Source organism: Aotus nancymaae, unplaced genomic scaffold (genome assembly GCF_030222135.1).
Source record: "Aotus nancymaae isolate 86718 unplaced genomic scaffold, 86718_ANA_hifiasm-v0.15.2.pri h1tg000089l, whole genome shotgun sequence".
Classification (NCBI taxonomy): Eukaryota; Metazoa; Chordata; class Mammalia; order Primates; family Aotidae; genus Aotus; species Aotus nancymaae.
Window position 1 is genome coordinate 1,371,473 of NW_026988504.1, and position 105,018 is coordinate 1,476,490.

Below are 105,018 nucleotides of genomic sequence, written 5' to 3' on the forward strand. Positions count from 1 at the left end.
CCGCGCTCGCCCGTCCTCGGTTCGTCCCGTCCCCACGTCGGTGCCCTGCTCTCCCCCACCCTCCCGGCTTCCTCCGCTCCAGCACCTGAGCCTCTTCCCTGCCCACCTGTCCCTGTCCTCACCGTCCCCCTCCTGACCTTATGGGATGGGGCAGTCCCCCCATCCCTGTACGGATCCTTCCTGGCTGTTGGGGCTCGTGGCCCTCGAGTCTAGGCCTTATTTCCTTCATCCTAGGACGGGAGTGAAATACCTGGCAGCCCTGGGGCTGCTGCGATGGTCCCTAAACCTGAGGGTAGGTAAGGCGGGAGACCGGGTCCAGAAGCATGGGGTGGGCGAACTTGAGTCTCACAGGAGCTCTTGCGGACCCACAGGCACTCGAGGACTTTCCGGGCTAATGCCATGTTGAACAGGGGCTTGGTGGAAGCCTCGGAAACCCCACCCCATCCCCAGCCGCCACAGAAGGGATGGCACCTGGCCTCACTGCCACCAGGGCCACGTGCTGCCAGCTCCCGTCTTCCAGCAGGAGCTGCCTTCCTGACTCGCAGCCCTGTGCTTAGCTCCCAGCACCTGGGCCACTCATGGACAGCACATGCACGTGTTCTCCTGTCCCCAGCCTGGGACTTGGCTAAATTCTCTCCACGGCTCAGCCCTGCCTGGCGCTCCCCTCTCCATGGGCCTGCCTGTCTCTGTGGGCTCCTGGCCAGGACTTAGATGCACAGAAGCCTGTGGAAGGGGGAACTGGGCACTTGTCAGTCAGTCCTTATGCTTCATGTGAGTGAGACAGGGTCTCCCTCTGTGGCCCAGACTTGAGTGCAGTGCTGTGATCACAGCTCACTGCAGCCTCCAACTCCTGGGCTCAAGCAATCCTCCTGCCTTGGCCTCCTGGGTAGCTGGAAACCAGCTGCAAACCATCATGCCTCGCTAATTTTTATTGTTGTTGTTGTTGAGATGGACTTTCACTCTTGTCACCCAGGCTGGAGTGCAGTGGCTCAATCTCAGCTCACTGCAACCTCCGCCTCCCAGGTTCAAGTGAGTCTCCTGCCTCAGCCTCCCGAGTAGCTGGGATTACAGGCACCCACACCACGCCCGACTACTTTTTGTATTTTTAGTAGAGATAGGGTTTCACCATGTTGGCCAGGCTGGTCTAGAACTCCTGACCTCCTGTGATCCGCCCACCTCAGCCTCCCACAGTGCTGGGATGACGTGTGAGCCACCACGCCCGGCAGTCATTGCTGAGTCTAAGGACACTTCGTCTGCCTGGGTGCTGTCTTACCTTCCTGCTGATGACACACCCACATCACACACTCACCTGTATGCAGACAAACATGGACACTTGTGTACGCTGGAGAAACCTGGGGAGAGCCCCACGTTAGCCACAGTCCTCTCAGCTAGTCCGCCAGCCAGACGCCCATGCCCTGTGCAACCCCAGAGCCTCACTGAGCCACACAGCTCCTGGTGGGTGTGTTTCAATTCTTCAGAGGCATTTTTGAAGTATCTGGTCCTGTTTTCCTTAGACCGTCACACGGTCTGGATCCTTGCTTAGACATTTGGGGCAATGATGAGAGGAGGTACAGGACATCAGTGTGGCCATGAGTAAAGTTTAACCAGTTGGTCAAATTCAATTCTGCTAAATTCCTCCATGGTCAAGTTCCCTTGCTCCTCATGGAGTAATTAAGGCATGTGTGAGGCAATTCTCTGAGACCGCGAATATCAAGATTTTCCAATAACCATTTGCCCAACAGTTTTAGCATCGGTTGATGAGTAGATTCACTTACATTTACAGCTGCAAAATCATGACTTCCCGAGTTTATTGTTCCTTCCACATTTATAGGCATTTTTGGTCAAGCTTCCCCTCATTAAAAAAAATATATGACTATTGGCTGGGCATGGTGGCTCACGCCTGTAATCCCAACACGTTGGGAGGCCGAGGCGGGTGGATCACGAGGTCAGGAGATTGAGACCATCCTGGCTAACACGGTGAAAACCCGTCTCTACTTAAAAAAATACAAAAAATTAGCCGGGCTTGGTGGCACACTCCTGTAGTCCCAGCTATTCAGGTTTCAGGAGCTGAGGCAGGAGAACTTGAACCCAGGAGGTGGAGGTTACAGTGAACCAAGATCGTGCCACTACACTCCAGCCTGGGAGACAGAGCGAGACTCTTAAAAAAAAAAAATTACATGAATTCATGTATTTTTTTTATTAAGTTGGTATTCTTTTTGATGTTCAAATTGGTCCTCCTGACTGCTATGCTTTTTTCTTTGGTGGAAGGGATGACCTTTTATGTTGATATTATTTCAAACTTAGCTGAGCAAGGCGGCTCACACCTGTAGTCTCAGCGACTCAGGTGGCTGAGGCAGGAGGATTGCTGAGTCCAAGTTCAAGTCTGTAGTGAACCATTAGCATGCCTATGGATAGCTACTGCACCCCAACCCCAGCGATACAGTATAATACTGTCTCTCAAAAGGAGAAGAAAGAGAAGAAAGGAGGAGGAGGAGGAGGAAGGAAGGAGGAGAAGAAAAGTTTGCAAAAGCAGTACGAAGAATTCCTGTCCATCTTTAACAAGCTCAGTCAGTGTTGACATGTCACGCCATTTGCTTTATCATGTCCTCTCCCTCTCTCTCTCTCTCTCTCTCTTTCTCTCTCTCTCTCCCTCCCCACCTCTCCCTCTTCCCCCACCCCCCAACCCCATGTATATGTAAAAACTTTTTCTGGCCAGGCACAGTGACTCACCACTATAATCCCAGCATTTTGGGAGGCCAAGGTAGGAGGATCACTTCAGCCTAGGAGTTTGAGACCAGCCTGGGCAACATAGTGAGACCCTGTCTCTACAAAAAATACAAAAGTGAGCTGGGCATGGTGACATGTTCCTGTAGTCCCAGCTCCTTGGGAGACTGAGGCAGGAGGGTCACTTGATCCTGGGAGGTGGAGGTTGCAGTGAGCCAAGATTGTGCCATTGCACTCCAGCCTGAATGACTGAGACTCCATCTCAAAAAAAAAAGAATAAGGCCAGCCTCTTATATAACCACAATAATTTCATACAAAACTGGGAATCTAACATTGATATCATACTCTGAGCTAACCCTCAGTTAATTGTACAAGTGTTGACATCTTTCCTGCATCCGTTTGACCTTTCCATTATTCTTTGAGCACCTCCTCTCTGCCCAAGCCCTGAAGTCAGCCATTTCTCAGAGAAGCCCTTTAACAAGGAAATGGGATATAGAGACCAAGTTCTGGGTGCTGAGCGTGCTCATTGCTACTGGGCCGTCACTGTTTCCTGGGTCCTCTTAGGGAACAGAGTTAGTGTCATGAATTCATCTGAATATTTCTAAGCCACGTCTCAGCTTCCTCTCTCTTATTTCCTCATTCCACATTTGTATTCGGTTTAATTCTACAAAATTGCCCTTGTTGATTTTTTTTTTTTTTTTTTTTTTAGACAGAGGCCCAGGCTGGAGTGCAGTGGCGTAATCTCGGCTATATGCAACCTCCACCTCCTGGGTTCAAGGGATTCTCCTACCTCACCCTCCTGAGTAGCTGGGATTACAGGTGCCCAACACCATGCCTGGCTAATTTTTGTATTTTTAGTAGACATGGGGTTTCACTATGTTGGCCAGGTTGGTCTCAAACTGCAGACCTCAAGTGATCCTCCCACCTCAGCCTCTCGAAGTACTGGGATTACAGGTGTTGAGCCACCCCACCCAGACGTCATTTTTGATCGACAAAAAAATGACAAAATCTGTATGGTTCAACCTAATATCTTCTTTGTCCACAGTGAAAACCCTAATTTTCAGTAAATCAATATATTTATTCATTTTCTCTGTTCTAAAATGCCCTCCAAATACTTTGAGGTACTGCAGCAATCCTGCTATTAACAACAGACCTACTATGGAAATTTCAAGGTCTCTTTGTAGCTATTTTTATCCCTTAGAGTATGTCCCATTAGAGAAATATATTGTGTTCAGAAGTTATTTGAATTAATTTCTTTTTCTGTGTTAGGTTAGGTTAGTGTATTATAGGGTTCTCCAGAAAAACAGAACCAATATGACATGCATAGACATATACGAGAGGACAGCCGGCCAACACGGTAAAACCCCATCTCTACTAAAAATACAAAAATTAGGCTGGGCACAGTGGCTCACGCCTGTAATCCCAGCACTTTGGGAGGCTGAGGCAGGCGGATTATCTGAGTTTGGGAATTTGAGGCCAACCTGACCAACATGGAGGAACCCCACCTCTACTAAAAATACAAAATTAGCCAGGCATATTGGTGCATGACTGTAGACCCAGCTACTCGGGAGGCTGAGGCAGGAGAAACACTTGAACCTGGGAGGTGAAGGTTGCAGTGAACCAAGATCACATCATTGTACTCCAGCCTGAGTGACAGAGTAAGACTCCATCTCACAAAAAAAAAAACGGCAGGGCGCAGTGGCTCACTCCTGTAATTCCAGCACTTTGGGAGGCTGAGGCAGGCGGATCACAAAGTCAAGAGATGGAGACCATCCTGGCCAACATGGTGAAACCCCATCTCTACTGAAAAACAATACAAAACCTAGCCGGGCATGGTGGCGGGCTCCTGTAATCCCAGCCATTCGGGAAGGTGGGGCAGGAGAATCTCTTGAACCCAGGAGGTGGAGATTACAGTGAGCTGAGATTGCACCACTGCCGTCTAGCCTGGTGACAAAGCAAGACTCCATGGCGGGGGAGGGGGGAGGGAGAGAAAGAAAAAGAAAGGAAAGAGAGAAGGGAGGAAAGGACAGAAGGAAGGAAAAGAAAGTTCCATGATCTGTTGTCTGTAAGCTTGAGACAGGAAAACCAGTGTATTGTAAACCAGTGTATAACTTAATACACTGGTTTATAATATAATTATAGGATAATATAATTCGATCCAAGTCTGCAGGTCTGAGAACCAGGGGAGCGAGAGGTGTAACTCCCGTCCTGAAGCCCAGGTGGTGTAGGAGGGGCGGCTGGTGTAAGTCCTGGGGTTGCACCTCAATGTCCAGCGGCAGGAGGATGGATGTCCCAGCTCAAGAAGGGAAAATTTGTCCTTCCACCTTTTATTCTATTTGGGCCCTCAACGGATCAGATGATTCCCGCCCACAGTGGTGAGGGCCACTGATCCAAATGCTAATTTCTTCCAGAAACACCCTTGCAGATACCCTCAGGACTGAGGTTTTACCAGCTCTCTGGGTATCCCTTAGCCTGGTCAAGTTGACACATAAAATTAACCATTATAGTCAGGTTGGATTTGTTTAACAGTTTGATACGTGATTAGGTTAGGTTTATTTATTTTGGTTTTTACTAAAATTGGGGGTTTCTTTCTTTTTCTTCATCATTTTTTGTAGTGCTACGTTTTTCATTGTTCAAAATATTTGTTTGAATTCAGGTGGAGTGCTGTGACTCACGCCTGTAATCCCAGCACTTTGGGAGGCCAAGGTGGGCAGATCACCTGAGGTCAGAAGTTCAAGATCAGCCTGGCCAATATGATGAAATACTATCTCTACTAAAAATAAAGAAATTAACTGGGTGTGGTGGCACATGCCTGTAATCCCAGCTACTCTGAAGGCTGAGACGGGAGAATCACTTGAACCTGGGAGGTGGAGGTTGAGGTTGTGGTGAGCCAAGATAGTGCCACTGCACTCCCGCCTGGGCAACAGAGTGAGGCTGCATCTCAAAAAAAAAAAAATTATTTGATTCAAAAGTAGAAAGACATGGCCTGACCTATTTCTGCTCCCACTCATCACCATAGAAAACTATTTTCTTTTCTTTTTTTAGAGATGGAATTTCTCTCTATTGCCCAGGCTGGAGTGCAGTGGTATGAGCAGAGCTCACTGCAGCCTCACACGCCTGCCTCAGCCTCCCAAGTAGCTGGGACTACAGGCATATGCCACCATGCCTAACATATATATATACACAATTTTAAAGAAAATTGTAGTGATGAGGTCTCACCGTGTCTTCCAGGCTGGTCTCAACCCTCTAGCCTCAAGTAACCCTCCTGCCCTGGCCTCAGAAGGTGCTGGGATTATAGGTGTAAGCCACCAAGCCCAGCCAAGAAAAGCATTTTCATTCACGTCTAGAGTGACCTGCTAGTTTTCTGTTTGCAAAGATGAGCAAATGCCTGTGTCAGGTGCCAGGTGGACATATATGTAGATTCTTTTTTTTTTTTTTTTTTTTTGAGATGGAGTCTTGCTCTGTCACCCAGGCTGGAGTGCGGTGATGCGATCTTGGCTCACCGCCACCTCTGCCTCCCAGGTTCAAGCAATTCACCTGCCTCAGCCTTCAGAGTAGCTGAGATTACAGGCGCGTGCCACCACATCAGCTAATTTTTTGTATTTTGAGTGTAGATGGGGTTTCACCGTGTTGGCCAGGCTGGCCTTGAACTCCTGGGCTCGAGTGATCCACCCGCCTCGACCTCCCAAAGCGCTGGGACTACAGGTATGAACCACCGCACCTGGCCAGATGTAGATTCTTAACCTCCCTTCCTCCTTACACAGGAGGGGACCACAGGGGACCACAGTCTCTCGTTATCACTGCAGCCCACGTTTTCAAAGATATATGCGTGACCCCCTCTGGGGCCGCCTGTGACTCCACGCTGCCCCACAAGCACTAAGTCAGTAGCACAAAGTGCTCACTGCTGGACGTTGCATGGGAGGCCACAGTGTCCAAGTGTGGAATGGTCCAGGCACAAAGTCCAGCCCCCTACCTGCACAGCACTGAACTTGACCTGGTCTGTGCCGGCCTCCAGCGTAGAGCCTAGCCTGCCCAGGCCTCGGATCCTCACCTGTAGCACCCGCCTCACAGGTGAGTGGACCCGGACTTGGCACAGGAGGGCCAAGAGATCACTGCAGGCAGCGAGTCCCCGGGGGGCTGTAGGAAGCCTGAGCCGGAAGGTGAGGCTGGGTTCCTTCCCCAAGGCTGCACAGAGTCCACCCCAGAGCTGGCCTGGGGCCCCTGCCAGGCCCACTGGATGTCCAGCACGGGCTGTTTTCTGCCTGGCTTTCCCATTTCCCCTTCCCCGACACCCTGTCAGGAGCTCCCTGAGCAGCAATTTTTCATCATCTGCCTCCTCCAGAAGACAAGCCCTGCAATGGCACACCTGCCGTCTGGGTCCTATATCCCTGTGCCTGGGACGGGGCTCAGGCAAATGAATGGGAGGTGGTCAGGGAACATTCCTGTGGCCTCCAGGCAGGATAGACACCTGGGCCCGTCACAGTCCCACCTCAGGGCCAGGCAGGGTGGCACGCAGCTGTAATCCCTGCATCTGGGGAGGCTAAGGGGGAGGATCACATGAGCCCAAGAGTTCAAGACCAGCCTGGGCCACATAGTGAGACCCCATCTCTACAAAAAAATTAAGAGTTAACCGACTGTGGTGGTGCACTTCTTTCTTGCTTTTTTGAGACAGTCTCACTCTGTCACCCAGGCTGGAGTACAGTGGTGTGATCTCAGCTCGCTGTAACCTCCATCTCCTGGGTTCAAGGGATTCTTGTGCCTCAGCCTCCCAGGTAGCTGGGATTACAGGCATGCACCACCGCCATGCCTGGCTGATTTTGTATTTTCTTTTCATGCCCTGGCTTTTCCTTCTGTAATGATTTTTGTGTTTTTAGCAGAGACAGGGTTTCACCATGTTGGCCAGGCTGGTCTCGAACTTCTGACCTCAGGTGTTCTGCCCACTTTGGCCTCCCAAAGTGTTGGGACGACAGGCGTGAGCCACCGCACCCGGCCTAGTTTAGTTCTGAGGAGCAACTGCAGCCAGGTCTGGAGAGGACTTGGCTGCCACCTTCCCTCCCAGACAGCAGCTAGACAGCTGCTCCCAGGATCTGCTTTGAATTAAAAGTGGTGTGGCCCTTTAAGAGAAGCATCCGCCGGCCACCCCCGCCACCGCCACCCCCTTTGATGTCGCTGGCGCTGAAAGGTTCCCAGTGGCAAGATCTGAGGGTTTGTTTCTGCCTCCCCAGAGGCCACGTGGGGATCACAGGGAGGGAGGGAGGGAGGGAGGGAGGGCGAGGCTCACATGGCCTCCCTGGCCTGCCGCTGCGGTTGCCGCAGGAGCAGGAGCGTGGGGATCAGCAGGCTGGATGGGTGGGGGCCGCGGCCTGCAGCCTGGGGGGGCAAAGGAGCAGCCTCTCTGCCCCTCCCCTTGACACCCCAGAGCCTGACCTCCAGCCTCCCTCACCTGTCCAGGAAGGAGGCACGCACTCTCTGCTTGATGTCCCAAGAGGCCCCATCTCCAGCGGTGAGCAGGGGCTCCTGCATCCCCATGCCCTTCCTTCCCCAGCTTCGGAATGTGACCTTTCCCTGGTGGCCCTGCCACTCCACGGTTAGCCCAATAGGCTGCAGGCTGGCACCAGCCAGGTGAGGCCATAGGGAGGAGGTGGGAGGGGGTGGGGCTCAGCTGCAGGGGTGCCAAGAGCAGCAGATCCCGCCAAATACCTGGGTCCAGAAACGACAGGGCCTCGGCCTCCCCGCCGAGCTCTAGAGGCCGTCAGCTGAGTGACGGACTTCTGAGCCCATGTGCTTCAGTCCTAGGGCAAGACCAGTCCTTCCCACCAGGGGACCCAGAGGCCACCCACTCCCAGGCACTGGGGCCCAGGAGACGGCAGCTCCAGCACCAGGCCCAGGAGCTGCCGTCCAGCCCGGTGGTTTCCCTTGCCCCTCCAAAGACCTGGGCAAGAGCCACAGCAGCTCCTGGCAAGGGACCTGGCTCATCGAGGTCCCAGTATATGAGGCCAAGGAGAGTCCTTCTGATGCATGGGGTGACCAGAAAGGGGGGCTGGGGGAAACCAAAAGGGGGTCAGGCTCTGCCACTGCAGCGCCTGGCCTCAGGGCCCCTCCCCCCACAGCCAGCACTTGGGGAAGAGGGTGGCCCGCCTCACTTCCCTGCTCACTTGGGCCTCAGAGGCCAGCAGCTGGGGCGCAGGGCAGCCCAGGTGGCCATGCGGGGCGGGGCGGCTGAGGCCAGTACACAACAGCTGGGCCCCAGACGGCAGCAGCTGGAGCCCAGAGCGGTCCTGGGGGGAGGGGCCGGCTGTGCTGCCTGGGGCCGCCTCAAGTCTGGACTGGGAAGCCGGGTCAGGGCTGCCGGACATGCTGTGTGCTGGAGGCTCAGGTCACCAAGTTGCTGGGCCCCACACAGGGTCTGGGGGGACCCCTGTGCTGCCGACCGCCCTCCATCACACCCTCCTCCCTCTCCGCCTGGGCCCTTGCTTTCTGAAATGTTCCGTCTTGACCCCTTTCTCCCAGGGAGTGGGCTCTGGCCCCCAGCACAGCCATGATCCCCGTGGGTTAACTCGGAACCCCCAGTGCATCCCCAGCTCCCTCCCTGGGGGGAGACAGTGAACTGAGCCCTCACCCCACCCTGTCTCGGGTGCCTCGCCTGAAGAACAGAGCCCCTCTGGGCCTTCGTTTCCCCAGCTTTCCTGCAGCGGGCACATAGAGTCTGGGCTTAGTCAGAAGCCTCTGTGCCCCCTGAATGGGACACTAGGGAGCCTGGAGGCCGGAACCCTGAATGGTCCTCCCTGAACGGGACGGAAATAGAGCAGGGCACACCCTGGGAAGGACAGCACTCCGCAGCCATGCAGCCTGGGACAGGGCACCGTCCTGCTCTCTGTCCCGGGGCTGGTGTCTGCCCTCACAGTCGACCTTGGTCCCTGGGGCTCGCCAGCACCCCCACGGAGCCTGGGCAGAATAACTGACATTTATCACATGGTCATTCCAGAGACGCCGAGTGGAGCCCCCACACGTCCTGCTCCTTTGATGTTGATGAGGCCCCTGGGAAGCAGGTGCGGTTCTCACCTGTCTCACAGATGAGGAACCCAGGACACACCTGCAGGCCCCGCAGAGGCTGGTACTTGGCTGTCCTACTCCATCCGCGCCGGGGCCGACGAAGTAGACATCTGTCTGCCATGTAAAAGGAGGGTTCTGAAACGCCCTACCTGCCACAAGCCTTCTAGAGTGGAGTCAGCCCACCCCCTCGAGCTGGCCACTCCGATCACTGGGCCTCAGGCCGCAGCCCCACTGGGTGGTACCCTGTGCCCAGCCCGATCATCATTGCTCTTACCCCCTGACTCTTTTAAATACAAGCGGGGTCTTGCTCTGCTGCCCAGGCTGGTGTCAAAACCCTGGGCTCAAGCAATCCTTCTGCCAGAGCCTCCCAAAGTGCTGGGATGACAGGCGTAAGCCACCATGCCCAGTCAAAACTAATTACTTTAAAATATCGGGCCAGGCTTGGTGGCTCACGGCTGTCATCCCAGCACTTTGGGTGGCTGAGGTGGGTGGATCACCTGAGGTCAGGAGTTCGAGGCCAACCTGGCCAACATGGTGAAACCCCATCTCTGGCCGGGCGCGGTAGCTCACGCCTGTAATCCCAGCACTTTGGGAGGCCGAGGCGGGTGGATCACGAGGTCAAGAGATCGAGACCATCCTGGTCAACATGATGAAACCCCGTCTCTACCAAAAAAAAAATACAAAAAATTAGCTGGGCATGGTGGCGCGTGCCTGTAATCCCAGCTACTCAGGAGGCTGAGACAGGAGAATTGCCTGAACCCAGGAGGCGGAGGTTGCGGTGAGCCGAGATCGCGCCATTGCACTCCAGCCTGGGTAACAAGAGTGAAACCCCGTCTCAAAAAAAAAAAAAAAAAAAAAAAAGAAACCCCATCTCTACTAAAAATACAAAATTAGCCAGGCGTGGTGACGCATGCCTGTAATCCCAGCTACTCAGGAGACTGAGGCAGAGAGCTGCTTGAACCCGGGAGGCAGAGGTTGCAATGAGCCATTGTACTCCAGCCTGGGTAACAAGAGTGAAACTCCGTCTCAAAAAAAAAAAAACAAAAATGAATGACATGACAAAGTACATTCAGAAAATTGTGCAACTATTACCACAATCCGTTTTAGAACATTTTCATCATCCCAAAAAGAAACCCCACACCAGCCGGGTGCGATGGCTCACGCCTGTAATCCCAGCACTTTGGGAGGCCAATGCGGGCAGATCACTCGAGGTCAGGAGTTCGAGACCAGCCTGAGCAACATGGTGAAACCCCGTCTCTACTAAAAATACAAAAAATTAGCCAGGTGTGGGGCACGTGCCTGTAATCCCAGCTACTCGGGAGGCTGAGGCAGGAGAATCGCTTGAACCCAGGAGGTGGAGGTTGCAGTGAGCCGAGATCGTGCCACTGCACTCCAGCCTGGGTGACAGAGCGAGACTCTGTCTAAAAAAAAAAAAAAAAAAACGCCAGGCATGGTGATGCATGCCTATAATCCCAGCTACACGGAAGGCTGAGGCAGGAGAATTGTTTGAACCTGGGAGTCGGAAGTTGCAGTGAGACGAGATTGCATGACTCACTGCACTCCAGCATGGGCAACAGAGCAAGACTCCGTCTCAAAAAGAAAAAAAGAAACCCCATTAGTAGTCGCTCCCCATTCCCCTCATCTTCTGGAAACCCAGTAAACCCAGTGGACTTTCCACCTCCATGAAGTGGCCTCTGCTGGACACTCAAACTGAATGGAATCAGACAGCGTGTGCCCGTGAGCGTCCAGCTTCTGTCACTTGGCTGATCGTCCCAAGATTCGTCCACAGCGCAGCACGTGTCAGAACTTCATTTGTTTCCTGGCTAAACGTATCCCGTTGTGCGCATTGTGCTTATGCACTCATCTGCTGATGGACTTCGGGCTGTTTCCGCCTTTCGGCGACGGTGGCCGGTGCCGCTGTGAACATTCATGAGCAACGTTCTGTTTGGACACTTGTTTTCAGCTCTCTGGGGTGTATCCCTGGAGTGGGCTTGCTGGGACATGTGTTCTGTGTAACATACTGAGGGGCCACCAAACTGTTTTCCACGGTTAGGGACATGGTCACCGCGCCGTCCAGCCCCACAGCCACGCTCTAGGCTCCCGTGTGGCCGCAGCCTCGCCCACACTTGTTATTTTGTCATGGTCATCTTAGTGGGCATGAGGTGGCATGTGACCCATTGCTGGTGGACCCTTCCTTATACCTGTGAGGACTGGGGTGGCCCCATCTCGATGCAGCTGGCCCGGAAGCAGAGGCCCAGCACCTGCTAACCCACAGGACCCGCCATTCCGGGAGCTGCTGTCACACTCTGGGTGCTCAAAATTATGGGTGAGGAGTCTCAGGTGTAGACGCTAAAGCTGCCCCAGGGGGTGGGGAGTGTGAGGACAGAGCCAGTCGGTGCGAGTCAAGAGAAGGATCTGGGTGTGAGCAGCTGCGGAGACTCCGGAGCCCTGTCCCTGGCACGGGGTTGCGGCCGTGTCAGTCATGTGGTCGTGGCAGGGGCCTCAGAGGAGAGGGGACGGGGAAGGTGGACAGAAGGGCAGAGAGGTTTGGGGAGGTCTTGACTTTGAGTCCCGTCTCGCACCTGCTACCAGTGTTGAATAAACCAAAACATGAACTCATTTCGGTTCAACACGCAGGCTAAATCGCACGACAGCACATGTCAGAGAACAGAACACGCATGTTCTTCTGTCCTGGAATTTCATCGGCGATCGTAACTGCCACCCCTGCCGTGCACTTTCATGCCTGGGCTCTTGTCATCCTGCAGCAGCCGTCTGACGGAGGCACGGTCACTGCCCCGCTTTAAAGAAGAGGCAGTGGGCCGGGCGCGGTGGCTCACGCCTGTAATCCCAGCACTTTGGGAGGCCTTGGAGGGCAGACCACGAGGTCAGGAGATTGAGATCATCCTGGCTAACATAGTGAAACCTCGTCTACTAAAAATACAAAAAGTTAGCCGGGTGTGGTGGCTCGCGCCTATAACCCCAGCTAATCAGGAGGCCGAGGCAGGAGAATCCCTTGAACTGAGAGGCGGAGGTTGCAGTGAGCCAAGATCATGCCACTCCACTCCAGCCTGGGCGATGGAGCGGGACTCCATCTCAAAAAATAAATAAATAAATAAATAATAAAGGCGAGGAAGCGGAGGCACAGGGAAAGGTCACGGCTCTTGCCCGGGATCTCCGCACCACACAGGAAACGCCTCAGAGCCGGGCAGTGTGAAGAACAACCCCGTGCAGCCAGCCGGAAGGCAGCATCACACTCCGGACTTGGAATAACAGGTGCCCGGGGGAGAGGCCTCCTCCAGCCAGGTTCCTGCTGGACGCTGAAGTCCGGCGTGGGCTAGGCTTCCCTGCTGGGGTGTGGGCCGGAGAACACTTCGGGACGGGACCTGAGTCTGAAGCTACTGCCCCTGGCCAGCCCCACACGTGGCCTTTATTTTTTATTGATTTATTTTTGAGAGGGAGTTTTGCTCGGCTCACCACAACCTCTGTGTTTCTGTTCAAGCGATTCTCCTGCCTCAGCTTCCCGAATAGCTGGGATTATAGGCATGTCCAGCTAATTTTGTATTTTTAATAGAGACGGGGTTTCTCTATGTTGATCAGGCTGGTCTCAAACTCCCAACCTCAGGTGATCCGCCCACCTGGGCCTCCCAAAGTGCTGGGATTATAGGTGTGAGCCACCACGCCGGCCCACACGTGGTCTTTAAACTGACCCGACGACAGAGGAACAGGTGTGGATTTCTGAGTGAGCAGAGAGCTAAGGGCAGTCAGCTCTTCCATCAGTATTCCTGAACCTCAGTTCCCCTTGTCAGGGAAATACTGCAATCTGCCGTGTGTGTGTGTGTGTGTGTGTGTGTGTGTGTGTGTGTGTTGAGGGGGGGTGGGGGGGCTGTGGAGTGGACCTGTGTTAGGAACACTGCCTGCCTCCCTCTTTGAGAATGTCTCCAGCCCAGGCTGACCTCCAGGGCACCGCAGCCTGATCTTAGGCCTTGTGGTTTACACAGGGGTGCCCTTACACCCGTCAAATGCACCGGGCAACAGCTCTCAGGGCTGTTTGGTCTCTCAGTGTTTTGCAAGAGCCCAGACCCAGAAAGCATGGGTGGGACTTTCTCCCTAAGCTCCTCACTCAGCCTGGGGCTGGCAAGGAAGATGTGCACAGGGTCAGGGGTCCGAGGCCCAGGCGGCATCCTGGCTGCAGCCATGACCCTGCAGCCTCTGCTCTCCTGCCCCACTGGGTGCTGTGGGCTCCCCGCTGCCCTGAATTGGGAGGAGCTCTGGAAGTTCTGCTTGGATCTAGACCCTTGTCCTGAAACGCGAGACTAGTTTCCCATCTTTAAAATGGGCGTCATGCCACCCAGCAGGCTGCGGAACTGACGGTGAGAGGGAAAGGCTGCCCTGCCGGCCGGTCCTGTGTGTGTCTGTTTCCTTTCTTTCGTGCACACACCCCCGCCTGCCCCCGCCCCGCAGCGGGAAGCCTCCTGAGCGCCTCCTGTCCGCCAACCTCCAGCGTTGATTTCCCACAGGAATCCTGAGCCTCGGAAGTGGACAGGGGTGCTCTCCAAGGTGAAGCCAGGCGCCCTTCCTGGCATGAAGCGCCCCGAGCAGAGGCCTAGCAGGCAGCCACTCGACCCTTGGCCTCCTCCCCAAGTGGCGGCTGGGGAAGGTTCTTGGGGGTCCTGGGCAGGGGCCAGCAGCCAGGCTGGGGCAGGCGGAGATCCAAGACCTCGCCTCTGGCCCCTGTGATCTTCTTAAGTCGCAGCTCCCTCTGACTCCAGTGCCAGCAGAAGCGGCCCGGAATCTGCCCACCCCGGCCCGGGACTGGGCGACTCCGCCGCGGCGCCTTGCAGGGGCGCGCGGTCCCTCCCACCGGTCTCCGAGGAAGCCAGGACCTCGCGCCCCACCTGTCCGCTTCTCCAGGAGGCCCTGGCGCCGCTGCTGCCTGGCCCTCGGCTCGAAGCCCTGTGTCCGCCGCCGCTTTGATCCCGGGGGGCCCCGCTGGATAAAAGTCCCTGGCGGCTCCGCGCCAGCGCCAGAGGGGGAGCGCAGCCGAGCCGGGCGCACCAGCGGGACGGCGCAGGGCCAGGGCGCTGAGAGGCTGGGGCCGCTGGGCCGCCCGCGCTGGCCGCGGTGAGAGCGGGGCCCCAGGGCTGCTCCGGGTGGGGAGATGCGGGCCGGGGTCTGAGTCCCCCACGGCCCGCTCTGGGCCTGGGCGGTGGGGGATGGGAGGGACGCTGGCGGCTCCAGGTGAGCGCGCCCTCCCCGCGCCCCCAGCCCGTCGGGCGCGGCCAGCTGCGCCGCGGGCGGAGTTCCCCCATCCCCCCCGGCGCGGAAAAGCCTCGCCCCTCCCCGTCGCCACCCCCCACCCGCCGCCCCTTCCAGCTGCCCCGGGGCGGGGGCGGAGGCGCCGGGCTGGCCGCGGTGAATGGAGCCGCCGGGGCCGCCCGGCCGCGCTGCCCCCCACGGAGCCGGGCCGGGAGCGCCTCCGGCGGCCGCGGCGGGGTAGTCCAGGCCCCTCCGTCAGGCTTGCGGTTTGGGAAGAAAAGGCGATGCCTCCGCCAAGAAAAGAGCGAGCGCGGCCCCCTCCCCCCTCCGCCGAGCCCGGGCGGCGGCGGCGGCACATCTAACGCGCGGGCACCCGGGCCGCCGCGGCCCCCGCAAATACGCCCAGGCTCGGCCCCCGCCGCTCATTGGCGCGGGCCGGAGCCAGCGCACCCAGACCCTGCGCTGCCCTCGGACGGCCGGGCGCGAAGCCGCAGCAGCGGAGGCCGACGGCACCCGGCCCCGAGCGCCTCGACGCCCAGCCACCCGCGACTTCTCCGCCAGGCCCGGCGGCCGGGAGCGGGGGCGAGCGAGCAGGAGCCGCCGGCACCCCGCGGCCCGGGCACCCCCGGCCCGGCACCCCCCGCCGCCACCGCCTCAAGGCCGCCCGCTGTCCGCAGGTGGCCGCGGACCCGAGCGGCGCGGCCATGGGCCGAGGGGTGCGCGTGCTGCTGCTGCTGGGCCTGCTGCACTGCGCGGGGGGCGGCGAGGCCAGGAAGACCTGGCGGCGCCAGGGTCAGCAGCCGCCCCCGCCGCCGCCCCTGCCGCCTCCTCCCCCGCGGACCGAGGCGGCGCCGGCGGCTGGACAGCCAGTGGAGAGCTTCCCGCTGGACTTCACGGCCGTGGAGGGCAACATGGACAGCTTCATGGCACAGGTCAAGAGCCTGGCGCAGTCCCTGTACCCCTGCTCCGCGCCGCAGCTCAACGAGGACCTGCGCCTGCACCTCCTGCTCAACACCTCGGTGACCTGCAACGACGGAAGCCCCGCCGGGTAAGGCCCGCACCCTGCGCCTCCCTACCCCACCCCATAAGGCCCGCACCCTGCGCCTCCCCACCCCGCCAGGTAAGGCCCGCACCCTGCGCCTCCCCGCCCCGCCCGGCGCTTTGCTACCCCGCCAGGTAAGGCCCGCACCCTGCGCCTCCCTGCTTCACCCAGACGCGCCGGGTCTCCGGCTGGACCCTCCCTGCGGGCCGCGGCCGTTCTCTCCCCGGGATGGCGGGGGGAAAAGGGCTTCCGTCGGGCGCCCCGCGGTGCCGGCCCTGGGGAGGGCTCGCCTCCTTGACTTTCCGCGTGAAGAGCAGAGCCGCGCTGGAAGGTCTGGTCCCCGGCCAGCTCGGGCACTGCCCCCTCAGCCACCAGACCCAGCTGCTTTGCTTGTGCCCTTCGGTCCCTGGGCGGGGAGATGCAGCCCGAGAGTGCGCCTGGCTCCAGCGGGAACAGGCGACACCGGGGGGCGGGGAGAGTCCTACTGCCCCCCACCCCACAGCCCCGAAGTAGATAAGAGACGTGAGGCCAGGTGTCGGGGCGCGGCGGAGGCGCCCACGCGCTCAGCAGGCGGAGGACAGCCGGGAGACCCGGGCGTGGGGTCGGGCCTCTGCCTGAAGGCTTGCACGCCAGGTCCCCGCGCCCCCGGCACCCCCTGGAACGTCCCGCGCCCCCGCCATGCGCGCTCCTTCCCTGCGGGCGCATTGCACGCTTTGAGCGCCGCTGCGCGCCCCGGGAAGACTCTCGCCCAGCCGCCGGCGCCGAGGTTACAGCAGGACCCGCGCCGGGCGGGCCGTGGGGATTTTCCACGGACCGCAGCCCGCGCGGTCCCTTCCCTGCCCCGCGAGCGCCACCTCCCGGGACCGCCGCCGTCCGCTGCGCTCCGCGTGGGCCTGGCCGAGGGCGCCCTCGTGCGACCGTCGCGCGCGCCGGGGAACAGGTGGCGTGGCCCCTCCGCCGGGGCCGGGCGCGGGGGAAGCGCGGCGGCTCTGCTGCCCGGGCCGACCGCTCGGTGTCCTCCCTACAGCTACTACCTGAAGGAGTCCAAGGGCAGCAGGCGGTGGCTGCTCTTCCTGGAAGGTGCGTCCGGGGGCCGAGGCGGGGCCAGGGCGGGGGTCCCTGCGCGCGCGGGCCTGAGCGCGGTGGCCGTGTCCGCAGGCGGCTGGTATTGCTTCAACCGCGAGAACTGCGACTCCAGATACGACACCATGCGGCGCCTCATGAGCTCCCGGGACTGGCCGCGCACTCGCAGAGGTCAGCGGCGGGCCTCGGGGAAGGCGGCCTCCACGTGGGGTCCAGGAGAAAGCCGTGCCCGCTCCCTGAGCCCCAGCGAGGCCCCCACCCCGCTCATCGTACCCAGCCCGGCGCCCGAGTTCCTAAGAGCAAGGGGCGCCCTTCACTCTCGCCCTTTGGGGTCCATTCCACACTAGCATTTAATAGGCGCTTACCGTCCCGGGGGTCAAAGCGGGGGTGGGGGTTGAAGTTAAGGTCAGACCTAGTGTCGCATCCTGGCCGGGCACCGTGGCTATGGTGGCTTCCCTGGGTAGCTAAACCCGACGGTCTTCCACTCCCGGCAACCTTGGTTCAGGCCGGCAGCACTGGCACACCTCCCTTGCTGGGGCCAAGTAGGAGCCCAGTCCCCGCCTGGGATTCCCGTCCCCGAGCAGCCTCCTCCCACTAGAAAGCCCCACCGCCTCTGTCCCCAGGCACAGGGATCCTGTCCTCACAGCCGGAGGAGAACCCCCACTGGTGGAACGCTAACATGGTGTAAGGGGAGCAGGGTTCTGCCTGGAGAGGTTTCTTCCTGGGGGTCCTCCATGGGGGCTCCTATCTTGGGTTGGTCCTTCCTAGGGGGGTTCTATCCTGGGATGGTCCTTCCTGGGGAAGTCTTATCCTGGGGGTCTTTACTGGGGAGGCCTGTCCTGGGATGGTCCTTTCTGGGGGGTCCTTCCTGTGGGTCCTTCATCATTCCTGGAGGCTGCCAGGCGGCCGGCGCTGTGGCAGGCTCACGGTCCTGTGTTGCAGCTTCATCCCCTACTGCTCCAGTGATGTTTGGAGCGGGGCTTCATCTAAGTCCGAGAAGAGTGAGTCCCCGGCCTTCCCAGGGCACGGCAAGGCCCGGCAGGGCAGGGATGAGGGGGGACAAGGGGGTTTCTGGGGAAAAGCCGACACTCAGCCTTGCCACACTCTGAAAGCCTTTGATAGTATGTCCCAGGGTCCCCGCCCCACGCACCCACTCCCGCTTGGCCAAGACTGTAGGGGGTCCTTATTTCTGAATATTCCCTAGGGAGGGGGCCCCAGCATGGCCTGGTGTACCCACCTTCCTCCAGTCCTGGACCCCTCCCCAGAAGATTCCCCCCAGTCCCCCAGCAGAGCCAGAACTCTTCTACCAGACATTCTGGTGTAGGAGATGGTTCTCCGCCCAGCCCCCACCTGAGGCCATCCCCTCTCTCTATTGCAGATGAGTATGCATTCATGGGTACCCTCATCATCCAGGAGGTGGTGCGAGAGCTCCTGGGCAGAGGGCTGAGCGGGGCCAAGGTGCTGCTGCTGGCCGGGAGCAGGTGGGCAGGGTGGGGTGGGCGCTGGAGGTGAGAGGCAGGGACCGGTGTGGAGGGCGCATGGAATGGGTGTGGGGTGGGGGTGTATGGGAGGTGAGGAGGGGGCGGAGCCTGTGCAGATCTTGGCAGGTGGCTGGGAGGGTGAGAGGCTGGAGCTGGGAGAACTGGCATCACTGGGGACTCTGAGGTGCGGCTCCAGAGTGCTGGGCAACCGGACGCTGTCCAGAGAATGCTTCTGGACTCGATGGTTGCTGGATGTAGGGGAAAGTTTGGGCTGCAGGGACCTAGGTCTTTGGTTAGGGGTTGGCCATGGACTAACGTCCCTCCTCCAGGGCCCGGTAGGTGAGGATCACCCCTGTGGGTCCCAGTATCCCAGCAGGCATGCAGGAGACCCAGGGGACATACGGGGAGCAGATGAAGGGGCCTGAGGCCACGTAGTTTATCTTCATTTTCAGATAAACTGAGGTAAAGAGACAGAGAGGAAGGGGAGGAGGGAGGGGAGAGCATGGCCGTGTCAGGAAAGTGTGGTGACCTGCCAGCCTCCACGCCGGCCTGCGCGGGGGCCCTGCCAGCCCCTCTGCCCCAGGACCCTGAAGGCCATGGGTCTTGCACGTGAACAGAGAACACGGGTCGCATGCACAGTTTAGACCGTGGGAGGCACGCGCAGTTCAGAACGAAGCAGGCTTCCTGTCACCCTCGGGGCCCGGGCTGAGGCTGAGCAGGCTGGGGGAGGTGCATGCCTCTCCCCAGCCACCTGGCCTCACGCCTGGCCCACCTCACAGCGCGGGGGGCACCGGGGTGCTGCTGAATGTGGACCGCGTGGCTGAGCAGCTGGAGGAGCTGGGCTACCCGGCCATCCAGGTGCGAGGCCTGGCCGACTCCGGCTGGTTCCTGGACAGCGAGCAGTATCGCCACACAGACTGCATCGACACCATCACGTGTGCGCCCACGGAGGCCATCCGCCGCGGCATCAGGTGCCCCAGCCCGGACGGCCGGTCTCCGCCCTGCAGCTCTGCCCTAAAAGGGCCTGGGTGGAGCGGCATCTGCGGGTGGGGAGCTCCGGGGGGCGAGGCCCGTGGCAGCCTAACCTGCAGCTCTGGCTCCAGGTACTGGAATGGGGTGGTCCCAGAGCGCTGCCGCCGCCAGTTCCAGGAGGGCGAGGAGTGGAACTGCTTCTTCGGCTACAAGATCTACCCGACTCTGCGCTGTGAGTGGGCAGCGGGGCAGCTGCTAAAATCCAGCGTGGACTCTAGCCCTTTGGGCTGGGCTTGGAGACCGCTGCCCTGGTCCAGGGAGGAGGCCGGCTGTGTTTCAGGGGGCCTTGTCGCTGCGGTGTGCCTGGGACTTGCCTGCCCTCAGCACTCACACCCCCCAATCCCAGGCAAACCGGGACAGGTGGTCACCCTGTCTACACCCGTGGCTAGGGACATGCTTTGGAGCTAATCCCCGAGCTGCCCCTCCCTGCTGCAGGGCCCTGGGCCAGTTTCTCCCCAGCCCCTCACTCTGAGGAGTGGTGAGGTTGTATTTGAGTGAATCATCAGCAAATTTTAGTGAAAGTGGAATGGCTGAGAAGCAGGCCAAGGTCATGGAGGGGTTAACAAGAGCCCTTTTTCAAGGAAAGATGGTTTATTTATCTGTTTAGTTATGAACCTATGGATTATAAAAATGCTGGTTTGGAAGAAGGAAGCCACATTCTTAGGGACTGGTGACTGGCACCCCTGGGGAGAGTCCAGCCGAGCCTAGCGGCCTGTGAGCCTCAGCAGCACTGGAGGGGACCTGGGGGTGCTGAGCTCGGAACCTGGGGTGGGGGGCAGGAGCGGGGGTCATGGGGAGGCCGAACTGAGCCCCGCCACCTGCAGGCCCCGTGTTCGTGGTGCAGTGGCTGTTTGACGAGGCCCAGCTGACTGTGGGCAACGTGCACCTCTCAGGGCAGCCGGTGCAGGAGGGCCAGCGGCTGTACATCGAGAATCTTGGCCGCGAGGTGCGCCACACGCTCAAGGACGTGCCGTGAGTGCATGGACCCCGGGAGCCCCTCGCTGGGCAGCTCACTCTTGATTTAAAAATAGAGGTTCTAGGCCGGGTGCAATGGGGCTCACGCCTGTAATCCCAGCACTTTAGGAGGCCCATGTGGGCAGATCACCTGAGGTCGGGAGTACGAGACCAGCCTGGCCAACGTGCGAAACCCCATCTCCACAAAATATACAAAACAGCCGGCCATAGTGGTGTGCACCTGTAATCTCAGCTACTTGGGAGGCTGAGGCAGGAGACTCACTTGAACCAGGAGGTGAAGGTTACAGTGAGCCAAGGTGGCACCACTGCACTCCAGCCTGGCTCCGTCTCAAAAATATATATATAGAGAGAGGTCTTGGGCCTGGCATGGTGGTTCATGCCTATAATCTCAGCACTTTGGGAGGCCGGGGCAGCCGGATTGCTGGAGGCCAAAAGTTCAAGACCAGCCTGGGCAACATGGTGAAACCCCATCTCTACAAAAAATACAAAAATTAGCCGGGCATGGTGGCAGCACCTGTAATCCCAGCTACTCGGGACGCTGAGGAAGGAGGATCCCTTGAGCCCAGGAGTTCAAGATTTCAGTGAGCTAACCTTCCCTGTGGGAGGCAAGCAAGCTTCCATTGTGGCACACACTCCAGCCAGGGTGACAGAACCAGACCCCCATTCAAAATAAAAAATAGGTTCTGGATGGTAGCATAATATTTCCCTGTCTAGGACAGCCTCCTGCTCCCGCCTGGGAGGCCCTGCCTGGAAGAGGTGGACTCCGAGGAGGGATTTGTGGCACAAAGGGCTAAGGGTCAGCTGGGAGCTGGCTGACTCCAGGGGAGGCTTGGGCCAGAGGAGCAGCTGGCAGCCAAAGCAACAGGAAAGGGCGATGGCCAGGCCAGGGACAGCTCTAGGAGACGAGGGTGGGAAAGAGACTGAGGGGGTGGGGAGCTCACGAGCTACTCTCTCCTCTCCAACAGGGCCAGCTTTGCCCCTGCCTGCCTCTCCCATGAGATCATCATCCGGAGGTCAGTGTCCCCGGGCTCCGGGCAGCTGGCGTCTGTGACATCAGCTTCAGAAGTCCTCAGGCTCCCCAGCTGCACTTGGCTTCCCGTGGGCCTCTTGGCTCCGTGTATGGGGTTTCCTTCTAGGGCTGCCAGAACCCCTCGTAGCAACGTCTATATGACAAGAATTAAGACTCAGCCCCACCGCGGCCGAGCAGTGGCTCACGCCTGTAATCCCAACTACTCGGGAGGCTGAGGTGGGAGGATCACTTGAACTCAGGAGGTTGAGACTGCAGTGAGCAGTGATCACACCACTGTGTTCTAGCCTGAGAGGCAGAGGGAGACCTTGTCTTAAAGGAAAAAAAAACAAGCCGGGCGCAGTGACTTACCACTTTAGGAGGCCAAGGTGGGCAGATCACCTGAGGTCAGGAGTTTGAGACCAGCCTGGCCAGCATGGTGAAACGCTGTCTCTACTAAAAATACAAAAATTAGCCGGGCACAGTGGCACGTGCCTATAATCCCAGCTACTCGGGAGGCTGAGGCAGGAGAATCGCTTGAACCCGGGAGGCGGAGGTTGCGGTGAGCCGAGATCACACCACTGCACTCCAGCTCGGTCTCAGAATGAAAACAGCCACCTCAGTGGTGATACCACTGCCCACATGACCCCAACCCGGTTTTCCTCCACAGCCACTGGACGGATGTCCAGGTGAAGGGGATCTCACTGCCCCGAGCACTGCACTGCTGGGATAGGAGCCTCCATGACAGCCACAAAGCCAGCAAGACCCCCCTAAAGGGCTGCCCCGTCCACCTGGTGGACAGCTGCCCCTGGCCCCACTGCAACCCCTCGTGTCCCACTGTCCGGGACCAGTTCACGGGACAAGAGATGAACGTGGCCCAGTTCCTCATGCACATGGGCTTCGACGTGCAGACGGTGGCCCAGCAGCAGGGACTGGAGCCCAGCGAGCTGCTGGGGATGCTGAGCAGCGGAAGCTAGGCGGACTGTCTGGAGGAGGAGCCAGCACCAAGGGGCAAGGCCACCCGCTGCCCAGTGCCACCTCACCCCCACCAGCAGGCACTCCCATCTCTTCAGGACAGGGCCCCAGCCGTCCCCCTGCCTGGGTCTGCCCACCGGCCTCCCGGCCCCGGCTTTGCCTGCCCGTCTCCCACGGCCTGTAAGAGGCCCAGCCAGATACGGGGGATGTGCTGTCATCCCCAGCTGTGGCCGGAGGGCCCTTCCCGATGAGGGGAGCCAGAAGAAAAGTGCTGGGTCCTCAGCCCACCAGCTCAGACCGCCCCACCCGGCCCCACCCATCAAGCCCTTTTATATTATTTTATAAAATGACTTTTTTATCACTTAAATTTTTTTTTAAAAAGGAACAATCAAGAAATATATGATGAATGATACTGTTTTGTAACATTTTTTTAAATGATGAAAAAAAGACAAGAACCTCACCTGCTGATGTGTTTATTTGAATGGGCAGTTCCACCTGCTTCACACCTCCTCTCCGGGACCCCAGGGCAGCAGGGGGATAGAGGGACGGGCCGTGGAACTCCCCAGCTCTGACTTTGTCTTGATGCACAGACTCGGAGCAGTGTCTTCTGGAGGGGCCCTGCTTCCCCTCAGCCCCTCACCAGATGCCCACTTCCCAGGGCGGATGGTGCCAGCTGCGTATCTTTACTCATTTGTTGTAGAGGCACGATCTCGTTGTGTTGCCCAGGCTGACGTGCAGTGGCACAGTCATAGCTCACTGCAGCCTCCTGGGCTCAAGCAGTTCTACTTCAGCCTCCTGAGTAGCTGTGACCACAGGCACCCGCGACCACACCTGGCTAATATTTTAATTTTTTGTAGAGATGGAGTCTCCCTATGTTGCCCAGGCTGGTCTTCAACTCTGGGCTCAAGCAATCCTCTCCCCTCAGCCTCCCAAAGTGTTGGGATTATAGGCATGAGTCCCTGCACTTGGCCCCTTTTTGTTTATTTTTTATTGGGAAGAAATTCACGAAGCGTAAGTGAGCCATTTCCAAGTGAGCGACTCAGCAGCGTCTGTTGCACTCAGAATGCTGTGCAAGCCCTGGTTCTCTCTAGTTTCAAAAAAAATTTTTTTTTTTTTTTGAGAGAGAGTCTCACTCTGTCTCCCAGGCAGAAGTGCAATGGCACAACCTTGGCTCACTGCAACCTCCGCCTCCTGGGTTTAAGTGATTCTCTTCCTTCAGCCTCCGTGGATGACAGCCACGTGCCATCACGCCCGGCTAATTTTTGTTTTTTTTAGTAGAGACGGGGTTTCACCATATTGGCCAAGCTGGTCTTGAACTCCTGACCTCAGGTGATCCGCCTGCCTTGACCTCCCAAAGTGCTGAGATTACAGGCGTGAGCTACCATGCCCGGCCCCTAGTTTCAAAACTCTTACCAACCCAGAACACTTCCTGCGCAGCTGACAATTCTTCAAATGTTTGCAGTTTATTTCTACTAGGTCATTCGTGCACATGGTTCAAAATTCAAAAGATGCAGAAGGCATGAGGGTGAGACTGCCCATTTCCCACCCAGCTCCAGGCTCCCTAGCTCTGCGTCCAAGGATAAACAGGGTTATCTTGTGGATATTCCTAGAGATCATTTTATGAAAATTCCAGTAAACACATGCACACATGTACACACATTTTCTTATTTTTTGAGACTGAGTCTCGCTTTGCCGACCAGGCTGGAGTGCTGTGGTGCGATCTCAGCTCAGTGCAACCTCCACCCCACGGGTTCAAGCGATTCGCCTGCCTCAGCCTCCCAAGCAGCTTGGGACTACAGACACGTGCCACCATGTCCAGCTAATTTTTTTGTATTTTTAGTAGAGACGGGGTTTCACCATGCTAGCCAGGATGGTCTTGATCTCCTGACCTCATGATCCGCCCTCCTCAGCCTCCCAAAGTGCTGGGATTACAGGCATGAGCCCCCGCGCCCAGCTGCATTTTTTTCTTTTACACAGATGGCTACGTAGCACACGTTGTCTCTGGGTGCAGGGTGAGCTGCTGCCGGTGTGACAGTGCGGGGCCTGCAGAGGGCTCTGCTGCACACTCAGGTGCAAAGGGTGCACGTGCATCTCCGGGTGTGGTCACCACTTTGCATGTGGGTAAGCGTGTCTGTGGGCTAACCCTCAGACACGGGATTCCTGGGGCAAAAACATGAAGCTCTAGCCTGTAATCCCAGCACTTTGGGAGGCCAGGGAGAGGCAATAGCGTCAGCCTAGGAGTTTTAGGCCAGCCTGGGCAACACAGGGAGACCCCTGTCTCTTAAAAAAAAAAAAAAAAATTAGAACATTAGGTGAGTGCGGTGAGGCACACCGCTGGTCCCAGCTACTCAAGAGACTGAGGTGGGAAGATCACTTAAGCCTGGGAAGTCACATCTGCAGTGAGCAGTGATTATGCCACTACTCCAGCCTGAGTGACAGAGGAAGAGACTCTGTCTCTCAAATAAATAAATAAAAATGAAAAAATAGGCTCGGCACGGTGGCTCATGCCTGTAATCCCAGCACTTTGGGAGGCTGAGGTGGGTGGATCACTTGAGGTCAGAAGTTCAAGACCAACCTAGCAAACATGGTGAAACCCTGTCTCTACTGAAAATCCAAGAATTAGCCTGGCGTGGTGGTGCACACCTGTAATCCTGGCTACTCGGGAGGCTGAGGCAGGAGAATCGCTTGAACCGGGAGGTGGAGGTTGCAGTGAGCCGAGATTGTGCCACTGCACTCCAGCCTGGAGACAGAGCGAGACTGTGTCTCACACACACACACACACACACACACACACACACACCCCTACCTGTAGTTTTGATAATACCAAGGTGACACCAGCACCAATACTGGGCACTGTTGTGGTGGAGCTTTCTGAACACATTGGCATGTGATCCCCTAGTAGCCCTAGTAGGTGGGTTTCATCATAAACTCCAGTTTACAGGTCGGGCACGGTGGCTCACGCCTGTAATCCCAGCACTTTGGGAGGCCAAGGTGGGCGGATCGCTTGAGGCCAGGAGTTTGAGACCAGCCTGGGCAACATGATGAAACTCTGACTCTACTAAAAATACAAAAGAAAAAAAAAATAAGCTGGGCGTGGTGGCAGCACCTGTAGTCCCAGCTACACGGGAAGCTGAGACACAAGAATCGCTTGAACCCAGGAGGTGGAGGTTGCGAGTGAGTCAAGATCGCGCCACTGCAGTCCAGCCTGGGCAACAGAGCGAGATCTTGACTCAAAAAATAAACTCCAGTTTACAAAGAACCAGGCCCAGAGAGGCAATGTGACCATAAGGGTCAGAGGAGGACACTGGGGCTGGGTCAGCATGAGATGTATACCCGCCCTCCGGCCACAGCTCCATTCCCACATGGCCAGGACTGTGAAGTCCCTGTGCCCTGGGATGGGTGTCCTGGGGTCTGATCCTCTGCACCAATGAGTCAGGGCTGCCCCGGGCCCGAGAATCCCCAAGCAGGACTGGTACCCGTGGGTGGATGTCTGCCATCCCCGGCAGAGCCAAGTGGCCTGTCTGCGATCCCCCTGTAGGGCACTTCTCTGTGGTCTGCGGCGGGAATCCATGGAGTCCCAGCAGCCAAGGGAGTCAGGGAGACCAAGGGCTGGAGGTGAGAGAAGGGGTCCGTGGGGGTCTGGTGGCCTCGTCCTTAGAGCCTCCAGAGCCAGACCTCCAGGCAGGGCCTCAGACCGGACTCCCTACAAGGACAGAGCTTGGGAGGGAGAGGGGGCCTGGGGACCTGAAAGGGGCCTGGCTGTCACTGTGTCTGGGGAGGCTCTGCTGGGTGGGCGGGGCCTGTGGTGCTGTCAGAGCTGGGGAAGCACGTGCGGGGCGCTGCCTGCAGCCTGGCTCTTCCTTGAGCGCTGCAGTCTGGCAGGCGTGAAGTTTGCTTCTCTGAGGGGGCTGAAAGGGACCTGAGGGCACGGATGGTGTGTGTCTGGGGGCACCAGGCTCACTAACATGACACTTGCGAGTTGGGCCCAAAGGGATTTAATCAATGAATAAATCCTTTCTTCCCACGTTTGTGGCAAAAGCGGAAAGAGGCACAGCTCACCTAGAAGTCAGTCGGCGGATCAGTGCCGTGCTTTCCTGCAGGACCCGGGACAAAACGAGGCCCAGGACGTGAAGAGGACACTGTCCTGCAGCCCCACGTGACGGGGACGCCCTGGGATGACCCTGCACTGTCCACGCTGACTTAACTTTCCCAGGACGGTTGGCGCCTTTCATTCTCTGGAGCAAAAGCACTCAGGACACTCACCCAATACAGTGCCTCCTTCCTTCCAGCGGCGATGGCGAAGGTGTAGCCTCTGCTGTCGAGGGACTCAAAGCAGCGAACTTCCGCTGTGTGACAGCATCTATTCCAAATTTAAACTCTGTACTTAAAAAAAGTCACGATTGCTTACAACTGTCATCCAGCACTCTGGGAGGCCAAGGCAGGCGGATCACCTGAGGTCAGGAATTCGAGACCAACCTGACCAACATGGAGAAACCCCATCTCTACTAAAAATACAAAATTAGCTGGGCATGGTGGCGGGTGCCTGTAATCCCAGCTACTCGGGAGGCTGAGGCAGGAGAATCACTTGAACCCGGGAGGCAGAGGTGGCAGTGAGCCGAGATCACACCACTGCACTCCAGCCTGGGCAACAAGAGCAAAACTCCATTTCAAAAAGAAAAAAAAAAGCTACTGTATTCCAGCCTGAGCAACACAGCAAGACCCCATCTTCAATAAGTAAATAAAAAATAAAAATATTTGTTGGCCGGGCACAGTGGCTCATGCCTATAATCCCAGCACTTTGGAGGCCGAGGTGGGTGGATCATGAGGTCAAAAGATCGAGACCACCTGGTCAACATGGTGAAACCCCGTCTGTACTAAAAATACAAAAATTAGCTGGGCATGGTGGTGCGCGCCTGTAATCCCAGCTACTCGGGAGGCTGAGGCAGGAGAATTGCCTGAACCCAGGAGGCGGAGGTTGCGGTGAGCCGAAATTGCGCCATTGCACTCCAGCCTGGGTAACAAGAGTGAAACTCCGTCTCAAAATATATACATATATATTTGTTAATATTTGTGAATGTATATCCCAGTAGCAACAAGTGTGCCTGGCCCCCATATCTTGGTCCCTATGCCATTCCCCGTCACAAGGAACCAGGGTCCTGGGAGACATGGCTGACTGTGGGGCTGGGCTGATGTCTGAGACAGGAAAAAAATAAGTGTTTTTCCAGCTGTCACGCACTCAACAGTGAACATCCAACAGGAAATACTGGTAAGGTCACCGAAATGCGTGTGGGGATTTTCCCCAAACACCGAGAGTGTGTCCAGTGGACATCAGCTGAGTGTCCTCCAATTCTGTTCCATTCTGACACTTTCTCCCTGGAGATGGTATCAGATCCTGCAGGCTGAGGCCTCAGTCTCCTGGGTGACTGGGACTACAGGCGTGAGCCACCACACTCGGCTAATTTTTGTATTTTTAGTAGAGACGGGTTTCACCACGTTGGTGAGACTGGTCTCGGACTCCTGACCTTGTGATCCTCCCGCCTCTGCCTCCCAAAGTGCTGGGATTACAGGCATGAGCCACCATGCCCGGCCTATTTATTGATTTATTTTCTGAGATGGGGTGTCACTGTGTTGCCCAGGCTGGAGTGTGATGGCATAATCACAGTTTACTGCAGCCTCAACCTCCTGGGTTCAAGCAATCCTCCCACCTCGACCTCCCAAGCAGCTGGGACCACAGATGTGCACAACCACTCCCAACTCATTTTTTTTTTTTTTTTTTTTTTTTTGCCGTTGTTGCTGGTTTTTTGTTTGTTTGTTTTTGAGATGGAGTCTCACTCTGTCACCCAGCCTGGACTGCAGTAGTGCAATCTTGGCTCACTGCAACCTCAGTCTTCCGGGTTCAACTGGTCCTCCTACCTCAGCCTCCCCAATAGCTGGGATTACAGGGCTGCACCACCACACCCAGCTCATTTCTTTTCTTGTATTTTTAATAGAGACAGGGTTTCACCATGTTGGTCAGGCTGGTCTCAAACTCCTGACCTTAAATGATCTACCTGCCTTGGCCTCCCAAAGTGCTGGGATAACAGATGTGACCTACCACACCCAGCCAATTTTTGTATTTTTTGTAGAGATGGGGTCTCGCGATGTTGCCCAGGCTGGTCTGGAATTCCTGAGCTCAGGCAGTCAGGTGATCAGACGGCCTCAGCCTCCCAAAGTGCTGGGATGACAGACGTGAGCCACCGTGCCCGGCCTACACCTTACTGATGTTTCCCCATTTATTACAAAGGACATAGATGAACAGCAGATGGAAGCAGTGCACAGGGCTTGGAGCTTCCGCACCCTCTCCGGGAGCGCCACCCTCCAGGAACCTCTGAGCGTTCTGCCAGCTGAAACTCCCAAACCCTGTCCTTTTGGGTTTTATGGAGGCTTCATTATGTAGGCATGACTGATTACATCATTGGTCACTGGTGATCAGCTCAGCCCCCAGCCCCTGTCCCTCCTGGAGGTGGCAAGTGGGGCTCAAAGCTCTGCTCCTCTGATCACACAGTGGTTGCCACCAGCCCCAACCCCAAGGCTGTCCAGGTGCCCACCAGGAGTCACCTCATTAGAACAAAAGATGCTCCTGTCACCCAGGAAATTCCAGGGAATTGGGAGCCCCATGTCAGATGCTCCTATCAGTCAGGAGATTTTATATAAAGGTTTTAGGAGCTCTATGTCAGGATCCAAGTCAAAGACCAAATACTAGAATAAAAGACTCCTCCTGCCTCTGTCTGCAAGGCTGGTAGAAGCTCTGTCTCAGGAACCCAGGGCGGAGATTCAGTATGCATTTCTTATTATATCACAGTATCAGAGTCAGGAAATACACAGGTTGAACCTGGAATATTTTGTAGTGCCCAAAAGTAAGGAAGTGTTTACACACACACACATGCGCACATGTGTGCACACACACACACTGATGGAAATGGCGGGGGGCACAGCCGACCACAAGATCTCCTGTAACTCTGAATTATAATCCAAACTATAAACACCCAGCTGGGCGCGGTGGCTCACGCCTGTAATCCCAGCACTTCTGGAGGCTGAGACAGGCAGATCAGGATTTGTACTAAAAATACAAATATTAGCTGGGCGTGGTGGCAAGCGCCTATAAGCCTAGCTACTAGGGAGACTGAGGCAGGAGAATCGCTTGTACCTGGGAGGTGGAGGGTGCAGCTGAGATTGGACCACTGCACTTCAGCCTGGGTGATAGAGCGAGACTGTCTAAAAAAAAACAACAGGCCGGGCACGGTGGCTCACCCCTGTCATCCCAGCACTTTGGGAGGCCGAGGTGGGTGGATCACGAGGTCAGGAGATCGAGACAGCCTGGCCAACATGGTGAAACCACGTCTCTACTAAAATAACTATAAAAATTAGCTGGGTGTGGTGGCGCATGCCTGTAATCCCAGCTACTGGGGAGGCGGAGGCAGGAGAATTGCTTGAACCCGGGAGGCGGAGATTGCAGTGAGCCGAGATCGCCTATAGACACATCATTGAACAAACAAATAAATGGGGGAGGAGACAAGTCTCTTTTGCAGAAGAATTCGACATAATTTTTTTTTTTTTGAGACAGAGTCTCGCTCTGTTGCCAGGCTAGAATGCAGTGGTGAGATCTCGGCTCACTGCAACTTCGCCTTCTGGTTTCAAGTGATTCTCCTGCCTTAGCCTCCTGAGTAGCTGGGATTATAGGCGGATGCCACCACGCCCAGCAAATTTTTGGGTTTTTTTGTTTTGTTTTGTTTTTGAGACGGAGTCTTACTCTGTAGCTCAGCCTGGAGTGCAGTGACACAATCTCGGTTCACTGCAACCTCCACCTCTTGGGTCTTGATTCCAGCAATTCTCCTGCCTCAGCCTCCAGAGTAGCTGGGATTACAGGCACATGCCACCATGCCCAGCTAATTTTTGTATTTTTAGTAGAGATAGGGTTTCACCATGTTGACCAGGCTGGTCTTGAACTCCTGACCTCGTGATCCACCCGCTTTGGCCTCCCAAAGTGCTGGGATTACAGGCATGAACCACCTCACCCGGCCTCAAAAATAATATGTTTTTAATGAAGTCTTGCTATATTGCCTAGGTTGGTCTTGAATTTCTGGCCTTGAACTCCTGAGCTCAAGCTATCCTCCCAACTCAGCCTCCAAAGTGCATGGGACTACAGGTGCACACTACCATGCCCAGCTAATTTTTTAAAAATTAATTTATTTTATTTTATTTTTAATATTATTAATATTATCATTATTTTGAGATGGAGTCTCGCTCTGTCACCCAGGCTGGGATGCAGTGGCACAATCTCAGCTCATTGCAACCTCTGCCTCCCGGGTTGTTGCAATTCTCCTGCCTCAGCCTCCCGAGTAGCTGGGACTACAGGCGCACGCCGCCATGCCCAGCTAATTTTTCGTATTTTAGTAGAGACAGGGTTTCGCCGTGTTGCCTAGGCTGGTCTCGAACTCCTAAGCTCAGGCAATCTGCCCACTTCGGCCTCCCAAAGTGCTGGGATTACAGGCATGAGCCACCACACCCAGCCTATCATTTTCTTTTGAGACAGAGTCTCTCCCTGTCATCCCGGCTGGAGTGCAATGGCATGATCTTGGCTCACTGCAACCTCCACCTCCCTGGTTTAAACGATTCTACTGCCTCAGCCTCCTGAGTAGCTGAGATTACAGGTGCGGGCTACCACGCTCAGCTAATTTTTCTATTTTTAGTAGAGACAGGGTTTCACCATGTTGGTTGGTGACGCTGGTCTTGAACTCCTGACCTCGTGATCCACCCACCTTGGCCTCCCAAACTGCTGGGATTAAAGGCATGAGCCACCGTGCCCGGCCTTTTTTAAATTTATTTTTAATTTTTTTTCTTGTCGCCTCTTGCCACACACTTGTAAATTTTTTTTTTTTTGCTATTGTTTTTCATTCCTAATTCTCTCAGCATCCAAATAATTTTTCATTTTTGTTTTTCTTTTTTGAGACTAAGTCGCACTCTGTTGCCCAGGCTGGAGAGCAGCCACATGATCTCACTCACTGCAACCTCAGTCTCCTGGGCTCAAGTAATTCTTGCACCTCAGCCTTTTTAAAATAGTGCCACACACTTTAAAAAATATTTTATAATGCTGACATTTGAAGGGTCCAGACTGGTGGCTTTACAGACCACCTTTCAATGTGTATCGTCTGACTCTCTTCACAGTTAGAGTCCAAGCTGGCTGCTTCAGGCAGGAGAACCAGGCAGGGGACGTTCATGTGACAGCAGCACCCAGAGCAGGTGAGGCCCCACCCATGAGTGGGTTACTTGTTCCTCAGTAGACTTCCCTGCTGGTCCTGTGTCTGTTGATGGTTCTAGAAGTCAGTATTTTCCATGAACACCCACCCCTGCCTTTTAAACATAGAGACATCCTCTCCAAGACCTTTATGATGTTTCCAGAACAGTTAATATCATATTAAAATAGAGTGGCCGGGCGCGGTGGCTCACGCCTGTAATCCCAGCACTTTGGGAGGCCGAGGCGGGTGGATCACGAGGTCAAGAGATCGAGACCATCCTGGTCAACATGGTGAAACCCCGTCTCTACTAAAAATACAAAAAAATTAGCTGGGCATGGTGGTGCGTGCCTGTAATCCCAGCTACTTGGGAGGCTGAGGCAGGAGAATTGCCCGAACCCAGGAAGCGGAGGTTGCGGTGAGCCGAGATCGCGCCATTGCACTCCAGCCTGGGTAACAAGAGCGAAACTCCGTCTCTGGAAAAAAAAAAAAAAAAAAAATAGAGCATTCAGGACCGGGCACGGTGGCTCACGCCTGTAATCCCAGCACTTTGGGAGGCCAAGGCGGGTGGGTGGCCTGAGGTCAGTAGAGACCAGCCTGATCAACATGGAGAAACCCTGTCTCTACTAAAAATACAAAATTATCCAGCAGTGACAACCTACTCACGAGAACATGCCTCTCACAAAGGATCTCATTCATCCCTCTCCAGAAGAGGAGAAGAGGAAACACAAGAAGAAATGCCTGGTGCAGAGCCCAGGGTCCCACGCCCGCTGCAGGGCCCTGGTTCCTAAGAGCCCCGGTTCCTACGCCCGGTGCAGAGCCCCAGTTCCTATGCCTGGTGCAGGGCCCCGGTTCCTAAGAGCCCCGGTTCCTACGCCCAGTGCAGAGCCCCGGGTCCCACGCCTGCTGCAGGGCCCCGGTTCCTGCTTCACGGATGTGAAATGCCCAGGATGCTGTCACACCGCCATGGTCTTAGCCAGGCACAAACGGTAGTTTTGTGGGCTGCCCCACTGTCCTCTGCCAGCCCACAGAAGGAAAAGCGAGGCTAACAGAAGGATGTTCTTTCAGGAGGAAGCAGCACTAAAAGCACTCCGAATCAGGATGAGTGTGAAACCATCTCAATAAGCACATTTTGGATAAAAAAAAATACAAAATTAGCCAGGCATGATGGTGCACGCCTGTAATCCCAGCTACTCTGGAGGCTGACGCAGGAGAATCACTTGAACCCGGGAGGTGGAAGTTCTATGCAGTGAGCCGAGATCACGCCAGCCTGGGCAACAAGAGTGAAACTCTGCCTCAAAAAAATAAAATAAAATAAAATGAGGTTGAGTGCTGTGGGTCACGCCTGTAATCCCAGCACTTTGGGAGACCAAGGCGGGAGGATTGCTTGAGTCTAGGAATTTGAGACCAGCCTAGTCAAAGTTGTAAAACCCTGGCTCTTAAAAATACAAAAAAATTGGCCAGGCAGTGTCTCACACCTGTAATCTCAGCACTTTTGGAGGCTGAGGAGGGCAGATCGCCTGAGGTCAGGAGTTTGAGACCATCTTGGCCAACATGGTAAAACCTCATGTCTACTAAAAATACAAAAATTAGCTGGGCGTGGTGGCAGGTGCCTGTAATCCCAGCTACTCAAGAGGCTGAGGCAGGAGAATTGCTTGAACCTGGGTGACAGAGGTTGTAGTGAGCTGAGATCAGGCCACTGTACTCCAGCCTGGGCAATAGAGACTCTGTCTCAAAAAAAAAAAAAAAAAGTGTGGCTATGCACAGTGACTCACGCCTATAATCCCAGAACTTTGGGAAGTTGAGGTGGGTGGATTACCTGAGACCAGGAGTTCTAGAACAGCCTGGCAAACATGGCAAAACCAACCATCCTGTACTAAGAATACAAAAATTAGCTGGGCGTGGTGGCAGGCACCTGTAATCCCAGCTATTCCTCTAGGAGTTTGAGAACAGTTTGGGCAACATGGCTAAACTCTGTCTCTACAAAAAATACAAACAATTAGTCAGACGTGGTGGCACACGCCTATTGTCTTAGCTACTTGGGAGGTTGAGGTGGCAGGATTGCTTGAACCCGGGAGGCAGAGATCGCAGGGAACTGAGATCTCATCATTGCATTCTAGCCTCAGCAACAGAGCAAGACCCTGTCTCAAATAAAATAAAATAATAACAATTTTTTAAAAAGTGACTGGGTGTGTTGGCTCACACCTGTAATCCCAGCAATTTGGGAGGCCACAGTGAGCGGATCACTTGAGGTCAGGAGTTTGAGATCAGCCTGGACAACATGCAACCCGTCTCTACTAAAAATACAAAAGTTAGCCAGGCATGGTGGCAGGTGACTGTAGTCCCCGCTACTGGGGAGGCTGAGGCAGGAGAATTGCTTGAACCTGCTAGACAGAGGTTGCAATGAGCCAAGATTGCGCCACTACACTCCAGCCTGGGCGACAGAGAGAGACTCCATCTCAAAAAAATAGGGAGGCTGGGTGTGGTGGTTGGCTCATGCCTGTAATCCCAGACATGTGCCAGGTTGAGGTGGCAGGATTGCTTGAGGCCAGGAGATAGAGACCAGCCTGGGTAACATAGAGAGACCCTATTTCTACAAAACATACAAACATTAGTCAGGAGTGATAACTTGAAACTATAGTCTCACCTACTGAGGAGGCCAAGGTGGGAGGATGGCTTGAGGGCAGGAGTTCAAGGTTGCAGTGAGTGGTGATTGTACCACTGTACTCCAGCCTGGGTGACAGAGTGAGACTCTCTCTCAAAAAAATAAAAGTGGAGACTATTTGAGAACACAGCCCCCTGAGAGGCATGACAGCCACACGAAATGCGTAATCACTAATGAGAGCTTCATGAAAAAATTTTAAAAGCTGTAATATGTATTTTGAGGACAAGTGGGAAAAAATGAATATAAACCATGTATTGTATTGTGATCGTTCTTAAATTTCTGGAATGTGTCAGTGTGCTGAGGTTCTCTGGAGGAATAGCCCTGTTCTTTTTTTTTTGAGAAGGAGTCTCTTTCACCCAGGCTGGAGTGCAGTGGCAAGATCCAGTTCATTGCAGCCTCCGCCTCCCGGGTTCAAGAGATTCTTCCTGCCTCAGCCTCCTAAATAGCTCGGATTACAGGCTCCCGCCACCATACCCAGCTAATATTTGTATTTTTTGTAGAGATGGAGGCTCACCATGTTGGCCAGGCTGGTCTTGAACTCCTGATCTCAGGTGATCCGTCTCCCTTGGCCTCCCAAAGTCCTGGGATCATAGGCGTGCGCCATCGTACCTGGCCAGCCTTGTTCTTAGGAAGACCGGGTCTGTGGAATCTAGGGTTGCATTATCATATTTGCAGAATTAATTAATTAAGTAATTAATGAGGTGTCTGGGGGGAGAGAGAGCTCAGACGTGACAAAACCTCAATGAGTTCTGAATCTAGGTGAAGGGTATATGAATGTTTGTTGTGCTATTTTGCAGCCCTTCTGTGGATTTGTTTTTTCTAACTAAAAAGTTCAGGAAATACCTACAAGGATATACTGGACCGTGTTCAAAGTGGTTGAATCCAGGTAATGGAATTACAGGCAATTTTTCTTTCTCTTTTCCTGTATTGATTGGGCCAGAGCATGTACGAAATTTAGTAAGAAATCTTTTTTCCTTTTCAAAAACATTTCACATTTTAGCTTAAAAATGGAAGAGTTGGGAGTGATTGCAGGTGATTAAATAAATAAATAAAAAGGCTGAGGCAGGAGGATCACTTGAGCCTGGGAGGTCAAGGCTGCAGTGAGCCATGATCTCATCACTGCACTCTAGCCTGGGTGACAGAGCTAGACCCTGTCTCAAAAAAAAAAAAAAAAAAATGGTGGGGGCCAGGTCCAGTGGCTCATGCCTATAATCCCAGTACTTTGGGAGCCTGAGGCAGGAGGATCACTAGGTCAAGAGATCGAGACCAGCCTGGCCAACATGGTGAAACCCTGTCTCTACTAAAAATACAAAAATTAGGTGGGCGTGGTGGCAGGCACTGTAATCCCAGCTACTCAGGAGGCTGAGGCAGAAGAATCTCTTGAATCTGGAAGGCAGAGGTTACAGTGAACCCAGATCTCACTACTGCACTCCAGCCTGGGCTGGAGGGTTTTTCTAGGTGTTTAATGTGAAGGACAAGTGAAGAGCTCCGAATTGATCCCTGCAGACAAGAACTAACAGTCTAATGTCTCTGCTCCAGGCAGGCTAGGGACGAGATGGAATAAGGGTGGGGGGGGGGCCCTTGAGGAGTCGAAGCCAGGGTCTCCATGCTCTGCTCCCCGCACCGCCGCAGCAGAGCCCTGCGAGGCCCGGGCAATGGCAGCAGGGTCCTGAAGCCCGCGCAGGCTCTGAACCAAACTGCTGTCCGGAAGGGGTGGGATAAACGTTGGGGAAAATCCCCAGGAGCCCGGGATCCCTAGCTGCCGCCTTCCTGCCTCCTGCGCCCCTCCCCCGTGCGGCCAGCCCTGGAGGCTGTCGGAGCTGGGGTTACCCCATGGGGACCCGCATGTTCTCTTCTCCCCTCCATCTCCCTCCCCTCCCCTACAAGCGTGCAACCAGCTGACCAGACTGACAGATGCAGGTGCGTGGAAGGCGGGAGGCGGGAGGCGGGAGGTGGGAGGCGGGAGGCGGGAGGCGGGAGGCGGAGGTGGGGTGACGCCAGCAGCCTATGGGTTAATGGTCCTGGCAGGGGCTCCACAGGGGACCAGGGGTCAAATGTCTAAGATGGGGACAGGCACGTGGGCTACTATTCTGGGGCTCTGATCACGGCTGTCTATTTATAGGGCTGGGGGGCCGCCTCACATAGGCAGAAGAGAGGCTGCCCTGCTGCAATGTCACCGTCCTCACCGCCTCTGCAGGCTGCGGGCACCTACCACTACCGCAAGGGACTGAGCGGCCTTGGCCCAGCAGAGACCCCAGGGCCTTGGGGCACTGTGTGAGCCGGTAACGTGGCTGCCCACATGGGCAGCAGCATGGAGCCCCCTGAGGGTGCGTACCTGCACCTGGGCGCCGTGATGTCCCCCGTGGGTACGGCCCGCGTGCTGCAGCTGGCCTTTGGCTGCACCACTTTCAGCCTGGTGGCCCACCGGGGCGGCTTCGCAGGCGTCCAGGGCACCTTCTGCATGGCTGCCTGGGGCTTCTGCTTCGCTGTCTCTGCGCTGGTGGTGGCCTGTGAGTTCACAAGGCTCCATGGCTGCCTCCGGCTCTCCTGGGGCAACTTCACGGCTGCCTTCGCCATGCTGGCCACCCTGCTGTGCGCCACAGCTGCAGTCCTGTATCCGCTGTACTTCGCCCAGTGGGAGTGCCCACCCAAGCCTGCCGGCTGTGCTGCCAGGGACTTCCGCCTGGCAGCCAGCGTCTTTGCTGGACTCCTCTTCCTGGCCTACGCTGTGGAGGTGGCCCTGACGCGGGCTCGGCCCGGCCAGGTGACCAGCTACATGGCCACCCTGTCAGGGCTGCTTAAGATCGTCCAGGCCTTTGTGGCCTGCATCATCTTCGGGGCGCTGGTCCACGACAGCCGCTACGGGCGCTATGTGGCCACCCAGTGGTGCGTGGCCGTCTACAGCCTTTGCTTCCTGGCCACGGTGGCCGTGGTGGTCCTGAGTGTGATGGGCCACACGGGGGGCCTGGGCTGCCCCTTTGACCGGCTGGTGGTGGTGTACACCTTCCTGGCTGTGCTCCTGTACCTCAGCGCTGCCGTGATCTGGCCAGTCTTCTGTTTCGATCCCAAGTACGGCGAGCCTGGACGGCCCCCTGACTGCGCTCGAGGCAGCTGTCCCTGGGACAGCCAGCTGGTGGTGGCCATTTTCACCTACATCAACCTGCTCCTGTACATCATCGACCTTGCCTACTCCCAGAGGATTCGCTTCGTGCCCAGCCTGTAGCCCACAGCAGCAGCTGCCCACCTCCACTCTCTGGCCAGCATCTCCAGGCCCCTCGAGGGGACTCAGGTGAACCAAGGTGTCAAGTAGTGAGCTCAGGGTAGATGAAGTGCATTGGGAGAGGTCGCCCCCAACTTCCAGGGCGGGCTCACAGAGGGACGGAGGGACAGGGGCAGGGCAGTAGGGCAGAGGCCCAGAGCAGAGGCAGGAAGAGCCTCCCCTTGGCCAATCCCCAGCTCGCTCTCTCACCACTTTCCAGCGCTCCTGGGGCTCAGTGCTGGTCACTGCAACACAGGGAATACCTTAAAGCAGCTGCTGTTGTGACCCATTCTGCAGCTGGGGACACTAAGCTGGAAGGATTTGCAAGGCACCCAGTACCTCCAGTAGTGTCTGGAGACCACACTCAGGCTGGCTATGGCAAGCCAAAAAAGGAATGATTTCCAGAGGAGACAAACCCAGGAAAGCATCCGGGCCAGGCAAGGGGAGGAGGGGCATGGGGAGCCAGAACCACCTCCTGGCTAGGAGGGCCAGCTCCCAGAACCCTGGGAGGAGAGGTCTGCTTGGGGGGCTGTGCCAGCTCACAGACAAGGAGCCAGAAATCTGGACCATCCTCTCCCACTCAACTTTGGGAAGCCTCTGGGCTAGTGGCCACAGCCTTTGGAACCAGAGCTAAGACTGTGCTATGGTGGAACCAGGCTGCCTCCGGTGTCCGCAGGCTGGAGGTGGCGCAGGTGTCCTGGAAGAGCCTGTAGAGGTCGGTGATTACACCGTGTGTGGGGAGGAGATGGTTCTGCCCCAGCCACGGAGCCCCACCCAGACACCCACCATCGGCTGTGGCGAAGCAGCTTCAGCTGTGGTCCGGTGGGCACTCGTGGCACTGGGAGGGAGCCCAGCTGAGGACGGCCACTGGACACAGAGTCTGGGCACTGCTCAACTCTGCTCAAGGGTCCAGACACTCCCGACACCGGGGCTGTCACCCTCCACGCTCCAGCCAGTTTCTCCTGCACAGAAGCCCAGCCCAGCCTGGACCAGCCTGGAGCGAACCCACTGGCCACCCCTCAGCCCAAGCCAGATGGGCCGTGGCACCACAGCCCCTCAGCCCATTGACTAGGCCCTGATGTCCTTGAGCAGGAAATAAATGCTGATGTTTAGACACACCCTGCCTCTGGCCCAGCAGTCTCTTCTGAGGGGGCCGTGGGCACCTGCCGCTCCCGGTGACCCCTCTCAGCATGCTCTGGGGGAGGCTGAAGAAGGTGACCCTGGGTGTGTCCCAGGATTGCGGTGCAGGGCAGGCTGGGCTCCTGAGGGTCTGAGCAGTCTCCTGGGGATGGGGCAGGCAGTGTTCTCTGCCTCAGAGGGGTGACAGGCCAGTCCGGCTCAGATGGGCCTGCGGCTCATGCCCATCTCTCCCAGAGGCCCTCAGCGCTCACTTCCTTCCCCCAACGCCCATCTGGGCGTCTCTGGAGGCCCTGGACATGAAGGTAGACAGACGCATTGCTGCTCCTTTTGGACTGCGGTCCCCATAGTCACACCTGCGCTGCTGCCAGGATGTGAGGAAGGGCCTCCGTGGGCCACTAGGGAGGGGCTCACTCGTGTTAGCAACAAACGGTCTGACTGAGGTCCTTTACTCAGAGCGGGAGGGTGTTTTGGGCTCAGTGGCAGATCCCAGACAAGGGCAGTCAGCTGTGGGGTCTGTTGCTGGCTGAGGGCGGTGGGGAGGGGGCACAGGGACCACCTGCCTCCTGCCTCCTGACTCCAGGGGAGACCTGGACACCAGTCTTGGAGGGGACCTGGCCTCCTTCTCTCCTTTCTTTGCTGGCCAGAATTCTGAAATGAGTTGTCAGCAAGTTCCCAGTTTCCTCCCTGTCCAGTGGCCTTCTGCCCTCAACACACCACCAACCTATTACTAAATCTCAAAGGTCCTGAGGAAGAGAAAGGAAGGGGAGGGGACCAGGGCTGGGCAGCTTGCTTCAATCAGTCCTGTTGACAATGTATCCTTAGCCCAGAGGGCTGTGTTGAGTTTTGGGTTTTTAGGTAAAAGCACTACTTGCTTTTATCACTTGGTGATAACGTGATTTTGAAACTGGATCTGAAAGCGCCGTGGCAACGCTAGGCTTCATGCCCTAGGTTTGAGCTGCCCATCTGGACAAGCTCCTCCCGTGGCCACCATACAGAGGCCTCCCAGTGTTGGTGGTGGTCATTACGTGTCCACACGGTGGGACCAGGTGGCCAGATGATAGTGAGAACGCGTGGCCCTGCCGCTGCTGCAGGAGCGTCCCAAGCCTTCTGAAACAACATGCTAGAACAGCCTGTCATCATCTGAGAAACAGCACGGAAGACATAAGGCGGCTCCAGCCGGGCGTGGTGGCTCACACCTGTAATCCCAGCACTTCAGGAGGCTGAGGCGGGCAGATCACCTGAGGTTGGGAGTTGAGACCACCCTGATCAATATGGAGAAACCCTGTCTGTACTAAAAGTAAAAAATTGGGGCCAGGCGCGGTGGCTCACGCCTGTAATCCCAGCACTTTGGAGGCCGAGGCGGGCGGATCACGAGGTCAAGAGATCGAGACCATCCTGGTTCAACATGGTGAAACCCTGTCTCTACTAAAAATACAGAAAATTAGCTGGGCACGGTGGTGCGTGCCTGTAATCCCAGCTACTCAGGAGGCTGAGGCAGGAGAATTGCCTGAACCCAGGAGGCGGAGGTTGCGGTGAGCCGAGATCGCGCCATTGCACTCCAGCCTGGGTAACAAGAGCGAAACTCTGTCTCAAAAAATAAATAAATAATAAATAAATAATTAACTGGGTGTGGTGGCACATGCCTGTAATCAATCCCAGCTACTCTGGAGGCTGAGGCAGGAGAATCGCTCGAACCCAGGAGTCGGAGGTTGCATTGAACGGAGATCGCGCCGCTGCACTGCAGCCTGGACAACAAGAGTGAAACTCCATCTCAAAACAACAAAAAGGAAAACATAAGGCAGCTCCTGTCACTCCTCGGCAGGGGGATGGGCTGTCAGTGATCACTTCTGACTTTGCCCTTTAATGCTGCCACCTACAGGAACTCTGACTATCCAGAGGCCTAAACGAAGGCCCGGCCCGGATGAACTCCTAGCATGTCCTCAGGGGGAAGTGACTGGAGCTTCACTTTCCCTAAAATCCAGGGCAGGCAAGATGCTCCAGGACTGGGGGATGCTCCAGGCCGCCTGGGAGCTGCGGCTTGATGGGATCGGCTTCCTGGGTTTGCTGGTGGAGCGCCACCGTGTGCCCAGCTAGAGGAAGCTCAGATGGTAGTGCCCGTGGCTGAAGTGTCAGGCCAATTTCTTTCTTTTTTTTTTTGAGACGGAGTCTTGCTCTGATGCCCAGGCTGGAGTGCAGTGGCCTGATCCCAGCTCACACAACCTCCCGCCCCCCGGGTTCAAGCGATTCTCCTGCCTCAGCCTCTCCAGCAGCTGGGATCACAGGAGTGAGTCACCACAGCCAGCTAATTTTTTTTTCTGTATTTTTAGTAGAGACCGGGTTTCACCATGTTGACCAACCTGGTCTCAAACTCCTGACCTCAGGTGATCCGCCGCCTCAGCCTCCCAAAGTGCTGGCAGTACAGGCGTGAGCCACCGCGCCCGGCCGAAATAGTGACATATTTAAAATGCTTCCACTTGGGAAATTATTTTCAACCCTATCCCAACCAAAAAAAAAAAGAAAAAAGAAAAAGGAAAGAAAACACTGTGCAGCCGGGCTTCTCTAAACTCGATAGCAGAAGGGATTAATTCCCAGAGAGTGCCGGCCCTGCGACAAGGGACACCAGCTTGACCCCGCGGCCCGAGAGAAAGCCTTGCATAGAGAGCCCCTCACAAGTGCCCCTCACACTGGGGCTCCCGTCATACTGGGGCTCACCTCATGCGCACGCTCCCCTCACGCGCGGGCTCCCCTCACGCCCGGCCTCCTCACACGCGCGGGCTCCCTCAAACGGGGGCGCCCCTCACACGCGGGCTCCCCTCTCACGCGGGCTCCCCTCACGGGCGGGCTCCCCTCACACGCGGGCTCCCCTCACACGCGAGCTCCCCTCACACGAAGGCGCCCCTCACACGCGAGCTCCCCTCACGCGCGGGCTCCCCTCACACGAAGGCGCCCCTCACACGCGAGCTCCCCTCACGCGCGGGCTCCCCTCACACGAAGGCGCCCCTCACACGCGGTCTCCCCTCACACGCGGGCTCCCCTCACGGGCAGGCTCCCCTCACACGCGGGCTCCCCTCACACGCGGGCTCCCCTCACACGGGGGCTCCCCTCACACGAAGGCGCCCCTCACACGGGGGCTCCCCTCACACGCGGGCTCCCCTCACACGCGGTCTCCCCTCACACGCGGGCTCCCCTCACACGCGGGCTCCCCTCACACGCGGGCTCCCCTCACGCGCGGGCTCCCCTCACACGCGGGCTCCCCTCACATGGGGGCTCCCCTAACACGCGGGCGCCCCTTACACCCGGGCTCCCCTCACAGCGGGGCTCCCCTCACAGCGGGCGCCCCTCGGACCCCCCCTCCGCCCGCGTCCTCAGACCCCCGTGCAGGTCCCGGGAAGCGCTACTCAGAGAAGCGCGGTAGGGGGTCGCGAGTGGAGGGGTGCGTGCCAGAGAGGGTGTCTGTCCGGGCGTCGGGGGTTCCGCGGGGCGCGCGAGAGGCGGGTCCTGCGGGCGGCGTGGGAGGGGCCCGCGGATGATGCAACCGCTCCGGCGCCACCGCGCGCTCTGATTGGCCAGCGCTCGGTGGCCGCTCCCGGATTTGCTAGCGCGGCGGGGGCGGGGTCGGGGCGTGGGTGCCGCGTGGCGGGCGCGGCGCTGCGGACTGGGGACGACCTGCGCGGGGTAGCTGGGCTGGGATCGGGCTCTGGGAATGGTGGGTGGCGGCCACCGGGTGGGTAGCGACGGTCGTCCAGTTCCGGGCGGGGTGGGAGCCAAGACGAGAGACCCCCGGGCGCCGGGCCCTCCCCGGACTTTCCCCCTCCAGTCACTTCCTCTGCCGAGCCTCGACCCCTACGGTGGGTGCAGGACCCTCGGCAGCAGCCTGGGGATGGCCGCTGTGTCCAGGGGCCCCGGAGCAGCTAACGGGCCGGGGCTACGGACAGGAAAGTGGAAAGTTAGACCATCTGGGACCAAGGGAGGTGGGCAGGCGGCTGTGGGAGGAGCGGCCATGCTGGCACTGCCCCCCCCCGCCCCCGCCGACTTGCTCTTGATCCTGCCGGTCTCGTCCCGCAGCTGTCCCTGCAGAGCCGGTGCCAACTGTGGGGACGTTGGGCCAGGGATCTCCGGACGGCATGAGCGTGGGCTTCATCGGTGCTGGCCAGCTGGCTTTTGCCCTGGCCAAGGGCTTCACAGCAGCAGGTAGGCCCCTGGGTGGGGGGCGGTGAGGCCCAGTGGGAGAGGCTGGCCTCTTTCCCCTTCTGCAGGGCTGGGGGCTGAATGTGGGGGACTAGGTCTCAAGGCCTGAGTCCTGGGGGAACTGGCAGCTTGTGTATATTTGGGGCTTTAGGTGTGCTGTCTTACCCTCCTTCCTGGAAATGGGGAGGGACAGAGGCCAGAACTGGCCATGAAGAGGAACTCTTTCCCCCCTCAGGCGTCCTGGCTGCCCACAAGATAATGGCCAGCTCCCCAGACATGGACCTGGACACAGTTTCTGCCCTCAGGGTAGGTGCAGGTGGAAGGGAGGAAGGAGACTGAGTCCCTCTGGGGCTGGGCATGGAGAGGCAGGAGTGTGTGCTGCAGCCCCCACCCCAGTGAGGGCAGGGTCCCTGGGCTGGGGCCTCCTGCCTCCTCACCATGCCGATTACTCTTGGGAGCTGGGTGGTGGGAATGTGTACAGCCGATGGGAGGCTGCTGTTCTGGAATGCAGTTCCCTGCACAGGGTTAAAGTTTGAGCAGGGCTCCTCTGGGGGCCTGGCAGGTGGGTCCACAGCCTGGCAGCCAAAAAACACACCTGGGGATGGCAGGCACCCCACTGGAGACCCCCACTCACATGTGGAGGGCAGGGGTCTGGGTCAGCAGTCTGAGACGGGTGACAGGGCAGTGGCGTGGATGGAGGAACACATTCCACAAAGAGTTTTTCCTCAATTACTGGGTGGGAAGGGTAATCGAGGGGGTGGTCAGAGCCCTACGCCCCCAGCCCTGCCCACCCCCAATTCCAGCATTCTCTGTGCCATTCTACCTGTGGGGCCCTTGGCTTGGTGGGGGTGTGGACAGTCATAGGACCAGGCTGACCCCACCTGTTGCCTCCCGTAGAAGATAGGGGTGAAGCTGACACCCCACAACAAGGAGACGGTGCAGCACAGTGATGTGCTCTTCCTGGCCGTGAAGCCACACATCATCCCCTTCATCCTGGATGAGATAGGCGCCGACATCGAGGATAGGCACATCGTGGTGTCCTGTGCGGCCGGTGTCACCATCAGCTCCATCGAGAAGGTAGCACTGTAGGCCCAGCGGGGTGTGGAGAGGGTGGACTGGAGCCCTGGCACTCAGTGCTTCTGTTTTCATCTGCAAAAGGGTTGCAGTGTCCCAGCCCACCGGGAGAACTTGGGCACTGCTCGGTGGGGTGAGTGCATCTAGGCACTGTGTCCAAGGCCAGACTGACACACTGGTTTCTCCTCCAGAAGCTGTCAGCATTTCGGCCAAGTCCCAGGGTCATCCGATGCATGACCAATACTCCAGTCGTGGTGCGGGAGGGGGCCACTGTGTATGCCACGGGCACACACGCCCAGGTGGAAGATGGGAGGCTCCTGGAGCAGCTGCTGAGCAGCGTGGGCTTCTGCACAGAGGTGGAGGAAGACCTGATCAATGCCGTCACAGGGCTCAGTGGCAGCGGCCCTGCCTATGTGAGGACTGTGGGGGCAGCTGGTGGGAGCAGATACTTCCCAGGACCACAGGGTGCATCTGTCCCTGCCCCCCTGGGAGGACCAGGGTGGAGGGCTCCAAGGCTGTGGGAACTGGAGCTTGCCCGAAGGAGAAGGAGGAGAGGCCCAGGACAGAGGCTCAGGGTGCCTTCTCCCCACAGGCGTTCACAGCCCTGGATGCCCTGGCTGACGGGGGCGTGAAGATGGGGCTTCCAAGGCGCCTGGCAGTCCGCCTCGGGGCCCAGGCCCTCCTGGTCAGTGTGTTTCCTGACCCTCTGGTGGGGCTGTACCGGGAGCAGCCGAGTGGGGAGTCAGCGGGTGCTGCGGTGGCTGGGGCAGTGCCCTGCAGAGGCAGGTGGGTGCCCACAGCCGTCAACCTTCTGGCTGCAGGGGGCTGCCAAGATGCTGCTGCACTCGGAACAGCACCCAGGCCAGCTCAAGGACCACGTCTGCTCTCCTGGTGGAGCCACCATCCATGCCTTGCATGTGCTGGAAAGTGGGGGCTTCCGCTCCCTGCTTATCAACGCTGTGGAAGCCTCCTGCATCCGCACACGGTGGGGCCCCAATCTGCGTGCATCCCTGGTTACGTCCTGGCATGGCAGAGGCCTCCGTCTCACACACATCTGCTCATTCACACACTCAGCAGATATGTATTGCGCTCTGGCCTGGCGTTGGGCAGGACACGGGGGGCCCTGAGGTTCCCTGGGGGGTTATTGTGGGCAGTGCCCCCTACCTTCCATTTTCTGCGAGGAGGGGACGTCCACAGAGGGACCCAGATGCTCTGCCCTGTGCTCCCCACATAGGTCCACTGTCGTCACAGCCAGGAGGGTTATTCGAGCCGGGGGCCACACCAGTGGGGTGGCAGGGTGGCCAGGCACATCAGGAAACCTCTGTGGGCCGGGTTCCACTTTCTTCCTTCTCTCACTGGGGATTAAGTAAGTTAGACCAGCTGGACAAGCAGTAGCATCCAGGCACAAGGAAAACTCCATGGAAAGTGAAAGAGAAGCAAAGAGCGGAGAGAGACGGAGCTGGCTGTTTGCCTGGGATCCCACAGCTGGTCAGGGCCAGGCTGGGAGCCGCTGTCCCCAGTTCAGGTTTGCAGGGTGGGTGAGGGCATCTTTCTCGCCACACTGGCCGCTCTCCAGCCCAGACACCCTCAGACGCTGCTGAGTGCCAGCGTTTGACAGTGAGGGGAGCACGGGGTTCCTGGCCTCACCTCCAGCCTGCAGGGGAGATGGGCGTAAACCCACATCCCATGGTGGGGCCATGAGGACTCGGTCTGGGGGGCACTGTGGGGAGATTCGATGATGCCAGGCTGATTCAAATGAGGTGAGAGGGAGCTGAGCAGCTGTGCAGGAGTGGGTCATGGCAGAGGGAATGAAAGATGTGAGGTGGGGGTGACCGCATCGCCCAGGCCTGACTGGCACTGGGAGCTGTGGCTTCGCTCCCACGTCCCAGGTGCACACTTGTGCTCTGAACCTAACCTCTCCCACCTTTTCAGGGAGCTGCAGTCCATGGCTGACCAGGAGCAAGTGTCCCCAGCCGCCATTAAGAAGACCATCCTGGACAAGGTGAAGCTGGATTCCCCTGCAGGGGCTTCTCTGTCGCCTTCTGGCCACACCAAGCTGCTCCCCCACAGCCTGGCCCCAGCAGGCAAAAAGGATTGACGCGTCCTGCCTGCCCACCATCCTGCCTCCACCTTCTCTTCTCTTCTCACTAGGGAGGATGGGGGTCCCTGAAGTGGCCCACTGCCTGTGGCCCGGATCAGTGCAGGGGGCCAGCTGGGGACCAGCGGGGGGCCAGCCAGGGAGGAGCCTCATCAATTCTCACTGGAAATTTCTCTGATCTCCAAGTGCTTCCCAGCCCAGAACAGGGGTGGATTCCCCAATCTTGACTCCTTTCTCCTCTGCTCCCAAACCATGTCAGGACCACCTTCCTCTAGAGCTCAGGAGCCTGGAGGGTCTTCACCCACTCCTACCCCAGTGTCAGCTGGTGTGGGCTCCTTCCTGAGTGCAAAGGTCAAGGACCCCCTCTGTGAAGGCTTAGCGGAGGTGGGATCCCACCCTGCCTCCTACCCACTCCCTGCTCTCCACTCAGGTAGAAACCTCTCCTTCCCATGTGAGAAGGACCAGTGGGTCCCAGGCATCCCACACCCATTGTGGCTCCTCTTGGCTGCCAAGCACCCAGATGCCATGGACATTTGGGGAAAGGGGTCCTTGGGTTGCTGGTGAACTTCCTGTGGCCTTCGCCTTCAGCTCCTGACCTGCCTGGTAGGGTGCTATCACTTCTGTCCTGGCCCTTTAAGTTTTATAAATTTGTCTCCAGCCCCCAGTGCCCTAACTTCTCATTCTGCCACATGAGGAGGGAGGGTCTGCCTGGGAGGGAGGGTGGTTACAGTGGATGGAATAGCAGGGGCCTTCAACTGATGAGACAAGGCCTGCCCACATCTTGGAGGGCATCTGCCTTACTGATTAAAATGTCAATGTAATCTAATACAAAAGTCTGCAAATTCAAGTGTTAGTCTCATGCAAAACCAACCCCCTACCAGAAACAGAATAATGTTTGACCAAACTCCAGGCACCCTGTGGCCCAGTCAGGTGAACACACACAGTCAGCCATCCCTGGAGGCCCAGCAGATTGGAGGAGCTGCTGAGGGTTGGGTTCCTTCAGCCAACACAGAGCTTAGAGACAGCAGGATGAGGCCCCCCTCCCTCCAGAGGCAGTGCACACTGTGTGAAGGGAGCTGGGCCACGTGGCCACAGGGTGTCAAGGTGTACGTGGGGGTCCAGGGTATGCAGGGGGGTCAGGGTGTGCAGAGGGGTCCAGGGTGTGCAAGGGGGTTCAGGGTACGCATGGGGGCAGGGCCTGCTGGGGGGCGGTCAGGGTGTGTAGGTGTCAGGAGAGCTGAGCAGCTTTCTGGGAACTTCATCCCAGGAACTCATTTCCAGAGACCCCACAGACCCACTGCAGAACCCGGCTTGGCATGTATGAGGTGTGTGGAGGGGCGCTTGAGGGACAGAATCCAGCTCTTCCCCTCTGAGGGAGGGAAGACGTTGCAGCAGGGCAGATGGCATAGCCGCACCCTCCACCACAACTGCCACAGTGGCGAGTCCCGGCCGTTCCCCAGCGTACTGAGCACCCACCACACTCAGGCACAAAGGGGAGGGTAGATGGGGTGAGCACCTGCTGTCTGGCCGGGATCTGGCAGTGCAGGAGCTAGGCGGGGGACATAGATGGCCAGTGCTGGGCTGGGAGTCCCTGCAGGCTCCCCTGAAGGACCCCCTGCCGTGTGGGTGGATGTGGGATCAGGGCGGGTGGGGAAGGTACCTGGATCAGGGCTGTGGGCAACAGAATCACCCTTGCCCCAGCAAAGACCCTGGCACCCCGCCACCCAGGCAGAGGTACCCCCAGAAGAGATTGTCCCACAGGCCACATGTCTGCCCCAGGACCAAGGCTACCCCTGACTGTTTCCATTGCGTCAAAGGCAGTTTCCCTGCCAGCACCCACTCTCAGGTTGCTGACGCAGAGCAAGATGACAGTCGCAGAGCTGTCAAAGGTGCTTCTGGTCCAGGGACATGAGGGAAGGCAGCAGGCAACATGGGTTTCAAGTGAGGCAGACAGGTCTTGGGCCCCAGATGAAGCACAGGGAGGTGGGGAAGTGTACAGAGGCATTTGCTGCAGGAGGTGGGCCCCAGGAGCCTTCCTGCTGTGGTTCCTGATTAAGCAGAGACCAGAGGCAGGGACTCGAGTAGAGCCAGACAGAGTCCACAGGCTCCTGACACAAGTGAGAAGTCTGGGAAGGTACGTGAGGCAGGCTGTGGGGAGGTGGACACCCAGGAAGCCACTGAGAGTGTGAGGACAGACCCAAGCTGGGTAGGAACACGTTTCATGTGGGTCTGCAGCAGGTCGAGGAGGGAGATTGCTCTAGGGGGCAAGGACCCATGAATCCTGCTGGGAAGCGTGGAAATGCTGCCAGGCAGAGGAGCCCTCCATGGGGCTTCGGGCTGGCTGGATGATGCCTTCCCCGCCCCTGTTACCAGCAGCTCTGACACCTCTCAGTTCTGGTTCCTCCAAAAATGAAGCAGTTTGGAGTGAGTCACCAGCAGGCCAGGTAAGCCCTGATGGAGGAGCTGCCACCTCTGCTTGGTTCAGCTTCTGCCCCAGTTGATTTTTTATTTAATTTTACTTTTACTTTTTTTTTTTTTTTTTTAAGAGATAGGGTCTTTGTCGCCCAGGCTGGACTGCAATGGTATGACCACAGCTCATTGCAGCCTGCATGCAACCCCTGGGCTCAAGCGACCCTCCCACCTCAGCCTCCTGAGTAGGTGGGACTACAGGCATGCACCACCTTGCCCAGCCCTGGGGTCAATCGATCCTCCCACTGCCTCCCAAAGTGCTAAGATTACAAGTGTGAGACACCACACCTGGCCTGCTGGTTTCTTGGTTGGAATTGCCCTGACTCTGGCTTGCCCGCTGGGGCCCTTGCTCTGCCCAATTCTGCCATGCCTCTCCAGTGCCCAGCTGACCCCTGTCCATGGTGCTTGCGCAGGATAGGCTCAGGCTCCAGAATGAATGGGTCAGCAGCCCCTGACCAGGCAGAGATGGGAAATGTCCACCCTGGGAGGGACCTGCCTGGAGACCAGGGCTGGACTGGACTCCCGCCCTTCCCATCCATCTCTCTGGGTGTGGACGCCAGCACCTGCTACTCTCAGGAGGAACCGACGAGGTCCTCAGGTCAGTCCACAGAAGGCGCAGCCTGGCCAGAGCGTGCTGGGGAGGTGCCTGTGGGAGGGAGGCTTCCAGCTGCAACAGGAAATGAGCTCGCGGAGGTGCAGAAAAGTCCAGACAGGGAGCCGGGCCTGCAAGGCGGCACTTACAGCTAGCTGGTTGTGGAGATGACCGTGTGGAGTGAGAGGGATGCTCAGAAACCTGCAGGCCTGTCTTGCAGTATCCCTCTCCGTAGAGTAGCCTTTTGCTGTTCCAGTGGCCTCATGGACTTGGCCCAAACACAGCTGCACCACTATTTCCAGGGACAAGTGTCCGGGCTCTCCGTGGGGAGCTGGCCAGGAGCTGCTGGGCAGGTGAGGAGATCTTTGTGCAGAGCCATTGCCGGCCCTCACTGACCACAGAACGCCTTGGGCTCTCTGGAAGTACGGGGAGACAGCTCCTCGGGGCTTGGCTTGGGCTGCATCCCCTGGCACCTCCCCTACCTCAACACCTTCTCTACAAACCACCATCTGCTACTCTGCAGGTGACCTGGGACCCCACCCACCCCAAGAAGATTCTGGGGTGATGGGCAGCAAAGGAGCCTGGGCAGCTCCCCGAGTGTCCTCCCTGCCCGCCCATCTCGCCCATCTCTCTGACAGTGGCCAGCGAGGGGAGGAGTGAGGCTTCTTCCTAGGAGAAGACAGCACCACAGTGAGGATGATTCATAAATGCATTCCCAGTCCATGCTGATGTGTAAATGAGAGCGGGCTCGACCCTGTGAGGAGGAGTTGGGGTGCCAGACGTGAGTGGGAACAGCCTGGCGAGCGTCAGCTCCGGAGTAGGGGCTGCCAACCCCAGGACCAATCATCCCTGGCTCCTCAGGGCGCCGCTGAGGCTTCAGCTCCCGCTGTGTGGCACCGAGGGCGGGTCCTGAGGAGACTGGGTGGGGGGCAGGTCCCTGCTGCGTGGACCCAACCCTCACAGCCAAGCAAGGCACGACCTCACGCTCCCGCAGAGCAGGTTGGCCAGCGGCTCGAGGCGCCCTCCCCGCGCCAGCCCAGTGTGGTGTGAGGAGGACGGGACCCGGGACAGGGCTGCACTCCCGGCCTCAGGGCCCCGTGTGCTGTTTTGTACACTAAGGTCGAGGCCTCCGAAGACACACCAGGAGCACATCATGCCCCCATAGCCTGTGACACTCGGGCTGTGCCCAAAGCAGGGGGTACAGGTCCCTAGCGGCTAGGAACACAACCGTAAGAACCAGATGCAGCGCCACAGCGCACACGGCGACCACGTGCTGTGGGGCCGGGATGAGGTCCCGGGGTCTGGCAGGGACGGGCCTGGGGACGCTTCTGAGCCTTACACCGCGCGGCTTCGGGACTCCGGGACAGGCCTCTATCCACCTGCATCATCCACGGATTGACGGAGGGAGCCTAGGAGGATCCCACAGCCCGTCCCCGCCCCTCCCTCCTCCCGCTCATCTGCCGGCGGGGTGGCCACCCTTCCCCTTCCCGGCTCCACAGCTGCGAAGGGAAAAGGGTGCAGGAAAAGTCCAGAAGCGGGGTCCCCCTCAGTTTCCCTTCTCCCCGAGTCCTCGCCCCTCCCGCCGGGCACCTCCCACAGCCGGGGGGCCTCCCCTGACGGAGCGGCCGAAGTCGGCGCGGAGCTCTGGGCACACGTGGCGCAAGAGGGACCCGGGAAGCCCGGGGTCGGCTGCGGGCTGGAGTCACTCCGAGCTGCTGTGAGCCGCCAGCCCGTCCCCGCCCCGCGCCGCTCCCAGACCCTCGAGTTGGAATCGCGGGGCCCCGGCGGCGCCGTCCCGACGCAAAAGCGCCTCTGCCGGGCAGGACTGGGGCAGGCGCAGCCACCACTCGAGGGGACGCACGCGGAGTCCGCCCTCGCTCGCGCGCTCGAGCTGAAAAACGCCGCCGGCGCCCGCGAGCCTGGGCAGGGGCCCCGGACGGCGTGCACAGGAGCCCGGTGAGGCGGGCGCGGGCTCAGGATCCCGGGGGCTGGGAGTGGGGACCGGCCCGTGAGGCCCCGCCCAGCGCGCGCCAGCCGGTGTTGCCAGGGGCGACGGCGCGCGCATTGCGCATGCGCGTCTCGCCCGCCCGCCGCCGCGCCTTCCCCTTTAAGCGCCCGCCGGCCGCGTCGCCGCTTCATGAATGGAGCCCACGTGACCAAACATCATGTGACGTCTGTGGAGCGGCGGCGGCGGCGGCGGCGGATCCCCAGCCTGGTCCGGCCCGGCCTTCCTAGCGCGCTCGGCCCGGCCCGCGCAGGCGGAGAGTCCTCCGAGCCCCGGGCCCGGACCCCTCTCGCTGGTGCCAGCCCCGCGCGGCCTCGGAGCGCGCGCGGCCCCGCCCCGCCCCGGCCTCGGCCCTCCGGGCCCGCAGTGTGGTGAGTGCGGCGGCGGCGGCGGCGGGCCCGGGCGGCGGGGGCGGCGCGGCGGGGGCCGAGGGGGCGCGCGGGTCGGGCTCCTCCCGCGGCTCGGCTGACGGCTGGGGGCCCGGAGGCGGGGGCCGCTGGTTTCGGAGCTGCCGCGCACCCTGCTGGCGGCCTGTGCCTCGATTTCCCCAGCGGTCAGGAGCCAGCTCCTGCCCCTGACGCCCGGGTGCTGGGGGTGGGCCGCGGGCGGCGGCGAACCCGCAGGGCCGGGCGAGTGCGGGGCGGACTCGGAGACCAGAGCTTCCTGGAGGGAGGGGCGCCAGGCGCTGGGAGGAAAGGGTGGGGTCGAGCGAGGCGCCCGGGGGTCCGCGTCAGGGCCCGGCGGCCGGTCTGTAGCTGCTGATTCATCAGGTGGCCGCGTCTGCGCTCCCCGGGCGCGGGGGTCCGCGGCGAGCCTGGGAGGGGAGCGGCTGTGGTGGAGGGCGGCGGGGAAGACCCTGCCAGCGCCGGTTCGGGCTCGGGCTCGGGCTCCGTCACTCGCGTGCCAGAGCCCAGAGGGAGACTTGCTGAGTCATCAGCATGAGGTCACTCGGTGCTCAAGCTGATACCGGAGGGGATTGGAGCGAGGGGCCTCCGGGACTAAAAGGCCGCCAGCGAGAGGTGGGAGGGAGCCGTGGAGATGTGGGAGGGGGCCGGGCCCGGCGCCTTGGGGTGCCTGTTTGAGGGCCGAGCGATCCTTTCGAAGGCCGGAGTGCTTGAAGAGGAAGTGGGGGTGGCTCGTTGCAGGTGTTCTCCCGGGATCAAATGTGAAGCCCCGGGCCGTCCACCCGTTCCCAGGCGGCTCTTCTCGGGCAGCTGGTCCTGGTCCCACGTCTGGAGCAGTTTCCCAAACTGGGAAGTAGTTCCCTGAGTGAGGGAGGGGAGGAGCTTCGGTGGGCTGTGTTAGCCAAAGGGGAAGTCAGCTTTCCCTGGGACTGGTCTGTCTGGACAGCCCCTGGCCAGAGATCCAGGCCCTGGGAGAAAGAGGGGTGTGTGTACCAAGCCCTGGGTGACAGTGGGCAGGGCAGGGCAGGGAGGAAGCAGGGCAAGTCTACCAGGAAATTGCAAGGGGGAGGAAGCAGCCCTGCCTCTCTCCCCAGTTGGCCTTGGAGTCTGGGTTGAGACTGGGTGGTGGGAGCTTAGGGGTGCCTAGCCTTGGGCCGGTGTGGAAGGCATAGGGTGGCAGAACGCAGCACCCAGTCACCCCAGAGTTGTCTGTACCTGAAGTCAGGTCTCAGTGTTGTGTGAAGTTAGCAAAGAGAATGGCCCTGCTGGGTGTCTGGCCTGGTGGCCCAGAGGACATGTGCCAGGATGTTTGGAAAGTGGCAGCCTGGGAGCAGTGTGGCCTGAGCCACCTTTCCTTGGGTATGTGGAGATCCGTGAAGGTCGCCTTCCTTTGCCCGGGGGTTCATGGCTGGGTTAGGCCACTTTGTGGTTTTCCTCAGGGATGCCCACACAGAGTACATGTCCACTCTCACTGAACCCTGGGGCTTATAGATTCCAGATGTTTCAATACTTCAGCTGACCTTTGGCCTGGAGTTTTACGCCCTGGGAAAATGCAGGGCCCTGGAAGGGCATTTATGATATTCTCAGTCACTTATGTGTCAGTGGAAACTAAGTTTTAGGTTCTGTTCAAAGAGCGACTTTCAGGAGCTGAGTGCTTCTGCAGCAGGTGGGTCTAAGGGTGGGATGACAGCAGAGGCCACAACTTCCGGGGAGTTGCGGCCACTGGGCTTTGCAGCCTAGTGGGGCTGTCTTTGTTCAGGCACAGGAGTTTCCACTTAGCCAAAGGGAGATGGAGCTCCCAAACCTCCTTCCCTTTCCTGGCTCTCAGTGTGAAATGGGTGGCCTAGGTACCATGGCGGTTTGGGGAGCTGTGACCATCTGTGCCTCCTGCATGAGGGGCTCAGCTTTTGGGGGAGCAGAGGGTGCCTGATCAGCAGAGGATGTCTGGCCAGCCTTCAGGGTGGAGGAGGGTTGGATTGGGGCCAGCTTCTCCTTAGTCCTTCATCTGCTCTGTCCCTCTCAGCCCACCTCCAGAGGCTGTCTCTGCTCAACGTGTGTCCCAGCTTGCCAGAGGCTAGGTCAGGAGCCTGGAAACACCGGGCGTGCTCAGGCCTGCCCCTCCCCCACCCCGGCACACCTTTGATTAGGAGGTGATTGGCTGCACTCGTGCTGAGTTCAGGCCTTCTGCAGAGGGCAAAATCTGTCGAGGAGGCAGTTTTCCGTGTGATCTCTTCAGGAAGTCACCGCTGTCATTATGCTTTAGCAGCAGGGGTGGGGGTGATGGGGGTGGGAGAAGCTGATGCCAGGGCAGTGTCTCTGCACCCTGACTTGCACTCAAGGCTGGGGGCCCCTGCCGTGCTCGGCTGAGGCCCTGTCTCCTGGGGCAATGTGGTGCCGGTTGTGTAGGAAAGAGCTCCTATGGGCTTTCTGACCTGCAGCGCGGGTCTTCCCCGTCCTTTATCTGGAAGAATCCAGTGGCTGGAGCCTTGGGACCTTGCCCCTGAGATGGCTTGACTGTGGGGAAGGGTCTCTGACCTCCCCTCCCTGCTGTGTGGGTTCAGCCTCACGTCTTGATCCAAGGCTGGGCGAGGTTGGATCTCCACCCTGGTGAGGACGTGTGCCTTCGCCTGGCCACACTTCAGCAACTGGTGAGAGTAAGAAGTCCCCCAGCCCATCTTTTCCTGAAGTGCTCCTGGCTCCTCTGGAGGAGACTCCCATCTGTCTGCATCAAACCTGGAAAGTGGGGGATAGAGCGTGGGGTCAGAGGGGTCCATGCCCAAGGGTCTGGTGGGAGTTGGGCTGAGCTGGGAATCCCAGATGGGTTTCTGGGATGAGGTGCACAGAAATGTCCTTGGCAAGAAAGTGAGCTGTGTGCTGGGAGGACCCCAAGTGGGTGAGTCCGTTCTTTAGTCTGGCCTCCCCAGTCCTTTTGTTTTTGTTCCCTGGCTCTGTGGGCACCGACCCGGGGCAGGGGGCCAGAGAGCAGGCTGCCACTCTGAGGGGCTGACTCCACCAGCCTCCAGTTGGGCGGGCCGGGGGGTGGCTCACTGTGGGAGAACTTGTGAAACACCCTGGATGGGGTGGGGCAGGGGCTGCTTCCTGCAACCCAAAGCCACAGGATGGTTACTCCATCAGTGGAGGAGGCAGGCTGGGAGGGCCACAGGGGCTCGGGCCAAGCTCCTCCCAGCTGATGGCCTGCCACCTGGAAGGTGGGGGAACTCCCTGGCCAGTCTGGCCAACAGACCAGAGCTAGCTGGACGGCCCACCCCCAGCTACTCAAAGTTAGGAGACTCTGGGAGAATCGGGGCTCCCTACAGCCTCACTGGCCCAGTCCCCAGTGGGGCCCCTGTGAACCCAGGGAACAGGGGGCTTTGTCCCAGGCCGGCTCAGGGGAGGTGGCTGGAGGAGGTAGGACCCCGGAGGATTCATGCACAGGGTCTCTGCCTGGCCCTCACCTGCTATTGGCCAGGCTGGCCTTTCTGGCCCCCAGCAGCTCAGCTGCAGCTCTCCTGGGGCGCTGTTGGCTGCGGGGCCAGGGAGTGCGGGCGCGGCGGGGGAGCGGGAGGCAATGTGCTGAGTCAGCGTGACTCGCCAGGAACAGCCGTGCTCTGGGGCAGTGCTGGGGTTATTTTTAAAGCTCCCGGCTTCCTTCTAGGCCTGCCCCTCCTGAGTCTTATTCCTTCTAATCTCTCCCCCGCCCCTTGTCTGCGTCTCTAACAGCCTTCAGTTCCCCTTCTCCCATTAGACCTTCCTGACCTCCCACCTGGTTCTCCAGGGGCAGGGTGGACAGGAAGCAGCTCAGCCCAGCCTGGGAGAGGCCAAGGGCTGCCTCCGATCAGGTATTGGGCCTGGGCATCTGGGCAGGGCTGGGGCGGGCTGTGCGGCAGGGGCTCTGTGAACTGGGGTGAGGGGTGAGGGTGGTCTCCAGGGTAGTGACCTCTGCTCTGTGTCTTGCAGAGAGCGCCTGCTCGCTGTGCCCCCGGGTTATGACGACCCCCAGTAAAGGAAACAAGGCCTTGAAGGTGAGTGGGAAGGGACTGGGAGCCTTCAGGCTGGGGTGGCACCGTGGGCATGCCTGCTTGGCCTGTGACCCTGTGCGCTGTGCCCCAGGTGAAGCGGGAGCCAGGTGAGAATGGCACCAGCCTGACCGATGAGGAGCTGGTGACCATGTCGGTGCGGGAGCTGAACCAGCACCTGCGGGGCCTGTCCAAGGAGGAGATAGTCCAGCTGAAGCAGCGCCGGCGCACGCTCAAGAACCGCGGCTACGCTGCCAGCTGCCGTGTGAAGCGGGTGACACAAAAGGAGGAGCTGGAGAAGCAAAAGGCAGAGCTGCAGCAGGAGGTGGAGAAGCTGGCCTCGGAGAACGCCAGCATGAAGCTGGAGCTCGACGCGCTTCGCTCCAAGTACGAGGCGCTGCAGACCTTCGCCCGGACGGTGGCTCGCAGCCCCGTGGCGCCGGCCCGGGGCCCCCTTGCCGCCGGCCTGGGGCCCCTCGTCCCAGGCAAGGTGGCCGCCACCAGCGTCATCACAATAGTAAAGTCCAAGACGGATGCCCGGTCGTAGGGATGCGCATCTGCCCAGGCGGGTCTTTGCGGGGCCACTAGGCACATGGCGAATTCAGCTGCCCTGTCCCTCTGTTTCCTTCTCTTTCCTCCCTCTCTTCCCCGCCCTTCTCTCTTCCCTGCAAAGCACAACCTGTACCCCAGGGGCACCAGGCTGAGCCCCTTTGATCTCGTCGTTGTCGTCGTGTGTTTTGTATGTTGGGATTGGTCAGTTCGGCGGTGACTGGGGTCGCCCCAACCCCTTTTGTACCAAGGCCATGCAGGCTTGGAGCCCAGAGTTGGTGCTGTGGGAATGGACTTGAGAGAGGTGCAGGGAGAGAGAAGGAGCAGGCACGCTGGGCCTCGCGTGTCCCTGAGCAGTGAGGGTTCCCATGTGCTCTCCCGGGCTGGGAAGGATTCACTCTTTTTAGCCCCAGGAGGGTAGCTCAGCTCAGCCCAGCATGAAGAGACGGGCTGTGCTCTGAGAGCAGGGCATGGCCTTGAGGGCCCTGATGGGTGGGTGGACCGCCAGCCTGGGCGCAGTGGTGCTGGGGCCTGCAGCTGGGGCCAGGGGCTGCGCGCTCAAGCCTGACCCGTTGCACTGAACAAGACCAAATCGCTGGTTGTGCGCTTACGTGAGGGTGAGTCCAGTGTGCCCTGCGATGGGTCCCGTGTCACTGTTTACATGACCTATTTGTGTGGTTATATAGCCCTTTATTTAAAAGAGAGAAGTTCCTTTTACAAAGTTATTAATTATATGTTTAAAAGTTAAAGAAAAAAGCTGCAGAGTATTTATAAAACTGTCTTTTAGAAAAAAAAACAAGCAAGAAGACCATTTGACCGTATCAGTGGCAAAAGGAAGAGAGTATAATAGAAACTTTGCTAGTTAAAAAAGAAAAAAAAAAAACAAAAAAAATCCCTTTCTTGTAAATTTATGGGCAACTCTTTGTGGCTGTTGGAGTTTAGTTTTTATATACACAGAGTTATCAGACATTATTTATAAAACTTAGTTTAAAAAAGACAAAAAAAAAAAAAGCCAAGCCGTGAACCGACCAGAAGGCCGTCCTCTTTGATATCTTTTGCAATTGTACCGAAAGTGACTTACTCCTCTGCCCTTCCTGCTTCCGTCTCTTGCCGGTGCCGTGGTGTCGTCCGTGCCTGGTGAGGTTTTGTGCAGCGGTAAAGTGCTGGTGCTTCTGGTGACCTTTGACCTGTGGGTGTCACTTCTCGTGTCTGTTTTCCCGTGTTCGTTTTTTGGGTTTCGTTGTGCTTTCTCTTCTGCTGGCTTGCTGGACCTGGGCTGGGGTGCCAGGGGGCGCCTGCTTCGCCAGAGCTCAAGGAGTCTGTGCCCACCACCAGCCCCTGGTCCCTAGGAGGTGAGACGTGGGGCTCTGTCATGCTCTCCCCATTGAACCTTGGCTACATCTGTTTCTAGGGCTGGGGCTGATCCTGTGGTGGGGTAGGTGACATTGGGGGTCCCTTGGGGCCCCCCCACGCTGCTTCCACACCCACCACCTCTGGCCTTGGGTGGTGTGTTGCAGGGACCAAGGAGTCACTGTGGGTGGCCACAGGAGTGTGGCCACGCGTTCCCTGGCCATCTTCCTCTGGCCTCTTCACGTGGGGCCCCAGTTGGGAACCCCAAGGGCCCGCACCGTGGGCTGCAGGTTCTACTGCCCACTTGATCCCTGAACTGTTTCCATGCTGCGGGGTGCTTCCAGGCAGAGTGGTGGGGGGTCTCCACCAGTGCAGACAAGGGCTACGATCTCCGGGGCCGGGTCTTATTCCTCTTCTCCGCTGGTCCATCCTGGCAGCTCTTGGCTTCAGGCCTTCCTTCTGCCTCCCTTTGAGATCTGTCTTCCAGGAATCAGCTGCTTGGCTTCACTGGGGGTGCCTCCCTCTGGGGGCCCAGCCTGCCTCTTGCTCCCAGTTCCTCGCCGGAGGCTGCCGCCCTTCCCGGCTGGGCTCAGGAGGCTCCTGGTAGGCATATGATGGGGAGGGGAGGGGTGCCCCCACCCACCCCCAAGAGGCTACAGCCCTGTGTCTGGCCGTGTGAACCTTGACCTTTCACCAGGGTTGCTGGTTTCTTCTCTGTGGGGCCCAGTCCCCTGTAAAGCACAGAAATGTGGGCTGGTGAGATGAAAAACTGTGGCTGACAGGGCTTAACCCTGTGGCTGGGGGGATTTTCATCCAAGTTTGGCCTGGTGTGCCTGTGAGATGTGAACAGGGATGTACCATCAACACTTGTCTTAATGAACTTCTCTTTGCTCTAGGTGTTGAGAGACAACTCTTGTTTCTACCTGGGCCAGCCTGAAAATAGAAACGTTGACTCTAGTCATTTAATGACTTCATCCCCCTCCCCTCAGTCTAGTTTTGTCTAACTAGAATCCAGGCATTAGTTGGAATCATATCATAAGTATCTATGAAGAAAATGTCATGATCTGCCTTGGAGCAGGGAGGAACAGGCCTTCCTTGTCCTTGCGTGGCCCCCACTTTTGTCCTGGCTGGGGGTGGCCATCCATTTTTAGCACCTCTGCCAGGCTGCAGACCTGGAGGCGAAGGGAGTGCGGAAGAGGAGGGTGTGAGGGTGGGCGCAGGCTGAATGGAAGGGGTAGTCCTTGATGTGTTGGCAGAAGAGGCTTCTGGAGTGTCGAGGCCATACCTCCTTTCAAGAGCTTTGGATTTGGAGTGACTTCCCTAGGTCTAGGGGAGTGTTCCTGCCTCCTGTCAGGCCAGCCCTGTGGAGCCACCCCATCCCTCTTCCCCTTCCCCTGGATTTCCTGACATAGATGCTGTGTTCATGTGCACATGTGAGTGCTGTCCTTCTGATATCTTCATCCCGCTTTCCTACTGAGAAAAGGTTGAGAAGAGGGTGGTGGCCTCCTCTGCTCACCTCAGCTTTTCTGACACAGCGAATCGAGGGCTGTGGCCGAGGCCGGGTCTCTCAAAGTTGTCCGCCAAGTAAACCACGATGTGTGTCTTCCCTTCCATCTTGACTTTGCCCCAGCTCCTCCCTTACCCTAATGTGGATACTCAGATTTCAGAGAAATGCCCAGTGGGGACAGGTCAGCTCTGGCTGCTGCTCCCGGTGGTGCTGGTGGTGCTGGGGCTTCAGCTCTTGGTGCATGTTTCAGATATGTGTGCACACTTCTGACCAGCAGCAGCCTCAATGGTCAGTGCCCAGCCCACGGCCCTGAGGAGCTGCAGCCCGCTTTGGGACGATGGAATGGTCAGTGCCCAGCCCACGGCCCTGAGGAGCTGCAGCCTGCTTTGGGACGATGGTAAGGTCCCGTGTTGTCCTTGCTGCCTCTGGCTGGAGTGGCCACTTGACCAAAGCTCCCATCCACATCTGGAAAGTCTGAGCCTCGGCCTGCTACACCTTTTCCGCTCTGGGATCTTGTGTTACTTTTTTAGGCTGTGGTTTGGTGAAAGGAACCAACACATTAACGATTTTTCCCCCGAGAAGCCACTGAATAATTCTTTTGGCATATTTTTGCCTTCCTGTTGGCTGTCTGGCCTTGGAGCAGGTGGGGAGAGTGGAGTGCATAATCAGTGCCACACAGAGGCAGGGTGTGTCTGAGAGACCCATGCCTGGCCTGCCTCTGGCCTGTGTCCTGGGTGTGTGCCGCACCTGCCGGACCAGTCCCACACATTTCCACCCCGCCCCTGGAGCAGCAGCTTTGATCCATGGGTGTCCCTTGAGTCTGAGATACAGTGTGAGAGTGTGTCCCCTATAAACTGTGAGACCTCCCTGTTCTTGGTGACCCCAGTTGGGCTTTGGCCCCTCCAGCAACCTGTGTCCCAGCCCTGCCCTTCTTCCCATCCCCTCAATCTGCTAGTCCCTGAAGCCTTTAACCAAACGGGAGTGGGTTCAGAAAGCCTTCTCCTGGCAACTTAGGGCAACAGGACAAGGGCTGCCCGCGTGTCCAGCCCTGTTGCTCTCCTGGCGCTGAGAGGTGGGTCCAAGCAGAGTTGATCAGTCCCTGCCTGCCCTGCCTAGGTCTAGCCAGGGTAGGCTGTGTGTGGGAGAGGACCTCGGGGTCTGCTGGGGTGGGATGGAGGTTATTAAAGATCTAAGTGAGGAAGGGCTGGGGTTTGGAAGCGGGGTGAGGCCCGAGAGCTCACACTTCGTGTAGGGCGTGCGGGGACCTGACCTCCCGCAGGGCAGTGGCCTCAGTGCCCCACCCCTGCCCTGCGCAGTATTTATTGCTAAATTATTGTCCAGGAGGGGCAGCACTGGGCCTGGCCCCCCGGGTATTTATTGCTGTACATAGTGTATGTTTGTGATATATAAGGTTTTCTTTATTTTGTATATGATCAATAAACCTTTTAAAGAGACTGACAGGTGCTTCTTTGGAGTGACGCGATGGGCGGGGCCGGAAGAGGTGGGGAGGGGTGGGGGCCCGGCTCACGCATGCGCCCTGGGTGCGGCCTGCCTCGCGAGGCGGAAGCGGAAGCGCGGGTGTCCCGGGGAGCCATGGCAGCCGGGGGTCTGAGCCGCTCGGAGCGCAAAGCGGCGGAGCGGGTGCGGAGGCTGCGGGAGGAGCAGCAGCGGGACCGCCTCCGCCAGGTACGCAGCCGCCGCTCCCCGGCCCAGCCATGCCCGGCTCCCGCTGCCGCTCACCGCCCGCCTGCCCGCAGGTGTCGCGCATCCTGAGGAAGGCGGCGGTGGAGCGCAGCGCCGAGGAGGTCCGGCTGCTGGCCGAGAGCGGGGACCTGGTGACGGAGTTGCAGGGCCGGAGCCGGCGGCGCGAGGGCCTAAAGCGGCGGCAGGAGGAGGCGAGTTCAGCGCGCGGCAGCCGCGGGCGCCTCGGGGTTCGGGAGCAGCCGGGGCGACGGGCGACCCAGGGTGGAGCGACCCGGGGCGGTGACCACCCTGGCGTCTCGACAGGTGTGCGACGACCCGGAGGAGCTGCGGGGGAAAGTCCGGGAGCTGGCCAGCGCCATCCGGAACGCCAAATACTTGGTCGTTTACACAGGCGCGGGAATCAGCACGGTAGGGAGGGAGGCGGGGGCGGGTGGGGGGTGCCCCTTCTGGGAGGTGGACCCCAGGACGGAGTACGCGCTCCAGTTGGGTAACTCCCCAGTCGCGAAAAACTCGCCTTTAAAGCAGCTCTAAGGTTTTTTCCTTTTTAGAAAAACACGAAACGACCAAAACTTAACCTAAGGTAAAGACTTCTTAAATGCTTGGCCTCTATTACAGCCAGTTAAAAACAAAAAAGGAGATACGAATGGGATGTAGTAGCCAACTGCTCTCAGGCACCCCCAGGTTATGTGGACAGAGCTAAGCCCAACTGTCTTGTGACTCTCCACTCTGTTCTCTCCATGTTGAGGGAAGATAAATAGTGACACAGTAAGAGTCGGGATATACCAGGTGAAGGAGGGAACTGCAGTGTGTTTTGAGAAGTTTCACTGACAAGCTCTCCTGGGCTGTGAGACATCACTGGCTTCGAAAATGTAACTGGCACCTTGTCCATCGAGTCTAATGGGTGAATGTGGAGTGCTAGGCACGCCTGGGCATAGCAGATCTGAACGCCAGGTGATTTCTGTTCTCAGGAAGCCTTTAGATGACAAGAATCAGGCATGTGAACAAACAACTGTAAGGTAAAGCAGGCTGTGCTGGGTCACTAGAACAAACCCAGACACACACACCGTCCTCATGGAGTTGGGAAACCCACCTGGGTTGGCTTTTTGGGGGAGGTGGCCATGAGTTGGGCCTTGAAGAAGAGAAGGTGGGAATGAGGCACTCCAAGCAAAGAATAATAGAGGCTCAGCAGCAAGAATGCAGAAAAGGAGTTCACTGCTGACTTAAATACCTGGAGCCCTTGGGGTTTGGGTCTCCTACCTCCACAGTCACATGTAAAAGTCCAGTCATGCTGGGCGCGGTGGCTTACGCCTGTGATCCCAGCACTTTGGGAGGCTGAGGCGGGCGGATCACGAGGTCAGTAGTTCAAGACCAGCCTGGCCAACATGGTGAAACCCTGTCTCTACTAAAAATACAAAAATTAGCCAGGCATGGTTGTGGGTGCTTGTAATACCAGCTACTTGGGAGGCTGAGGCAGAAGAATCACTTGAAACCGGAAGGTGGAGGTTACAGTGAACTGAGATCTCGCCACTGCATTCCAGCCTGGGCGAAAGAGCAAAATTCCATCTTAAAAAAAAAAAGTCCAGTCATATAATTATATAGCGACCATGTGACCTCTTACAGAGCGCTTCCAGTGGCAATTGAGAGCACATGCAGCTTGTGAATTTCATGTTACTGTTTGAGGTGCCCCTCTTGAATGTGACTGTCTGAATACTGCTGTCCAGGGCGGGTGCGTGTTTCTGAGTTTAAGCAGGAGTTGGGAGATGACTTCCCCAGTAGGAAACACAAGACACCTTTATCCTGGCATGTCTTCTCTGTCCTTCTCTGGGCCTCAGTTTGTTTCACAGGATGGGAAACCTGGGAAGTTAGATGCTTATCTCATCTGGAGAGGTGGTTCTGCTTTTGTTAAGGTGGAGCAGGAACCCTTAGCATCAGGATATGAGAATGGACATTTGCCTGTCCCCACCTAGGTATTCACCATTTGCTAAATGTGTGAGCTGTGGGCTCGGCCCTGGGGACGCTTAGGAACATGACTCGTCTTCCCCTGCCATGTGGAGGACACATGTGCCACAGAGCCCAGCTTTGTGCTTGGTGCCAGAAAGACTCCCAGAGGCAGGCAGGGCTGTGTTTAGCCTTGAAAGATGAGCCGGGCCAGGTGGGAAACGGAAGTCCAGGTAGAAGGGAGGGGCCGAATTGCGGTACACACCATATGGGCTCAGGCAGGTTAGCCTGTGGAATGAATAGAGGCCAACGTGCAGGCCAGCCCGGACGCAGCAGGAGGGACGATGGCTCCCTGTTTCTGGGAATTCTGCCAGTACCTACAGTGGTGCCTTTTACTTGGCTTGCCTTTTTTCTTGACATGCAGGCAGCCTCTATCCCAGACTACAGGGGCCCTAATGGAGTGTGGACGCTGCTTCAAAAAGGGAGAAGTGTCAGGTAAGTGGGCCAAGCGTGGCCTCCCACATGGGCTGAGCAGGGGCAGTGTGGGCCCGAGCTCCAGCTCCCCTCACCTGCCTTCCCTCTGCCTGGCAGTGCTGCCGACCTGAGTGAGGCCGAGCCAACCCTCACCCACATGAGCATCACCCGTTTGCATGAACAGAAGCTGGTAAGAGCCCAGGGCGCTGGTACACTTGGCAGAGCAACTTGGTGCCCAGTGGGCAACTGCATCCTACCTCTGACTGCCGCTTGACTCCCATGATGAGCACCCACCAAGTGGGTTAGACCCCGGGTTGGATCCTCCCCTGCATCCTCTCCAAGACAGGAAGGCAGCGCCCCCTCTGAACCATCTCATCCACAGCCAGCCTCGGGCCCAGAGCTGCTGGTGGCCTTTCCCCTTTGTGATTCCTTTGCATTTTTCTGCGGATCTCAGAAGCCATCCTAGTCACAGGGGAGGCTCGTAGGAAGTCTCTGGGGACCTTCTGCTGAACACCCTCAACCAAGGCACGGGTTGGGGTCGATCTGCTTGGGTCCGCAGGGACCTGAAACATCGTGACCCACGAGAGCATGGATCCAGGGCGGAGTGGCCCTTGCCAAAGCCCTGAGCCACTTCCCAACCTTGCTGGGACGGTGCAGCCTCTTGCCCTCCCAGCCACTCTGGATGCATCAGGGCTGGAGGAAGGGCACAGCGCCACCCACAGTAGGCCCTCTTGAGTCTCGGTGGTTGGACCTATGGTGTGTTGCACTTTCAAAGGCTCTCTGTGGGATCGGAGTTGCTCCTGGTCTTGGGACCCATCGGCTGGGCTCAGAACAGCCTCGCCGTGGCCTTGTTCTGACCTCCCCACCCTCTGATGGCCCTTCCCATTCCACCTTCCAGGTGCAGCATGTGGTGTCTCAGAACTGTGACGGGCTCCACCTGAGGAGCGGGCTGCCACGCACGGCCATCTCAGAGCTCCACGGGAACATGTACATTGAAGTGAGCAGTCCTGAGGGGACCCGGGAGCTCCACGGGCAGGCGGGTCCCACTCACTGTGCCCTCTCCTCTTCAGGTCTGCACTTCCTGCGTTCCCAACAGGGAGTACGTTCGGGTGTTCGATGTGACGGAGCGCACGGCTCTCCACAGACACCAGACAGGCCGGACCTGCCACAAGTGTGGGGCCCAGCTCCGGGACACAATTGTGCACTTTGGGGAGAGGGGGACGTTGGGGCAGCCTCTGAACTGGGAGGCGGCAACTGAGGCTGCCAGCAGAGCAGACACCATCCTGTGTCTGGGGTCCAGCCTGAAGGTGCGTGCCAACGACACCATGAATGAGCCGAGCCCCCACTGCCCAAGGGCGTCCAGCTCTGCGGCCCAGCACTCTACAGCCTTGTCCCTTGTGTGTGTGCTGTGTCTGTCCGTCTGTCCCCACAGGTTCTAAAGAAGTACCCCCGCCTCTGGTGCATGACCAAGCCTCCTAGCCGGCGGCCCAAGCTCTACATCGTGAACTTGCAGGTAACTCGGGTGCTGAGAGCCACATCCTCAGACTTGGGCCTTAGAATGCAGAGCCAGAGACACCTGACACCCGTGCACCGGGGCAGTCTGATAGGGCCCCCCGTGGGTGTTCAGGGAGCAACGACCGAGGCCACAGGGACTGAGGCTGACAGGCCGCTGGGAAGGGTTGGGCTGCTTTTACCCTGACTCGGCTTTCCCTGTCCTCAGTGGACGCCGAAGGATGACTGGGCCGCCCTGAAGCTACATGGGAAGTGTGATGACGTCATGCGGCTCCTCATGGCCGAGCTGGGCTTGGAGATCCCTGCCTATAGCAGGTGAGTGGGCCTCCGCTGCAGCCCGCTTCCCCACACCTCATGTGGTGGGCCTTGTCTGTCTTCTCTCATGAGCTGAGCGTGGAGGAGGCTCTGAGGTGTTTGCAGCGGTGTCTGAGGGCGTGACTGAGGCGTGGTGGTCTCCAGAGGGCCTGACCTCGGTGTTTGGCGGAGACCGTGCATGGGCCACTCCTGCGCCGGCTGATGTGGTGCACAGAATCCCTGAGGGGAGAGGGATTCTGCCCGCACGCTGCTGCTCCAGGCCTCCCCATGGAGCTCTCCGAGATGCCTGGTGGGAAATGTCTCGAGGGGACGTGCACTCGGCAGTCTGGTCAGACAGAATCTGTGTGCTTGGTTTTGGGAGTTGGCGTATTTTGGGAAAGCTTAAACTTGTGCCTTAATACAGAATTTGTGCTAATTTAGACTTGGTGTATGTATTGAGTAAAAAGTTTACACTTTCTTTCTCTGTGAATTTTCAGGGTCTTATAGGGGAAATCAGTAACTTCTTTTAATCAAAGGGTTCAAGAATTAAGGATCCCTTCGCCTTCTGGGCCTGGCACTTCTTGTATGTTATGTGTGTGGTGTTCTGTGATGTGGGCTATCGTGTACTGTATTTTTTTTTTTTTACATTAACTTAGCTCATTTTCCTTATCAGTGCTTATCTGTATCTTAAGTTATGATCTGTGGTTCTACATCTCAGTCAGACACATGGTTTCTTCACGGTGTCGTCTGTAGGCCACGCCTCCCTAGTCAGCTGGGAAAGGGGAGAGGGTCTGGTCCACCTGCCCCTGGCCTTACAAGTCGAAGGTGGGGCCCAGAGTTGCTAGTGACTCGTCCCTGGAGACGGAGGCAGCCCTGGGGCCACTGCTGCCCCGCCCTGTGTGTGCACGCTGCTCAGTGGTGGATGAGGACACGGAGTTCTGAGGAGACCGAGCTAGCTAATGTGGGCACCGACCTTTAGTGACCACCTGAGAGGTGACCTCTCCCACATCCGTTCTGCAGCTTGGTAACAAGCTGCCACCAGCTGGAGCCCAGCCGCGGTTGACACAGGGGAGGGAAGGGGATGGGAAGGCAGGGACCACAGACAGCTTTCCCGAGCTGGGGCGGGTGTGACTGTGAGAGGCTCCCAGGCCTGCCTGATGCAGCTTTCCCTTTTTGGCAGGTGGCAGGATCCCATTTTCTCACTGGCGACTCCCTTGCGTGCTGGCGAAGAAGGTAGCCACAGTCGGAAGTCGCTGTGCAGAAGCAGAGAGGAGGCCCCACCTGGGGACCGGGGTGCACCGCTTAGCTCAGCTGCCCTTCTAGGGGGCTGGTTTGGCAGGGGCTGCACAAAACGCACAAAAAGGAGGAAAGTGACATAACCTGGTGCTCAATGAAGAACAGTTGGCACTTTGCAGATGGCCAGTGTCACGGTGAAGGCTGGGTTGTCCCGCAGGTCTAGTGAGAACTCTGGGGATGACGTTTTCACCATGACATCTTTAGCCATTTGTCCTTGCGGAAGCCTCTTGCACTGCTGCGGTTGTCTCCTGATACGGCTTGGCCATCGAGGACACCTCCTGCTCATCCATCCTCTATGTCAAGAGGTGGCAGCCGCCCCTTTCTGTGAGAACGGAACTCGGGTTATTTCAGCCCTGGCCGGCAGAGGAAGCGCCCAGCGGCCTTCCCTCACTCACCAGGCCAGTCTCAGGGCCTCACCCCTATTTCTACTACTTACGAAAAAGTGTGAACTTTATAAAACCCTCTTTCTGTACTGAATGTGCGGTGGAGGGGTGGCTCCGAGCCTCGGCTCTATGCAGACCTTTTTATTCCTATTAAACATCTCTCTGCACTGGTCTCCAGTGTCCGCGAGTGGCTGGCGCGGGCTCCCCGGGCGCAGGTCCACTGCCTGGCAGTGTGGTCCTGGCTTAAAAACTCCCGTAGTTGGATGATGGATATTATTGTGCAGAAAAAAAAACCCTGCTTGGGACAGCGCCCCGTGGGGGTTCACGGAGGCGGTGGCGGCGGAGGGAAGCCCGGCGCTCCGCACTGCCAGGCCCGCCCTTTGCCAGGTGTAGGCCGTGCGGACAGGCCAGATGTGGGCCGGGGGCGGGGCTCTGGCCGTGCGTGAGGAAGGGGGCGGGACCCTCAGGGTTTCACGCTATTGGCCGTGTGCGGAGGTGCGGTGGGGCGCGGCCTTCAAGGGCGGGGCTCGGGCCCGAGGGCCCGTGGCGGGTCGGGGACGGCGGGGGCGGGGCTCGGATCGGCGACTCACGCCATTGGCTGTGCGGAGCGGGTGAGGCCCGCGTGACGGCGGCTGCGCATGCGCGGAGCGGGTGAGGGGCGGGCGGCGGCGCTCGGAGTCGCCGGGAGCTGCCAGGCTGGCTGCGCCGCCGCTGCGGAGCCATGATCCGGAACGGGCGCAGGGCTGCTGGCGGCGCGGAGCAGCTGGCCCCGGAGGGCAGGCGCGCCGTGCGGGTGTGGTGCGACGGCTGGTGAGCGCAGGGCCGGGGCGGGCCGCGGGGACGCCAGGGCCGGCTGCTTTCCGGAGCGCTGAGCCGGCCGTTGCACGGGGACCGGGCCCGCGTTCTGGGTAGCGTCCGCGTCCGGCTTGGGCCGGGGCTGCCAGGCTGCGAGGCGCGCCCGCCGGGAGGGTCGGGCTGCAGAGGCTTCTCGCCCTGCCGTGGGCGCCCCCGTCTGTCCGTGGCGGAGGCCTCGCCCAGTCGCGACGACCCGTCCGGTGCAGCCACCGCGCTGAGATCTGGAGCGAAGGCCTCCCCACTTCTCCGTGACCACCAGACACCAGCTTGCCCAGCTCCGGCCCAGGGTTCCCCTGGCCCCTGGGCGAGCGCCCCTGTAGCTGGACAGCAGGTGTGACCTGCCTGTTCGGGACCCGCAGTGAAGCCCGCGGCTCCTGGGTCCTCCTCCGCGGGTCTGGAATTCGATCGGCCTTCTCTCGCCAGACAGAGGGCATCGTTTTAAGAAAAGTTTGGGGTTGTCAACAAGCGAAAGGAAGATGACCTTTACTGCTAATTTGCTGTCTCTGATCCTTTCACGTGCCTAACGGATGGCACGTGAGTTGCCGTGAAGAAAGCGCGTCTATCTGGTTAGCCCTTCCCAGGAGAGCAAGCGGGACCTTGTCCTCTGTGTCTGAGTCACCTCTTGGGAGAAGAAATGTGGCTTTGTGTCAGTGGACTTTGACCTTGCCCTGAGCAGGCCCCAACCCCGTGTGCTTGTAGGCTGCAGTATCTAGACCCAGCCCCATCTGACCCCTCTTCCCCTCCAGCCTGTCCAGTGGGTACATGGGCCCACCAGACTTGACCCTGCATGTCTGCTGGGGCTCTGTGCACTGTGGCAGGGGTGCTGGGTGCCCATGCTGGGAGGAAGCAGTGACACTCGTGGAGCAGCTCTGTGTACTGTGTGGGGATGCCAGGGTCACATCTCTCCCTGAAGAGGCAGGGACAGCTTCGTCCACTCTTGAGGGGATGGGCAGCTGCTGTAAGGAAGAGGTGAATAACCCAGGGCAGTGGGGCCCAGTCTGTGGCAGGGCTGTGTAGCCTTGGGCTTGAGAGTTCGTGTGTTACCAGACCCAGATTTGTGAAAGAAAGCTCTAGAACCAGGTGGCAAGACAGTGGCTGCTCACCCTGAGAGTGAAGCCTGCTAAGCTTCAGAGACCACTGGGGTGGAGGAAACAGGCTCTTCAGGGCCAGTGATTCCCAGGGCCACCTTCTGTGGTTGGGTTTGTTTTCGGTTGGCCCCAGGGGACCGTTCACTTGTCTCAAGGCAGTCGAGGATCCAATCCCACCCCAAGAGTTAACACTGGCTTATTTTGAAGTGACTTCCCCGGGCAGTTTATATGTGGTGAGGGGATAGGACAGGGGCAGAGTGCTCGGAGGTGTGGGACACGGGGCCCTGTAGCTGTCAGTGGGTTCTGGTCCGTCCTACACCCACCAGTCCTCTGGACCCGGCCAGGCCTTGACGTCCCTGCCCCCGCTACCCTTTCTAGATCTGGCACAGGGGTCCCGCCGTCAGGCCCAGGAGCCAGTGGGGTGGAGAGCTGACCACCTGCACCCTGAATCCCAGGCCCAGGGCTCCCAGCAGCAACTTCTCAGAGCGCTTCCTAAGGAGTCCTCAGAGGAGCAAAGCTTTGCCCTGAAGCCACAGGGCCACCTGGTTCCCACCCTTGGCATGGGGACCAGCTGCTCTGTCTGTCTCCACAGCTATGACATGGTACATTACGGCCACTCCAACCAGCTGCGCCAGGCACGGGCCATGGGCGACTACCTCATCGTGGGCGTGCACACTGATGGTATGCACAGGCAGCCTTGCCCACCCACTGCCCCACAGCCCTCCTGTGAGTTGCACCTGTGGACTGAAAGTCTGCAGACCTGGGACTGCCTTGCCAGGACATAGCTGCAGGGGAGGGCACTGTAGGCTCACCCAGCCGGCCCCAGCTGAGGATGGCCTAATGCCTTTCCCATCTTGCACTTCCTGTCCCAGCTCAAGAGAAGGGGCATGTGCTCCTCACCACCGCCAGCATGGCTCCCGGTCCCTCAGGGGCTGAGCACCTGCTTGTCGGAAGGAATCCCTGCCTTTGCCTGAGACTCTCAAGGGGGAGAGAGCCACCCAGCTGACCAGCACTAGTGGGCTAAGGACTGGCAAGAGACACCGCCTGCCCTCTACCGGTCCTCATGTGTAGCTGGGGGCTGAGAAGGGACCTCCTGCCCGAGGGGCTGGGTGGGCTGGGGTCCCCAGTGTCCCCTTTGTTCTTTTCCTAGAGGAGATCGCCAAGCACAAGGGGCCCCCGGTGTTCACTCAGGAGGAGAGATACAAGATGGTGCAGGCCATCAAGTGGGTGGATGAGGTGGTACCAGCGGCCCCCTACGTCACTACACTAGAGACTCTGGACAAATACAACTGTGACTTCTGTGTTCACGGCAGTGAGTGTCGGGGCTGGGGCCTGGGGACCTGGGGATGTTAGGTGGCTCAGGATCAGATCTGCTGGTGGGACATCCGGGGACAGGGGGCCTCCATGCCCTTCGAGGATCTGAGACTACCTAGAAATGGGCACGTGGACACCAGGGCAGGCCAGGGCCTTGGAGGGTCCTGGGCCCTGAAGGTCCTGATGGCTTTGGTTAAGGATCCTTGTCCTTGTGTTACTGCTTAGATGACATCACTCTGACTGTAGATGGCCGGGACACCTATGAGGAGGTAAAGCAGGCTGGGAGGTACAGGTGAGTCTCCACCTCAGGCCCAGCCGTCCAGGGAGCTGGGCACGGGGCTCCCTCCAGCTCGTGCTTTGCTATTTCCTGGGAGCCCATGATGGAGCATCTGAGTCCTGGGAACTCGAGGGATGGGGGCAGCATTGTGGGGTGCACCTGGTGGCCCTCGCCATTTGGTGCTGCAGACTCATGGCCCCAGAGCTCCGAAGGCACAGCTTTGTGAGGTGGCGGCTGCTGAGCTCGGGGGATGTGGCTGGCACTGCCGGGGAGCTGGCACTATATCTCAATTACCAAACGTCAGGGAGCACAAGGCCAATGGCTCCTGCATGGGATGCTGCAGCCGGGAATTCGCTCGGCCACAGATGCTTACTGGGCAGGACGTGGGCATGAGGGAGGCAGGAGCAGAGCTACCACCCAGTGCCCGCCCTCTCCCTACCATTGCACGCCTGTGCCCCAGCGAGGATCCTTTCCATGCTCCCATCCCTCCCTTCTGTCAGTAAAAGAATGGAGGCCTTCCTCACGTTCCCAGCCCAGGTTTTCTGTCATGGCCTTGCACAGGGAGGGGACCCTCAGTCTTCCGGCAGCCGTAGGTTCTGCCACAGCAGGGCCGCTAGCGTCCCTAGTGGTGGTAGCTGGAGGCAGAGCCTTGCAAGTGCCCCAGGAAGAGACCCCACTCCCTCTCTGTCCCCCAGAGAGTGCAAGCGCACACAGGGGGTGTCCACCACAGACCTCGTGGGCCGCATGCTGCTGGTGACTAAAGCCCACCACAGCAGCCAGGTGAGTAGGGGGCGGAATCCCCGAGGCCCCTGGGTCCAGGTCACCACGGGAAAGGAGGAGCATCTCCCTGCCCCCTCAGAGCCCTCCTGCCTACGCTCCCCGTCCCCGCCTGGTCCTGGGGTGGCCACGCCTGGAGGGCAGGCCCTTCAGCCCTGCTCTGCTCTTCTGTGCAGGAGATGTCCTCTGAGTACCGGGAGTATGCAGACAGTTTTGGCAAGGTGAGTGCGGCCATGCAGGGGAGCTGAGCACACAGCTACAGGGGCTACCCTCAGCCGCCTGTCCCAGCCATCCCGTTGGGAAAGGCCAGCCCAGAGCCTCACCCTCCACCCTGCTCCCTCTCTTCCTGGTGCTGGCCAAGCAGTGACCGCCAGGCTCAGCCGACTGACGGGCACTGGGAGGGAGGGCAGTCAGGTGGTGGCACCGGCTGGCCAGTCACAGCAGCCACTGCTTGGAGGAGGAGCAAGGACTGCCTGTGGACAGGTGGCCTCTGACCAAGTGGCCTGGTCCTCTCTCCCTTTGTAGCCCCCTCACCCGATACCCGCTGGGGACATACTTTTCTCCGAAGGCTCCTCCCAGGTGACCAGACGGTGGTCTCAGGGTGCCGGGTCCCTCCCAAGGGCTGTGTGCACCAGCCACCTGGCTCTGGGCCTCCTCCTGGCGGTCAGTGGCTGGACTGAGGTGGTGTCATCTGTGGTGCCTGCTATGGCTGTGGGGTGCGCCACAGTCCCACCTGCCACCTGGCCTGGCAGTGTGTCCCCTGCCCGAAGTGACTGCCTGGAAATGGGGTTGCTGGCAGGCAACAGCTGAGGGTTTGGTGACCTGGCAAGGGCAGCACCTGGGAGGCCTCCCCTGCCAACCTGCTCTCTCTCTCGGCTTACAGTGCCCTGGGGGGCGGAACCCCTGGACTGGGGTATCCCAGTTTCTGCAGACATCCCAGAAGATCATCCAGTTTGCTTCTGGAAAGGAGCCCCAGCCAGGGGAGACAGTCATCTATGTGGCTGGCGCCTTTGACCTGTTCCGTATCCTCTGGGCCTTTGCTGCTCCCTACATGTGCCACATAGGGTGGGACCCAGGGGCCTCACTTGACTCCTTGAGGCCCCCAGACTGGGCTGGGTTGCAGGGGAGCAGCTGTCGGAGGGAGGATGGCGGGAGGCCCCTGGGCACGAGCTGTCGGAGGGAGGATGGCGGGAGGCCCCTGGGCACGAGCTGTCGGAGGGAGGATGGCGGGAGGCCCCTGGGCACGAGCTGTCGGAGGGAGGATGGCGGGAGGCCCCTGGGCACGAGCTGTCGGAGGGAGGATGGCGGGAGGCCCCTGGGCATGAGCTGTCGGAGGGAGGATGGCGGGAGGCCCCTGGGCACGAGCTGTTGGGGAGTTGCCCCCTGCCATCCCCGTCCCGGCTACTTCTTAACCTAGGCACAGACATCGGGCATGTGGACTTCCTGGAGAAGGTGCACAGGCTGGCAGAAAGGCCCTACATCATAGCTGGCTTGCACTTTGACCAGGTCACTGCCCAGTGCCCTCTTGTTCCCTGGGCCCCTGGGCAGCTGATAGGCCCTTGAGGGGGTCCTAGGGGTTGGTGTTGGGTGCAGGTGGTCTCTGGGAGGAGGAGGCCCGAGGTGAAGTCAAAGGAGACCCTGGGGGGTGATCATGGGCTTTTGGGGTCCAGGGCTGTCCTGTCTGGGCATCCCCACAAGGGCGGGCATCCTCCTCGACCTCTTCCCACAAGGGACAGGAGGGAGGGGTCATACCCTGTCCACCTGAAGTCTCTGGGCTGAGTCAGCATCACTCTGGCCACAGGAAGTCAATCACTACAAGGGGAAAAACTACCCTATCATGAACCTGCACGAGCGGACCCTGAGTGTGCTGGCCTGCCGGGTGAGTGGGGGCCAGGAGCCAGCCCAGGAATGGGGGGACATCCCTATAACATCTCCCCACCAAGGGCTCCCTGAACCAGGGCAGGGCCACATCCAGCACTCCAAGTTCTGTGGCACCTGCCCATACCTGTTTGATGAGGCAGGAGTGGGGGTGGCCGGATCTCCAGGTCCTGTTCCTTCTCAACTCACAGAGAAGCCCAAGGGGTCCCAAGCCTGCCCAGCCCGTCCCATGTCTGGACTGTCTCCCACCACCCCCTGGCCCTGGCTTAACAGAAGCAGGGACCAAGCAAACCTTTCTGCCCACTGTCCCCACAGTACGTGTCAGAAGTGGTGATTGGGGCCCCATACGCAGTCACAGCAGAGCTCCTAAGTCACTTCAAGGTGAGGCTCCGCGTGGGCTGGGAGTGCTGTCTGACTGTGGGCTCCTAGGTGGGGCCTAGGAGGTGCCTGGGCTGAGGAAGGGGCAGGGTCAGCTCTCCCGACCCCGGGGCCTGTGCTGGGCTGTGGGTGGCGACGGTGGCCGCCTCCCTGGGGAGGGCTCCTGACCCCCCTCCTTCTCCAGGTGGACCTGGTGTGTCACGGAAAGACGGAAATTATGCCGGACAGGGATGGCTCCGACCCATACCAGGCAGGTCATGATGGCCCTTACTGGGCACAGGGGTTGCCATTGGCACTTCCCAGCCACTTAAAGCCTCACTGCGCCTGCCTGGGAAATGGGCACAGTGGCCGCAGCTGCTCTGACTGCACCACTCCCATGGGACCCTGGGTGCTGGTCTCTCTCTGGGACAGGGCACTGGATGGGTCCTGGGGAGGTCAGCAGGGACCTTCATCCCCCTCCTCCTCTCTGGACCCCCAGGAGCCCAAGAGAAGGGGTATCTTCCGTCAGATTGACAGCGGCAGCGACCTCACCACGGACCTCATTGTCCAGAGGATCATCACCAACAGGTGAAGCTGGGAGGGGCACTTTGGAGCCACCTCGTAGCACCCTCCACTAGACTCACCCTGCCCTCCCCCCAGGTTGGAGTACGAGGCGCGAAACCAGAAGAAAGCAGCCAAGGAGCTGGCCTTCCTGGAAGCTGGCAGGCAGCAGGCGGCCCCGCCCCCGGGGGAGCGAGACGGCAGCTTCTGACCTGATGGAGGCCCTGGCCAGCCCTCACCCTGCTCTGCTTCCGCGCCTGCTGCATTTGGCCATAGGACTCTGGGCCGCCCTCTCTAACTGGCCTGGCTCTGGAAAGGCTGGTGAGGACTCTGCCTCCTGCCTGCCTTCAAGGTGCCTGGTTCACAGCAGGCTCTCCACCCTTTCGGTGAAGCTGCTCAGAGAGGGCGTCCAGCACAGTGGAACGGCCAAAGCCCCCAGCACCTGGACAGAGGCCACACTGACTCCCACCCAGCTGTGGTGGGAAGTGAAGAACAGAGGGCTTTAGGGAGGAGTGACCGGGGTCACCCCTTTAGTTCTCTGGGTGCAGACCACGCCACCTCCCACTTGGCACCCCCAGCACGGTGTCCTGTCACCTGGCGCCTGCTCCAGGAAAACGTGCGGCTTCCTGGCTCTCCTTACGGACTCTATTCTGTTTGTACATAATGGCTACTGTAAATCTCTTTGGTATAACCGAATAAAGCCTGGTGGCAGTGCTGTGCGGGGTTCCCCGCCCTGCTGGGAAGGACTGGGGAACCACCCACCCAGCAAGGAGAGCCACTTGGCCCTTGCAGGCATCCCCACAAGGGCAGGCACCCTCCCCAACTTCTTCCCATGAGGGACAGCCGGGAGAGGGCGTGCCCCCACCATGCACCCAGCAGCTGGTAGGGCAGCGGGCAGCCTGGCAGTGAGTGGAACCCCAGCCTCCAGCCCTCCAAAGCGTGGGGCTGCCCCCTATAGCAAGGGAAGCTAGAGTAGGGAGGAGAACCAGGGCTGAGGCTCCTTGACCCTGCAGGGGCCACAGGATCTCTGCTTCCTGTACCCCTGTCAGGGCCCGCCTGGAGCAGCCCAGAGGCCAACAAGGCTCTTATGGCAGCCTCCACTGTCCTCTGCTTTTGTGAGGTCGACCTCACCACCCAGCACAGGAGCTGGAGGCGGGGTGTACCCGAGGCTCTCCCACAGCCCAGGAAGGCAGCGTCTCACCTTGCTCCTAGCCAGGGGCCAAGGTGTGAGAAGTACAGGCAGGCCATCCTGGTCCCACCAGGCCCCCACCTTCAGGAGTGGGGTGGTGCCAATGCTCCCCCTCGACCCCTGGGCTTCGGGGTCCCCTGAGCAGAGGGACCAGCCAGTCCCCCAAGATAGGGGCAGGGGCTGCCTGGGCCCCAGGCTGGCGGAGGGTGGAAAGGCCCCGAGTGTGCTGCCTGGCCTGGCCCTGTTCCCTTAGCAGCACTGGAGGTCAGGGCCCACACCGGTGCCCCAGAGACCCAACCACAGAGGGAGAACCCACCCTCAGCTCCGGGGAGGCATGCTCCAGGCCTCCGGGGCCAGGGCTCAGGTCCCCAACGCTTCTTGTCCCTGCCCCCTTGGACCTGGCCTGGCCAGAACGGATGGGGGCAAGAGGAAGGCAGCCAGGGGCTCCAGTCCATGCCCTCACAGATTCGGCTCCCAAGTGTGGGTGCAGAGGAATGGGTGAAGACACTGGGGACCACGCCAGCAGTGGCCCTGCACTTGCCCCCAGGGAGCACCAATGCTAGGTTCGTCTTCACCTTGGGCTGGGGTCCGGGCAGGCATGGGTCCTGGCCAGCTTCACCCGGGGATCTGAAAACCTCTGGGCTGCCCAGGCCAACTTTGCCCTGCTGCCCTCTCCTGCCCAGGTTTGGAGACTTCCAGGCCCGGTACCCCTCGTGGTCCGACTGCCCATCCTCCGGCACCCTCATTCCGAGGCCGCCTTATTTATTTATTTGCCATTAACTGCAGGGTGGGCGGAGTAGGGGAGAGCTGGAGCGCCATCCCGCGCCCGGCGGGGCCCGGAGTCTCCGAGTGGGACGGTGGGGGCGGGGGCGGGGTCCCCAGTGGTGCCAGGCGAGGTCTGGGTCTGGGGTCCGGGCTCAGGCGGCGCGGCAGTCGGCTGCGCGCAGGGACAGGAAGACGTCCGCCTTGCACTGGAAGGTCCCGCGGCCGTCGGGGAGCCGCTCGCACCGCTGCAGGTTCGGGGCAACGTCCTGGACGCACAAGGCCTGGGGCGGGTGGGCGGAGGCTGAGGGGCCGCCGCGCCCCCACCCCTGTCCTGCCGCCGCCCCCCGACAGCTCCTGGCCCACTGGACTCACCAGACTCCGCAGCCTGGGGTGCAGCTCGAGGGAGGCGCCGGCCGGGCCCGGGGGTTGCGCCCCGCTGCGGAGCTGGGAGCGCCGCGCGTACGGGGACCTGCGGAAGCCGGACAGCAGCCCCGCAGCGCGGCCCACAGAGTAGGAGTTGCGCCCCGCCGCTGACTTGTACCACGCGAGGCCGGGCGGCGCCAGCAGCAGGCACAGCGCCAGGGCGGCGGCCGCCAGTGTCACGGGCCGGGCCATGGGGCTGCGGGCGGGCGGGCAGCGGCGTCGGGGCTCAGAGCAGCCACCTCCGGGGCCGCCTTATATCTGCGGAGGGGCGGGGGCGGGCCGAGAGGCCGGGGTGGGCGGGCTGGCTGGGGGTGCAGCGGGCGCGCGCGGAGGGAGGACTCGCACCTCTCCATCCTAGAGGAATCGGCAGCGCGGGTGAGCGCCGGAGGCGCGCAGAGGTCTGGCGCTTGGTGGAAGCCCGACGCCCCCTCAGGCTTCCCACCCACGCCGCTCGCGCCCTCCAGGCCCGGCCTGCGTGGGCCTTAATGGGAGCAGGGGAAGGCCCACGGGCGCCAGCCCTAGGAATCGTCCCCCAGGCGGTCCGCAGTACCCCTGAGGCTGGAGAGGACCGCACAGTGCCCGGGGGACGGTTTCTCCCACCCTAAGGGAGATTCTTGGCCGGAGTTTGGCCCGAGGCATCAGAGTCCACGCGGCTTGCGGGGGCCCTCATTTCTTTCGTGCCCATCAGGGGAGGTTCCACCAGCAGGGCTGCTACTGGCCGGGTCCTCTGGGAGCAGGGCAAGAAGGCCAGGCACTGAACTCAGAAAAGCCGCGAGGCACTGGAGCTCCAGGATTCCTGGCCTAGGATTGGAGGCCCCTCCCTGCCCAGCTCTGCCCCTGCGGCCCGTGGCCTGGAAGCTCCTTCCGCCTACGTGTGCCTGGCACCTTCTTCATTCACGCAGCAGACACGGAGGTCCGGTCGAGCGGAAGGTCAGACAGCTCCCCATCAAGGAAATGGAGCTGGCGGCAGAGCGCAAAGGGCAGTTGCTCCAGGGATGAAGCAGAGAGGCCTGGGGGATGTTTTCAGAGGTCCCCAGAATTCTGCGCCTGTCTGGTGGGGTACACAGGCTGAGGCTCTCGACCTGACAGGACCCCAAAAGGGCCCTGAGCTTTCATAGGGGAGGCAGATGGCGGAGCAATGCAGGAGAGGGAGCAGAGCTGGCCAGGAGAAGCCCCTGCTGCGCCCAGGAATCACAGACTTGGAGGAATCCAGGTGGCTGGGAGGCCAAGAGGCAGGCAGTTGGCCACAGCAGGTTCAGAGTTGTGCCTGCACATCCTGTCATTCAGGAGGAAGCGCCAGGAAGGACAGAAGCAGAGCACATTCCCTAGGAGAAGCTCCATCTCCCAGGAGAAGGTAGGCACTCCAGGAAGGGGGGCAGGCAGGGGCCTGACCCCACCGAGCCTGGGGAACTCGAGCCAGAGAACATCCAGGAAGCTCTGAGGCCACAGACCTCTCACCTGCGTCACTGCAGCCCGTGGGGGTCCCAGCCAGCTGCATCCTGACTCCTCAGTGTTGGCACCCATGCCCAGATCCAGACTTCGGTGCCTGCCCAGCACTGGCCAGATGTAACAGTTTGCAGAGCTGCCAGGAGAAGCTCTGCAGGGCACCAGGCAGGAGTGCTGGCCACTCTCCTGGCAGGTGCCATTCAAGCTCACTGTGCCCTCACCATTTCATGCTCCCCCCAGGTCCTGGTCACATGTCTTCTTTTAGATATGTCCTCAGTACAGGCACTGGCACTGCAGCCCTGACACCTGTTTCTGGGTTCCACGTTTCCCAGGTGTGATGGTGAATAGTGAGTGTCAACTTGATAGGATTGAAGGATGCGAAGTACTGTCCCTGGGTGTGTCCGTGAGGGTGGTGCTAAAGGAGATTCAAATTTGAGTCAGTGGACTGAGAGAAGCAGACGCACCCTCAATCCAGGTGGGCACCATCTTGTCAGCTGCTTGTGGCCAGGATACAAGCAAGCAGAGGAACGTGAAGGACTGGACTGGCCGAGTCCCCTGGCCTCCATTTCTCTTCCATGCTGGGTGCTTCCTGCTCTTGAACGTCGGACCCCAAGTTCTTCAGCTTTTGGACTCTCGGACTCACACCAGTGGTTTGCCAGGGGCTCTCGGGCCTTTGGCCACAGACTGAAGGCTGCGCTGTCGGCTTCCCTGCTTTCGTTTTGGGACTCGGACCAGCTTCCTGGCGCCTCACCTTGTGAGGCTGGCCATTGTGGAACTTCACCTTGTGACTGTGTGAGTCAATCCTCCCAATAAACTCCCTCCCTAGATACGTCTATCCTGTACGTCCTGTCTCTCTAGGGAACTCGGACACAGATTTCTGGTGAGTTCTGGTCTAGTCCCCAGGGTGCTGTGAGGAAGGAAGCAAGTGTCAAGGGGCTCACACTGGGCACGGGGCACTTGCCCTGTGCATGCCAAGGGCTCCCTAGGTTATTGGACACAGCCTGAGACCCTGGGGCTGGGCTGCCGCTCCCCCAGCAGCCCCTCTGCTATTGTGGTGAGCAGAGGCACCCCAAGGAGCCTCCCAGGGCCACCCTTCCCTAGGCAGGGGACCCGCAGACATGTGTGGACATACTTCCCAGTGTCAGGACATCAATCCCTGCACTGCGCGGGGCCCAGACCCAATGAGGAGCTGCCGTCAGTCCCAGTGAGAGAGAAGGGATGGAGAGGACAGACGCCCGCTCAGAGATGGTAGCCTTCAGTCTGGAGGGACCGTGAGCAGCAGCTGCCAGCTGTGCACAACCAGGTCCCTCAGAGCCAGCCTGAGGAAGCGTTTCAGGACCACCACCAGGCTTCCAGCAGGCAAGAGCGTGCCCCAGGCCCTGTCTCATCCTGCTCCTTCTCCTCTCAGAGTTGTGACTCAGGGTTTGATGTGGGCCTTGGCAGTCAGTGTTTCACGGAGATGTTTATTCATGAGTGTTCATATCAAAACACATGGAGACCGCATCAATATGCCGAGAACACAGGCACCGAAAGGCCTCCGGCAAGATTTGAGAAGTTTAATGAGTTTTACTTATTGGATAAAAGTGCCAACGTCGTGATGGAAAAACAAACGAAGCTCCAGCCCTCGTTCCACCTTGTTGCAGCCCAAGAGAACTGTCCCAGCAGTGACTACGGCCATTGGCGCCAGCGTGAGGGGTTGCAGGACGCCACCTCCAGCGAGGGCGAGGCTGGGCCCTCACTCCTTGAACTTCCACTCCTGGCGACACATGGGGCAGTGCTGCTGCACCTGCTGCGCGTGCAGCCACTTGAGGATACAGTGCATGTGGAAGCAGTGGGAGCACTGGCCCCACACCAACGGGCAGTCGTCGCCGGGCACCTTGCCTGCAGGGGGGCGGGGGGGGAAGAGAGGATGGGCGTGACCGGGCTGGACACAGAGCATGTGACAAGTCGGGTAGGGGCGCAGGGAGGGACGCTGGGCAGTGTAGTTTCTCATGTTTCAGAAAAGCCGAAATCAGGAGAGTTACCCAATCAGTCTCCTGACTAGACTGTCCCCAGGCAAAGAGCAGCAATGACCAAGGGACACCGGACAGGAGGTCCCCACCCAGGACAACTGCGGCAGGCACTCATCTTGCTCAGGGGATAGCCAGGGGGCCTCTCTGAGGCAGTGCTATGGGGAGGAGGAGCTCTGGCCTAGCCCACCGTTTCCCCTGTGCTTGAGACTGTGGAAAAAGGGCATTGACTGACCTACAAGCCCTGGGGCCCATCTGCAGACACTTGATCTGTGATGCCAAGAAGGTCATATGAATGGTCAAGGCACCAAGGAGACTCCTATCTGGGTAGTGAACCAGTCTCTTGATCAAGGGCAGGAGGGGTGGGGCCTGGGGACCTAGAAGACTCTTCCTAGACATCCGGGATTGGTGTGCTGCCCGGGCGCTGCAGACAACGTGCTGATGGGCAGCTGTGGATGGGCCCTGCCAGCCGAACAGCACTACATCCATCTCTTTCCCATCTGCTACCTCAAAGGGCTCTGCCTCCCAGGACAGGCACTGGCCCAAACGCCTAGAAATGCTTTCTCCACGGAGAGGGCCTGGCACAGAGAAGGATGCTCATACCACCCACGATCAAGAGAAACAAGCATCCCTGATCTCCAAGAACCTGGAAGACCCCATGGAACAGCTGCAGCCAGCTGAGCACAGCAAGTCCCAGCTCTAGCCCCACAGCAGGGTCAGCCTGGCATCGTGGAGCTGGAGCTCTCGGCTGCCCCAGTCCTGGCAGCACCAGCCCCACAGCAGGGCGGCTCCCAGCCCCGGGAGGACCCACCCATGGGGGCTTTCTAGCCTCAGCACAACTCTGCTTGAAATCACCTCTTTCAAATTAGAGTTGTCGAGGACAGGGGTCTGGGCCACTCTGAGTCCTGGGGGAGGGCTCATTGGGACAAAGGTGCTGCTTCATTCTAGTGTGTCTGCCACGGGAAACTGGCCTGGGGTGTCTGATGAGTCCTCAGTCGCACTGCCCGTCTCCCTGATTGCATTTTTTAAATTAAAATACCTCTCGGCAACATTCATTGTTCCCAAAGTCCTCTGGGATGCGGAATGGATTCATTGTTTACCAGCCTCAGGCTCCCAGGGTCTTTGTTGAACTTAGTCACTCTGAATTTTTCACAGGAGTTCAATTTTAGCAAAAGAAACCTGGGGCTGCTTGTCCTTTATGGAAAGCACATTAGACTTGTCAAACACTGTGCCTTAAAACTGACTCACTAAAGGCCTGGCGGGGTGGCTCACACCTGACATCCCAGCACTCTGGGAGGCCGAGGCGGGCGGGTCACCTGAGGTCAGGAGTTCCAGACCAGTCTGGCCAACATAGTGAAACCCTGTCTCTACTAAAAATACAAAAAAATTAGCCAGGTGTAGTGGTGTACACCTGTAATCCCAGCTACTTGGGAGGCTAAGGCAGGAGAATTGCGTGAACCTGGGAGGCAGAAGTTGCAGTGAGCTGAGATTGGGTCATGACACTCCTATCTGGGTGACAGAGCAAGACTCCACCTCAAAAAAAAAAAAAAAAAAGCCTCTATATCTATATGGCATTCACCTGGCCCCAGGAAAATACGCCTGGTGATTGGGGCAGTGAGAAGGAGCTTCTCAGCACTCCCCATTCCCCACTGTCCTCTGGGGAGTTCCTCCTGTCCTCCCTGGGCAAAGCCCTGGCCCTTGCTTCTGGTTTGCATTCATTTTGGTGTCATGAAAAACCATTTCATTGGTGTAAAACTGCTTTCAACCTAAATGTAATCTAACATCTCCACTTTACAGAATTTACTGGTGACAGAGAGAGAATGCAAAAGACACTATAGCCGGGCGCGGTGGCTCACGCCTGTAATCCCAGCACTTTGGGAGGCCGAGGCGGGTGGATCACGAGGTCAAGAGATCGAGACCATCCTGGTCAACACGGTGAAACCCCTTCTCTACTAAAAATACAAAAAATTAGCTGGGCACGGTGGCGCGTGCCTGTAATCCCAGCTACTCGGGAGGCTGAGGCAGGAGAATTGCCTGAACCCAGGAGGCGGAGGTTGCGGTGAGCCGAGATCGCGCCATTGCACTCCAGCCTGGGTAACAAGAGCGAAACTCTGTCTCAAAAAAAAAAAAAAAAAAAAGACACTGTAAAGAAAAAATGTGATAAGCCTGAAGATAGAGCACCCTGCAAGGAAACATACCACATTTTTAAAAGAGTCAAATGTCTTGAAAAAGTTAAAGTTGGATAGAGGAGGGGGTTAGTAGATTACAGGGCTAAGAAATGGATTAATGTTGAAAAGTTGAGTCCTGGCCGGGTGTGGTGGTTCACGCCTGTAATCCCAACACTTTGGGAGGCCAAGGCAGATCACCTGAGGTCAGGAGTTTAAGGCCAGCCTGGCCAACATGGCGAAGCCCCATCTCTACTAAAAATACAAAAATTATCCCGGTGTGGTGTAATCCCAGCTACTCGGGAGGCTGAGGCAGGAGAACTGCTTGAACCTGAGAGGTGGAGGTTGTAAATTCACACCACTGCCTGGCCAACAGAGCGAGACTCCATCTCAAATAAATAAATAAATTAATTAAAATAAATAAAGTTGAGCCCTGGGCCGGGCACAGTCCCTCACACCTGTAATCCCAGCACTCTGGGAGGCCGACGCAGGCATATTGTGAGGTCAGGAGTTCGAGACTAACCTGACCAACATGGTGAAACCCCATCTCTACTAAAAATACAAAAATTAGCCAGGTGTGGTAGCACATGCCTGTAATCCCAGCTACTCAGAAGGCTGAGGAAGGAGAATTGCTTGAACCCAGGAGGCAGAGGTCGCAGTGAGCCAAGATCACGCCATTGCACTCCAGCTGGGCGACAGAGCAAGACGTTGTCTCAAAAAAAATAAAATAAAATAAAAGCCGAGCCCTGGCTCAAGCCACTCAACCATAAAAAAGACATTTGGGGACAGCTGGTGGAACAAGGAGCAGGAATGACTGTGAAACTGCCAGATGTACAAGAGTGGTGGGTAAAAAGACATGTGGCTGAAGTGTGGGGGAAGAGGCATCAGATTTAAAATTTTAAATCATTAGGCACAAAAAATAAAGCTAATATGGAAACATGATTTGCTGTTTTTCAATATGCTGGAAAGGGAATGCCCTTATTCCATTCAACTTTTTTTTTTTTGAGATAGAGTCTTGCTCTGTTGCCCAGACTGGAGTGCAGTGGTGCGATCTTGGCGCACACCAACCTCCACCTCCCAGGTTCAAGTGATTCTTCTGCCTCAGCCTGGAGTAGCTGGGATTACAGGCACCCACCAACATGCCCGGCTAATATTTTTGTATTTTCAATAGAGACAGGGTTTTGCTATGTTGACCAGGCTGGTCTCAAACTCCTGGCCTGAAGCAATCCACCCACTGGCCTCCTCAAGCACTGGGATTACAGGCGTGAGCCATCAGGCCCAGCCTATGCCACTCAATTTTGAGACCTTTCAAGTAAAAAGTTTAAACTAATCTCTTTTTTTTTTTTTTTAAGACGGAGTTTCACTCTCGTTACCCAGGCTGGAGTGCAATGGTGCGATCTCGGCTCACCGCAACCTCTGCCTCCCGAGTTCAGGCAATTCTCCTGCCTCAGCCCCCCGAGTAGCTGGGATTACAGGCACACGCCACCCTGCCCAGCTAATTTTTTGTAATTTTAGTAGAGACGGGGTTTCACCATGTTGACCAGGATGGTCTCGATCTCTTGACCTCGTGATCCACCCGCCTCGGCCTCCCAAAGTGCTGGGATTACAGGCGTGAGCCGCCGCGCCCCGCCCCCGGAAGTGCTGGGATTACAGGCGTGAGCCACCGCGCCCGGCCAACTAATCTCTTTTTAATGCCATGTATTTCACGGCTGAGTTTCATCTTATCAAATGCAGTGACAGGATCTTTATACAGACCTGGGTTCCAACCACCTGGCTTTTTTTCTATCAACTTTTCTTCAAGAAATGAAAATGAAAATGTGGGGCCAGGCGCATTGGCTCACACCTGTAATCCCAGCACTTTGGCAGGCCAAAGCGGGCAGATCACCTGAAGCTGGAAGTTTGAGACCAGCCTGACCAACATGGAGAAACATCGTCTCTACTAAAAACACAAAATTAGAAGAGTTTGGTGGTGCACGCTGGTAATCCCAGCTACTTGGGAGGCAGAGGCAGGAGAACCCCCTGAACCTGGGAGGTAGAGGTTGCAGCAAGCCAAGATTGCGCCATTGTACTCCAGCCTGGGAAACAAGAGCAAAACTCCGTCTCAAAAAAAAAAAAAGGAAAATGTGGGGATTTCCTGCAAGTATATTTAACAGGAGCCACCGAGGCTAGTCCAGAGGCAGACAGCGGAAGGGACACTCACAGTCGGGGCAGCAGCCATTAAACGCCATCCTGCAGATGCCACAGTTCTCATCGTTGGCCACCCAGAGCCAAGTGGCCACGCCGTTCCAGCACTTAATCTTCACCTTCATGGCAGCAGAGCCTGTAGCGGAAGGGAAGAGGATGACAGGCTAAATTTAGTCTGCAGAGCTAGAAGATTGAGGCACCAAAACAGGAATAAGCCTGGCACAGTGTAGTCCCAGCTACTCAGGGGGCCAAGGCAGGAGGATTACTCCAGCCCAGGAGTTCGAACCCAGCCCAGGAACATCGTGAGCCCTGTTTCTATTTTATTTTTCTTTTCTTTTTGAGACGGAGTCTTGCTCTGCCGTGTAGGCTGGAGTGCAATGGCGCACTCTCGGCTCACTGCAATCTCCGCCTCCCGGGTTCAAGCCGGCCTCCCAAGTAGCTGGGATTACAGAGGCGCAGCACCACGCCCGGCTAATTTTTGTATTTACAGTAGAGACGAGGTTTCACTATATTGGTCTGGCTGGTCTCAAACCCCTGAATTCATGATCCGCCCACCTCGGCCTCCCAAAGTGCTGGGATTACAGACGTGAGTCATCGCGCCCGGCCCGACTAACTTTTTTAAGAGACTGGGTCTCACTATGTTGCTCGGCTGGCCTCACTGAGCTCAAGCAATCCTTCCACCTCGGCCTCCCAAGCAGCTGGGATTACAAGTGTGCAACGCCACGCCCGACTTCCGACTTTTTAATTTAGATATGGAGGTCTCACTACGTTGCCCCAGCTGGCCTCAAACTCCCAGGGTGAAGCCATCCTCTTGCCTCGGCCTCCCAAAGAGCTGGGAGCACAGGCGTGAGCCCCGCGCCGGGCCCGTACGAAAACTTGTAAAGGATATGACTGGCAAAATCTGAGACTGGAGACTTCGAGGTTGCAGGTGGAGACCAAAAACACGGCTCAAAAACCAAAAACCAACCCGCAGCAGTCTGCGCCGCCCGCCGCCCGCCGAGGCCGCGCCCGCAGGATCCCGCCGCGAGCCAAGCGCACAGCCCTCGGGCGGGCGCGGAAACAGGGACCCCCAGAGGCTCCCGGACACCCGCCGCGCCCGCAGCGCCCCCAGCCCTAGCGGACCGGCCGGGGCAGGCGGGGAGGGAGGGGCGCGCAGGCCCCGCCCCCAACGGTCGCCGCCCAACCCCCTGCGCCCTCGCACCTTCGCCAACCTAATCACGCACGGCCCTGCCCGCCCTTCCGTTGGCAGCGCTGACGTCCGCGCGGGAAGGTATAAAAACGACCACAGTCACGGCCCGGCTCCCTCAGCAGCGCCCGCCGAGTCCCGCGCGGCAGTGCGCACGCGCTTCCCCGCCTCTCCCCGTCCCGCGCGCGCAGCCGTCCGCAGGCGGCCAATCAGCAGCCGCTCCGAGGCCGTAGCGCCGGAAGGCCTCGCGCGGCGTCGGAGGTGACGTGCTGGCGTGCTGACGCGCGGGCTCCAGCCGATGCCCGATTCCGCGCCCGCCATGGCCGACAAAATGGACATGTCTCTGGACGACATCATTAAACTGAACCGGAGCCAGCGAGGAGGCCGCGGTGGGGGCCGGGGCCGCGGCCGGGTCGGCTCCCAGGGCGGCCGCGGCGGTGGGGCGCAGGCCGCCGCGCGAGTGAATCGAGGCGGCGGGCCCATCCGGAACCGGCCGGCCATCGCCCGCGGCGCGGCCGGCGGAGGCGGCAGGAACCGACCGGCGCCCTACAGCAGGGTGAGTGCGGAGGCCGGCCACGCCGGAGGGCAGGAGGGGGCAAGCCAGGGCGGCGGGCGGCGAGGGCCGAGCCCGGCCGCCGGATAGGGCTGGTGGAACGGCCGCGCGGAGGTCCGGAGGGTGCGTGCGGGCGGGCGCGTAGCGGGTGGTGGGCGGGGGCGAGGTCGTTCCTTCGGGGCCCGGCCCGGGAGGCTGAGACCCTTTTCAACTCTTTGTTCCGGCCGCCGGGACCTCGTGGCGGCGGCAGCGGAGGGGTCGCTGGGCGCGGCAACAGCGGCGGGAAGTTAGTGGAAGGGAACTGAAGTTGTGCTGCCGCGGCGGGACCGTGCGGCCTCGTGCTGGGGCTGCTTGCGGCGGCCGCATCTCCGTCGGATCCTCTCAGGCCGGGAAGAGGAAGGGTCCGGGGTCGCCGCGAGGGCCGGGAAAGCCCCGGACTGAGACTCACGGGTCTGCTGTCGTTGTGGTTTTTTTCTTCAGCCAAAGCAGCTCCCCGACAAGTGGCAGCATGACCTTTTCGACAGCGGCTTCGGGGGTGGTGCTGGCGTGGAGACGGGTGGGAAGCTGCTGGTGTCCAATCTGGATTTTGGAGTGTCCGACGCCGATATTCAGGTGAGAGACTGGGGCTTCTCGGTGCGCCGTTCGCCCTGCACAGGACGGATCATGCTTTGGGGGATGTGGCCCTGAGTCCCCTGCCCGCCTTGGCAAAGGGAGCCCTCCCAGCTCTGAAGGGCTGCAGGGCAGACCTAGCGCTAGTAAAGCCAGGGTCGGTCCGCAGGCAGGTGCGAGCCGGGCCGAGCCTGAGGATCTGCTGCTCTGAGTCTGGAGATGGGTTCTGTGAGTGAAAATCCTCTGCCAGGGCTTTCCGTTTCTAACAGAGACAAAGACTGATCAAATGTGAGTGCTTCTTGGCTGTTAGACTCAGCACTTGCTCTTTAAATTTTGTGCCTGTTGTAGTGGGTTCATGTGACAAAAAGAATCTTCCTTATGTACCTTGTAAAGCAGAGGGAGCCTGTGTGTTTTTCTGGCTCTGTTTGACTTGAGTACTGTCTCAAAAAGACCTTGTAACTTGTGGTTTTATCACTTCCCACCCCCGTGTCCTGTCAGCGACATGATTCTCAAACCCACTGAAGCTTTTCTTTTTTAAAAAAAAGAAAAATTGAATCCCAACGGCATTTAAGCTTGTTTCTGGTTAAGAAATGACTTTTCGGGAATCAGTTTTGGAGATGGCTGGGCAGGGTTCAGTTGTCCACAGCCTAGCCATTTGCCTTGGGAGGACAGAGTAGGGCCAGTGAGCACTCACAGTGTCTCAACACTTTTTTTAAGGTGGTTTCTAGCATCCACTGGAAACCGCTTTTGGTGAACTCCACTTCCCGCTGTGTGCCTGCGGCCGGAGTATCCCCACACTCTGGGTTCCCTCTCCAACTCCCAGCCTGCCTGAGGTCAGGGCAGTTTCCATGGCAGCGCTTGACTTCAGACTTTGCCGCAGGCTTGAGTAGGAGGAGAGGGAAAGGTGAGCCAGAATCTGCCTTTGGGGGAGGGGCTGGGGTCAGGGTTCCCAAGTCAACAGGCCCTTCAAGCTGGTCTGATATCGGACCAGTTCCCTTGCTCTTGATCTTGGCCTTTACAGTTTCTTGGAACAGCCCTTGGGTGTGTTGTAAATTTTCCTTTGTTGAAGAGGATAGTGGCTTAATTTTGTGCCCCTTTCTAGTGGGCTTTGCGACTTCCTCTACCTGCATCGTGGTACACCTGTCAGGTCCCCTCAATGGCAGGAGCCCTCAGACCCAGGCGCTCTTGGAAGTTGCTGTCCCTCCTGCCCTGCCCTTCCCTCATTTCCCATTACCACTGCCCTGCCTCCCAGGGAACCACCCCCAAAACAGCTCACGCTTCCAGGGCCTGTCCCTGGGCCACCAGAAGGAGCACGGTTTTGTTGCTCTTCTGACAACTGCTCTTTGCAACTCCAGGAACTCTTCGCTGAATTTGGAACACTGAAGAAGGCAGCTGTGCACTACGACCGCTCTGGCCGCAGCTTAGGAACAGCAGATGTACACTTTGAGCGGAAGGCAGACGCCCTGAAAGCCATGAAGCAGTATAACGGTGTCCCTCTGGATGGTGAGTGTGGGCGGGGGGACCCACGCTGACTGTGGGGCTTGTGGAGTTTGGGGCTGGCACCTGTCCAGGTAGGAATATGGGGTACCCCTGTGGCTGAGGACACTTTGCATTTGCCCCTTTGTCTCTCTCTTCCATCTGCCACCTCTCATGCTGCCCCACACATCTGGACCAACCTCTTGTGAACCCCCATCCAGCAAGCTACATCCCTCCCCTCCTTCAGCTCCTTCCGGAAGATTCACTTCTGTGAAGCCTTCTCAGAACCGCCATAGTACACCTCTGAGTGCGGGGCTGTAGTCGTAAAGACAAAGGTACCGGTTCTTCTTCGTCAGGTCACCCACACCTCTCCACCCACGAGCACCCCGACACCTCAGCAAGCAGCCCACCTAGTCTGGACTGAGAAGGAGTGAGGAGGTGTTGGTGGGGTTGCTTCCTTGCCATTTTGTTCTCCCACCACTATCTCCAGGCCATTTCCCTTGTCGGGGGCATTTGAGACACACAGAGGCCCTTTCCAGTGTTTGCATGGAGACCAGGGTGTGGTGCCAGCTGGGTTGGTTTCAGAGCCTCTCAGAACGTGTCCTTTTGTATTCTTTGTCGCAGGCCGCCCCATGAACATTCAGCTTGTCACGTCACAGATCGATACACAGCGGAGACCTACACAGAGGTGACTTTCGGGGCCTCTAGGGAAGGGATTGGCCTGGGGTGTGGCTGCATCGCCCTTGGGGTCTTTCCAGGTGTGCGAACAGTTCCATTTTCCTTGCTAGCGTAAACAGAGGCGGCATGACTAGAAACCGTGGCGCTGGAGGCTTTGGTGGCGGCGGAGGCACCCGGAGAGGCACCCGTGGAGGCGCCCGGGGAAGAGGCAGAGGCGCTGGCAGGAATTCGAAGCAGCAGCTTTCGGCAGAGGAGCTGGACGCCCAGCTGGACGCCTATAATGCGAGAGTGAGTCCGGGAGAGCCGGCTGGGGGCCTGGGCAGAGCCCCAGCGGGGAGCAGGCCCCTGAGCGCGAGCTGCTTTCTCCTCTGTTTCAGATGGACACCAGTTAAACAGACCGGCAAATCCGTGTGGACAGGACCCAGGCGTCTCCTCTTGCTCCCTGGTTGGGGAGCGGTGGCTGGGGCTGTGCGGCCAATAATGGATTTGTTTCTTTTATGTTTTAAAATAGGATTTAAAAACTCATGTAAAGGCTTTTTTTTTCTTTTTTTTTTCTTTTTTTTTTTTTTATTTCTGAAACAGACCTGTTTTGTACCGAGTTATTTTTGGGATAAATTTTACTGGTTGCTGTTGTGGAGAAGGTGGCGTTTCCACCTTTTCCATAATAAAATAGAAATGTGTGTAGAACTGGAAATGTTTGGTTTGTCCCACTGTTGGAGTCCAAGCCTGGGCCAGGACTTTGGTGTCTGTCCAGCTGGGAGGAGGGGGACCCTGAGTAGAGGATAGAGGGAGAAGCCCCATCTGGTGTTGGAAACCTAAAGCTGGTGCGCGTTTCGGAGTGGGGTTCCCGGCTCCTGGAGGGCCAAGGCTGCCTCATGCTGTTTCCTGCCTCTCTAACTCACCAGGTGGGAGGACACCTTTGCCGGGAGCCACCTGTTGACCCTTGTGCCTGTACCTCCAGGTGAGGGGAGGTCGGGTGGGGTGGGCTGCCCTGTGTGCCGCCCACAGCCAGAACGTCGCCGGGCTGTTCCTTTCCTTTCTGTACTCCGGTTTTCAGAGAAAGATGCATTCAGCAGTTTTTGACTTTGTAGTGTAATTCTTTTGTTTTTCTAGGCCTTTTTTTTTTTTTAACTTTGCCACATAACAAGGCACGAGGATACTCTCTCAGTTGTGTATTTGATGAAATAGCTGGTGGAAGCTGAGCGGCACAACATCTGATACCTGTAATCCCAGCACTTTGGGAGGCCAAGGCGGGAGGATCTCTTGAGCCCAGGAGTTCGAGACCAGCCTAGGCAACATGGCAAAACTGTGTCTCTACTAAGAATACAAAAATTAGCCCGGTGTGGTGGTGTGCCTCCATAGTCTCAGCTATTCCAGAGGCTGAAGTGGGAGAATCTCTTGAGTCCTGGAGGTCAAAGCTTCAGTGAGTCATGATCACGCCACTGCACTTGAAGCTGGGCAGTGGAGAGACAGCCTTCTGCCCCCTGATGTTGAGTTGGTGACAGCACTTCAAAGAATGAGATGGGAAGGGGGACTGAGTGACGCTTTGCGCAGACAGCGAGCTGTAGCCGACAAATTGGACTGGCAGCCTGTGCCCTGTGGGCACTTGGAAGCCCCCCTGCCTCAGGCGGTCCTGTGGTTTTCTGTTGGTACTCGCCTCTGTAGTCTCAGCTACTCTGGAGGCTAAGGCGGGAGAATCACTTGAACTCAGGAGCCAGAGGTTGCGGTGAGCCGAGATCACGGATCATGCCATTGCACTCCAGCCTGGGCAAAAAAGAGCGAAGCTCTCAGAAAAAAAAGAAAGCACAGGGATTGGCCCAGATTGGACACGTGACTTAAGCGTGGCCAAGCTGAGTTATACTCAGGGCGTTCAACTGTGTGGAGAGAAGGGAAGCCCTGTTCTTCCTGGTCCCTTTAGGAACTGGCCAGCCCCAGGGAGGAGAAGAAGCACTCCTGTGGGACTTGGAGCTCTTCCAAGGTGGCTCACGGCCTGCCCAGCTCTGCCTTCAGCCTGAGGACCTTGGAGAGGGTCTCAGGTGCAAGCGAGCAGCTCCCACAGGTGCTCTGGCTTCTGGCTGGTGTGCAGAGAGCTAACGAGCAATCTACACTAAAAAGCAGATTGAATCAAATTGTGTTCAACCTCACATGGGTTAAGGGGCTACTACACTGTTGCTCTCAGACATCCTTTGTGATCCCATGAGATGGCTGTGTCTATACCGGGTAACAAAGTTGTGGTGTAGATGAGTGTAACTTTTGGCTCTTACCTTCAGTGAGCTGATGGTCTAATAGAGGAAACATAAAAATGACAGGTTGCAGTCTAGCCTAACAGGAGTGGAGTGTGGGACTTCACAAGCACTCCTCCCTTTGGCTGTACCTCTGCTGGAAGTTCTACATACGTTTCATTTGTCCTCTCAGCAATCTAGTGATACAGTCTTTCATACTAGAATTTTTAATTTATTTTGAGAGTTTCGCTTTGTCACCCAGGCTGGAGCACAGCGGTGTGATCAAGGCTGCTCACTGCAGTCTCAACCTCCTGGGCTGTTGATCCTCCCATAGCCTCCTGAATAGCTGGGACCACAGGCACATGCCACTGTGGCTGGCTAATTTTTTGTATTCTTTTTTTGTAGGGACCAGGGTCTCACTATGTTGCCAGGCTAATACTGAACTCCTAGACTCAAGCAATCCTCTCACATTGGCCACCCAAGCATTACAGGTGTGCCACCATGCCCAGCCTTGTTTTAGAAGTTAACAGGAAGTGGCCAGGCACGGTAGATCACAAGCTCAGGAGATCGAGACCAGCCTGGCCAACATGGTGAAACCCCGTCTCTACTAAAAATACAAAAAAATTAGCCGGGCATGGTAGTGCATGCTTGTAATCCCAGCTTCTTGGAAGGCTGAGGCAGGGGAATTGCTTGAACCCAGGAGGCGGAGATTGCAGTGAGCCAAGATCATGCCACTGCACTACAGCCTGGGTGACTGTGAGACTCCATCTCCAAAAATAAAAAGAGGGAAGTTGGTTTTCTTACTCCACAGATATATGGGGTCTGCTGCACTCAAGGTACCCATTTCATGTGTTAAGGAAACCAGCAGTGAATGAAACAGAATCTCTGCCCTTGTAGAGCACGTGTTCTAATAAGAGAACAGAAAACTGAAATGCAGGATGTCAGATGGTGAAAAGGCTGCGGAAGAAAACCAAGCAGGGACTGGGGAGGAGTTGGGCGGGGCCTGGCTGGTCTTAGTTCTGCAGGGTCAGAGGCCTGAGCTAAATAAATGGATATCTGGGGAAGAGCATCACTGCAGAGAGAATGGCAGGTGCAGAGGTCCCGAGCTGAGAACACACGGGAGGTCCAGGAACAAGCCAGGCCAAGACGTGGCTGAGGTTGGGTAGGCGGCATGACGCAGGGCATTAATATCTGCCCTTGCTAGGCCTTGAAGGAAGGAGCCCTTTGAGGACACCACCCAGAGGTGGTCTGCCCGGGGGAAGGTCACGGGCTGGGACCCGGCATGGAGGCCTTGATGTGGATGACACCTGGAGGCAGAGGCTGTAGTGTCAATTTTTAGTTCTGTTTTGTTTAAAAATATATAAAATATAAAGTGCTTGCTTGCTTTTTTTTTTTTTTTTTTTTTTGAGACAGGCTGTTGCCCAGGCCGGAGTGCAACGGCGTGATCTCAGCTCACTGCAACCTCCGCCTCTGGGATTCAAGGGATTCTCCTGCCTCAGCTTCCTGAGTAGCTAGGACTGCAGACATGCTTCACCACACCCAGCTAATTTTTGTATTTTTAGTAGCGACAGGGTTTTGTTGACCAGGCTGGTCTCAAACTCCTGACCTGAAATGATCTTCTGCCCACCTTGGCCTTCTAAAGTGCTGGGATTACAGGCAGGAGCCACTGTGAGTCACTGTGCCCGGCCTAAAGTTTTTTTTTTTTTTGGAGACAGTTTCTTTCTGTCGTCAGGCTGAGGTGCAGTGGCATGATCTTGGCTCACTGCAACCTCTGCCTCCCAGGTTCACACAATTCTCCTGCCTTAGCCTCCCAAATAGCTGGGACTACAGATGCACACCGCCACGCCCAGCTAATTTTTTTTTTTTGAGATGGAGTTTTGCTCTTGTTGCCCAGGCTGGAGTGCAATGGCATGATCTCGGCTCACTGCAACCTCCGCTTCCCAGGTTCAAGCGATTCTTCTGCCTCAGCCTCCCAAGTAGCTGGGATTACAGGTGCCTACCACCACACCTGGCTAAGTTTTTGTGTTTTTAGTAGAGACAGGGTTTCACTGTGTTGGCCAGGCGGGTCTCAATCTCTTGCTCCTGATCTGCCTGCCTTGGCCTCCCGAAGTGCTGGCATTATGGGTGTGAGCCACCACACCCAGCCTCAAGTAGTCTTAAAACTTTCTTATGAGGCCAGGCATGATGGCTCACGCCTGTAATCTCAGCACTTTGGGAGGCCAAGGCGGGTGGATCACGAGGTCAGGAGATGAAGATCATTCTGGCCAACATGGTGAAACTCCATTTCTACTAAAAATACAAAAATAGCTGGGCATGATGGCAGGCGCCTGTAATCCCAGCTACTCCAGAGGCTGAAACAGGAGAATCGCTTGAACCCTGGAGGCAGAGGTTGCATTGAGCCAAGATTGTGCCATGTTAAGTCAAAGAAGGTAGACACGAATTTTATGAAACGTCCAGAATAGGCAAATCTAGAGACCAAATGCAGATTAGTGGTTGCCAGGGGCTAGGGAGTGACTGCTAGTGGGTAGGTTTTTCTTCTGGAATTCGATGGTGGTGGATGTGACATGGTGAATAGAGGGAAAGCTACTGACCTGTGCAATGACTTTAAGTGGGTAAACTTCATACCATTAATTACATCTGAATAAACATGTTACTTCAGACAGCCCTGCAGTGAGTGACAACATTCCCCCCGGAGGGTGCTGGGAAGGCAATTTGGTGTGTACCAATTTGTACCAAATTCAACCACAAAAAGGAGGGTTTACCCTTTAGTGATGATTGAATGCTACTTTTTTTTTTCAATGAATGAGAGGTTCTTATGTTGCCTCAAACACACAGCCTTGGCCGGGCGCAGTGGCTCAAGCCTGTAATCCCAGCACTTTGGGAGGCCGAGGCGGGTGGATCACGAGGTCAAGAGATCGAGACCATCCTGGTCAACATGGTGAAACCCCGTCTCTACTAAAAATACAAAAAATTAGCTGGGCATGGTGGCGCGTGCCTGTAATCCCAGCTACTCAGGAGGCTGAGGCAGGAGAATTGCCTGAACCCAGGAGGCGGAGGTTGCGGTGAGCGGAGATCACACCATTGCACTCCAGCCTGGGTAACAAGAGCGAAACTCCGTCTCAAAAAAAAAAAACTGGTTTTCTTTTCCTCACTTTTTATTGGGTGGTGGGAGGGGCAGGGTCTCACTGTATTGCCCTGGCTGGATTTCAACTTCTGGGCTTAAGCAAACTTCCCAAGTGGCTGGAATTAGGAAGCAGATGCCACCATACCCAAGTATAAGCAGGTGTTTTTTTTTTTTTTTTTTTTTGAGATGGAGTCTTGGAGTCTTGCTCTGTCACCTGGGCTGCAGTGCAGTGGCACAATCTTGGCTCACTGTGACCGCCGCCTCCTGGATTCCAGCAATTCTCTTGCCTCAGCTTCCCGAGTAGCTATGATTACAAGCACCTGCCACCATGCTTCCCTAATTTTTTGTGTTTTTAGTAGAAATGGGGTTTAACCAAATTGGCCAGGCTGGTCTCAAACTCCCGACCTCAGGTGATCTGCCCGCCTCGGCCTCCCACAGTGCTGAGATCACAGGCGTGAGCCACCGTGCCTGGCCTCTAGTGGTTTTCATTTTCAGGAGAGATGCTGTCTCCCTAAGTTTCCTACGCTGGTCTTGAACTCCACAGCACAAGTGATTCTCCCACTGTGTTCAGCCAGTGTTTTTGTTGTTGTTTGCTTTGAGATGGAGTCTCGCTCTGTCACCCAGGCTGGAGTGCAACGGCGCGATCTTGGCTCACAGCAACCTCCACCTGCAGGGTTCAAGCAATTCTCCCTGCCTCAGTCTTCCAAGTAGCTGAGGTTACAGGCACCGCCACCACGGCCAGCTTTTTTTTTTCTGTATTTTTAGTAGAGAGAGGATTTCAACCATGTTATCCAGGATGGTCTTGATCTGCCTGCTTCAGCCTCCCAAAGTGCTGATTACAGGCATGCACCAGTATGCCCAGCTTCCAGCCAGCGTTTTTAAAGGGACTCTGTTGTACCTTGTCTAAGACTATTCCCCTTTTTTTTTCACTTTTTTATTTTTTTGAGAGGGAGTTTCACTCTTGTTGCCCAGGCTGGAGTGCGATGGCACCATCTTGGCTCACTACAACCTTCACCTCCCAGGTTCAAGCGATTATTCTGCCTCAGCCTCCAATGTAGCTGGCATTACAGCCATGCACCACCACGCCCAGCTAATTTTTATATTTTTTTAGTAGAAATGGGGTTTCACCTTGTTGACCAGGATGGTCTCAATCTCTTGACCTCGTGATCCACCCGCCTCGGCCTCCCAAAGTGCTGGGATTATAGGCGTGAGCCACCGCGCCCGGCCCCACTTTTTTATTTTTTTGAGAGGGAGTTTCACTCTTGTTGCCCAGGCTGGAGTGCGATGGCACAATCTTGGCTCACTACAACCTTCGCCTCCCAGGTTCAAGCGATTCTCTTACCTCAGCCTCCAATGTAGCTGGCATTACAGCCATGCACCACCACGCCCAGCTAATTTTTATATTTTTTTAGTAGAAATGGGGTTTCACCTTGTTGACCAGGATGGTCTCAATCTCTTGACCTCGTGATCCACCCGCCTCGGCCTCCCAAAGTGCTGGGATTATAGGCGTGAGCCACCACGCCCGGCCCCACTTTTTTATTTTTTTGAGAGGGAGTTTCACTCTTGTTGCCCAGGCTGGAGTGCGATGGCACAATCTTGGCTCACTACAACCTTCGCCTCCCAGGTTCAAGCGATTCTCTTACCTCAGCCTGCAATGTAGCTGGCATTACAGCTGTGCGCCACCATGCCCAGCGAATTCTGTGTGTGTGTGTGTGTGTGTGTATTATTAGTACAGACAGGAGTTTCACCGTGTTGGCCAGGCTGGTCTTGAACTACTGACCTCGGGTGATCTACCCGCCTCGGCCTCCCAAAGTGTTCGGGCTCACAGGCGTGAGTCACCATGTCCAACCAAGACTATTCCTTTTCATGGCCAACTGGTGGCATGGATATACCAAATTTTTTTCGTTCATCTGTTCATGGACATTTGGGTTGTCCCCACTCCATGGCTTTATAAGAATAAGGCTGCTGTGAACATTTTTATATACATTTTATATGAACTTATGTTTTCAATTCTCGAGTAGAATTGCTAGGTCATGAGATAACTTTTTGAGGAGCTGCCAGAGTTCTCCAAAGCAGTTACAGCATTTTACATTTCTACTAGCAACGTAGGAGGGTTCCAACGTCTCCACATTCTCCCCAGCACGTCTTCTTTAGTTTAGTCATCCTACTGGGCGTGACGTCGTCTCATTGCGATTTTGGTCCTACTGGGCGTGACGTCGTCTCATTGCGATTTTGGTCCTACTGGGCGTGACGTCGTCTCATTGCGATTTTGGTCCTACTGGGCGTGACGTCGTCTCATTGCGATTTTGGTCCTACTGGGCGTGACGTCGTCTCATTGCGATTTTGGTCCTACTGGGCGTGACGTCGTCTCATTGCGATTTTGGTCCTACTGGGCGTGACGTCGTCTCATTGCGATTTTGGTCCTACTGGGTGTGATGTCGTCTCATTGTGATTTTGTGTTGCAGTGTCTTCTTTAGGATCTATTTTTTTTTAATGTCTTTGATCTCTATCTTTTTTATGTCTGGATTGAATAGATATCCATTTACCATGGATAAGTCTTTCCTCCCTGGGAAATGTGCAGGACTTCACTTGGAAACACAGATATCCTAAATGGAATTAAATGTCCTATTTATTATCAGTGGCACTCATCACATTCAACAAAATAACGTCCTAACAGGTTGATTTTGTGAAGTATAATGAATACCTGAACTCTAGTTACATAAAGATTAGGATCATGTCTCCCTTCATATTACCTTATATCATTAAATTTTGTAGAAAAACTTGTCTCAGAAGTGCTATGATATTCTTCCTGAAATGGACATCAGTATTTAAAAAAAAACAAGGCCGGGCATGATGGCTCACACCTGTAATCCCAGCACTTTGGGAGGCAGATCACGAGGTCTGGAGTTCGAGACCAGCCTGGCCAACATGGTGAAACTCCCATCTCTACTAAAGATATAAAAAATGAGCCAGGCATGATGGGATGCACCTGTGCTCCCAGCTGCTCATGTGGCTGAGACAGGAGAATTGCTTGAACCTGGGAGGTAGAGGTTGCAGTGAGCGGAGATCACGCCATTGCACTCCAGCCTGGGCAACAGGGTGAGACTCGGTCTCAAAAAAAAAAAAAAGGTTTTTAAATGTTTTTTTGAGACAAAGTCTCCCTCTTATGTTCCGGCTGGAGTGCAGTGGCACAAACACAGCTCACTGCAGCCTGGAACTCCCAGGACAGAGGGATCCTCCCACCTTAGCCTCCTAACTGGAGCTACAGCTACATATCACCATGCCTGGCTAATTATTGTTATTATTACTTTTTTTAAAGAGACGAGGTCTTGCTCTGTCACCCAGATGGAGTAATAGAGTACAGTGGTGCAATCCTGGCTCACTGCAACCTCCACCTCCAGAATTCAAGCAATTCTGCCTCAGTCTCCTGAGTAGCTGGGACTACAGGCATCTGCCACCATGCCCAGCTAATTTTTGGGTTTTTTTTAGTAGAGACAGGATTTCACCATGCTGGCCAGGCTGGTCTTGAACTCTTGATCTCGTGATCCACCTGCCTCCTAAAGTGTTGGAATTACATGCATGAGCCACTGCACCTGGCCATAATTTTTAAAACTTTGTAGGGATGGGATCTCACTCTGTTGCCCAGGTTGGTCTTAAATTCTTGGGCTCCAGGGACGCTCCTGCTTTGGCCTCCCAGAATGTTGGGATTACAGGTGTGAGCCGCCACACCAACATAACCTATTAATGTGAGCCTATTTCTCTCTTTATGAATTTCCTGAAGTGTTATAATGTTTACATTCATATTTATACAAAAGAAGGGACAGGCTGGGCACACATCTTCGCTTTTAGAGATTCAGCTTTTGTCTTTTATGACCTTGACAGTTTTGAAGGATACTGTCAACTGCTACTTGGTAGAACATTCCCCATTGGGAACTCTGATCTTATGATTGGACAAGGTTTGTTTATTTATTTATTTTTTAATTTTGTGAGACAGTCTTACTCTGTCACCCAGGCTGGAGTGCAGTGGTGCAATCTCAGCTCACTGTAACCTCTGCCTCCCAGGTTCAGGCAATTCTGCCTCAGCCTCCCGAGTAGCTGGGACTACAGGCGCACGCCACCACGCCTGGCTAATTTTTAGTACAGACAGGGTTTCAACGTGTTGGCCAGGATGGTCTCCAGCTACTGACCTCGTGATCCACCCGCCTCGGTTTCCCAAAGTGCTGGGATTACAGGCATGAGCCACCGCCCCCAGCCTGTTTTTTGTTTGTTTGTTTGTTTGTTTTGGCATGAAAACCGCAGCTGCGATGTCCTCTTTTTTTTTTTTCTTTTTGTCAGCATTTTCGCAAACATCCTCTTCTCAATGCATTGTGGAGATCCACAGTGCAGGTCTCTCCAGCTCCTCCTGGTCACATTAGTTAGGTGGTGGCTGCGGAGGCTTCTCCGCTGCATGGTTACTGTTTTTGTTTTCTCTTTGTAATCCATAAATACCTTGAGATACTTCCGGACTACGTGAATGTCTGTTTCACTTCCAAGTTTTACCCACTAACCTCAGCATCCACTGGTGGGTCTTACATGCAGTAGTTACTAACGTAGTTTGCAAAGGTGATTTTCCATTTTCCCCATTATTCATCTCTAAGAAAGAGCAGGCCCTTCTCCACCTTTTCCTCTTTTTTTTTGAAACAGAGTCTTGCTCTGCTGCTCAGGCTGCAGTGCAGTGGCTCAGTCATGGCTCACTACAGCCTCGACCTCCTGGGCTCATGTAGTCCCCCCATCTAAGCCTCCTGAGTAGCTGGAGCCACAGGTGCTCACCACCATGCCCAGCTAATTTTTTCTATTTTTTTGTAGAGACGGGGTTTCCCCATGTTGCTCAGGCTGGTCTCAAATTCCTGAGCTCGCCTCAGTCTCCCAAAGTGCTGGGACTGCAGGCATGAGCCACTGCACCTGGCCTCCTGTTTATTTCTTTAGATATTTGTATCAGTATACACTCAATCTGATACTGTTTTCACGCTCTGATTGTTACAGCTTTGGCCACTGGGCTCCTGGAGAGTGTCTCCTGTGCCCTGTCCTTATTTAAGCACTTCCTTGTTTTGGGTCGTCTTCGGTTTTCCCTGGCCCAGCTCTGGACTCAGCTGCTTCTCCAGGGAGCTCTCCCTCACTGGAGACTCGGTGTAGAATTCTCATAAATGTTTACATGGCTCACATGTGTTAGCTGATATTATTAAGAAATCACCCTGGCTGGCCTGGCCGACTGATTTGTTGGAAGATAGCAATGTTAAGAAAAGCCACAAGAGCGCCAGCAAGTAAATCTGCTCCTTTTAATTACATCAGCTTGTCTACGACCATGTGGCCTGAAGTAGGCCACAATTAATTTTTGTGTTATCTATACATGATATTGAAGCAAATCATAAAATGTTTTAGCATGTTAATTAGTTGTACATTAATATCTATATATAAAAATTAATGTGAGAATATAGTATATAAATCCTTTATATACAAGTAATTCAAGTTACTATTAATGCTATCATGGACTTCACATTCCTTTTTTTAGTTTGTGTTGACTATATAAACATCCAAGAGTTGGCCAGGCACAGTGGCTCATGCCTGTAATCCCAGCACTTTGGAGGCTGAGGCAAGCAGATCACCTGAGATCCAGAGATTGAGACCATCCTGGCCAACATGGTGAAACTGCATCTGTACTGAAAAAAACAAAAAATTACCTGGGCATGATGGCGCATGTCTGTAGTCTCAGCTACTTGGGAGGCTGAGGCAGGAGAATCGCTTGAACCCCGGAGGTGGAGGTTGCAGTGAGCCGACGAGACTGCCACAGCACTCCAGCCTGGGGTACAGAGCGAGACTCCGTCTCAAAAAAAAAAAAAAAAATCCAGCTAAGAAATACAGAAATAATTAGAAAATAAGGCTGGGCGATGTGGCTCACACCTGGTAGGTACCTCAGCACTTTGGGAGGCCGAGGTGGGTGGATCCCTTGAGGTCAGGAGTTCAAGATCAGCCTGGCCAACATGGTGAAACCTCGTCTCTGCTAAAAATATAAAAATACAAACATTAGTTGGGCGTGGTGGTGTGTGCCTGTAATCCCAGCTGCTCGGGAGGCTGAGGCAGGAGGATCGTTTGAGTCCAGGAATTTGAATCCAGTGTGAACAACATAGATCCTACCTTTTATAAAGCTTTTTTAAATTAAAAAAAATTATTTTAAAAGTTCACTCTTTTTGTAATGCTCGAAAGCCAGTTAAAATAATGTGATGTCATCATTTTAGGACATTACATTGGCAAAGCATATGTTTGTGTGTGTGTGTGTGTCTATTTTTTGTAGAGATTAGGTGTTGCTATGTTGTCCAGGCTGGTCTCAAACTCCTGGGCTTAAGCAATCCTCCCACCTCGGCCTCTCAAAGTGCTGAGACTACAGGCGTGAGCCACTGTGTCTATGCAGAGATTTATTTTTTTTGAGACGGAGTCTTGCTCTGTCGCCCAGGATGGAGTGCAGTGGTGTGATCTCACTGCAGCCTCTGCCTCCCGTGTTCAAGTGATTCTCCTGCCTCCGTCTCCTGAGTAGCTGGGACTACAGGCGCGTGCCACCATGCTTGGCTAATTTTTTCTGTTTTTAGTAGAGACTGGGTTTCAGCGTGTTAGCCAGGATGGTCTCAAACTCTTGACCTCATGATTTGCCCACCTCAGTCTCCCAAAGTGCTGGGATTACAGGCGTGAGCCACCATGACCAGCAGACATTTCTTTTTTTTTAATTATTATTTTTTATTTTTTTGAGACGGAGTCTTACTCTGTTGCCCAGGCTGCAGTGCAGTGGCACGGTCTCAGCTCACTGCAACCTCTGCCTCCTGGGTTCAAGCTATTGTCTTGCCTCAGCCTCCGAAGTAGCTGGGATTATAGGCGCGTGTCACTATGCCCAGCTATTTTTTTTTTTTTTTAATTTTTAGTAGAGACTGGGTTTCACCATGTTGACCAGGCTGGTCTAGAACTCCTGACCTCATGATCTGGCTGCCTCAGCCTCCCAAAGTTCTGGGATTACAGGCATGAGCCACGGTGCACAGCAGAGATTTCTTCTAATCCACACCATCCCATCTGAGAAGGGTGAAGCCACAGCTTGTTCATGCAAATGAAATAGTCCTATGTGTCTGACATCTTTTTTTTTGTTGGGTTTGTTGTGTTGGTTTTTTGAGATGGAGTTATAAATGAAAGCACACGTTCATGAAAAGGCTCAATGCAACGTTTATATGGTTTATAATGTCCATAAATGTTCATGGCAGCATTATTCACAGCGGAGACAAAGGGAGCCACCCAAACACTCGCCCACTGGAACGGTTACACACAAGATGTATACATTTATGTGCAACGTCCACAAAAGGCAAGTTTATAGATACTGAAAGCACATCTGTGGTTGCGTGGGACAAGGTGCAGCGTGTGGGTGGTGGGAGCAGGCATCGACTAAAAAGAGCTCAAAAGAATTTTGGTTGGGAGGTCAAGGCAGGTGGATTATGAGGTCAGGCATTTGAGACCAGCCTAGCCAACATGGTGTAACCCCGTCTCTACTAAAAATACAAAAATACATATACATGTATATTAGCTGAATGTGTTGGCACACACCTGTAATCCCAGCTACTCAGGAGGCTGAGGCAGGAGAATTGCCTAAACTTGGGAGTCGGAGGTTGGGGTGAGCCAAGATTTCACCACTGCACTTCAGCCTGAGAGACAGAGTGAGGCTCTGTCTCAAAAAAAAAAAAAAAGAATTTCGTGGCTGGGCAGTGTGGCTCATGTCTGTAATCCTAGCATTTTGATAGGCCCAAGTGGGTAGATCCCTTGAGCCCAGGAGTTCCAGACTAGCCTGAGCAACATGGCAAAACCACACTCTACAAAAAATACAAAACATTAGCTGGGCATGGTGGTGCACAATTGTAGTCCCAGCTACCCGGGAGGCTGAGGCGGGAGGATCATTAGAGCCCAGGAGGTCGAGGCTGCAAAGAGCCATGATTGCTCACTGCACTTGCCTGAGTGACAGAGACCATCTCAGGAAAAAAAAAAATACAGTTTGGAGTGACAATTGCACTACTCTGCCATCTTACTCAAAAATAATCAAATTGTAAACTTTCAGGAAGAGGCTGGATGTGGTAGCTCACGCCTGTAATCTCAACACTTTGGGAGGCTGAGGCGGGAGGATCATTTGAGGCTAGGAGGTAGAAAACAGCCTAGGCAAAATAGCAAGACGATGTCTCCTTTTCTTGTTTTTTTGGGAAGTTCCACATATTTATCACTGAATCCAGCCAAGCAGTGCATTCATAACAGATTCAGAGAGGAAGTAAAACATGTCCAACTTTCCAGATAGTGGTGAGATTGTCAGCTTGATGTGATTACGTGATTGTGACTTTCAGACAGCATGTTATGGTTGCCATCTCATGTGCAATTCCGTATAGACCCAGCTTGGTTCTTCTCTAATGGTGAGACTATGTCTCTAGAAAAAAAAAAAAATTCAGTTTGTTTTTCTTTTTTTTTTTTTCTGTTTTGAGACAGAGTCTCCCTCTGTCACCCAGGCTGGAGTGCAGTGGCGTGATCTCCACTCACTGCAACCTCCAACTACCAGGCTCAAGCGATTCTCCTGCCTCAGCCTCTGTAGTAGCTGGGATTTACCATGCCTGGCTGATTTTTGTATTTTTAGTAGAGACAGGGTTTCACCATGTTGGCCAGAATGGTCTCAATCTCTTGACCTCATGATCTGCCGACCTCGGCCTCCCAAAGTGCTGGGGTTACAGGTGTGAGCCTCGGCGGCTGGACTCTTTCAATGGTTCTTCACCATTTAGAGCAAATTGGGTGTGGTGGAGCACACTTGTAGTCCCAGCTGCTCAGGAGGCTGAAGCAGGAGGATCACTTGAGCCAGGAGTTTGAGGCTGCAGTGAGCTACAATTGTGTCGCTGCACCTCAACTTGGGCAACAAAAGCAGAAGGAAAGCTAAAGGAAGCAGCGTGCCACGTTCACAGGGCTCTGGCTCCTGTGGGTCTGCCCACCACGCCCCAGCAGGATGGGGGGCACGTTCCACACTGGGGTGCAGTGTCCCCAGAAAGGCCCAGGTATGGGAGACTCTAGGGAAGCACCTCTGTCCTTCGGAACACTGCAGGGGGTCAAAGGAGGCCTCTAGGGGTGCGTGTGTCCTCCCGAAATGGCTATGTTGAAATCCTAACGCCAAGGTGATGTTGCTAGGAAGGAAATGGGTGCTTCTGGGGGTGATGAGATCATCAGCAGGCACCCAATCTGCTGGCACCTTCATCTTGGACTTCCCAGCCTCCAGAACGATGAGAAATCTCTGTCGTTTATATGCTAACCAGTGTATGGTGTTCTCGATAGCAGCCCAACTGGACTAAGGCAAGACCAATTTTTTTTTTTTTTTTTGAGACGAAGTCTCACTCTGTGGCCTAGGCTGAAGTGCAGTGCACGATCTCACTGCAACCTCTGCCTCCCAGGTCCAGGTGATTCTCCTGCCTCAGCCTCCCGAGTAGCTGGGATTACAGGAATGTGCTGCCACGCTCAGCTTATTTTTGTTATCTTTTGTAGAGACAGGGTTTCGCCAGGTTGGCCAGGCTGGTCTGGAACTCCTGACCGAAGGTGATCCGCCTGCCTCGGCCTCCCAAAGTGCTGGGATTACAGGCATGAGCCACCGTGCCCGGCCCAAGACCAATTCTATTAAGAGACCCTTAAATTAATGCAGCGTATGCAACATCATTTGATTCTAATTTTTAAAAAAAGAATTCACAATACAATCAAAGAAAACTGTTGCCTGTGGGAGCTGGTGGCAGTGCTGCTTTGGCCTCTGTGACGTCGGGAGCCTCCGGAGTGCCTGCCGTGGTCTTGCCCTCTCCCACTGCACCAAGGTGGGTCTTTGTGATCCACAGAACAGGCCAGCTGATAAAGATACCGTGGCTTCCCTGGGGGGTGTCTGCTCTCCCTCTGCCTGAGGCCTCCCTTCGGGGAAGCCAGCTGCCAGGCTCTGAGCCGCACTAGGGAGAGGTCGGGGGCTGTGGGGTGGCAGGGAACGAAATCCTCCTGCCAACAGCTCCCTGAGAAGCTCAGGCCTCCTACCACAGCTGTGTGCACAGGATCGGAAGCCTACCAGACACCACAGCCCGGCACGATGAGACCAGGAGCCAGAACTGCCCAGCTGAGTTGCTCTCTGATCCTTGAACACGTGTAAATGATTGTGTGAAGCTGCTAAATTTCAGGGAACATCTTTCAGAGCAATAAATGACTATACTATACTAATAAATCACTAATAACATGTGTTTGAAATTTACTACAACGGTTTTTTTTTTCTTTTTTTGAGATAGAGTCTTGCTCGTTGCCTAGGCTGGAGTGAAATGGTAAGATCTCGGCTCACCACAACCTCCGCCTCCTGGGTTTAAGCGATCCTCCTGAGCCACCATGCCTAGCCACCCCCCTGCCCAGCTTTTTTTCGTTTGTTTAAAGACAGGGTCTTGCTCTGTTGCCTAGGCTGGAGTGCAGTGGTGCAATCTCAGCTCACTGCAGCCACAATCTGGGTTCAAGCAATCCTCCCACCTCAGCTACCTTGAGACCAACCTGAGCAACATAGCGAGAACCTGTCTCTACAAGAAATAAAAAATTAGCTGGACATGGTGGTGCACACCTGTAGTCCCAGCTACTCGGGAGGCTGAGGTGGGAAGACTGCTTGAGCCCAGATGGAGGCTGTAGTGAGCTGAGATTGCACCACTGCACTCCAGCCTGGGCAACAGAGTAAGACCCTGTCTTTAAACAAACAAACAAAAAAGGGGGGGGTGGGTTGGGTGAGGTGGCTCATGCCTGTAACCCCAGCCCTTTGGGAGGCTGAGGTGGGTGGATCACCTGAGGTCAAGAGTTCGAGACCAGCTTGGACAACATGATGAAACCCCGTATCTACTTAAAAAAAAAAAAAAAAAAGCCAGGCAAGTCTCACTCCTGTAATCCCAGTGCTTTGGGAGGATGAGGAGGGCGGATCATGAGGTCAGAAATTCGAGACCAGTCTGGCCAACGTTGTGAAACCCCGTCTCTACTAAAAA

At 57.0% G+C, this 105,018-nt stretch overlaps 9 protein-coding genes across 22 annotated transcripts; 7 read left to right on the top strand and 2 right to left on the bottom strand.

The window, feature by feature from the left end:
- Nucleotides 1-15,457: 15,457 nt before the first annotated feature.
- On the top strand, nucleotides 15,458-23,087 carry NOTUM (notum, palmitoleoyl-protein carboxylesterase). The gene is made up of 11 exons (XM_012452700.3): nucleotides 15,458-16,081; nucleotides 17,103-17,155; nucleotides 17,234-17,329; nucleotides 17,782-17,842; nucleotides 18,101-18,159; nucleotides 18,537-18,639; nucleotides 19,419-19,610; nucleotides 19,743-19,843; nucleotides 20,496-20,643; nucleotides 21,612-21,659; nucleotides 22,323-23,087. The coding sequence occupies exons 1-11, from the start codon at nucleotides 15,738-15,740 to the stop codon at nucleotides 22,627-22,629; spliced, it is 1,512 nt and encodes a 503-aa protein (XP_012308123.2). The 5' UTR covers nucleotides 15,458-15,737; the 3' UTR covers nucleotides 22,630-23,087.
- A 13,212-nt stretch (nucleotides 23,088-36,299) lies between these two features.
- Nucleotides 36,300-38,946, top strand: MYADML2 (myeloid associated differentiation marker like 2). The gene is made up of 2 exons (XM_012452701.3): nucleotides 36,300-36,484; nucleotides 36,687-38,946. The coding sequence occupies exon 2, from the start codon at nucleotides 36,864-36,866 to the stop codon at nucleotides 37,785-37,787; it is 924 nt and encodes a 307-aa protein (XP_012308124.2). The 5' UTR covers nucleotides 36,300-36,484; nucleotides 36,687-36,863; the 3' UTR covers nucleotides 37,788-38,946.
- A 3,658-nt stretch (nucleotides 38,947-42,604) lies between these two features.
- Nucleotides 42,605-47,154, top strand: PYCR1 (pyrroline-5-carboxylate reductase 1). Of its 2 annotated transcripts, none has more exons than XM_012452704.2 (8): nucleotides 42,605-42,638; nucleotides 43,029-43,154; nucleotides 43,387-43,457; nucleotides 44,049-44,228; nucleotides 44,417-44,638; nucleotides 44,818-44,910; nucleotides 45,047-45,210; nucleotides 46,158-47,154. In XM_012452704.2, exons 2-8 carry the CDS (start codon nucleotides 43,088-43,090, stop codon nucleotides 46,321-46,323), a joined length of 963 nt encoding a protein of 320 aa, XP_012308127.1. In that variant the 5' UTR covers nucleotides 42,605-42,638; nucleotides 43,029-43,087; the 3' UTR covers nucleotides 46,324-47,154. The 2 variants fall into 2 exon arrangements, with proteins under 2 accessions (XP_012308127.1, XP_012308125.1); XM_012452702.2 differs by having other exon boundaries at nucleotides 42,619-42,669.
- A 4,587-nt stretch (nucleotides 47,155-51,741) lies between these two features.
- On the top strand, nucleotides 51,742-60,669 carry MAFG (MAF bZIP transcription factor G). Of its 6 annotated transcripts, none has more exons than XM_021666338.2 (3): nucleotides 51,742-51,760; nucleotides 55,751-55,815; nucleotides 55,904-60,669. In XM_021666338.2, the coding sequence occupies exons 2-3, from the start codon at nucleotides 55,780-55,782 to the stop codon at nucleotides 56,354-56,356; spliced, it is 489 nt and encodes a 162-aa protein (XP_021522013.2). In that variant the 5' UTR covers nucleotides 51,742-51,760; nucleotides 55,751-55,779; the 3' UTR covers nucleotides 56,357-60,669. The 6 variants fall into 6 exon arrangements, with proteins under 6 accessions (XP_021522013.2, XP_012308134.2, XP_012308132.2 ...); XM_012452711.2 differs by lacking the exon at nucleotides 51,742-51,760 and adding an exon at nucleotides 52,141-52,159; XM_012452709.3 differs by lacking the exon at nucleotides 51,742-51,760 and adding an exon at nucleotides 52,357-52,408.
- Nucleotides 60,670-60,930: 261 nt separating this feature from the next.
- Nucleotides 60,931-66,988, top strand: SIRT7 (sirtuin 7). 4 transcript variants are annotated; one of them, XM_012452715.2, is made up of 8 exons: nucleotides 60,931-61,110; nucleotides 61,223-61,327; nucleotides 63,282-63,352; nucleotides 63,449-63,521; nucleotides 64,230-64,328; nucleotides 64,402-64,638; nucleotides 64,764-64,844; nucleotides 65,052-65,162. In XM_012452715.2, exons 1-8 carry the CDS (start codon nucleotides 60,931-60,933, stop codon nucleotides 65,160-65,162), a joined length of 957 nt encoding a protein of 318 aa, XP_012308138.1. The 4 variants fall into 4 exon arrangements, 3 of the variants coding, with proteins under 3 accessions (XP_012308138.1, XP_012308135.2, XP_012308137.2); XR_001107533.2 differs by lacking the exons at nucleotides 60,931-61,110; nucleotides 61,223-61,327 and adding exons at nucleotides 65,635-65,720; nucleotides 66,318-66,398 and having other exon boundaries at nucleotides 61,360-63,352; nucleotides 65,052-65,158; XM_012452712.3 differs by lacking the exons at nucleotides 60,931-61,110; nucleotides 61,223-61,327 and adding an exon at nucleotides 66,318-66,988 and having other exon boundaries at nucleotides 61,360-63,352; nucleotides 65,052-65,158.
- A 549-nt stretch (nucleotides 66,989-67,537) lies between these two features.
- Nucleotides 67,538-74,638, top strand: PCYT2 (phosphate cytidylyltransferase 2, ethanolamine). Of its 2 annotated transcripts, XM_012452716.2 has the most exons (14): nucleotides 67,538-67,626; nucleotides 69,352-69,440; nucleotides 69,910-70,071; nucleotides 70,299-70,365; nucleotides 71,046-71,130; nucleotides 71,304-71,348; nucleotides 71,653-71,706; nucleotides 72,011-72,149; nucleotides 72,551-72,633; nucleotides 72,929-73,006; nucleotides 73,321-73,386; nucleotides 73,568-73,633; nucleotides 73,862-73,950; nucleotides 74,023-74,638. In XM_012452716.2, the coding sequence occupies exons 1-14, from the start codon at nucleotides 67,538-67,540 to the stop codon at nucleotides 74,132-74,134; spliced, it is 1,224 nt and encodes a 407-aa protein (XP_012308139.2). In that variant the 3' UTR covers nucleotides 74,135-74,638. The 2 variants fall into 2 exon arrangements, with proteins under 2 accessions (XP_012308139.2, XP_012308140.2); XM_012452717.2 differs by lacking the exon at nucleotides 71,653-71,706.
- A 1,220-nt stretch (nucleotides 74,639-75,858) lies between these two features.
- NPB (neuropeptide B) lies at nucleotides 75,859-76,528 on the bottom strand. The gene is made up of 2 exons (XM_021666339.2): nucleotides 76,250-76,528; nucleotides 75,859-76,158 (listed from the first exon to the last, which is right to left on the bottom strand). The coding sequence occupies exons 1-2, from the start codon at nucleotides 76,490-76,492 to the stop codon at nucleotides 76,030-76,032; spliced, it is 372 nt and encodes a 123-aa protein (XP_021522014.1). The 5' UTR covers nucleotides 76,493-76,528; the 3' UTR covers nucleotides 75,859-76,029.
- Nucleotides 76,529-79,282: 2,754 nt separating this feature from the next.
- Nucleotides 79,283-85,433, bottom strand: ANAPC11 (anaphase promoting complex subunit 11). Of its 4 annotated transcripts, none has more exons than XM_064369236.1 (3): nucleotides 85,316-85,433; nucleotides 84,121-84,240; nucleotides 79,283-79,627 (listed from the first exon to the last, which is right to left on the bottom strand). In XM_064369236.1, exons 2-3 carry the CDS (start codon nucleotides 84,227-84,229, stop codon nucleotides 79,482-79,484), a joined length of 255 nt encoding a protein of 84 aa, XP_064225306.1. In that variant the 5' UTR covers nucleotides 84,230-84,240; nucleotides 85,316-85,433; the 3' UTR covers nucleotides 79,283-79,481. The 4 variants fall into 4 exon arrangements, with proteins under 4 accessions (XP_064225306.1, XP_064225305.1, XP_012308144.1 ...); XM_064369235.1 differs by having other exon boundaries at nucleotides 85,306-85,433; XM_012452721.2 differs by lacking the exon at nucleotides 85,316-85,433 and adding an exon at nucleotides 84,742-85,082.
- Nucleotides 85,434-85,583: 150 nt separating this feature from the next.
- ALYREF (Aly/REF export factor) lies at nucleotides 85,584-89,382 on the top strand. Its single transcript, XM_064369722.1, has 6 exons — nucleotides 85,584-85,846; nucleotides 86,324-86,455; nucleotides 87,808-87,955; nucleotides 88,553-88,616; nucleotides 88,717-88,894; nucleotides 88,984-89,382. Exons 1-6 carry the CDS (start codon nucleotides 85,589-85,591, stop codon nucleotides 88,996-88,998), a joined length of 795 nt encoding a protein of 264 aa, XP_064225792.1. The 5' UTR covers nucleotides 85,584-85,588; the 3' UTR covers nucleotides 88,999-89,382.
- Nucleotides 89,383-105,018: the final 15,636 nt, after the last annotated feature.

What these genes read in the sequence shown, in the direction of transcription:
- ANAPC11 (XM_064369236.1), bottom strand. Translation starts at nt 84,229, where the DNA reads ATGAAGGTGAAGATTAAGTGCTGGAACGGCGTGGCCACTTGGCTCTGG. An exon ending in TAATGGCTGCTGCCCCGACT is followed by an intron (nt 79,628 to 84,120) that starts GTGAGTGTCCCT and finishes GCCCCCCTGCAG; the next exon opens with GCAAGGTGCCCGGCGACGAC.
- NOTUM (XM_012452700.3), top strand. Translation starts at nt 15,738, where the DNA reads ATGGGCCGAGGGGTGCGCGTGCTGCTGCTGCTGGGCCTGCTGCACTGC. An exon ending in CTGGCCGCGCACTCGCAGAG is followed by an intron (nt 17,330 to 17,781) that starts GTCAGCGGCGGG and finishes CTCTGTCCCCAG; the next exon opens with GCACAGGGATCCTGTCCTCA. An exon ending in GCCATCCGCCGCGGCATCAG is followed by an intron (nt 19,611 to 19,742) that starts GTGCCCCAGCCC and finishes CTCTGGCTCCAG; the next exon opens with GTACTGGAATGGGGTGGTCC.
- MAFG (XM_021666338.2), top strand. Translation starts at nt 55,780, where the DNA reads ATGACGACCCCCAGTAAAGGAAACAAGGCCTTGAAG. An exon ending in AAGGAAACAAGGCCTTGAAG is followed by an intron (nt 55,816 to 55,903) that starts GTGAGTGGGAAG and finishes GCTGTGCCCCAG; the next exon opens with GTGAAGCGGGAGCCAGGTGA.
- ALYREF (XM_064369722.1), top strand. Translation starts at nt 85,589, where the DNA reads ATGCCCGATTCCGCGCCCGCCATGGCCGACAAAATGGACATGTCTCTG. An exon ending in GACCGGCGCCCTACAGCAGG is followed by an intron (nt 85,847 to 86,323) that starts GTGAGTGCGGAG and finishes TTTTTTCTTCAG; the next exon opens with CCAAAGCAGCTCCCCGACAA. An exon ending in CAGCGGAGACCTACACAGAG is followed by an intron (nt 88,617 to 88,716) that starts GTGACTTTCGGG and finishes TTTCCTTGCTAG; the next exon opens with CGTAAACAGAGGCGGCATGA.
- NPB (XM_021666339.2), bottom strand. Translation starts at nt 76,492, where the DNA reads ATGGCCCGGCCCGTGACACTGGCGGCCGCCGCCCTGGCGCTGTGCCTG. An exon ending in ACCCCAGGCTGCGGAGTCTG is followed by an intron (nt 76,159 to 76,249) that starts GTGAGTCCAGTG and finishes CACCCGCCCCAG; the next exon opens with GCCTTGTGCGTCCAGGACGT.
- PYCR1 (XM_012452704.2), top strand. Translation starts at nt 43,088, where the DNA reads ATGAGCGTGGGCTTCATCGGTGCTGGCCAGCTGGCTTTTGCCCTGGCC. An exon ending in CAAGGGCTTCACAGCAGCAG is followed by an intron (nt 43,155 to 43,386) that starts GTAGGCCCCTGG and finishes TTCCCCCCTCAG; the next exon opens with GCGTCCTGGCTGCCCACAAG. An exon ending in ACACAGTTTCTGCCCTCAGG is followed by an intron (nt 43,458 to 44,048) that starts GTAGGTGCAGGT and finishes TGCCTCCCGTAG; the next exon opens with AAGATAGGGGTGAAGCTGAC.
- SIRT7 (XM_012452712.3), top strand. Translation starts at nt 62,946, where the DNA reads ATGACTCGTCTTCCCCTGCCATGTGGAGGACACATGTGCCACAGAGCC. An exon ending in GTTTGCATGAACAGAAGCTG is followed by an intron (nt 63,522 to 64,229) that starts GTAAGAGCCCAG and finishes TCCACCTTCCAG; the next exon opens with GTGCAGCATGTGGTGTCTCA. An exon ending in ACGGGAACATGTACATTGAA is followed by an intron (nt 64,329 to 64,401) that starts GTGAGCAGTCCT and finishes TCTCCTCTTCAG; the next exon opens with GTCTGCACTTCCTGCGTTCC.
- MYADML2 (XM_012452701.3), top strand. Translation starts at nt 36,864, where the DNA reads ATGGGCAGCAGCATGGAGCCCCCTGAGGGTGCGTACCTGCACCTGGGC.
- PCYT2 (XM_012452716.2), top strand. Translation starts at nt 67,538, where the DNA reads ATGATCCGGAACGGGCGCAGGGCTGCTGGCGGCGCGGAGCAGCTGGCC. An exon ending in TGACTTCTGTGTTCACGGCA is followed by an intron (nt 70,072 to 70,298) that starts GTGAGTGTCGGG and finishes GTTACTGCTTAG; the next exon opens with ATGACATCACTCTGACTGTA. An exon ending in AGCTCCTAAGTCACTTCAAG is followed by an intron (nt 73,387 to 73,567) that starts GTGAGGCTCCGC and finishes CTCCTTCTCCAG; the next exon opens with GTGGACCTGGTGTGTCACGG.